This window comes from Pan paniscus, chromosome 1, assembly GCF_029289425.2.
Source record: "Pan paniscus chromosome 1, NHGRI_mPanPan1-v2.0_pri, whole genome shotgun sequence".
Taxonomy (NCBI): Eukaryota; Metazoa; Chordata; class Mammalia; order Primates; family Hominidae; genus Pan; species Pan paniscus.
Genome location: NC_073249.2, coordinates 186,313,970 through 186,457,773, shown reverse-complemented (window position 1 = coordinate 186,457,773; position 143,804 = coordinate 186,313,970). Strand labels below are relative to the sequence as shown.

At 41.9% G+C, this 143,804-nt stretch overlaps 4 protein-coding genes across 13 annotated transcripts; 3 read left to right on the top strand and 1 right to left on the bottom strand.

Moving 5' to 3' along the window:
• Positions 1 to 6,068: 6,068 nt before the first annotated feature.
• SMAP2 (small ArfGAP2) lies at positions 6,069 to 55,840 on the top strand. Of its 4 annotated transcripts, XM_057299268.2 has the most exons (11): positions 6,069 to 6,606; positions 17,378 to 17,485; positions 39,263 to 39,396; positions 41,181 to 41,266; positions 42,285 to 42,363; positions 45,532 to 45,618; positions 46,675 to 46,756; positions 47,788 to 47,897; positions 48,691 to 48,856; positions 49,295 to 49,611; positions 54,492 to 55,840. In XM_057299268.2, the coding sequence occupies exons 4-11, from the start codon at positions 41,184 to 41,186 to the stop codon at positions 54,615 to 54,617; spliced, it is 1,050 nt and encodes a 349-aa protein (XP_057155251.1). In that variant the 5' UTR covers positions 6,069 to 6,606; positions 17,378 to 17,485; positions 39,263 to 39,396; positions 41,181 to 41,183; the 3' UTR covers positions 54,618 to 55,840. The 4 variants fall into 4 exon arrangements, with proteins under 4 accessions (XP_057155251.1, XP_008966636.2, XP_057155250.1 ...); XM_008968388.4 differs by lacking the exon at positions 17,378 to 17,485; XM_057299267.2 differs by lacking the exons at positions 6,069 to 6,606; positions 17,378 to 17,485 and adding an exon at positions 17,578 to 17,596.
• A 16,403-nt stretch (positions 55,841 to 72,243) lies between these two features.
• Positions 72,244 to 105,170, top strand: ZFP69B (ZFP69 zinc finger protein B). 4 transcript variants are annotated; one of them, XM_008968389.4, is made up of 6 exons: positions 72,244 to 82,670; positions 83,151 to 83,583; positions 86,711 to 86,796; positions 89,464 to 89,590; positions 89,860 to 89,958; positions 94,928 to 105,170. In XM_008968389.4, exons 2-6 carry the CDS (start codon positions 83,457 to 83,459, stop codon positions 96,094 to 96,096), a joined length of 1,608 nt encoding a protein of 535 aa, XP_008966637.3. In that variant the 5' UTR covers positions 72,244 to 82,670; positions 83,151 to 83,456; the 3' UTR covers positions 96,097 to 105,170. The 4 variants fall into 4 exon arrangements, with proteins under 4 accessions (XP_008966637.3, XP_008966638.3, XP_024783495.3 ...); XM_008968390.4 differs by having other exon boundaries at positions 72,246 to 82,670; positions 89,863 to 89,958; XM_034962250.3 differs by lacking the exon at positions 72,244 to 82,670 and adding an exon at positions 83,865 to 83,956 and having other exon boundaries at positions 83,460 to 83,583.
• Positions 105,171 to 112,711: 7,541 nt separating this feature from the next.
• Positions 112,712 to 115,004, bottom strand: LOC134731229 (uncharacterized). Its single transcript, XM_063608437.1, has 2 exons — positions 113,922 to 115,004; positions 112,712 to 113,803 (listed from the first exon to the last, which is right to left on the bottom strand). Exons 1-2 carry the CDS (start codon positions 114,011 to 114,013, stop codon positions 112,975 to 112,977), a joined length of 921 nt encoding a protein of 306 aa, XP_063464507.1. The 5' UTR covers positions 114,014 to 115,004; the 3' UTR covers positions 112,712 to 112,974.
• Positions 113,805 to 132,021, top strand: ZFP69 (ZFP69 zinc finger protein). Of its 4 annotated transcripts, none has more exons than XM_008968395.4 (6): positions 113,805 to 113,941; positions 115,076 to 115,548; positions 117,825 to 117,916; positions 125,145 to 125,271; positions 125,586 to 125,681; positions 130,658 to 132,021. In XM_008968395.4, exons 2-6 carry the CDS (start codon positions 115,422 to 115,424, stop codon positions 131,794 to 131,796), a joined length of 1,581 nt encoding a protein of 526 aa, XP_008966643.4. In that variant the 5' UTR covers positions 113,805 to 113,941; positions 115,076 to 115,421; the 3' UTR covers positions 131,797 to 132,021. The 4 variants fall into 4 exon arrangements, with proteins under 4 accessions (XP_008966643.4, XP_008966640.4, XP_008966644.4 ...); XM_008968392.4 differs by having other exon boundaries at positions 125,583 to 125,681; XM_008968396.4 differs by having other exon boundaries at positions 113,809 to 113,941; positions 115,393 to 115,548.
• The last annotated feature ends 11,783 nt before the right edge of the window (positions 132,022 to 143,804 follow it).

Genomic DNA, 143,804 nt, shown 5'->3' with positions numbered 1-143,804 from the left:
CTCTGATTTCCCACTGTTCTTCCCATTGGTTGAACACAACCAAAAGCTGGTGTGCAGAGAAGCCAGGTTGATGCCATCTATCAAAGTTGTCTCTTAGACCTCAGAGCCAGGTGAAGGGCTGAGAGAGGATGTGGAAGCCCATGGAACACAGCCAGCGCAGGAGGCAAGATTTTGAAATCTACGGTATATGAAACTGTCTTTATTCAACATTGCCTCTAGAATAGTAGTTTGGCTGGTACAGAATTCTGGGTTGGCAACTCTTTTTTTTCTCAGAATTTTGGAGGCAAAGTTTCATTGTCTCCTGGCTTCCAGTGCTACTGTTGAGAACTCCATGCTATTCTCATTCCTGATTCTTTTTCATGTGATTTGTTTTTCCTCTCTGGAAACTTCAGATCTTGCCTTTTCCCCCAGTGTTCTGCCATTTCACATTGATATGCTCTGGTGTGGGGCAATTTCCTATCATTACACTACAGAGTTCTTGGAGTAGGCCTTGGTCAGTTACACTTGCTCTGTCCCTCGTAAGCACCAAATCCAGAAAATAGAGCATTCAACACAGGAAAAAGAGGAAGGCTATTCCCAGGATGATAGTGAAGGGGAATTCCAGGGTGATGATTACACAGCAGCAGGCCTCCTCCAGCTTGGAGCGGCAGGGCAGAAGCTTCAGGATGGACAGCGCCAAGAATAATGAAATCTATAGCTTAGCTGATGTGTTAGAACTCACTAAGAGGAAATTCTCTTCTGTCAGAGTATTAGGAGATGAATTAATCATAGGTTCATAGAAAATTAAGCACTCCAAAGTGGAGCAATTATTGACTCCAGGAAAAACAAAAAGTTTAACCAGGAAAAAAATGCAATCAATGAATACAAAGCACAACTGTCAATAATATTAAGTCATAATATTATAAATATTGAGCATTAATTTAACAAAATGTTGTCATTTAACTATACTAGGAAAATGTGGGAAAGGAAGTCTGGGGGAGTATATATAAAGAAATCTAAGTCTTCATCTTCCATAGCAGGAAGTGAATAAGCAAAGCTGGGAAGGTAAATCATGGTGATAGAAACATGTTATTTGGGCAATACATAAATTGTAGAAGAAACAACTATAAGAGTTGAAAATGGTTGTCTCAGAGGAGTAGGGACCAGTGTGGGCAGAGATGGGGCAGAGGATTACTGTTTGTCATTATAAGCCTTGTATAATTACTTGACTTTTAAAACTATGTGCATGTTTTTACTTTGATTTAAAACTTAAAAAAAAAAAAAAACCTAATATATAGGAAGGCAGAGCAAGATGGCCAAAAATAGAAGACCTCACCAATTGTCCTCCCCACAGGAACACCAAATTGAACAACTATCCACACAAAAAATCACCTTCATATGAACCAAAAATACAGTGAGTAATCACAGTACCTGGTTTTAACTTCATATTACAGAAAGAGACACTGAAGAGAGTACAAAAGACAGTCTTGAATTGCTGATGCCACTACTCCCCCATTCCCCACCAGCAGCCCTGTGGATCAGAGAGAGAACTGGTGTGCTTGGGGGAAGGAGAGTGCAGTGATTGTGGGACTTTGCATTAGAACTCAGTGCTGCCTTGTCACAGTGGAAAGCAACCCTGGGCAGAACTCAGCCGGTGCCCCCAGAGGCAGCATTTAGACCAGCTGTAGCCAGAGGGGAATCACGAAGCTCACTAAGCTTAGTCTCACCAAGCTCATTTGCATGTGACAAATAACACTGAGCTCATAGTAAAACAGGGAGCATAATTATCCAGCTTTCTAAATGAACAGGTCATTCTATGAGTGTTATCTGGTATAGGTAAAGTGACTGGCCAGTGAATCAGAAACTGATTAACATATGGCTTAAGAGATTTTGATCTCTTAGCTATAAGATACACTAATGAGAGTTTCCTGTGGCAATAGTCCAAAAATGTTCACCATACCTCTTTCTTGGTAGTAATCTGGGCATTTTATTACTGTGGCTTCTCTAGTATAGTGGTTTTTATTTTGTCCTTATTTATGTGAGATGGGGTTTCAAAATACTCTGATTTAAAGAAAAAAAAAGAAGGCAAGCACGGTGGCTCACACCTGTAATCCCAGCACTTTGAGAGGCTGAGTGGGGAGGATTGTTTGAGGCCAGGAGTTTGAGACAGCCTGGGCAACATAGCCAGATCCTATTTCTACAAACAGAAAATAATTTATTAAAGAAAAATTAGATGGGCCAGGCACAGTGATTCATGCCTGTAATCCCAGCACTTTGGGAGGCCAAGGCAGGAGGATCGCTTGATTCCAGGAGCTCAGGACCAACCTGGGCAACATGGTGAAACCCTGTCTCTACAAAAAATACACAAAATTAGCTGGACATGGTGATGTACGCCTGTAGTCCCAGCTACTCAGGAGGCTGAGGTGGGAGGACTGCTTGAGCCTGGGAAGTCGAGGTTGCAGTGAGCTATGTTCGAGCCTCTGCACTCCAGCCTGGGTGACAAAGTGAGACCCTGTCTCCAAAAAAAAAAAAAAAAAATGGCTCAAGGCTGTGGATATCCTCCACAGGGACATCAAGGTGCTGAAAAGCTCAATAAGAATAATAATCGGTCAAACAGCTGTCAAAGAAGTATAATGTCTTTTTAGCCTCAGAGTCTCTGATCAAGCAGATCCCATGAATCCTTGGCCCAGGCCTAAATAAGGTGGGTAAGTTCCCTCCCCTGCTGACACACAACAAAAACATGGTGGCCAAAGTGGATGAGGTGAAGTCCACAACCCAGTTTCAGATGAAGAAGGTGCTATGTCTGGCTGTGGCTGTTGGCCATGTGAAGATGACAGACGATGAGCTTGTACATAACATTCACCTGGCTGTCAACTTCCTAGTGTCATTACTCAAGAAAAATTGCCAAGACATTCAAGCTTTATATACTGAGAGCAACGTGGGCAAGCCCAGGTGCCTGTATTAAGCCACATTCTAGGCTCATGCCTGTAACCTCAGCACTTTGGGAGGCCAAGGTGTGAGGATCATTTTAGGCTATGAATTCAAGACCATCCTGAGCAACAAAGCAAGACTCCATCTCTATTTCAAATAATTTTTAAAAGGCACATTCTAATAAATTCTACTGCCACCAAAGCAAAACAAAACAAAATAAAAACAATAAAGAGAAATTATCTGGAAGCTGAGTATGAAATGTGATATCAGGATTCTTCAATTCATTCCAATTTTCTGAAATCCATTAGATACAGTGCAACCAAACTATGCTCAGTAGCCACTGGGACAGATAGAAAATTCTATAACTGGCCAGGCGCGGTGGCTCATGCCAGTAATCCTAGTACTTTGGGAGGCTGAGGTGGGCGGGTCACGAGGTCAGGAGATTGAGACCATCCTGGCTAACAGGGTGAAACCCTGTCTCTATTAAAATACAAAAAATTAGCCAGGAGTGGTGGCACGTGCCTGTAGTCCTAGCTACTTGGGAGGCTGAGGCAGGAGAATTGCTTGAACCTGGGAGGCGGAGGTTGCAGTGAGCCGAGATCGCACCACTGCACTCCAGCCTGGCGACAGAGCGAGACTCGGTCTCAAAAAAAAAAAAATCTATAACTAATGTGGAAACAGTTTTATGATAAGATAACGTGTGCATGATGGAACAGAGTGAACATTTTTGCAAGACTAGTCAAAGCAAAATTCAAGACTTCAAAAAAAAAAATGTGCACTTGGGAGGAGCAGTTTGCTTTGTTTATATCCTCAGACCCTGGGCTATGCACTCACTTTACTTTGCTATTAGTAATGATAATAAAAAGAGCTAATACTTGATGTATCTGCTAGGATAGGCTAGCTTATACAGTGGTAAACAAACAAAACTCAGTGGCAACACAATGCTTATTTCTTGCTTATGCTAAGTTATCCTCTATGGGCTGGCAGAGAGCTCTTGTTTATCAGCTACACAGAAATCCAGGCTAATAGAGCAACCAACATCTTCAGCATCAATAGTTGCCATGCCAGAGGGAAAGAGAAGCAGAAGAGGCTCAAAGCAACAAATAAATGCTTCAGAGACAAAGTAATCCATCCTTTCTGCTCAAACTCATTGGTCTTTCCCAATCACTTGAAGGCCAGGAAATAAAATCCTACCATGTGCTCAGAAGGCAAAACGCCAGAAATATTTAGTGAAGAGCGCTAATTGTCTATCATTCACTATCTACCAAGAACTGTTCTAATTATATTACAGGTATTATCTCAGCTAAGCCTCATAATAATCTTGTGAAATAGGTACTATTAATGTTAACATCATTCCCATTCTATAGATGAAATAACTGAGGCACCAAGAGGCTAAGTAACCTGCTCAAAGTCACACAGATAATAGGTGGTAAAAGCTGAAGATTTAAACTTAAGCATTCTTGCCCCAGAGTCTGTGTGCTTAACCACAAAGCCATGAGATCTCTCACTAGGTGGAACAATTTGAGAAACACTGCCATAGGCAATGGAGAGCCACTAAAGGATTTTTTAAGCAGGAAGTGTGAGTCCATCAGAATTGGCATTTAAAAGCTCCCTCTAGAGAGCACGGTGAAGGATTAATTTAACCAGATTTAGACTAAGGCAGGAAGGCTATTTGCAGAGTGAGGAGATGAAGATGGGGAGGGCTTGAACTAAGGTACAATCACCATTCACCGCAATTAACTGGGTTTTGTTGTTGTTGTTGTTGTTTGAGACAGCGTAACGGGGTACATTGGGGGTTGGAGGGGTGGTTCTTACTGTGTTGCCCAGGCTGGATTCCAACTCCTGGGCTCAAGTGATGCTCTGGCTCCGGCATCCTGAGTAGCTAGGACTACAGGTATGTGCCACCACACCCAGTAACTAGTTAATCTTGACTGTCTATTTCAACCGAAAAATGGTTATGGTAATACCTACTTGGATGGGTTTTCTGAGGAAAAACACCCCAATGAACTTGTGTGTTTTTAAAAGTCAAGTCCCCTAGGCATGGCTAGAAGGGAAGAGGCTTAGCCAGAAAATTTAATTGTTGTGATTAATAAAGTAATAGAAATGTTTAGTTTTCCTCTGATGAGATGAAAGCTTTGAGGGGATCCTGGTCTTGGGAGAAAGTAAAGAAATGGAGGAGAGGGTTTCACCAGAGTTTAGATAACTCTTAGCATCTGCTTACTATCTTCCCTGATTAATTATTTCCATGGCAGCCAGAGTGACCTTTTAAAACCACAAATCGGATCATGCTGTTTCCCTCTCCCCTAGTACAGTGCCTGATACTTAGAAATTTCTCAGTAACATCGTGCTCAGTGAATGAATGAATGAATGAGTGAATGAAAACACAAGCCAGATGGCAGGTGGATCCCTAAGGAAAAGGACAGCCTATGAGAAATTATCTGTAGCAACGGTGGCTTTGGATGATGATGTTTAATAATCATTTTTAAGGAGTTGCCTGTTGTGTGCTATGCTTTAATCACTGTCCCCCACCCTTCCCAAATAACGTTCAGTAAAAGTCTGCCACAAAAAACTCGCTGTTTTGTGAGAATTTAAGAAATGGAAGAAGAAACAAACTGTCTGGGCACCAGGCCAAACAATATCCAAAAAGGCAGGAGTCACAGAGGAGAGCTAATGAGTATTAGTGGGAGCAGGTATTCCAAGTGAGAGGTGACCAGAGTCCTCTGAAAATTTGGGGAGGGGGTGACGTTCCTATATCCTGGGTTAGGGGCTTGGACTCTTCTATTTGGCTGTTGGAAAAAACAAGCTGGAGGACTTTGGGGTATAAACAACCCTCAGGTTACATAAGGATGATCATAGGGTCGTTGTGAGGATTATGTTGGGATAATTCATGCAAAGCGCTTAACACAGTGCCTAGTAACAAGAGCTCAGTAAATGTTAGTTGTTGTCTTCCTTCACTTTCTTCCATTCCCTCCACTCCCTTTCTACCAGGCTCCATTCATTCTCTTCCAAGGACACGCAGGGGGCGTGCCCACCCCTTCCCTCCGCCCCCACCCAAGGCCCGCCCCCCGCTTCTCCACGGATTGGTTCCCGAGAGGCGGAGCTGAAGGAAGAGCCCAGTGCGGCGCGGTGGGGGCGGGGCGCATGCGCGAGCTGGGCAGGGTGGAGGTGGGGAGGAAGAGCTGCCGGAAGTAGGCGGTGGAGGTGGTAGCGGAGCTGACGGCAGCTGCCAGGGAAACCGAGGCGCGGGACGCAAGGCCAGCAGACAGGCCGGCCAGAGGGTCATTTCTGCGTCCGGCACCCAGGAGGCTCGTGGTCCGCCTTTGCCTGGGCTGAGGGTCTCTGGCCCCGCAGCCTCTCTTGGACGCGGGCCTGTCCCTAAGCCCGCCAAGGGGCGCCGCGCCGAGGGGCTGCGGAGTCGGGGACGGACGCCCCCGACCCGGGAAGGGGCGTCCGGCGGGGCCGGAGGAGAGGGCTCTCCCCGCTCAGGAGGTGCCCCTGGGCGGGGGACCGGGAGTCCTCACCCCCGGACTGAGGCAGGGGTCTCTGGGGGCGAGGAGGGCGCGTCGCCCTCTGCCCCCGCCGGCACCCTGGCCATGACAGGCAAGTCGGTGAAGGACGTGGATCGGTACCAGGCTGTCCTGGCCAACCTGCTGCTGGAGGAGGATAACAAGTTTTGTGCAGATTGCCAGTCTAAAGGTAGCGCATCCCACCTGGCGGGCCAGGGGTCCAGCCGCGCCGGGGTGGTGGGGGTGGGCTGCGTGAAGAGGAGGTTTCTGAAGCTTAGGCCGCCCAACTCGGCTTATAAGTGGTAACGCGTGCTGCGCTTGCAGTGAGCCTACTGGGCTTTCTGCAGCTGGGGGATTGGTATGGGTAGAGCTTGCGAGGGCGAGTCTGTGTGTGTCGGGGAGGGTGGAGGTGATGGTGCGGGTGGAAGTTGCCTGGCGTGTTCAGGTGAGAATGTCTGTATTTGAGGGCTCTGAATGAGTTCTGGGCCGGCTGTCCAGAGAGAGCTCCCAGCATGTCACTTGCAAAGCTGGGGATGAACTGCAGTGCGTGCGTGCGTGTGTGTGTGTGTGTGTGTGTGTGTGTGTGTGAGAGAGAGAGAGAGAATGACGAGGAGGAGGAGGAGGGAAGTGAGATGGCGGAAAGGAAAACTGCTTAAATGATTTTTAAAGGTGGTGATTTTTGCTTCCTGCTATTTGGTTAGCAACTCCTGTCATTTTGCAGCCTTGCTAAGATCTGACAAGAGTGCTTAGGTGACTTTATTCTTCCTGGATGTGTGCAGTGGGAAACTGCCTTATGCAGTGACACAGTGCGGATTTCTGGGCAGTGTAGCCCTGGCTTGTAGAGTGCGTTGGAGGCCTATGTATGAGTGGTGGCAGAAACTAGCCGATTATGCCTGTAGTGCAGGATCCGTTTAATCAGTGGAGAGAGAAAGATGAATTCGATGAATTCATTGCTTCCATGGTGATTACACTTCTAAAGGTGAAATATGATCATTGTAAATTGGCAGAACCATTTAGTCTTTGTTTTCTGTGCCCTAGAAGATTCATGATTTGATACAATTAAAAGTCAGTACAATAGGAAATCTTGGTTATTAGTGAAATGTTGGCACTTGACATTTATACAAGCTTCTATGAATCTTTTTTTCCTGTATTTTCTAATTCTTTTGGCATATAATTGGAGGATTGGGAAAATTATTTTCCCTTTGGTTGGGTCGAAATGGATAGTTATATTTTGAGGGCGACTATTAATTTACTTTTGTTCATAATGCAGTGGATTTGCCATGGTTGTTTGCCGTACAGCGTAGTGGGCATATACTATAAAACAAAGATTCAGTTGTATTCGTATTTATCTATTTTGAGAAAGGAAGGACATATTTAATTGATGCTTTCACTTAATTACCTTTTATTTTTGAAGAATAAGGTTATAAAAGGAGAACAGGGGAGGGATACATAGACACCTAGTAATGTATTTTAGTGACCTCTACCAACAGATAAATGGAATGTGCCATTAGGAAAACAAATTCCTAGACTTCTTTCCTGAATTTTTGCATTAGCAATAATTCATTTTAAAAAGTATTTTAGAATCAATTTATGTTGAGTAGGTTAGCTTCTTGATTCTTGTTACATCTTCTGTTAGGTCTATTGGAAGATTTGGTTTATTTTAGGAGTGTGTCTTGGCTTTATTCAAATTCCCTTATGTCCTCATTTGACAGATCTTGAGTCACAGTGAAGCAACCCACTGGAGTGAGCATTGCTGCATTTGGAGAGTCAGATGCCATTTTGGTGACTAGAACCCCCCCCCCCCATTTCTCATATTACCCTTATACTTACTCATATTCCAATAAAATACAGCACATGGAAGAGAGAGGCTGATTCACTACTTCTTCCTCCAAATTTCCATTGCTTTTTATTTATTTTATTTTTTATTTTTGTTTTTTGAGACAGTTTCGCTTTGTCGCCCAGGCTGGAGTGCAATGGTGCAATCTCGGCTCACTGCAACCTCTGCCTCCCGGGTTCAAGTGATTCTCCTGCCTCAGCCTCCCGAGTACCTGGGATTACAGGCGCCCGCCACCATGCCCAGCTGATTTTTGTATTTTTAGTAGAGACAGGGTTTCACCATGTTGGCCAGGCTGGTCTTGAACTCCTGACCTCAGGTGATCCACCCGCCTCAGCCTTCCAAAGTGCTGGGATTACAGGTGTGAGCCACCATGCCCAGCCCGAAATTTCCATTGCTTTTTATTAATAAGCTTACTGGGGATCAGGTTATGAAATATCAGTTAATTCTTAATGAGAACTAGTAACTGCTGGCTTGTAAACTTTATTAACTACTGTTGATGGTAGAATCCTGGATCCTCAATTTCTTTTCAGAAGTTCGTTTTACATTTTACCAGGTGGCTTCAGGGACTTGGTCATTGTATTAAAAATGAGATGACAACGGGTCAGTCATCTTTAGATTATGACAAATAGGCATTTGTTGAGGCCTCTGTTTATCCAATTTATGAATTACCTATCCCATTCCACCCCTCCAAGCCCTCTCACTCTTTTTCCCCTGCTGTTTTCTAATTTTGGTTGTCATAATGATCATTTGGACAACTATCAGATTGTTGAAGGAAAAGACGTTTGGATCAATAAATTGTTACCTGTTAGCGCTGATAAAAAATACATTTCATTGGAGGAGGAATTTAAAAAGTGTTGGCTAAAATGAGAATTGGGTTTCAGTTTATTTACCTGTATTCCTGTGTCCTTTCCTAAAAAAATGGAAGTTAACTGTACAGGATATGGTGAGTGATTGCTCATCTATTAATATCCAGTTAGATGATGTGGCATAGACTATCGACCTATGAGCAGGTATTTTTGCAATGTTCCAAAATATAACTCTTTGGCAATGACTTTTATTTTTAAATTCTTATACTTATTTAGGAACATTTATTAGTTGACTTTCAAGGTATGTGATTTAAACTTCAGAATAGAGGCTGGGTGTGGTGGCTCAAACCTGTAATCCCAGCACTTTGAGAGGCCAAGGAGGGAGGATCACTTGAGTCCAGGAGTTCAAGACCAGCCTGGGCAACATAGTGTGACCTTGTCTCTACAAATAGGTAAAAAATTAGCTGGGTGTGGTGTTGTGCATCTGTGGTCCCAGCTACTCAGGAGGCTGGGGCAGGAGGATCACCTGGGCACCTGAGCCCAGGAGGTCGAAGCTGCAGTGGGCCATGATTGAGTGCCACTGCGCTGCAGCCTGGGTCAGAGAGCAAGACCCTGTCTCAAAAACAAAACACAACAAATAAACATCAGAATAGAGAACAAGCTTGTGTTCTTTTTACTTCGTACAAGTTTTGTTGATCCTGGGGTTTTTAACTGTCCTGGGCACGAGTCTTACCAGTTTCTGGGACCACTAAACCATTCCAGTAATTTCAATGTGGGAAAGGAAACTGCTTTGGGGCTGCCTATTTAAGAAATGCTATGATTCGCTCTAGGCTCAAGATGTGATTTCTTCATTACCCAAAGCCCTGGGGTTAATGTGACTTTTAGGGTGAACTTTTGGACTAACTTAGGTAGTGATAGAACAGAGGACAAAACTACTGAAAATTCCAGATATGTCAATGGTAACTCTGGCTGATTGAGGCTGGGTTCCATTTTTGGGTATGGGTCATACTTCCTTTGTACTTGGGGTCATACTGGTCCAAGTTTTAACTTCTAGCTCAGCAGTTCCAGATTTTATCAGTGTGTCAGGAATAACTGCTAAGCCACCCCGTCAGAGACTGTGTTTTAAACTGGACACTATCTTATTTACCATGAAAGGATCTACAGTTGTCCTTTGGTATCCAGGGGGGATTGGTTCCAGGAACCTTCTGGGGTACTAAAATCCACAGATGCTCAAGTCCCTGATATAAATGTTGTAGTGCTTGCATATAACTTATACACATCCTCCCTTATACTTTAAATCATCTCTAGATTACTTATAATATCTAATACAATGTTAATGCTATGCCAGTAGTTGTTACTCTGTATAATTTAGGGAATAATGAGAAGGAAAAAAGTCTGCACATGTTCTGTACAGATGCAACCATTCATTTTTTACTGAATATTTTCTTTCCTTTTTATTTTTTTTAGAGACGGGGTCTTGCTCTGCCACCCAGGCTGGAGTGCAGTGGTGCGATTATAGCTCACTGTAGCCTCAGACTCCTGGGCTCAAGCTGTCCTCCCACTTAGCCTCCCAAAGTGCTGGGACTACAGGCGTGTGCCACGGGGCCCAGCCATTTTTTCGAATATTTTCAATCTGCAGTTGGTTGAATCCACAGATGCAGAACCCATTTCTAATGGAGGGCTGACTATACCTTTCTGATGACCTAAATATTTGTGTCCACTATTGGGACACTCCTTTCTTAGTGTCAAGGTTTGTGAGAAATTGAGGGCTGTTTGATGGGCAAAGATTTATTTATTTATTTACTGGCTTATCTACAATTGAGACAGGGTCTCACTATGTTTCTCAGGCTAGTTCTAACTCCTGGGCTGAAGCAGTCCTCCCATCTCAGCCTCCCAGAGTGCTGGGATTACAGGTGTGACACACCATACCCGGCAGAGCAAAGAGTTAAGAGTACAAGACATTTGATCATCTTGAGGAGTATTTACTTCAGACTGAAACACCACATGAAATTCTAGAGTCCAACAGAAAGTGTAATAATTTTTTGCTTTTCCCTTCTTCTGCTACATCCTATCTCTGAAATGTTTCACCCCACCCAACCACTGCCTCTGTTCCAACTCCTATATTTTTAAATCTACATTTAAATGTACTTTTTGAAAAAGGTAGCACTTTCATGTAGTTCAAAATCCAAAAGGTCCAAAGGGGAATATGTACGGTATAAAATCATTCTGCTGTCCCTCATCTCTGAGCCACCATTTTCACTCCGTGGAAGTAACAATTGTTGGCAATTTCTTTTCTTTTCTTTTCTTTTTTTTTTGAGACAGAGTTTCGCTCTTGTCGCCCAGGCTGGCGTGCAATGGCAAGATCTTGGTTCACTGCAACCTCTCCCTGCTGGGTTCAAGTGATTCTCCTGCCTCAGCCTCCCGAGTAGCTGGGCGCCCACCACCACACCCAGCTAATTTTTGTATTTTTAGTAGAGATGGGGTTTCACCATGTTGGTCAGGCTGGCCTCGAACTCCTGGCCTCGGGTGATCCACCAACCTCAGCCTCCCAAAGTGCTTGGATTACAGGTGTGAGCCACCACACCTAGCCCATTGTCGGCAATTTCTTACGTGACTTTTAAGAGATAATGTATGCATAGACAAACAATTACATTTAAATATATTCCTTTGCAGTGCTTTTATGCAAATGGTAGCATATTACCCACAGCCCTTGACATCTGTATTTTTCAATCAACAGAACATGGAGAGCATACACTTTCCAATGCACTTGAGGAGTGCTTTGTTCTTTGAAGGTATTTTCTAAGGCTATGACCAAGTTATCTTGACTAAGTAGAAAGATATTCTTAAATGATTTGGAAGACACTGTTGTCTCTCTCTTTTTTTTTTTTTTTTTTTTTGAGGTGGAGTCTTGCTATGTACAGTGGTGCAATCTTGGCTCACTGCAAACTCCCCCTCCCGGGTTCAAGTTCTCCTGCCTCAGCCTCCTGAGTAGCAGGGATTACAGGCACCTGACTAATTTTTATATTTTTAGCAGAGACAAGGTTTCACCATGTTGTCCAGGCTGGTCTGGAACTCCTGACCTCAAGTGATCTGCCCACCTTGGCCTCCCAAAATGCTGGGATTACAGGCATGAGCCACCATGCCCAGCAGACACTGCTCTCTTTGAAGGCATCTTAGAAAGTGTCCTAGGCCCATAGACACATATAAGCCTACAGTTAAGATGGCAGAGAGGCAGAGTAATGGAAGAGTCTGTAGACTTGGTATTGGAACAGCCAGTTAAATTCCTTTACTTTGCTTATTGCAGCTTGGTGACCTGATTCCACATACCACCTAACTTTCTCAGCTTAATTTTCCTAGTTTGAAAAATGAAAGTGCCTTGTAAACTAATGTGTTACACAAATGTCTGCATTATTTACTTTTACCATTGCTGATCATAAATTTTTTAATCTTGATTTTATTAGTTTTACTTTTGACTTTATTCCCTTTTAAGATAGTCTGGTTACTGGAAGCCACAGTTAGAATGACTCACCCAGTAATTCCCTAGTCTTTAAGCCAAAACCATTTCCTATATATGGAGTTCTGGCATTTTTGCAAATGTGCTTTATGGTACCCTTGAGGATGGTCTCTGGATGTTTCCCGATTTCAAACTTGTATGAAAGATTAGACCAGGGAATTTCTTTGTGTAGAAATTTTCTCATAGTTGTCTTAAATTTTAACTCATGTACATTAATCTTTAGCTTTGCTTTACATTTGTTTTCTGTTGATAGCCAAGTCATTGCTTGTTAAATATTCCTTAGAAATGAACTTTCCTATCAATTTTAAATTATTTTAGCTGTATCTGTGGCACTTTTTTTTTTTTCTCTTTTGAGATGGAGTCTCACTCTGTTGCCCAGGCTGGAGTGCAGTGGTGTGGTCTTGGCTCACTGCAACCTCCGCTTCCTGGGTTCAAGCCATTCTCCTGCCTCAGCTTCCCGAGTGGCTGGGATTAGAGACGCCTGCCACCACACCCGGCTAATATTTTGTATTTTTAGTAGAGAGGGGTTTCATCATGTTGGCCAGGCTGGTCTCGAACTCCTGACCTCAGGTGATCGCCCACCTTAGCCTCCCAAAGTGCTGGGATTATAGGTGTGAGCCGCCACACCCAGCCTGTGGTACCTTTTAAAAAGTAAAAAATTCAATGGCGTGAAACAACAGAAGGAGTTCTGCTTCCATTTCTAGTTGTTAAACGCCTTTCTCTAGCCAAGATCACATGTATTTCTGGTTTTTTATAGCTAGTGCACTATAACTCTGACAGTCATGGTTAGATTGATAGTTTTACTGAAAGTGATTTATCAAAATCCCCATTAGATTGTCTTTTAATGTCAGCATATTAAACCTGTTCCCTGAGAGATACTTTCCTATTTGTTCTCCTTGCCCTTTAAATATCATTTGGTGCCAGTGAGATGAAGAATAGAAAATGTAATATCTTTTAGGGGAACTTCGCAAGCCTGAGATCCCCCACTACATATAGTCATTCAGAAAATGTTTCTTAAGCACTTACTACCTACTTTTTCTCAGACATTGTACCGGGACATATAGATTAAAAGAAAGAGTCTTTGGTCTCAAGGATTTTACAGTCTAATGGGGAAGCAGATGTGTACAAATATAAATGATGCAATACAGAAATTATTGTGGCATGGTATACAGGGAGAAATGAAAGCATTGAAGAAGGCAAAGAAGTCTTCCTCGGGAAGTCATGGCTTCAAAGAGAAAAGTAGGCTGTGTCTTAAAGGATAAGCATGACTTTGCCAAGCGAATTTAGGGAACTTTGTATTCTAGGAAGAGGGAACAGAATGTGCAAAGCCTCGAAGGTGCACTGTTTTGTGTGTGTGTGTCTGCGTGTGGGGATTCTTTAGTATATTTTGACTGCATGTTGAGGAGTGATGAGGAGTAGAGTTTGACAGGTAGTCAGGATCCTGTAAGGTTAAAACCTGAGCTCTGTGGTTGACTTGCTTCGTGGCATTGAGATTTTGAATATGCACTATGCTTTAGACTTCCTGTTGTGTAAGAAGCCCATAGTATTGTAGGTCCACCTGCTATTCAGATGGGGTTATAAATATTGCAGGCATGAAACGCTTCCTGATCGCTGAATAGTAAGAAAGGTCTGAGCATGGTGCCCATTAAATTCTCCATTGAAATGTACCTTTGTGGGTACATTAAATTATTTTAGCATAAGTCTAGTGAAGTGCCAGCAGTAGATACTGTGTTATTTCTGGAGCTCTTGATGTTGATTTTTGAGGCTGAACATGCTCTTAGCCTCAAGCAGGTCATATTTGGAATACCTGATGTGTGCTCCTGGTTGCTCAGTGCTTAGGATGCATAAACAGGTAGCTGCAGTCTCATCTCTCAGTATATATACTTTTCAGCAAATCTTTTTTTTCTAGATAAATCGGAAAACTACCTTTTTTCTGCATTTTTCATCTGATGTCATTATGGTATGTAGGTGGCAGCTTTCTTGGGCACAGTTGTCTATATAACTGTTCATCACATGAGTCATTGTCTGTTTCTGTTCTTCTGCCTGAAAATTCCATCTTGGAAATCGTGTCATGCAATCGGTGACTGCGACATTCTACTTGTTATGTACACTGCCACTGGCTTTGTATGTTATGTTGATGGACTCTACCTGTGCTACAGTGAAGGGATAAAGTGACTTATTAAATTGAGTCAGACTCAGTTCCTCCAAATGGTATTTCCTGTAAAAATGATGCCAAGCAAGATTCTGCATAAAACATGCATATGCTTTACACTGTAAGCATACAGTGCCTATCTTTTGTTATTGTGTCTGCTTAAATCCTTACCACAGTTGTACTCCTGTTTGATCAAGTGGCCAGTTTAACTAGATACTAGCTTTGAAGAAGTTCTGTATTGGCCCCTGGAATGTGACAGTTCATACCACATTGAAAAGGTAAGAACCAAGTCTTTGTAGAGTAGAACACCTTAAAGTTAATCCACTTTTACCAAATTCCTCTATTGTTAAAGCAACAGTCCTATATTGGCTAATTTTAAAAATCATAATGTGCCACACTTTACACATCCCTAGAATGTAAGCTAGGGGGCAGGGGCCTATGCCTGTTTTGTTCACTGTAGTGTTCCCAGCACCTAGAACAGTTCTTGGCACAGACCAGGCTCTCAGTAAATATTTGTTTGAATGCATGAATTGATTTTATCATCTGTAAATGTTTTGTTTCATATTAGAAGAGATCTTTTCTAGGTTATCTGAATAATTGTTTTAATTCTTAGGAAAGCTATTAATTTTCTGAAAAATAAGTTTTAAAATATGTTTGGAAGGCCCTATGTCAGTCAAGGACCAGTCAGAGGAACAGAAGCCACTGTTGGTCTTATAAGCAGAGGGAATTTAAAATAGGGAGTAGGTTACAAGGCTGCTAGAAGAGCCAAGAAGCTGAACAGGGGCTGGTGAGGCACCCATTCGATTAGCAATGCCGGGGAACTACTATGCCCGCAAGGAAAATAGTGCACTGGTGTCACCAAGGGCTGGAAGTCCGAGTGGTCTGGTGTGAGCGGAAGCATGGAAAGAGGAGCAGTCTGGTGGCAGCTGGAAGTAGGCCGAGTGAGAGAGCGTATTACCCTGGCTGCTCCCTGCTCCTGCCTCTTATCCTCATCAGTGCCTCCCATTGATGGAACTTATCCCGAAATCAGTTGGCAAAGGGAGCCTGGGAGATGTAGTTCCCTGTGATCAAGCGGAGCAAGGGAGGGATCCCAGCGCAAACAGGCAAAGACACAAAGGCACTGAATTCTCCAAGATGTAATTTCTTTCCCCTTATAGTATTTGAATTATTTTGGACAAGAGAACAGAAGGGTTTTCCGGCAGATACAACCTTGCGTGCTTCTAAAGGATCTTGACTGTTGCTGAAACAATTATTAGTCCCAGGAAGTAATGTAACAACTCAGTCATAGTTTATATACTTAGGGGGTATGACTAGGCAAATTGGCTCCTGTATTGAATATATATTTGACTGTTGGCTGCTGCCAGGAGCAACTTATCGTTTGGTTACTCAGAAAATAAGTTCCCACCCTGTCAATTCTGGGAAGTCTTAGGTATGGTGTATCCACATTGAGTATATCTACAACTGGACAGCTTGAGTTAGTAACACAGAAGCCATACACAGAAAATGTTGAGGATTGCAGCGTTAAAACATGGTACAGCTCACTCTTTTTTTTTTCTTTCGTTTTTTTTGAGACAGAGTCTTGCTCTGTTGCCCAGGCTGGAGTGCTTTGATGCGATCTCAGCTCACTGCCTCCTCTGGCTCCCGGGTTCAAGTGATTCTCATGCCTCAGCCTTCCAAGTAGCTGGGATTATAGGTGTGTACCTCCATGCCCAGCTAATTATTTGTATTTTTAGTAGAGACAGGGTCTCACCACATTGGCCAGGCTGGTCTCAAACTCCTGGCCTCAAGTGAGCTACCTACCCTCCTTGGCCTCCCAAAGTGCTGGGATTGCAGATGTGAGCCACCAAGCCCGGGCCTCAGCTCAGTGTTTTCTTTACAGTTAAGGTAACTGCAGTGTGGCTGTTTTATCTTGTGCTGCATGTCAGTTTAACTATTCTTATTGATTTGTTTGTTTTACCCCACAACTTCAGATAAGTTTGCACTGGGTGAGGGAGGCAAGATCACTGGGTCTGTTTTCTTCTACCCTGACCTGAAAAAAATATTTTGTCTTGTAAGGAATGTTGCTGCTGCTCCATTTAAGGGCAGAGCTTTCCAAGTTGTGGCTACTTGTTTTCTACTTGATTATAAAAGTGTCTAATGAGTTATATGAGACAAGTTCAGCCCTTTCTAGAAGTGCTTTTTTTGTCAATCAGGTCACCTGCATTTGGGCCCTTGCTATATTAATGGAATTGGTGGAACTAGGCCAGCAGAGTTTTCAGTGCAGTGTGAGTATGTTTGCTTTTAGGCTGTTACTTCCCACAGAGGCCACAGATAAAGGACTCTCGTTGTTTGAGTGAAGTTACCAACTGTAACAATTGCATAGGTTTCCTTGTTTCTTTCTTTTCTCCAAAAAACTCATTTCCTCTTGGCAGGTGTTACTATAATTCACAGGTGTAATGAAAATGTAATTTGGGATTTGAAAAAGCATATCAGACTGCTTCCCAGAGTACCGGTTCTTTTCAGCTGGTCCATTTCAACTTAAGAGGTCCATCTATGCATTTTTGAAGCTTCATATTTAATAAATGCAATATTTCACTGCTGTGTTTGACTATTCCGTTTCCCACACTTTCTCCTTCCCTACCCTACTCTTCTGGATCCTGTGTTTCCCCACAGGCTTTGTGAATGCCGGTCCACTGATGGCTGAACTGCAGGTCTCTCCCCAGTGGAAAGCCCCAGAGATGAGCCAGATCTGCCTCAGCTGTGGCCATCCGTCAGCGTAAGGTTGCTCTGGTGGTCGTCTTCAGTTTGTCCAGCTCTTCCCCTTATCCCCCATCCTCCCTCATGTGTGGCTGAAGCTTGCCCTGGAATCCCACCTTTGTAGCATGTCACTGGGTAGTAATAGAATTTTATTATTGTTGCTTTTTTTCATTTTCAATTAATGTTAAGTGATTCTCTGACAAATTTTGTTGACCATAGCCCTCTTTTCCCCTCAGTTCATAGATTTCCTATAGGAATTCTGGTTTGCTTTTAAATACATATAGAATACAGTTTATTTAAGTTCTGGATTTCATAAGCTTACTTGGAAAATACTTTTTTAAAAAAAACATTTCAGGTCAAAGCTTCCAAAAAGAAATTTCTTAATCTGAAACAATGAGAACTGGGTTCCTCAGGCCTCATGTCATTTCCCCTCACCCACAAACCAGATGTGTAATGCTCTCATTTTATGATGTATTGAAACAGTGAAGCAAGTGCGAGAGGGAGAGAGACCTACTCTCAGCTGTAGCTGATAAGCGTGTCCTAGCATGGTGATTTGAGCAAATAGAGCACCTTTTCTTTTCCTTTTCTTCAAATAGCCATGCTGTCTTTTGCAGCAGTTGCTGGTGATGGAATACCATAAATCCCCAGGCCTCTACCACAGAGCTTACATCTTTAGATGTGGGTTTACATGTTAATCCTACAATGTTATTTCACCTCAGTGGTCTGAAGTGCGCACACAGTACATTTTGTTCTTTAACTTCCTCTTTTCTTGTCTAACTGGAAGTCCCCAAATGTGTGGATTTAGAAATGAGTTCTCTAGTGTTTCTAGTTTTGAGTTAAGGAAGTTTTGTCTTAATATTATTTAGGTGGTTGTTTTTGTTCTGTGCCTTCAAAAATAATTTCTTACAGAATTTTCTGTGTGAACTGGTGACATCATATGCTGTAGTGTAAAGCTTGTAGAGAAGGGGGCATTGGTGTATTTTTGTTGTTGTTGACACTTTATCACTCCTTATAACTGACACAAACCCTGAGAAGAGAAACAGGAAGGAAACTCCCTGTTCTTACCATGATGCTTTTGTTCAAAATAGCTGAAAACAGCAGAGCTGACGGAAACCAATTTGAATGTGACAGCTGATTTGAGAAAGAATGAATTAAGAGATTCAGGCTCTTCTGCTATGTTGAAATCATTTTTACTGAAAGATTAGCTGTTTGGAACAGGGATTGACTTTGTCTCTCTGAAAGTAGGCATGAAGAGTTGGGTTAGAGGAACCGTTACAGATGGAGGAGAAACTTGAGGAAAGGTCTTTCCTGTAGTGTGACTACAGTATTAACATTCCCAGATTATATGAAAGAGAAAGGAAGCTTCATTAAATGAAACATTGGAATCAGGAAGACTCCGGCTTGGCTCCCTGAGCATTCTAACTTGTTCTGAGCCTAGTCTCGACAGAAGTAGCCTGACACAAGTGGCTCAGATCAAGGGTCCATATTACGGGCAGAGTAAAAATAGGTCCCAGTTTCATTAGACTTCTCATACATTTAAGGAAAAAAAGATTTGTTGCCATAGGAACAGACCAGTTGTTTTCTGTCTTGTGGGATTTTAGGAGCTGGGGAGATAGGAGGATCCCTGTGCTTATAATCTAAACATCAGTAAATGCTGGGTTTTTTTAAAACAACAACAACTTTATCTTTTATGATTCTGAAACCTATCCACGATAAAAATCATTGGAAAGTATGAAAAATATAATGATGCTGAAGGTATTTTTCATAATTCTTTTTTTTTTTTTTTTTTTGGAGACAAGGTCTCTCGCTCCGTCGCCCAAGCTGGAGTACAGTGGCACGATCTCAGCTCACTGCAGCCTCTATCAGGCTTAAGCAGTTCTTCTGTCTCAGCCTTCATAGTAGCTGGGACTACAGGTGCACACCACCACGTCCAGCTAATTTTTGTATTTTTAGTACAGACAGGGTTTTGCCATGTTGCCCAGGCTAGTCTCGAACTCCTGAGCTCACATCATCTGCCTGCCTCGGCCTGCCGGAGTGCCAGGATTACAGGCATCAACCACCATGCCCAGCCTTATTTTTCATAATTCTTATCACCCATTTACTTGAGCTTATACCATAATGATTTTATATCATTCTTTTTTGCTTAACATTTATTATAAGCTTATTTCATGACATTAAAAACGTGTAAATACCTTTATTGTATCCCAGCATTGGAATATGTCGTTATTATCTCTTGCCCAATTGTTAATATTTGAGTTTTCAATTTTTTAACAATACAAATAAGGAAGTATAAATTTTTGTGTTGTTGTTAGAGTGATGGGTTATTTATGTGTTCAGATTTGAGTAGTCAAGTGGGCCCTCTAATTTAAAAAGTTACCAAGGGGATTCTCTGGGTTGAGCCCACGTAGAGATGGCTTTGCTATGGGCATTATCATTCTGAACTGCTTCATTGCAGTAGATGTCTGCTGAGGCAAGGAATGGGGAATTCGGGAGAACCCTGGTTTCCCCATAAGGGACCTAAGGAACATAAGGGACATAAGGAACAGCTTTATGGGTCATACCACAGCAAGATGGGCCGGCACTTTCACATTGAGAGGTGACAGCGTGCTGGCAGCCCTCACAGCCCTCGCTCGCTCTCGGCGCCTCCTTGGCCTTGGCACCCACTCTGGCCGTACTTGAGGAGCCCTTCAGCCCACTGCTGCACTGTGGGAGCCCCTTCCTGGGCTGGCCGAGGCCGGAGCTGGCTCCCTCAGCTTGCAGGGAGGTGTGGAGGGAGCCAGCTCCGGGAACCGGGGCTGTGCGCCGCACTTGTGGGCCAGCTGGAGTTCCGGGTGGGCGTGGGCTTGGTGGGCCCCGCACTTGGAGCAGCCGGCCAGCCCTGCCGGCCCCGGGCAATGAGGAGCTTAGCACCTGGGCCAGCGGCTGCGGAGGGTGTGCTGGGTCCCCCAGCAGTGCTGGCCCACCGGCGCTGCGCTGGATTTCTCACCGGGCCTTAGCTGCCTTCCCGCGAGGCAGGGCTCGGGACCTGCAGCCCACCACGCCTGAGCCTCCCCCCACCTCTGTGGGCTCCTGTGCAGCCTGAGCCTCCCCGACGAGACCGCCCCCTGCTCCACGGCACCCGGTTCCATCAACCACCCAAGGGCTGAGGTGTGTGGGCGCACAGCGCGGGACTGGCGGGCAGCTCCACCTGCAGCCCCAGTGCGAGATCCACTGGATGAAGCCAGCTGGGCTCCTGAGTCTGGTGGGGCCTTGGAGAACCTTTATGTCTAGGTCAGGGATTGTAAATACACCAGTCGGCACTCTGTATCTAGCTCAAGGTTTGTAAACACACCAATCAGCACCCTGTGTCTAGCTCAGGGTTTGTGAATGCACCAATCCACACTCTAGCTACTCTGGTGGGGCCTTGGAGAAACTTTATGTCTAGCTCAGGGATTGTAAATACACCAATGGGCACTCTGTATCTAGCTCAAGGTTTGTAAACACACCAATCAGCACCGTGTGTCTAGCTCAGGGTTTGTGAATGCACCAATCCACACTCTGTATCTAGCTACTCTGGTGGGGACTTGGAGAACCTTTGTGTGGACACTCTGTATCTAGCTACTCTGGTGGGGATTTGGAGAACCTTTGTGTCCACACTCTGTATCTAGCTAATCTGGTGGGGATGTGGAGAACCTTTGTGTCTAGCTCAGGGATTGTAAACGCACCAATCAGCGCCCTGTCAAAACAGACCGCTCCGCTCTACCAATCAGCAGGATGTGATTGGGTGGGGCCAGATAAGAGAATAAAAGCAGGCTGCCCGAGCCAGCAGTGGCAGCCTGTTTGGGTCCCCTTCCACAGTGTGGAAACTTTGTTCTTTTGCTCTTTGCAATAAATCTTACTGCTACTCACTCTTTGGGTCCACACTGCCTTTATGAGCTGCAACACTCACCGCGAAGGTCTGCAGCTTCACTCCTGAAGCCAGCGAGACCACGAACCCACCGGGAGGAACGAACAATTCCAGACGCGCTGCCTTAAGAGCTTTAACACTCACCGCGAAGGTCCACAGCTTCACTCCTGAGCCAGCGAGACCTCGAACCCCACCAGAAGGAAGAAACTCCGAACACATCCGAACATCAGAAGGAACAAACTCCGGACACGCCGCCTTTAAGAACTGTAACACTCACTGCGAGGGTCCACGGCTTCATTCTTGAAGTCAGTGAAACCAAGAACCCACCAATTCCGGACACAACATTATATACCTGATGTGCGGAAATACCCTTGCGCCATTGACTAGCATCTTATGTTCATACGGTCCTCATTCACTTAAACTTAGTCCTCTAAGAAGGTGGATTAGAGGTCCTACATTAGTAGAAAGGAGGTAACAGCTACTGCATTATTATTTTTTTTTGAAGAAGGGCCCTCAGACTGGAGATGAGGACAGGGACTGTGTTTTCATGTCTATCTGCATACTTAATGCACGGTGTCTGGCACATAGTGTCTATGTCCCTATTATGAGCAGCATTATTCTGTTAATGTGTGTTCAGGTCATATGCTTTGTTTTGTTTTTTGATAGTCTCCCTCATACTGTTAGCCCAGATAGCTGAAGATCTGTGACACCAGGAAGCTGAGCAGGTGAATCTCATGGTTGCTTTGTGGTAATTGCTTCTTTGTGCCATTTCATTTCTGTGCTTCTGCCACCTGTGCTGCTTTGGAAGCTGGAGCTAGACATGAAGCGAATCCTCTGCCCTCTCAGTAGGAGGTTTTGGTGTGACACATCATCTTGGGGAAAAATGTAGCATGAAGTGTGAAACAGGAGGCTGAAATAGCAGTCCTTTAGCCCTTTTGTGGGATGGGAGTAAATATTTAGACGTGGTTCTCAGGTGCTGTCGAATTTAATAACCTTGCAGCAGTTTTAGAAACTCCTTGTGCCCACTGGAACAGGTTCGTTTAAAGAATCTTACTTGGGCTCTTTTGAAATTGTGATGCCCCCACCTCCACCCACTCCCCTCCCCCACCCACCCCCAGACCTGCCCTGGGTTCATCTGCCTAATGTTCCCTTTGCAGGATCTTTGTACTCACATGGCTGGTATCTTTGCCCCACCCCCTTGTGCCATATATTTTGACCTCATTGTGTTCTATTCTGAAACGCCTGGGTTTTGAAACATCGTGGTGAATGTTTTCTTTTTCAAAGGGCAAATCTCCATCTTTTGCTCTCCTCCCTTAAGCCAGGGCTGTTTTGATGACTGATATTCTGCACACCACCGGACTAACCAACCATCTGTACTTTGATCCCAGAATTCATTTTGATTCTGCTGTTTGTTTAGAACTGAAAGCTTTCTAGCTTGTTTGGATGTGGTTGTGATTCAGTGAAACTGGCACTGATTTTCCATCTGTTTGCCATTGGTTGGGACTTCTCCAATGTGTTAGGAAAGCTGCTGTGCTGAGTTGCGAAGAGAAATTCACATGTCCATGGTCTTGCACAAGGGCTCATTTGCTCACTTAGAAGGTTTTATGTAGAGCCTCTGCCTGGGTGAAAGACATGAGCTTCCCTGGAAACAATTGAAAAACATCTTCTGCCTGGCCACTCAGTCTTGAGCTCTAGTAGGTTACACTGTTTTTCCCTTCTGGGCTTCTTTTTGAGGAAGGGGAGTGTGGATGGGAAGAAATCTTCACAATCAGTCTCAGATTCCCAGCAGCAGAGAGTGAATTGTATGTTGTAATAATAAAAAAAAGAACACCTAAAGAACAAGATATCAATTTAGTGACCATTATTGAGCATTTACTATGTATAACACACATTTGGGTGTGTAAAGGTGATTCTAATTTCAGTCCAGCTGATCCTTTCTTCTGTAAACTTGGGCAAATGACTTGACCTCTCTAGGCCTTAGTTTCTCCAACTGTGCTTAGACTAGATCATTCCTAAGGTTTGTTACAATTTTAGAATTTTGTACTCTAAACGTGTATCTGTTTGTTACAGAACAAGAGAGGCTTTTCCACAAAATTGACATATTCTTATGTCTCACTTCAAACTAAATGGCTTAAAAATGGTTCCTCTAGAGCAGGATTTCTCAACCTCAGACTATTGACATTTTGGGTGATTCCTTGTTGTGGGCACTGTCCAGGGCATTTTAGAATGTTTAGGAGCCAGCATTCCTGTCCTCTGCCCACTAGATGCCAGTAGCTCTTCCCTACCCCTCTGCCCGTTGTGACAACCAAAAATGTCTCTAGACATCAGCATTGCCCCTTGAGGGGAAATTGTTTCTGTTGGGAGCCATTGGTCTAGAGGAACAAAGATGGGACTATTTGAATATGGGCTGTTTTTAATATCAGTTTTCATGTTGTTCCACTATTGCTTATTACCTGTTTAATCAGTAAGCATGCATTAAGTGTATACTATACACAGATGAATGCCGACGCTTAATTATGAGGGACTTTAATGACCATGTCAAGTTTTCAAATGTTGAGTCCACCTGGCCAACTTTGAAATGATTGCCCAGCTGTTAGCGCAGCAGTCCCTACATGCCTACACCCACCAGCCTGCTATTAGCCTTGGTCAGGGTAATGATTGAAATGTATGAAAGCATTCACTCGCAAAGGCTATCAGATAGCAACCTAGGAAGGCCCTGGGATTGTGAGTTATGGATCGGGACTGGGTCTTGTGCATCCAGAATCTAGTAATATGATAGTTATCCCTTCAGCTTCCTAGGGGAAAAAAATTCCTCGTCAATGTGGTGGGGTGAGGAATCTATCCTAGGGATGGAGGATGAAGAGCAATCTCATTGGACAATGACCATATCACCCTTTTTAGTAGCTTCTTCTAAACATAGGCCCTTTCCCTCCCGCAGTGAGCAGGCTCACTTTGCAGCTTTAGTTTTTTGTTTTGTTTTGTTTTTGTTTTTAAATATATGAGTAGATACTGGTTGTTGCAAAGAGGAAGTTAACCTGAAGTAACCTAAAAATGTAAAGAACTGAATGTCCCCAGGAGATGAAGACAGTAACTTGAGAACCAAGTTTGCATATATTACCTGAAGTGAGGTCACTAGGAAATTGGTTTAATTATAGTATCAAGTTTTGAAATATCAGGTCCACCTGGCTGACTTTGAAATGATTTGCCCAGCTATTAGCTCAGCAGTCCCTCCCTGCACACCAACTCCACCCAGCCTATTGTTAGCCATTGAAGTGGTGATTGAAATGCATTAGATTGCCCAAGAAATCTAATCTTTGGACTTGCTACATTTGCTATAAAATATCAGTTTAGGTTTAATAACTTTGAATTTGCTCCCAGTACCCCCAGATTTTCTCATCTGTTTTAAATTCACATTCTGCACTTGGTCGGGTGCAGAATGGTGCTTCTCGCTGATTGGGGTAGAGTGTGTTCTGTGAGCATCTTTGCTGGGATGCTCTGGGATTCCAAAGCCATGATTCAGACACTTAAGCCTGTGTCAGTCCCTATCCTTAGGTCCTGGCAGGCTCCGTGTTCCATTCCAGCTGAGCCTTTGCTGGAGTAATTACCCACATGGAGTCTTCAAGCCAAACAATTGTTTGTACTGAGATAGTCTCACTGTTTGGCTCCTAATGAAATAATCTCTTTCCTGCCCTCAATGAAAGCAGCTATTTTTTGTGTCCTCCCTCCCCTATTCAGAGAAGCCATGTCTCATCCACCACTCTTCCAGCTTATTCATAAATGCTTTAAGCAGGGTCTTTGTGTAAAGGAAATTGGCTGGAGCTGAAATATCATAGGCTAACCAGGAGACAAGGAGCATTAAGGACACCCTTTTCCTTGACTTTCTATTTAGGGTATTTAAATTACCTTTGTGTGATTTTCTGTAATAAGTGATCTAAAACTTAAATCCACATAAGCAAAATAGTCATACTAGGTTTTTAAAAAGTATACTAAATTAGGCCGGGCTCAGTGGCTCATGCCTGTAATTGCAGAACGTTGGGAGGCCGAGGCAGGTGCATCACTAGGTCAGGAGATCGAGACCATCCTGACTAACATGGTGAAACCCCGCTGTCTCTACTAAAGACACAAAAAATTAGCCAGGCGTGGTGGCATGCACCTGTAGTCCCAGGTACTCGGGAAGCTGAGGCAGGAGAATAGCTTGAACCCGGGAGGCGGAGGTTGCAGTGAGCCAAGATCACACCACTGCACTCCAGCCTGGGTGACAGAGCGTGAATCCATCTCAAAAAAAAAAAAAAGTATACTAAATTAGTATAATTTTATTGTTGTTGTTACCTAAAGGAGCTCTCAAAAATAAAAGCTGGCCAGGCGTGGTAGCACATGCCTGTAGTCCCAGCTACTCAAGAAGCTGAGGTGGGAGGATTGCTTGAGCATAGGAGATTGAGGCTGCACTGCACTCTAGCTTGGGCAACAAAGCAACAAACCCTATCTTAGAAGAACAAACAAAAAACCCAACAACAGAACAACCACAAATGAGTGAGTGCAGCAGGAGAGGCAGCAGAGCGCTGTGGGAGTTGGAATAGGAAGGAGAAAAGGCTTCATGGGGAAAGTGGGCAGAGCAAGATTTGCACAAAAAGATGTTTTGCAAATAGAGGAAATAGGCCCTGTAAAGCTATTTGTGAGAGACTGTAAGTTGATCAACAAAGTGTAAGTAGTTCTTCTAACTTTTTTTTTTTTTTTTTTTTGTGACAGAGTCTTGCTCTGTCGCCCAGGCTGGAGTACAGTGGCTCGATCTTGGCTCACTGCAACCTCCACCTCCCAGGTTCAAGCGATTCCCCTGCCTCAGCCTCCCGAATAGTTAGTATTACAGGCGTGAGCCACAATGCCTGGCTAATTTTTGTATTTTTAGTAGAGATGGGGTTTCAGCATGTTGGCCAGGCTGGTCTTGAACCCCTGACCTCAGGTGATCCACCGGCCTTAGCATCCCAAAGTGCTGGGATTAAGGCGTGAGGCACCGCGCCCGGCCACTTCTAACCTTTTTAAGGAGTATTTGCGTGAACAGAATCAATGAGTTTCTTCAAATTAACTTCTGACAATAATCTAAATGGTCTCCATTTTCTGATTCACCCTTTTTTCCAATTCCAAGTTGCCATTATCTATGTAATTGGCTCTAAAGAGAGCAAGGAAATCTATCTTCTCCAGGAGTTTCAGTCATAGATTTTTAGCTGGCTCTCTTTATCATTTGCAACTGAGTTCATTCATATGCTTGTTTTCAAGAATTTTTTCCTTTAGTTCCAGAACTCTTTGCTTCCATCCTGTGGTTTCTTGGGAGGACAGTTCTAAGCTTTCTTAAGATAAGTGTTTCAATCACACCATCTACCATTTCCCTCAGAAGTTGTTCTCCTCTTATGCGGTGTGTTTAGGTGTTTGGGGCGCCAATCACTAGGGATTGGAAGGATTTTGATGAATCTTCAAGTAACCATGTCTTGAAGGTTAGCCATCATCAGTTCACTCCATGAAATGAAAACTTACAGGGATCCACTTTTGCTCTTTTTTGAAGAAGTCTATTGTCCTCAAAGGAAGAGGTGGACCTGTTCAGATTTTTAAGTTTTATCTTATTCAGTGTTTGTAGCATCAAGGGACTGGCCTCTAACGGAAGCAACTGGGGGCTTCATTGGCTTATGCAATCAGTCTCATCTCACTGACTTTACAAGGTTCTTCAATACTGGCAGAAAATCTCTTGGCTAGCTCTTTCTCCCTCCTTAAAATATGTTGGCTCTTTAGTATAAAAACAATCATAGCAGCACATACCAGAATCTCCTAGGGAAACCCCCAAAGACTTGGGCCTTGTCTCAGCTCTCAGACATTACCACCAAGAGCACTGCATAGCTTTCCCAGGACCAACTGGAAAGAATTCTTTTTTACGACGATATAATTGACAATGAAAATTGTATATGTTTACAGTATACAATGTGGTGTTTTGATATATGTGTACATTGATTTTTGTGGCAGTCAGGAGGTCCTCTAGTTGGAACAGAGACTCACCACACCCAAGAGTCCCTCTGTCTGTATCCCATCCCCAAATCAGAAAAAGGCCTGTGCGTCTCTGTGGGTAGTATTCACTCTCTCAGATTCCTCTGTGAATCAGGAACATGACAAGTGGCATCTATATACACAGTTTTAAGAGGAAGTGATGTCACTCTTGGTGTATAGAAGTGAGAAGAGGAGTAATGAGAATTAAAGACCCAGATCACAGGAGAATTTAAGCCATACTTAGAAGTTTGGAGTTCAGTTGATGGTGGGGGGTCCAGTGACATAGCTTTGAATGGGGTGATGACATTATCAGGACATATGTTGGCAGAATGTCCTTTTCAAAGCCAACAAAGTCCAAACTAGGATCTCATTCTTTCCCTCCTGAAGTCACCTGGGGAATTGAATTGATAATAATGATACAGGATGACTGATTGATAGTTCTTTATTCCCAGAAACATCACCTAAGTATACACTAGTTACCTTCCACTCCTGGGAGAGACAACAAGGAAGAGTCACAGTAAGTCCCTACCTGTTAATAATAAACCAATGGCCAGGCCTAGTGGCTCATGCCTGTAATCCCAGTACTTTGGGAGGCCAAGGTGGGAAGATCACTTGAGCCCAAGAGTTCAAAACCAGCCTGGGCAACATAGCAAGACCTCACCTGTACAAAATAATAATAATAATAATAATAATAAAACAGGGCAGTAAGATTAATGTGGAGCCAAATTTACTAAAAGTTAATTGCCTTCAACCTTTCCAGAGTAGTTTAATGAATTTTTGAGATACAGTTACTATCTTTTAGAAGAAATATGTTTGAGATAATCTGGTTAAGGTATATTGACTTGTCTAAAGTCACACAGGAAATTAGTGCTGTAATTTAGATAATTCGTATCTTTAGCTGTGTAGATAAGAAGGGCCAGTTAAATAACATGAGAAAGATGAAGAATGCCTCCTTCCTTTCTCCTAGTAGACCTCAGTCTGCTTTCCTATTGATTTCTTTGTGTTACAGGCTTTAATGTTTTTTGAGAAAAGCCATTTTAAGTTAACTGCTGAATTAGTTTTAGACATAGATTGACTAATCATTTCATTAGTGAGTACTTAGCAGTGTTCTACCTCCCTTAACCTCCTTTTTCCGGTTACCTGGTAGGAAGATAATGTTGCTTTGCTTCATCTCCATTGATAATCACAGCAGTCTGTCTAATTGCTATGTCTGTTCTATCATTGAGCTCCTGGATTAAATTGGTTCAGCGGGCTTGTATTTTGGTTGAGTATGTAAGTGGCTGCTTTCTTCTGCTAGAATCTCCAAACCTCCGTCTTTATCTTTCATACTTTGATATATTATATAAGCAGCACCAGGATATCAAAATGGTAGGAAGACAGATTAATGGGACTCCGTATAAGGAAGGCCTCTCTAATAGTGGGTGCCGTCTAATAGACAAACCAACTACCTTTTGAAATGGTACATAACTGACTCAGCATTGGACAAGCCAGGTGATCACCCCTAGAAGGAGGGTGCATTCAGTGGGAGGCTGGACCTAAGAGGATTTCTAAAGTCTTTTCCACCTCTGATTTTCTAATTTTAAATTTCTTGGTGTAGGATTTACCTTTATTCTCTAACCAGTCTCAGACATGTTTTAATTTTCTTTGTCTCAGACATTTTTAAGCTTAACTTATGCTCTTTTTTCAACAGTACAAATGTGGACAGTGTTTCTTTTTGACAAACGGAAACAACATTCTTGCAAGATGGCCCAGATGGAAAGGGACTTGTCTTGCAAGTGTTCTGAAAGCAGAGGTTGATTGCATAAGCCTTTATTTTGGTCTCATGGTTCCTTAAAATGTTTGTACTTACAGAAGTTCAAAGTTACTGTTTATCGTTATTTTGGAATAAGGAACTTGATGAACTCTCTTTTGTGTAAATGAAAACATAGAGGTAAACATACCTCTCAGCAGCCCCACATAATTTTTCCAAGATCCCACTGGTGTTTCTGTGTATTCTTCCTTTTCAGTGAATCAGAGAATGGAGGGATATAATGAGTGGAACTGAGGTAACTGGCACTAGATTTGTTCTTAAAACAAATACTGCTGCTTTTTTTACTTTGACTTCCAAATTTTGGGTCAGAGTTAATGACAAGCTATGTCACGTAGAATTAATCTCTTATAAAATCTGAGTTTGTTGATTTAGGTTTTTCCTTATGTGTATGTTGCATTTAACCAGTTTTCAGTGCTGTAGGCTCCATGAACCAAATTTGATTCCGTGTTTTAGGTTCCTCAAGACCTAACATCTTCATAGATTGTTTGTTTCATTTTACGTTTTCAGAACCATTGAACGGTAAGCAGGAAGGGACCTAAAAATTACTGCAAATCATCTACTGTAGTAGTAGGACTGTAGTAGTAGAAAGAACTGTAGGGCTCATTGTTCACCCAATTCACCACATGGGGATCATTTCTCTACCATCCCTGAGAACTGATTACCAAACCTCTGTTTGAACACTGCACTAACTGAGATTTTACAATTTCTGGATATGCTGCATTGGTTTTTACACAACCTTAATTGTTAGAAAATTTTTCCCTAGAGTGTGCTAAAATCAACTTCTACTCCTTGGTGCCAGTTCTGCTTTTGAAGCCTTTCCAAAGTAACCTAATCCGTTTTCTGTGTTACAGCTATCCTTTAAGGCATTTGAAAACTTCTCCCTTCATTTTGCAAAACAGGAAAAATATATACATTTATGTTGCTTATTGACGAATTCATTTAACACACATTTATTGTGTACCATCTTCTGTTTGCTAGCATTGTGTCAAATGTTTGCGATAAATGATGAAGAAACATGGTCATTGCCTTCCAGAGCTCATAGTCTATTTAGGACAAGAGAGACCTGTAAGCAACTCGAACAAGATATTAAGTATTAGAAGAACAAAGCATACCCTGGGCTATTAGCAATAGAGAAAGTTAGGGTTTATTCCATTGGAGGGCGTCACAGATGAACTGGATTTTTAAGTTTGTCAAGCAGGGAATGAGGGAGAAAGCCATTCCAGGTAGAAAGAATGGTGTAGTCAAAGAGATTTGAGTGTGCTGCATATTTCACAATTATGACTTCCTCAGCATGTGTAAAGTACAAGGCTCTCAACAGACTTTATATATTATGTTAAGGAGTTTCAACTTACCCTGCAGCCAGTAAGGAGCCCTGGATGCTTACGTTGTTTTGTTTTTACGATATCTGTACTGGTTTTTCCCATTGCAAAATTAATAGAAAGCTCATTGCAAACAATTCAGAGAGGATATATAGAGAAGAAAATAGATGTTTCATTATCCCATTATCCCGATATAGTAATAATTTACATATAGTCTTCTAGATTTTTTTTCTGTGCATACTCGTACATTTATTTATTTATTTATTTTTTGACAAGGTCTCACTCTGTTCCCTAGGATGGAGTGCCATGGTGCAATCATAGCTCATTGCAGCCTTGAATCCTTGGGCTCAAGCAGTACTCCCACCTCAGCCTCCCAAGTAGCTAGGACTACAGAGGCATACCACCACACCCAGCTCATTTATTCATATTATAAACAAAAATGGAATTGTTTCATGTGTACTCTTTTAATACTGGATTTTTAAAATTACTATATCATGGAGATACTTTTATATGAAATAGAGGCTCCAAAATTTTTCCCCGTTAAATGGTGATACCATAATTCCTTAATGTAACCTATTGATGTTTCTAATTTTCATAAAGATGTAATAATGAACATTCTTAACGTATTTCTTTGTGTACTTGACCTGTTTTTTCCCTGATGAATTCTTACAAGTGGGGTCAAAGGATTTACTTAGTTCTTTTGTTTTTTTGAGATAGGGTGTCAATATGTTGCCCAGGCTGGCTTCAAACTCCTGGGCTCAAGTGATCCTCCAACCTCAGCCTCCTGAATAGCTGGGACTACAGACATGTGCCACCGCACCTAGCATACTTAGTTTTAATTAATCTTTAAGCAAATGTTGCTTCCCTGCTATGTTCAAGGAACTATGCTATGCCGTGAGTATATGATAGTGAATGTTACAGTTCTGGTGTCAGCTCTTGTGGCACACATAGTTAAGCAGGAAAGACATCTTAAACAATCAAATAATTAGATAGTAACAAAATGTGGTATGATTTAGAAAAAGTAAAGGGTGGCCAGGCACAGTGGTTCACTCCTGTAATCTCAGTGCTTTGGGAGGCCGAAGTAGGAAAATCACTTGAGGCCAGGAGTTCAAGACCAGCCTGAGCAACATAGTGAGACCCTGTCTCTTTTTTATTTCATTGATTTATTTTTATTTTTATTTTTTTCAGACAGAGCCTTGCTCTGTTGCCCAGGCTGGAGTGCAGTGGTGGGATCTCGGCCCACTGCAACCTCTGCCTCCTGGCCTCATGTGATTCTCCTGCCTTAGCCTCCCAAGGAGCTGGGACTACAGGCACGTGCCACTACGTGTGGCTATTTTTTTTTTGTATTTTTAGTAGAGATGGGGTTTCACCATGTTGGCCAGGCTTGTCTCAAACTCCTGACCTCAGGTCATCTGCCCACCTCTGCCTCCCAAAGTGTTGGGATTACAGGCGTGAACCACCGTGCCTGGCCCATTTCTTTTTTTTTTTCTTTTCTTTCTTTCTTTTTTTTTTTTCCTGACTCTTAACACCACTCAATGACCCATCTTTACAAAAATAAAAAATTCAGCTGAGCGTGGTGGTTCATGCATCTAGTCCCAGCTACTTGGGAGACTGAGGTGGGAGGATTGCCTGAGCCTGACAGCCCAAGGCTGCTGTGAGCTATGATCGCACTACTGCATTCCAGCCTGGGTGAGAGAGTAAGACCCTGTCTCAAAAAAAAAAAAAAAAAAAAGAAAAGAAAAGAAAGAGTGAAAAAAAGAGTAAAGGGTAAATGAAAGTTCATAACCTTTAAAAAAAAGTCCTTATCTTTTAGAGATATATGCTGAAGTATATACAGATGAAATGGTATGATATTTAGGATTTGCTTCAGAATAATCCAAGGTTGGAGTTGAGGGGCAGTGGGTGGGAGTATAGCTGAAACAAAATTGGCTAGGAGTTGATAATTGCTGAAGCTCATGGTTAATTATGCTCTGCTTTCGTTTGTTTGAAATTTTCTGTAAGGTAAAAACCAAAAGAAAGGGTAGAAGAGACGTTACAGTCGGGTTTAGACTGGGGAGCCAAGGAAAGACTCCTTTGAGGAAGAAACGTTTCAGCTGAGACCCTTGTGATGTATAGGAGGAGTTGGCCAGGCTGCAAGTGGCATTTGGCAGTTAGGGAAAGAGTTTTTTTAGGCAGCAGGAGCAGCATGTACAAAGGCCAGCAAGCCCTGAGGAAGGAACATGTTGGTCCCTTGAGGAAATGAAAGAAGGCTGCTATCATAGGAATTGAGAGGCTGCGGAAGGAGGCATGGGCTAGACCTTTAAGACCTTGGAAACTATGTTAAGGATTTTGTTATTTAATCCAATAGTAATAGAAGAATTTTAAGCAGCACAATGTGGCTTTGCTTCTTTAAGAGCTCAAGTTGGCTGTTTGGTGGAGAATGGTTTTGGTTTGGGCTCAAGGGAGAAGAGAATGTAAAAGTGGAGAGAGAGCTATTAGGAGGTTATTGCAGTGGTCCAAAAGAGTCTGATGGCTTTAGATTACAGAAATAGTGATACAGATGGAGAGAAGAGATAATGATTTGACAGATATTTTTGTCTTGGTGATGTGGGGGCTGAAGGAGAGAGGTTTCATGATGCATAATTTTCTGACTGACGCAATGGAATGGATGGAGGTGTAGTTGACTAAGATGAAGAAAAAAGGAAGAGATTTTGTAGCAAGAGATTGAGAGCTTAGTTTGGAATATGCTATTCAGAAAATGTGCACCAATTTACATATTTACCTTTGTGTATGAGACTACATGGAAGGTTTATATTTAGAGGTGTGATCTGTACAGATTTGTGTTTTAGAAAGATTATTCTGGTGGGATTCTGGAGACTAATTGCTTGTTAGTCTGTGAGCTTTTTGAATTGAGGAATCTCATCCTTATTTTCTCTGCCTTTGTATCCCCAGTACTTAGCAGGCAAATTGCTTGGCACATAGGTGCACAATAAATAATGTTAAGAGAACCAATGCTGGTTGGGCGCGGTGGCTCACACCTGTAATCCCAGCACTCTGGGAGGCCGAGAAGGGCGGATCACTAGGTCAGGAGATCGAGACCATCCTGGCTACCACGGTGAAACCCCGTCTCTACTAAAAATACAAAAACAAAATTAGCCGGGCGTGATCGCGGGCGCCTGTAGTCTCAGCTACTCGGGAGGCTGAGGCAGGAGAATGGCGTGAACCCGGGAGGCGGAACTTGCAGTGAGCCGAGATCGCGCCACTGCACTCCAGCCTGGGTGACAGAGCGAGACTCCGTCTCAAAACAAACAAACACACACAAAAAAGAACGAATGCTTATAGGTGAGACATGAGGTCTAGGTAGAAATGGATAGATTCTGGAAAAGTTTCCAAGATAGATTCCACAGGATTTGGATGGAAGATGGGAAAGTTCTCTCCCTTCGCGTAGCCTGCCCGTTGAACTTTTTGAGAGGTCCGTTATGCCAGCAGGTCTAAATATAGGTAGCCATCAATTTATCAATGTTTTTTCCTCCTCAATATTTATTTGTTTGGAACTCCATAGTTTAGAACTCAGTGATGTAATTATTATAATATTAGTAGTAGCTTGAAGTCCTCCATCACGCTAGTTCCCCTTTTCTGTCTGCTGAGTTGTCAATCCCAGAGCCCCTCTAATCCTGGCAGCTTTGGTGGTGGGGGAAGTTTCAGCAGCAAGAGGAATTTGCAGCAGTAGTTACTCGGTATGTAGAAGCTGTCCAGATGTTGAATATAAGTTGGATATTACATATATGCTTTTCATTTTACAAATGGAGACATAAGCCCTAGAGAAACTTGTCAAAATACATGCAACAGGTCCATGTAAACCCAGATTTTTCCGATACTGAACTGGTACTTAGGACAGTTGATTTCTTGACTGATCAACCAAATCCATCTCCATCTACTTTTTTCATTTTCCCTGATCCCTTATTGCAGAGTGATTCTGTGTTAGTTTTAGTATTGCTTGATGCTGCCCGTGCCTGCTCTTAGGCTCCTGTTGAATATGTGCACTTATGTGTGACCTTGTTCTTGTGTTGTGCCGATCAGTACCAGTTTACATCACTTGTCTATCCTCTTTGCTTTCAAAATTGTTTGGCATATTGCCTCTCAGCATCTCTTTTCATTTTAAATTTCAAAATGGTATCTTTTATATTTTTTTCCTTGATTGCCATGACCAATGTGTATTAAACAATTGGTTTATCTCTTTTTATTGATACATAATAGATGTACATGTTTTCAGGGTACAAGTGATTTTTGATACATTCACATAATGTGTAATAATCAAATCATGATAATGCTATATCCATCACCTTAGACATTTATCTTTCCTTTATGCTGGGAATATTTGAATTATTCTCTTCTACCTATTTTGAGATATATGGTAGATTATTATTTACTATAGTCACTGTACTGATTTATTGAACACTAGATCTTATTTCTTCTAACTGTATTTTTGTATTTTTGTTTTTTTTTGAGACAGGGTCTCGCTGTCATCTAGGCTGGAGTGCAGTGGTGTGATCTCGGCTCATTGCAACCTCTGACTCCTGGATTCAAGCAATTCTCCTGCCTCAGCCTCCCCAGTAGCTGGGATTACAGGCGCGTGCCACCATGCCTGGCTAATTTTTTGTATTTTTAGTAGAGATGGGGTTTCACCGTGTTGGCCAGGCTGACTAACTGTATTTTTGTACCCATTAATCAACCTCATTTCTTCCTCCATCCGCCTACCCTTCCTGGCTTCTAGAACACCGATTTACTCTCTCTTCATGAGATCCACTATTTTTTAACTCACTAACATTTGCAGCAACATGGATGGAATTGGAGGTCATTATGTTAAGTGAAACAATTGGTTTCACTTGCATTTTTGCAAGTTTACCAGATTAAAGTAGGCTGGCCTTATAGCAGCAATACCAGGTACTGTGGAATCCAAGTACCCACCACTTAGGTTGACAGCCTTGGGCCTTCTTTCTTTGCCTGTGTAATGGGGGCATATGCAAGCACAAGGGCAGGGTGGGGGTGTGTAGCAGAGAAAGGGAACAGGTGAGGGTTTAAAAAGTGCATTTTCAAGAAATATTTTAAGAGAAATAAAGGAAGCTGCTTAAATTTTCATGTTTTCTAGAAGACTTTGAAATTGGGTCTAGGGTAAATTTCTTCTCTCTGTATTCAGTTCACTTTGGTTCTGATATTTTAGGACCAGAACTCATATTCCTTTTTAAAAAGAAGCACTCTGGCTGAGCGTGGTGGCTCACGCCTGTAATCCCAGGCCTTTGAGAGGCCAAGGCGGGTAGATCACCAGAGGTCTGGAGTTTGAGATCAGCCTGGCCAACATGGCGAAACCCCGTCTCTACTAAAATACAAAAATTAGTGGGGCGTGGTAGCACGCACCTATAGTCCCAGCTACTTGGGAAGCTGAGGCAGGAGAGTTGCTTGCACCTAGGAGGCGGAGGTTGCAGTGAGCCAAAATCACGCCGCTGCACTCCAGCCTGGGCGACAGAGCGAGACTCTGTCTCAAAAAAATAAAATAAAAAGAAGCACTCCGTGGTGTTGCATAGAGTGTTGGTATATATTACATATATGAATGAGTTAACTGGCCCTTATCAGGAAGATGGATGGGAAGTGGGTTCTGGAAACCTCATTCTATACCACATCCTTATATATAGTCCTCAGTTATTATTGTCCCTCTGTGTTCTAGGCACTGTGAGGTGAATGCTATTGTACACGTTTTATAGATGAGGAAACTAAGGCTCAGGAAATTTAAGTATCTCTCAGAAGGTCACACAGGTAATCACTGAAGGAGCTGCGCTCAAACCTAAGTCCTACAACTGGCAGAGCGTGGTTGCTCCCACCTGTAATCCCAGTGCAGTGCTTTGGGAGGCTGAGGCGAGAGGATTCCTTGAAGCCAGGAGTTCACAACCAGCCTAAGCAACATAGGGAGACCTTGTCTTTAAAAAAATTAAAAAATTAGCTGGGCATGGTGGTGCATGCCTGTAGTCCCAGCTACATGGGAGGCTGAGGTGGGAGAATCACTTGAGGCCAGGAGTTTGAGGTTACAGTGAACCATGATCTTGCCTCTGCATTCCAGCCTGGGCAACAGAGTGAGAGACCCTGTCTGTAAAAAATAAAATGAAATAAAAGTAACTACACCATTTCCCCATGTTTTCAGCCATATAAGTAACATATTTGTCTCTTTTATTTTTCTTTTCTCTAATTTCAGAATATTTTATGGAACATGTAGTTATTCACTAATAAATCTAGTGGCTCAAAGCTAAAAGAGACTGAGTATCTGGGATATAACTATCACTATATTCACTGGGAAAAGGTTTCACAAGGGATGTCAGGTAGGGATTTGGCGGGGAGAAGAGGCTGTTCTTTGGCTTTTCATGAAAATACAGTTGCCTGTATTTCTGTACTGAGGCCTTGTCAGTGGCTTCAGAGTCATCCCAAGGCTCCAAGTCTTAGCCTTGCATTCCTCAGAAGCAAAAAGACTTTAAGTACGCTGGAGTGGGAGCTGCGACAGTGGCTTAGATGATTGGGAATTGCCTTTTCCCATCTTAAGGCCAGGAAGCAAACAGTGTAACATTTCACAGCTGACTTTTAATTTTTAATGAATGTGTTTGGCTTCTGACTTTGTTAGCAAACAAATACATCTTAACTTGTCTTATGAGTTCTAGACTCTGGAATCTAGAGCAAAGGAAAAATGCTTTAAGAAACATGAAATATTAACTTGGTGCCATTTTAAATCTTATATAACTTAGATCTTATTGGAGTTCCTTTATGAAAACTGTAACCTAAAATGGATATACAGCATGTTAAGAAACCCCATTTACATCAGTTTAGGGTTTTCATTTTGTGTTTGACGTGACACTCTCCCACCTGAAACAAGTGTGCGAATCGTTTTTGTGTTTATTAGATACATGGCGGACCAACTATGTAAATCCATCTAGGAATGTGAAGGGACTAAATATCTTTTTAGAAGGTAAATCAGAGCTTGTGACAGCAATAAGGTATTGGGATAAAATTTCAGGCGGAGAGCACCACCTGGTGGTAATAAGGAGAATGTGAGCCTTCTGTTGCAGTATTTGCCATAGTAAATAAGTGATATATTTGTAAAAAAATTACATTCTTATTTGTAATAATCATGAATTCAAATTTCTAAAACTAATTTTCTGCCACACAATTCTAGCATTCCTTCATTAAAACTGCTGTCAAAACCTTCAGGCTGGCCAGGCACAGTGGCTCACACCTGTAATCCCAGCACTTCGGGAGGCCAAAGTGGGAGAATTGTTTGAGGACAGGAGTTCAAGACCAGCCTGGGCAACATAGTGAGACCTAGTCTCTACAGTAAATAAAAATATTAGCCAGGCAGGGTGGCACACGCCTATAGTCCCAGCTACTCCAGAGGCTGAGGCAGGAGGATCGCTTGAGCCCAGGAAGACGAGGCTGCAGTGAGCTATGATCGTGCCACAGCACTCCCTGTCTGGGTGACAGCGAGACTGCCTCTAAAAATAAAAATTAAAAAATTAAAAACCTGCTAGCTAACCAAATAATTGTCTGTGTCCTAAAGAACTGAAGTCTTGTGCTCGTTGTCGTTCCAAGCGTAGGCCCTGTTTATCTCTGTAGAAAATCAGTGTCTTTTCACCTCTTTATTGCATCCTCTAATTTTTATATCACACTTATTTTATGTGGTAAATTTCTGCCAAGTGGGATAATGGAGAAGGAAGTATTTCTGATTTTTAGTAAGTTTTTGGCAGGTTTCATATAAGTCATTTTTTTTTCCTGGGTAAAAATTATGAAGAGGAGTATGATAATTTTTCAGAGTGATTATTAGGATGAGTAATGCTGGCAGGGGATGGGAGATTCTGTAACAGTTTTGAATTAAAATTCATATTTGAGATTTCTTTTTTGTTGCTATAAGCATCTTTATTATTTGGCAATCTTGAAACAAGATACTTCAGTAGTTGAGTAAAGTAGGAACATCAGCCTAAGGGGAAAGGATCCTATTAAGTTAATGCGAATGCATATTTTATAGGCCTGGGGTTGGGGGGAAGATAAACACAGTTTCAGTTACAGGTTGAGCCATGGACAAGCATGCCATATCTATCTTTTTTCCTGGTAGGAAAACCGAATACAGGCCACCACTAAAAAGTGGTGAATACAGGCCCATCACCACTAAAACGTCTCTTGGGAGAGGACTGTTTATGTAAGGTGCTCGGCCAAATAGAATATGACATGGCTTTGCACTCCTGGGATTTTTCTTAATATAAGTAACAGTCTTATAACATCTGCGTTTCCACACTCACATTAGCAGACACTGTAAAAAAAATTGTACCATGCACAAATGCCCACGTATTATATAATTCTTTTTATATTAAATGCCCAGAATTGGCAATCCATAGAGATAAAAAGTAGATTCATAGTTGCCAGGGGCTGGGAGGAAGAGCTGGGAGAAAATGGGTAGTGCCTGCTAATGGGTTTGTGATTTCTTTTGGACTAATGAAAATGTTCTGGAATTAGATAGTAGTAATCATTGCACAACTATGTGAATATACTAAAAACCACTGTATTGTACACTTAAATTTAAACTAAAGAAAAGCTGACACATGGAGGAATGAGCAGAGTCAATAAACAGGTGGTTATGGTAAAAATTCTTTCACTTATGTTCTAGCAGAAATGTCTGATAATCTAATATTGAAGTTTAGGCCTTGAATGTTGTAATTTGTACTTTATTGCCCTGTTCCTGACTTTCACAGGGCCGCGATGGGCCTCTTGGAACATTGGTGTGTTCATCTGCATTCGATGTGCTGGAATCCACAGGAATCTGGGGGTGCACATATCCAGGGTAAAGTCAGTTAACCTCGACCAGTGGACTCAAGAACAGATTCAGGTACTTAGCCCAAGAGTGAGTCAGCTGCTTCCATATATCTATGTAAAAGGAATTCCAGATGAATTTCAGTCAAACCTGGCACAAAGGTGAAGATAAAGGAAAATTTAGTTGTTAAACACTTAACATCAAATTCTTGTACCCTAACAGAAATTTTTATTCTTTCTATTTAAGATACAAGTTATTCTACCTCTATTTTACCTCCTTAAAAACAGAAATAGTCTATGGTCTAGGATTCCATGGGTCCACCAAAGTATTAAGAGGGATCTTTGGGTGATTTTCTAAGACTCTTAGCATTTGCAGGTCTAAAATTTATAGTTTCAAATATTCACTTTTGGTCGGGCACGGTGGCTCATGCCTGTAATCCCAGCACTTCGTAAGACTGAGGTGGGTGGATCGCTTGAGTCTAGGAGTTCAAGACCAGCCTGGGCAACAGAGTGAGACACCTGTCTCTACAAAATAAAGAATTAAAAAATTAGCTGGGCCTGGTGGTACGTACCTGTAATCCCAGCAGTTTGGGAAGCTGAGGTGGGAGGATTGCTTGAGCCCAGAAGTTGAAGCTGCAGTTAGTCATGATCATGCCATTGCACTCTAGCCGGAGCAATAGAGTGAGACCCTGTCTCAAAAAAAAAAATAAATAAAAATTCACTTTTTAAAAAAACCTCCAAATCACAGACTTATGGAAAAATTTTATTGCTAAAATGCATACATGAATCTTTTTTTTTAGACAGAGAAAATATTTTAATGGTACATAATATTAAAATGTATCCATTTTTGTAAACTCATCATTTCTGATATTTTTAGACACATACAAACGTGGAATTAGATAACATTTAAAATTTCAAAAATTTTAAATAAATGTAAACATAATTAACCTTAAAAGTATATTAAACAAGACAACGTATATATTATATTTATTGTTATCATCTTTAAAAAGCTGTAACAGCTGGAATGCATACATGAATCTTGCATGCTGTTAGCTTGGTGGGCTTGGAGTGAGACTCCTAAGTTAATGAGTCTGGCTGGCCTAAAAGCTGTACCTTGATATAGCTTCATTATTTTTTATTCTCTTCCTACACTGAAACGCTTTAATTTCAATTTTTTTCTTTCTTGGGAGTAAAAGGGAAGCCCCCCGCCCCCCAAATCCAGTTGCTAAAATTGGTAATGGAAATCAGAGGTTACGCTTAACCAGAAAATGACTTTAGAAATTGCTTTAGATTGTATTTATAGATGTATTAAAGGTCTAAAAAGGTGAGTTACATTTTTCAGTTACACTTTACTCTGTTTTATGAAGGAAATTATATGCCGTGGAGATATTCGGGAATTTGGAGATTTAAAAAGCTCTTGGGATTTATCCCTCACAAATGTTAAGGAGTCTACTTAAAAGCCTAATGGGAAACACATTTATTGGAATTGATTAATAGTATAAACTCAGAATGATAACACTGATCATTGCCTGCCAAGTAGACATTTTAATTGGTAGCTGTGTATCTAAGAGTTTCAAATGAGATGTTGATTTATTACTGAATTAAATGTATCTTGGTACACAAATATTTCAGTAAAAGGAACCTATGGAGTAGGGGAAAGACAGCTTGGGGCAAATGATTGGGAAATCCTAGTAAGGTAGAGGGAATCATGAATTGGAAATCAGAATACACAAGTTTAAATGTTGGTTCTGACACTCTCTAGGTTGGTTCTTCAATTGTACAGTAGTGGAATTGGGTGAGAAGTTTTTCAGTTCTTTCTTGATCTGACGTTCCATGTTTCTACATTCTCTTTGGTCACAGTGCATGCAAGAGATGGGAAATGGAAAGGCAAACCGACTTTATGAAGCCTATCTTCCTGAGACCTTTCGGCGACCTCAGATAGACCCGTATCTTTTCTGGAGCAACTTAGAAGGCTGAGTGGTATTTTGATGCTTGGGGAGAGTCAGACAAGACTCCAGTCCTGTAATGTGACTGGGTCATCTCTATGTGGATTAGTCAGTGTCCTTGCTTGTCCTCTGTCCTGCAATCAAGGTGCACAAAAAGCACATGTATTTGTGAATGTTGGAATTGTCATACGGTGTCACTTGAAGAAGACTCACTCTGGAATTAAGACTGCAGTGATTTCACTGTGAATTCTTCCATAAAGTTACATCTCCACTAGTTTATTTTGGATCTCTGAAACTATTGTTTGATTAAAAAGAGCAGTTCATTGTGCTCTGTTAACCCTGGCAGTCAGCAAAATTGCCATTCATTTTTATCATCTTTTTATGTCTTGGGTGAAAGAATTAACTGTTGTTTACCAGTTTGTCAATAACCAATAACTTTCTTCCACCATCTGTTCAACAGAGCATAGCACCTAGGACACAAAACCAAATCCCTTAAAGGCAGTGCTTCTCAAAATGTAGTTTGTAGATCATCTTGTTAAGGTTCTTTTTTTTTTAATGGGTTCAGGTGGAACCTGTTAAATGCAGATTTGGGGCCTTGCAGAAGACCCACTGGTCAGAATTTGGCAGTGGGGCACAAGAGTTTATGTTTTTAAGGGGTACTTACGTGCCTTTGTTTGAGGCCTATTGACCTAAGTGCTTTAAAATAGACATTTGACTGCTTTACCTATATTCTAGAACAGCCACAGACAGCCTCTAATGTCAGTTTGAAGATTAATTCCACTTGCTGCTATCATCACGCTGAAGGGAAAGCATAGGAAGTAATGATTCCCTGCTTTAACTGTGAAGGAGGCATTTTAAGGTTTTGGTCAGAGAAATTGCATATGAAGAGGCAGGAGCCATGTGGGGAAACCAGGCAAGAGGGAAGGAGGAGAACAATGCTCCGTGGAACACAATTGACCTTTTATCTTCTTGCTGTTTGAGAGGCTTGTTGGATTCATCCTTAATAAGCTTTTTGCAGAGCTGTTGAAGGATTTATTCGAGACAAATATGAGAAGAAGAAATACATGGACCGAAGTCTGGACATCAATGCCTTTAGGGTTGGTTATACATCTTTCAAGTTTTGTCCATAATAAGTAATGTGCTTATTAAATCAGGCCAGAGAACACGTTGAAGAACTGCTACCAAAACACTCCAAAACCATCTTTTAAAAAATGCAAAAGTAGACCAGGTGTGGTGGCTCATCCCCTAATCCCATCACTTTGGGAGGCTGAGGTGGGAGGATCACTTGAACCTAGAAGTTTAAGACCAGCCTGGGCAACAAAGAAAGACCCCCATCTCTACAAAAAATTTAAAAATTAGCCAGGCATGGTGGTATACATGCCTGTAATAACCAGCTACTTGGGAGGCTGAGGTGGGAGGATTACGTGAGCCAGGGAGGTTGAGGCTGCAGTGAGCTGTGATTGCACCACTTCATTCCAGTCTAGGCAACGGAGTTTGACCCTGTCTCAATATAAATTTTTAAGCAAAAGTAAAAAGTGCCAGTTACTGAGTCAAGACCATGAGGCAGAAACAAACTTCTGCCTATCAGTGAATTCTTGCCTTAATCTGTAGTTAGAAGGTGTTAGTGATGATTCCCAGTTTTGAATTATTTCTTGGGATGGACATGTTGCATATACTAGATCAAATAAAACAGTATATGTGTATATGTACTACAGATATATCTATCTACATAGATATATACACACATATATACTTTTTTCCTGTAAATGAAATCAACAAAAGTAGGTGTAATTAAATCACCAGAGTTTCCTTCAGTTTGACCAATGTATATTTCCAGCATTACCTGCTGTAACCAGTGTGTTGGACTGATTGCCAATGGGACCCTTGTTTCTGAGAAGGGTTTCAGAGGGAGACTGACTACCAGTTGCCAAGGACACATTCCATGCTAGGCATGTTTAGAATCTGCAATACAGTATATGATAACTAGGACAAATATAACACACAGGGGGACAGACAGCATGGTTTCTGAAAGAGGAAAATATGCCTAACTAATGACAGCTAATGGAGAACCAATAGATATGACTATTTAGACCTTTAAATAACCTTTGACAAGATTCTACAGAAAATTCTCTTAGGAATAATTGGCTATTTATCTAGTCACAGAAGTATTGAGAGTAAGGGATTCTCCACCTCCAGTGCAGGTCCTACGTATCTATCATCTATTCTAGTTATGTAATAATGATATAATAGCCAGTGAAATCACTGTTTGCACTGAGCTCCAAGCCCTTCTGGGTAATTAAAAGTTAAGCTAATTGGAATCCACTTCAGGCTGATCTTATGAAGCTGTGTGAAAGGGGCATTAACTGGTAGGTGAATTTCAACACAGGCAAGTAAGTGTAAGGTAATACATATAGTTAGGTAAAAATGATTCCTTCTCAACTGTGTATGAAGGACTCTTACCTTGCAGTTATCCAGAAAAGGGACTTGTCAGTATCATATCTGTGCCAAGAAAGAACCCAGTGTGCAGCTACAGCTTGCAATGGCATCATCAAAAACAGTTTAGAACCCAAGCATACACATTTCGTTTTATTTGTAGAAAACTGTGGTCTGTCTGCCCAGCTCTGTTCATTGTACCTAAAGATATGAACTCAGATGAGGTCAGAAAAGGGTATCTGAGATAATTCAGATGACGAAGGAGTAGAGTTGCTATTTGTACACAGCTATTGTGGAAACAGCAGCTCTGCTGCTGCTGGTATACTGTACCCATGAAAGCAAGCCCAGTTACCGGATGTTTTTCTTAGGAAGGAAATAACCTCCCATTTACCAAAAAGCTATTTCAGAATTTGTTATTTAATGTACTTAGATTTTTTTCATATTTTGTGAAGATTTTTATGCCAATAATTAGTATTTGCTAAGTGAAGACGTTTAATATCAAATGAAAAGAAACTGGCTTTGTTAAAAACTATTCTTTTTATAATGGACAGATAAAACATTTTTAACTTAAATGAAATGTCTGTGTTAAAGACATACACTTTGTATGAAAAAAACAGCTGCATGTATTGATTATAAAATTATTTTAGAGAAAATGAAAATTAAAGTGAAATATCCATACATACTCTCACTATCTTTGCTAATAATTATCTTCTTGGTGTGTTCCCCTTTTTCTCTAAATAGTTTCTTTTTGGAGGCATAATTATAATACAGTTATGTAGACTTCTCGTGCCTTCATTCCACTTAACATATATTTCTGTGTTGCTTATATAGTGTTTATAATTTTTAATTGTTGCATCATCTTTCAGTGAGTAGCTAAATCACTGAAAGTAATAATTTATTTTACCATTTCCCTTCTGTGGCATAAATGTTATTTAAGTTTTTTTTAGCATAAATAATTCTGGGGTGAACTTGGTGCATTTAACCTTTTTCATATTTTGGACTATTTTCGTAAGATACATTACAAGATATGGTATCATCTAGGTCAAAGGATTTCAACATTTGTCTCTTCCTAGTTTTGCCAATATACTTTCCAGAATTTGTACCATTTTACTCTCTCTTCTCAGCATTGTATAAGAGTACTGGTTTCACTTCATCCCTCCCACCATTATAGAAAGATCTTTCTCCCTGCATAAAGTGCATTTTAAATTGCATTTTTCATCACTGGCAAGACCAAACATGTTTTTCATATGTATGCTATACTCTGTATTCTTAAGGTTACTTTGTGGTTTTGTTTTACATTTAGATGTTTATTTGATTTTAAAACTTAATTTTTGTTCTTCTAATCTGTAAACTTGAAATTAAGGTTTATTTTCTGACTGTTAAAAAAATGGATATTGAGAGGACCTATGATTGAATTTATGATATCACAAAGGACATAAGCTGAGTAAGATGAACTTATTCACTAGTATACCGACATGAGGGGAGACCTCTCAAAGCATGGGCAAATTAAATTTGGGGCACAGATGGGCAGCATACTGGTAAAATGTTTGAGCGTCTGTACATAGCCTCGACTGCAAATGTCAACAGTCATGAGTGGGTTAGGAGGGCGGGCGCCTAAGGTGTTTGGAAGACGCCTCGTACAGCATTGAGGCTAATGTGGAAGAGGTCAACTCTCATGCTCCACACCAAGACACCGCCCCCCAAGCTTGTCAGACACTTACGTCAGAATCAATAGGGATTGGAGGTGTCCTTTTCGGACACTTGGAATTATGATTTATCCAACTATTAGTCACCGTGGGCCCTGTGTTCTTTGTCTTGTTAAATCATTATAGAAAGAAAAAGATGACAAGTGGAAAAGAGGGAGCGAACCAGTTCCAGAAAAAAAATTGGAACCTGTTGTTTTTGAGAAGGTGAAAATGGTAAGTTGGGAAGTATTTGCACTGTATGGACAGCCTCAGGTATGTGTATATTTGTGAAAGGGAAAGTAGGAGGTCTCGTGGTGAGTACCATTGCACCATCACAGCTGGGGCTAAAGGGTTCTGCATCTGGATTGGACTGCCTGCTATCATTTCTGCTCTCTCATTACCAGTTGCTGCCTAAATCTGCTCTGTAAGGGCTTCTCTTTGGGGCCAGGTGAGAACTCAGGAAATGCATCTGTTCCATCTAAGCAAGAGGCACATTCCAAGCCAGAATGCCAAGGCTGAGGGACACCATCTGAGCAGATGCTATTTCCACATTAGTCCTTCTCTTGTTAGACCTTCTGTATCCCATTTTCTGATTTCAGTGAAGAACAGTCCAGAAGTGAGGCCATATTAGTCCATTTTAAATGATCCCTTCTTATGTTCTTGCTTTGTCATGTTGAAACAGACACCCTTCTTTTTCCACAGGACATATTGTGGCTGTAGTAGTAGAATCTCTAACATAAAAACTTGGAATCTTGGGAGAGAGGACTTTACTTACTATTGCTTAAGGAAGAGTCTTTTATCATCGTTCTGAAACACATTGTCTGTGGACACAATCACTAGTGATACTGGCAGAGTGAATTAGGTAATCTTTAAACCAACCTCCCTTTTGGTGTTAAAGTAAAAGGTTTTCTAACCACTGGGAGATTTGTTGGCTCTTGGCTCTTGTACCATCAGATACCTACCTTTATTCTTGGCTTTTCCTGGGACCAAAAACTGCTGCTTCTGTTGGACCCCCTGTTCTGTGGTTGTCTTGGTTTCAGAAAGATCTGTCTCTTTAGGAGGCCAGACAATCACAGGCGATATCTTTGTTTTTCACTTTAGGTTTGGTTTATGCACTTCTGCCTCCTGACTTGATTCTTTCACCTAATACTTCCTGAGTTTTGTTTCTTTGGTAATTCTCTTTGAATAACAGCAGCCCTACCCACAAGAATACCGTGGCTTTACAGTGGAGATGGGAAAAGAGTTCAAAACCACCTGCTTATTTCTTTCTATAACATATTTTCACCTTAGCCACAGAAAAAAGAAGACCCACAGCTACCTCGGAAAAGCTCCCCGAAATCCACAGCGCCTGTCATGGATTTGTTGGGCCTTGGTAAGAGTTGGACTTTTCAGCTTCCATGTTCTTACAAATTTTGATAAATTCTCAGTGACCCTGGAAGATAGGTAGAGATGGGGTTCTCCAGTTTTGTCTTCATTGCTAAGACTGTTATCTCACATTCTTCCTGATCTGTTTTACATCTGAGCAGTTGCTCTAAGGAAGTGTTTACTGTGACACTTTTCAGAGCGACAGTGTGGTGTAGTGGTTAAGAGCATGGCCTTTGGAGCCAGTGTCGCTCTGTGTTACTTACTGTCTGTGTGACCATGGGTAGTTTACTTAACCTCTGAATGTTGCTTTCCTAATCCGTGCAGTGAGAATGAGTCTCTACTTCAAAGGTGTTGTTGGAAGGATTAAATGAGATAATGCCTCTAAAGCTCTTAGCCCCATGCCTGGCACATACTGAGCCCTCCATAAATGTTAGCAGTTTTGCTAAACAGCACCTTTGAGCCTCATGTCAATTCCCTGTACTCCACTCCCTGCCCCCATTCCTTTCATTTTTCAGATGCAACCTGTTTCTGAGATGGCCTGTGGTCATTTTTCTCCAAACCTTTGAAATCCTGAACTAGTGATTCTGCCCTTTCAGAAAGAAAGCCTGTTGTCTGCCTTTCACAGCACTGATGGTTGCACTTTGTTTCCATCCGCTTCTGCTGATTGAGGTTATTGGCTACTTAGGCTTCTAATTTCTGTACCTTTCCTTGCTCTCTGAAAATGAACCCTCCTCCATACCTTGCCCTTCAAATAGCCAGAAGGGAGCCAGCCAGCCCCCAACTGTGGTGCTGAAATACCCTTCAGGCCTGGGCGTCTGCTGCCCTGTGCCTGATGGCTGGGCTACAGGCTTCCCCAGAGCACTCTGGGAATGTGGGGTGAAGCCTCTTTTGAGAAGCCCCGTCCATGCTAGATGGTTCCAGAAGTCTAGATTTCTAGGTCCATGAGCTTATGGGCCACCTTTGCTTTTTGTCTAGAATAGAAGGAAGGCATGGGCTTAATAAGCAGTGCTGCATCTTAACTTCGATCTCTCTTTCTAGATGCTCCTGTGGCCTGCTCCATTGCAAATAGTAAGACCAGCAATACCCTAGAGAAGGATTTAGATCTGTTGGCCTCTGTTCCATCCCCTTCTTCTTCGGGTTCCAGAAAGGTGAGTCTTGTGGGCTCCTCGGGATTAAAGAACATTCTGAAATGGGTGATTTTGATATCTTAATCATGGAACCACATCATGCTTCCTTGGTGGAGTTGGACTTTGGTTTTCTTGATTCTTCATTCTTCCCTTAACATTGTGTCATTTCTGTCACAGTCTAAGATTGCTGTTCATGCCATTTTTTCTCCTGCTCAAAAAGGGTGGGCCATTTGAGTTGCCTCTCTGGAAAGTGTGTGATACTGTGAAGGCTGATACTTGAGGCTAGCTCCTCGGCCTGAGTTACTGCCAGAAAATTGTAGGTAGGAAAGACTTGAAACCTTTAATGGCTACCATTCGTGAAACGCCTGCTATGTCTCAGGCACAGTGTGAGGTGGTTTTTGTATATCATTTTGTATATTTCATTAATAATTTCACTCCTTCACCACAAACCTGCAAAGTGGAAATTTTACAGATGTGGAGACATTAGTTCGTAAAAGTTATGTGACTAGCCTGTGGTTATACTAGTAAATGGCTACACTGAGGTCTAAACTCAGTTCCCTCTGCTGCATCATTTGTGGGTTGTTTCGTTTGTTTGTTCCTACCAAATCACATGTTTTGGTGAAAGGAAAGAATTGTAACAGAGCTTAATTATCAGGTGTGTTCAGATAGTTGAATGTAAAAATGTTAGGAAGCTATTAACTTGAGCCATGAATTCTTATTGCAGATGTTAGGAGCAGCAGAGAGGGAAGGGAGACCCTTAAAGAGACCCCCATGAGAACCATTTCAATTCTCCCCCTGCCCTCTTTGCCCTAAGGTTGTAGGTTCCATGCCAACTGCAGGGAGTGCCGGCTCTGTTCCTGAAAACCTGAACCTGTTTCCGGAGCCAGGGAGCAAATCAGAAGAAATAGGCAAGAAACAGCTCTCTAAAGACTCCATTCTTTCACTGTATGGATCCCAGACGCCTCAAATGCCTACTCAAGGTAGATTTCATGGGTGTCATGGCCATGTGCCAGATAGAGACATGAGGGCTTCCATGCAGGAATTATTTATTGTGACAGAGGACAGTTGCTTTGGGGGCCAGGATGTCATACACCAAACAAATCTGAACATGACCAACGTATCAGCAGATGGAAATTAATGTAACTCAGAGTCATACTTCTGTGGAGTCTGGGGTCACAATTCGGTGAAGTCTAGCTCAAGGTCTGGATCTGGACCCTAAAGGGAAAATGGCTCGGTCAGCAGCCCATTGGTAAGCTATAGCAGGCCTCGTAGGGACTCTAACTACTTTGCTGTGTAAAGAGCATTGTGAGTAGAGTAATCCTGAGAAATTACAGCTGGAAAGGGGTAGCCAGGGAGAGTTCGGGCTGACTTTATGTTTTTCCCTCTTTAACCGACCTGTATGTGTGTTTTCTTGGCAGCAATGTTCATGGCTCCTGCTCAGATGGCATATCCCACAGCCTACCCCAGCTTCCCCGGGGTTACACCTCCTAACAGCATAATGGGGAGCATGATGCCTCCACCAGTCGGCATGGTTGCTCAGCCAGGAGCTTCTGGGATGGTTGCCCCCATGGCCATGCCTGCAGGCTATATGGGTGGCATGCAGGCATCAATGATGGGTGTGCCGAATGGAATGATGACCACCCAGCAGGCTGGCTACATGGCAGGCATGGCAGCTATGCCCCAGACTGTGTATGGGGTCCAGCCAGCTCAGCAGCTGCAGTGGAACCTTACTCAGGTAAGCTACCCCATTTTACTTGCAGCAAGAGTTTTGAGCCTTCCTCAAGTTTTTCTCAGTTTGTACCTCTCCACTATCCTTTGAATCCTTTCCATGTAGATGAGATAATGCAAGAGACATTGTTAGGTTTGCCTTTTTTTTTTTTTTTTTTCCTAGAAGGTCTGTCTAAAGTCAGACTTTCTGAGGAGTTCTGGGCTCCTGTAGAATAAGCCCAACTGCCTAAATCTGAATCTCTCCACACATTCTCAAAAGCAAAAACAAACACACAAAGAAACCCTGTACAAACAATGAATGCAGATATTCTCACAACAATCTCATTTGGTAGACAGAATACTGCAAGGTTCAAATGGCATGGCAATGGGCATATAAACACCAAATCCAGCGGAGCCAGCATCACAGAGGAGACTGTAAAAAGAGAAGATGGAGCAGGGGCCTAGCAATAATACCACAGATAAAGTAACCCCCCAGAAGGAGAAGGACCTACCCTCATCAAAGATGTACTGAGAACAGGTCTGAGATGTGGTAGATTAGAACTCTGTTTACTTGGAGGATCAAAAATAAGAGACTTCAGATATATAGGAATATAGGTAGCAACCTTGGGAAAGCATTGCTTCTCGGGGAGATGGGCATGGCCTAAAAGGAGGAGGTACCCTTTAGGGGACTGGTGGTGAAGGGAAAGAAAGACACGAGAAATGGGAATGAGAATCACAAAATCAAATATACACCTTCTTCCCTCTTCCAAAATAACCACTTCACTAATAAAAGATGGTGCTCTTAATCTAAGAAATTTAGTAAGCCTCCCCAAACCTTCACACCTATTATTGCTGATTGAGAAAAAAAATAAGACCTTACAAAATGAACCAAACATGGCAGCTGACATTTGTACACAGCTACTACAAGAAGAAAATAGAAAATGAAAATCAAAACATTTCACGTAATGAATATTCTCCCTCAAACAACAGTCATGAAGCAGAAGAAAATTGTTACACAATCTACCAACCTGAATTAAATGTCCTTAAACATTTGCAGATAAGACAAAACACCTTAAATCAGAAATTCAAAAACTTAAAGCCAAAATGGATAAAAAACTGCATGCTGTGAAATGAAAGTTTACTAAACTCAGAAAAGAAATGGAAGAAAAAGCCAAAATTTTCATGTAAAGACTCAATTACAAGTTAGCTAAAGAACAGTAGATTGAGCTGAAAATATATTTGGCATTGAGGAAAGGCATGAAACAGCTAAGAGAATGAAAACTAAATATAGAAAGGAGTAAAAAGAATCAGATGGAAATTAATATGGAAGTTAGGCAAAGAAAACTTACATATATTTGGAGATGCCCAAAGAAATAAAGACAAAATAAATAAAATATGGGACAGTATTAATGTGTTTAACACCAGAAAACATTCTAGAAATAAAAGACTTGGATATAATATGGAAAGAGCCCACTGTGTATCTGGGAAAATTGACCCAGAACAGTCAACTTTAAAACATATCCCAGCAAATCTACAGACTTTAAAGAACATTCAAAATGTTTAGGGGTCCAACCTTTTCCATACCTCCTACCCACAAAAATCTGTGACTTAGAACAAACAAAAAATACCCAGGTTGACATCAGACTTCCTAGTAGCAAAATACAAAAAGAACAACAAGGAGAGTAGTATTTTAAAGACATTCAAGTGTATGCAAGACACAACAAGCATTTTACAACCAAGCCAGCCAAGCTATCCTTCAGGTATCAAGGCTGTAAAAAATAAATATGCAAGAACTCAGAGAATATCACACTTACAAGACTTTCCTGGGGAATCTAACAGAAGATAAGCTTCATCCACCTGAGAGATGACTGGGGTCATTTTCATTTTTGGCAAAAGAACTGATGGTGAGAATTGAATGTTTAATTGAGAATCTAAGACTAAAACAAAGGTGGTGACAAGCGTTGCAGAATATACATTATATTCTGACAAACAAATACAACTGAAAATAATGGAAGGAGGAGGGAGAAAAGTTGAATAATAAATATTGTATGGGAAATAAGTAGAAATCGAAGGATGTAATAAGCTGACAAACCAAATCACGGAAGCTTGAATAAGGAAAAAGGAGACCAAGGACATTGCTAAAAAGTATTACTATAAAGGTAATCACTAGAACAAACACGTGAAATGTTCTGAATACCAAGATAATTTTCTTCCTTTCTTTTTTTTTTTGAGACAGAGTCTCACTCTGTCACCCAGGCTGGAGTGCAGTGGCACAATCTTGGCTCACTGCAACCTCCGCCTCCTGGGTTCAAGTGATTCTCCTGCGTCAGCCTCCCGAGTAGCTGGGATTACAGGCACCCACCACCACACCCGGTTAATTTTTTTTGTATTTTTTAGTAGAGACGGGGTTTCACCATGTTGGCCAGGCTAGTCTCAAACTCCTGACCTCAGGTGATCCACCCGCCTTGGCCTCCCAAAGTGCTGGGATTACAGGCATGAGCCACTGCGCCCAGCTGAGAATTTTTAAAAACAGACTACAAAGTGCAGCAAATACAATAAACACAGTAAAAATCTAATATGATGGAATTGAGACCAAACATACCAGTCATATCAGTAGGCAACTCTTCTATCAAAAGAAAATGATGTTCAAATTGGCTCACAAAGCAACACTAGTTTTGCACTAGGTACAAAGAAATACAAAGTGATTTAATATGAAAACCAAGAGACAGGCAAAGGAACCCCAGAGAGGTGGTATGGTGCATGTGTACTGCACATGTGCATGTATAGCTATCTTTATCAGGGTTATACTTATTTATAAGAAGTACTTTTGTGTTTTTGTTTCTCTGTGGTCCAGAATAACTTATGTAGCTCTGGTCTTTGAAGGTTTTGTGGAATTCCCATGTGAAGTTTGTGGGCACTATTGCTTTTTTTGTAGCAAATCTTTGATACTTTTCTCTGTTTCTTCTATGGAAGTCAATTTTGGAAAACTATATTTACCTAGATTTTCCATTTCGCCAAGGTTTTCAAATTTATCAAAAGTTATGCCTAGCAGTCTCGTTAATTTTTTTCAAAGAACCAGGATTTCGATTTATTGGTGCTACATTTTTCTGTTTTCTACCTCAATTTCCATAGGCTTTCTATGGGTTTACTTTGTTATTTTCTAGCTTTCATAGTGGAGATTTTAATTCACTTATTTTCATTGTTTCGTTTTTATTTATATAAGTAATGGAATGCTATAAGTCTGATGGGAATATGTCAGAGGGACGCATGAGCCGACTTCCAGTGGCTCTGACTGGCCAAATGTGAGACAATGTGAACATCAAAAAGAGTAACAACAGTAATGGATTATGACACACTGAGTGGAAAAAACAAAACAAAACCATGAGTCCACGGTGATATTTTTTAAAAACCAGGTGTGGAATGGAGGGAGGAAAAGCCTTCTTTACAGAAGAATGACAGTAATTGTAAAAAGAGCAAAGGATTGACACATTTGCAAAGAAATGCCCTTCAGATTATTTATTAATTATAATGAAAGAAATATAGCCACTACCTCAGCCAAGTGATCAAACATAAAATTACTGACAGAGGAACAAAGTAATGTCATATGCTTCCTGATATTTTGTACTAAGAAAGACATGTGTCACCTCCATAGAATCTTGCCAAAAATATTGAACCTGGATCCAATTATGAGAAAACATGAGATGAATCCAAATTGAGGGGTATGCTACAAAATAACTGTCCTGGGTTCTTAAAAATGTCCGTGTCAGGAAGAAATGGAAGGAAGTGTTAGGGAAACTGTTCTAGATTAAAGGAGACTACAGAGATCTGAAAATGAAATGCCATGTACATTAGAATATGGTGTTAATGTTGAAATTCTTGAGCGTGTTCATTGTTTTGTGGTTCTGTTAAAGTGTTCATTCTTATGAGGTGCCTCCTGACTTAGGAATGAAATGTCGTGATAGCTGCAGCTTTTTTTTTTTTTTTAATCTGCAACTTTTGATACTCATCAAAAAAATGTAAGTTTTTTTATAGGGAGGAGAGAAAATATGGCAAATGTTAACAGTTGGTGAATTTAAGGAAGAAGATACATGGGTTTTATTGTACTATTGTTTCAACTTTTATGTCAGTTTGAAATTTACTTTAAAAGTTGGTACAAGAAAATAATAGTTTCTCCTAAAGAAAAATAACTTATATAGAAAATGTACTAGGCTTAGGAAATTCAAGGCATTTTTCTCCATAAAGTATTTTTCTGTTCACTGCTAGGGGCCAGTCTTTCCATCAGATTCATGAAGGACCCCCGCCCCATCCTGCCCCAGGCCTTATTCCACTGACTGTTTTCTCCCAGCTCCTTCCCTTCTTATACACTGAAGACACATTAGTCTTCCCCCGCCCACCCCCCCCCCCACCGCCTTTGTTCATTCTGAACAGTCCAGTTCCTTTTTTTCCCCCTTCTGCAAACGAGCAAGCCTGCTCAAGCGCTTTCCCTGACACTGACAGTAATAGCTGTGCTGAAGATGAGGCGGGAGCACTGGGGAGGGGGCTTTCCTTTCAGCTTTTAGGATTGGCCAGGCAAGTTAACAATAGGCCCCTTCTATTTAGGAGGAGGGACTGGAAAGGAAAAAGAGAGGAACTCATGCTGATTTTCTGTCGACTAGATCCAGATGCCAGGATGCCTTCTTTCCCTCCCTGAGCTTTAGTCTCCGTCAGCATTGCACTCCCAAAAAGTCATTCACGTACGTGGCCTTGAAATGATCTGACTGCTAAGGTCCAGGGTTTACTGTCCATAACAGAGTTTCCCTTTGTCTCATTCTCCCCATCCTGGCAGAGAAAGGGACTCCCACCCTGCCTTTTGCACTAATTGGCGGAATGCCCACAGCCTGGTCTGAAAGTCTCCTCTCTCCCTTTCAGATGACCCAGCAGATGGCTGGGATGAACTTCTATGGAGCCAATGGCATGATGAACTATGGACAGTCAATGAGTGGCGGAAATGGACAGGCAGCAAATCAGACTCTCAGTCCTCAGATGTGGAAATAAAAACAAAACACCTGTATGGCTGCCATTCTCTTCAGCCCTCGCTCTCCCCTTTCCACAGCCTCCACCCCTGACCCCCATCCTCTTTTCCTACCTCTCTGTTTGGTTTAGAAATTGCTCAATAAGTCATTTGGGGTTTGGCATCCTGCCCAGCCACTTCCCAAACATGAAGACCTCTCTGTTGCTTTATGTTGTACATGCCCCATAGCCATCCCAACGTCCTCCCCAGTCCTCTCCTGGCACCAGCACCTTAGAAGTTGTTGGCAGAAGGCACTTAAACTGTGGGAGAAATGTGCACACCTTTGAGTCCCTTCCCTCAAGGTTAAAGCTCCTGTCAGACTCTCAGAAGGGTCTGTGGGTGTTGTGTATTAGGCAAACAGGGGAAAGCTTAGAGGTCCTTCTATATGTGTTAATAAGCTGTTTCTAAGTGTTTAAATTTGAAAAGCATCATGTTCTCATGATTTATGGGAATGAAGCAAGTACTGAAATCAAATTAAATACTCCCTGGGTCCTGGGTCAGTTTGACCCTAGCCCTGGGGTGAGGCAAGCCCCCTCCTATGAGGATGAGCAAAAATACTACTCTCTTCGCCCTGAGTTGCTTTCTGGATCTGGGGCTTCAGGACTTTCTGCTTCAGTCAGCCTTTATTAGCACCAAAGACTTTATGAAGATCCCACACACAGACACACATCCCTTCCCGCCTCCCACCTGCCTTCAGTAGGATCTGGCTCCGTGGCTGGAGGACCAACCCCTATAGTGGGAATGCAGAGCTTAACGTGTACTGCTTGTGTGTGTGCGTGAGTGTGTGTGTGTGTATGAGTGTGTGTTCCGCCTCCCACCCTCTCCCCATCTGCTCTGGGTATTTTTATTTTTGTTTAGTTTTAGGTTTACAACAGAGAGGAATTAATTTATCAGCAGCCTAAAACTGTTGTTTTTCTTATGGTTTAAAAGACGCCATGTCATTGATAACTCCCTTTCTCCCTTCCCTTCTCCCGGTCTGCTGATCACTCTTTCATGCCTGTGTATCCAGGGTGCTCTGTTTCCCCACCGTTCCCAGGTGTACGAGGCAGAGGACCGGGACAGCTTTCCTCTCAGTCATTGTTCACCCCACTTGAAAATTCAGACAAGAAAACTTTGCTTAAAAGATTTCATGTGTGGGAACCACAGTTCCTGGCTGCCTTTCTCCTGTGTATGTGTAAATTCCTTAATAAATATTGCAGGGAAGGACTGTTTGCTTGGCCATTACTGTGCGTCACTCTTGGAGGAGGGTGCGTTACACTTAGGTTTTCTGTTTTCCAAAGGTAATTGTTTCACTTCCTGTATTTTAGAAAATTCTGTACTTCTCATACCCAAGGGTGAGGCCCAGGCTCCAGCAGTCAGAAAGGGGGCCTCTCTCCACTGGCGTCTAGAGCTGTGAGCTGAGAGAACTCTGGAGATCAGCACCTGCTAGAGTCACAGAACATCAGAGCGGCATGCTTTCCCCCCACAGGTGGAGAAACTGAGACACGGAGAAAGAACATGGTTGGCAAATGTCCACTAGAGAACCCTGGGCAGAGCCAGCAGTAGCCTCCAAGTGACTGGATTTCCAGCCCCTTGTTCTTTCCCTATACCATGGCAATTAAGTAGTGAGTTGAAATTCCTCTCTGCCAAGAGAGCAGTAGCTTTGACTGGTAAAGGTAACTCACCCCTCTCTGAGCTATCAGAACTGGACCTTCCGTATCAGTGTCAGGAATTAGGACACTCAATCCTGGGGGCAGTACGAAATACAAAAGGCAGAAGACCATCTTTAGTGTGTTTCCTTCTCCCTTTGACTCCTTTTCTGCTCTCAACAAATGTGATTATTGGACCCTTCCTCCCTTCTTTCCTTTGAGTACACCCTTTGAGTCCTTAAAGATGTAAGTGGGAGGACAGCACAGTGACTAGGAAAGTTGGCTCTGGGTCAGGCTGCCAGTGTTCCTATCCCTTCCTACGCTGGGACCTGAGCAAATTACTGAACTCCTGTGTCCAGGTAAAATGGGGACAATGGTAATACTTAGGATAGTAAGAAGCAGTTCCTGTGGTATATTTAGCACACTACTGGGCACTTAGTAAGCACTCAGATATTAGCAGGTATTACGTGCCAGATCTGTGTTAGGCAGTAGCTCATTTGACAAACATTTAGTAAGTGTCAGTAATGTGCCAAACACTGTTTTAGGCTCTAGAGACAAAGCAGTGAATAAAAACTCTCCAATCTCATAGGATAGTGTGGTAGGAGAAATGCATAATAAACAAATAGATTTAATTCAGACAGTATAAGACAAGGGGGGAGAGTGGGCACGGGGCCATTTGGATGGAGTGGTCAGGAGAAGGTTACATTTGGACTGAGACCTAAATAAGCAGCCAGTCCGTAGAGATCTGGAAAGAGTTGGAAATAGTTTAGGGGCATCAGTTTGGGAATCATGAGGGTACGGGTGTTATGTAAAGCCATGAGACCGGTTGAAGTCACTTGAGAAAATAGAAGAGAACTGAGTCTTGGAACCCATCAGCATTTAGAGTTTGGAAAGGATAAATAGATGAATCTGAGATAGTTTCTGCTTTTAAGAAGCTCTTGTCTCATGGGGCAGCAAATTTATAATTTCTTTTTTCGTTTTGTTTTTGAGACAGGGTCTCACTCTGTCGCCCAAGCTGGAGTGCAGTGGTGTGATCATGGCTCACTGCAGCCTTGACCTCCTGGGCTTAAGCTATCCTCCAACTTCAGCCTCCCCAAGTAGCTGGGGCCAAAGGCGTGCACCACCACACTGGGCTAATTTTCTTTGGAGAGACAGGGTCTCCCTATGTTGCCCAAGCTGGTCTCAAGCTCCTGGGCTCAAGTGATCCTCCCACATCGTCCCCCCATAGTGCTGGGATTACAGGCATGAGCCACTGTGTCCGGCCTGTAATTTCCTATGCAGGTGGATTATGGGAGCTGAGCTGAGGGGGAACTTAGCCCAGTCAGGAAAACTTCCTGAAGAGAGTGGCACTTGAGCTGAGCCTTAAAGGGAGAAGTAACAGTTAACCAGTGAATTGGTGTGGAGAAGAATATTCCAGACAAATAGTGTTATGTGAATAAAGATACAGAAACCTACAAGAGCATGGAACATTTTGGGAGGCACAAACGTATGTCTAGGGTATGATGTGAGTGTGGTGTGCTGTGGGAGAGGTGGAGCTGGACCGGGTCAGGGGCCTTTCCACACCCTATGAAGGAGTTTAGCCTGAAGTATGAGTGGTGGAGAGACTTGGTAGGTTTGACTTTTAGGTAGCTCACTCTTGCATCACTGTGAACAGCACGTTTGAGGAAGCAAGACCAGAGCTAGGGAACCAGAGATGGGAAGAGCTGACCTAGGGCCGTGGTGGCAGGGGTAGGGGAGAATGGAGGGGCTTAGAATAGCAGTTAATGATTGATCAAGAGGCATGTGAGATGCTAAAAGGTGTTCCACAGAAATGCTAAAATAAGCGTGGAAAAGACTGTTATATCACCTCATATCTAGAATATAATATCTACATAGTAATCTCTTTGAAAAGTCCTGCAGTAGACTTTTTTCGTAGTTTTCTAGCACTTACCAACACTTATTTTACCACGGAGTCAATTTTTCTGGTATATCTAATAGCCATAGAATACTATTTGTGGGAAAAGCAACCAGAAGAATACTTTAGGACAGGAGTGTCCTATCTTTTGGCTTCCCTGGGCCACATTGGAAGAAGAACTGTCTTGGGCCACACATAAAATACTGATAAAATGTGATATCTGATGAGCTAAAAAAAAAAAAAAAAATCATAATTTTTTTGTTGTTTGTTTTGTTTGCCTGTTTTGTAGAGATGGAGTCTCACTCTGTCACCCAGGCTGGCTCTTGGCTCACTGCAACCTCTGCCTCCCGGGTTCAAGCAATTCTGCCTCAGCCTCCCGAGTAGCTGAGACTACAGGTGCATGCCGCCACACCCGGCTAATTTCTTTTGTATTTACTATTAGTAGAGATGGGGTTTCACCGTGTTGCCCAGGCTGATCTTGAACTCCTGAGCTCAGGTAATCCGCCCACCTCAGCCTCCCAAGGTGCTAGGATTACAGGTGTGAGCCACCACGACTGGCCCTCATAATGTTTTACGAATTTGTGTTGGTCCTTATTCAAAGCCATCCTGGGCCGAATGCGGACTGTGGGCCGAGGGCTAGACAAGATGCTTTAGGAGGTAGAGTTGGGAGGTATCAGTATTGGACAAGATGTGGGATGGAGAGGGAGGAAGCAGTCAAATCTCCCATGTTTCTAGATTATGTCAAAGAATTTACAGAAGGAAGAGAAGCTGGCTTTTCTCTCTAGGAGGGAAGAAGTAGATAATTAGGAGTTTGGTTTTAGGCTTGTTGAAATTGGATTGCCTGTGTTATATCCAGGTCTGGTTGACCAGCTGGAAATTGGATTTAAGAGTCTGAAGTTCAAGGCAGAGGTCAGGCTGGAGAAATTAATTTGTGAGTTAGCCCATGGGGTGGTAATTGATACCATAGGAGATGGATAGGAATCACATAGGGTGGGTTTGTAAAATAACAGCAGTGGGCTGGGACAATTTGTGGGGAAATATTTATTTTTAATAGACGCTAAGGAGGAAAGGCCCAAGAAGGAGAGGAGATGGAACGGGGATGAGGAGGAATAGTCAGAAAGTTATGCAAAACAAAACAAAACTCTAGGAAAGTACAATGTCAAGGAACCCTAGGAACTATAATATCTAGAAAAAGGGATGATCACAAACATCAAATCAGTAGGAAAATCTAGTGAGATAAGGATTGGTAAAAGGACTACTGAATTTAGCATTTGGAAACTGTAAACTTCAGTTGGAGTGGTAGCGCCAGAAACCAGATTATAGCGAGTTGAAGGGTGAATTGAAGCAGTTGTAAAGTAGAGAAACAGGCTCTGTAAAATTAAATATACCTGGTAAGACTTAAGGGTTACCCTTAAGAATAGAAATAGAGCCGGGCGCGGTGGCTCACTCCTGTAATCCCAGCACTTTGGGAGGCCGAGGCGGGCAGATCATGAGGTCAGGAGATCGAGAAGATCCTGGCTAACACGGTGAAACACGTCTCTACTAAGAATACAAAAAATTAGCCGGGCACCTGCAGTTCTAGCTACTCGGGAGGCTGAGGCAGGAGAATGGCGTGAACCCAGGAGGCGGAGCTTGCAGTGAGCCGAGATCACACCACTGCACTCCAGCCTGGGAGACAGCGAGACTCCGTCTCAAAAAATAAATAAATAAATAAAAATTAAAAAAAAAAAAAGAATAGAAATAGAGTATGTAAATTCCAAACCAATAAAGAGGAAAAAATTAGAATAAGAAAATGCAAATAAGCAAAAATATCAACCATCCTCCTATCCCCCAAGAAAAAGGCAGGGTTAAGAATTTATTTGTTTAAAAAAAAAAAAGCTCAGAAAAGTGGACCAAACTTAACTGAAAAGTCATATGATTGAAACAAGTCTAAATACAAAAAATACAATGTAGATGGAATAAATACAGTTGGATTACTGACATTGTCAGATTGCCGTGTGTGGTGGTCACGCCTGTAATCCCAGCATTTTGGGAGACCGAGGCGGGTGGATCATGAAGTCAGAGGTTTGAGATCATCCTGGCCAAGATGGTGAAACCCCGTCTCTACTAAAAATACAAAAATTAGCCAGGTGTGGTGGCAGGTACCTGTAGTCCCAGCTACTCGGGAGGCTGAGACAGGAGAATTGCTGGAACCCGGGAGACGGAGGTTGCAGTGAGCCAAGATCACGCCATTGCACTCCAGCCTGGGCAACAAGAGCGAAACACCTTCATAAATAAATAAATAAATGTAAACACATAAAAAAGGTCGGGTCTGTAATCCTAGCACTTTGGGAGGCCGAGGCAGGCAGATCACAAGGTCAAGAGATTGAGAACATCCTGGCTATGTCCAACAGGGTGAAACCCCATCTCTACAAAAATTATGAAAATTAGCTGGGCGCGATGGTGCGCGCCTGTAGTCCCAGCTACTCAGGATGCTGAGGCAGGAGAATCGTTTGAACCTGGGAGGCGGAGGTTGCAGTGAGCCGAGATCACCCCACTGCACTCCAGCCTGGTGAAAAAAAAAAAAAGGCTGGGCACGGTGGCTCAAACCTGTAATCCCAGCACTTTGGGAGGCAGAGGCAGGCAGATCATGAGGTCGAGAGATCCAGACCATGCTGGCCAACATGGTGAAACCCTGTTGGGTTTCCAAGATTGTCATGGCTAGTCTAGGTCCTTTGTATTTCCATACACATTTTGGAATCGGCTTTTCTTTTTACTTTTTTTTTTTTTTTGAGACACAAAATTTTTTTGAGACTCTGTCTCAAAAAAACCCACAAAAATTAGCTGGGCGAGGTGGCGTGCGCCTGTAGTCCCAGTTACTCGGGAGGCTGAGGCAGGAGAATCACTTGAACCTGGGAAGCAGAGGTTGCAGTGAGCCAAGATCTCGCCACTGCACTCCAGCCTGGGTGACAGAGTGAGACTCTGTCTCCAAATAAAATACAATAATAAAATAAAATGAAACAAAATCCATTCCTAGCAGGGTGCAGTGGTTCACATCTGTAATCCCAGCACTTTGGGGGGCTGAGGCAGGCCGATCACTTGAGTCTTAGGAGTTTGAGACCAGCCTGGGCATCGTGGCGAAAACTGTTCTCTACAGAAAATTAGCTGAGTGTGGTAGCGTGTGCCTGTGGTCCCAGCTCCTTGGGAGGCTAAGGTGGGAGGATTGCTTGAGCCCAGAGGTCGAGGCTGCAGTGAGCCAAGATCTCCCCACTGCATTCCGGCCTGAGTGACAGAGTGAGACCCTATCTCAAATAAAATAAAATAAAATAAAATAAAATAGAATAAAATCCATTCCTTCTGGCATCTCAGACTTTTCTTTAAGATCACTTTCCTTCACCTGAAGTATATCCTTTGGAAGTTTCTTTAGTGAAGGTCTCTTTGAGTCATTCCTGAAGTACTAAAAATACAAGAATAGGAAATGTTTAAAATATAAGAATGGAACAAGGAAGATCAGGCAAATGCTAACCAAAAGTAAATGGGGATCCTTTATATCATTTATATTTATATTTTCAAAATAGACTTTCAGACAAAAAGCATTACAGGTTGAGCATCTTAGCCTGAAAATGCAAAATCCGAAATGCTCAAAATATCAGCACTGACACGACACCACAAGTGAAAAATACCACAACTGACCTCATATGGGGTCACAATCAAAACTTTGTTTCATGCACAAAATTATTTAAAACATTGTATAAAATTACCTTCAGTCTATTAGTATAGGGTGTATATGAAATAAATGAATTTTATATTTAGACTTGGGTCCTGTTCCCAAGATATCTCATTATGTTTATATAAATATTCCTAAATGTGAAAAAATCCAAAATCTGAAACACTCTGGTTCCAAGCATTTTGGATAAGGGGTACTCACCCTGTAATAGAAAGAGGACAGAACTATATGTAGTAATAAAAGGTTCATTTCACAAGGAAAATATTACCATTCTAAACCAGTATACATTCTTAAAGCCTCAAAGTACAAATTTATAGAACTTCATGGAAAAAGAATCCATCATCAGTGTGTGAAAATTCTCCACCAATTTGTGTGTGTGTGTGTGTGTGTGTGTGTATGTTCGTATGTGTGTGTGGAAATTGAAAAGCTGATTCCTTGCTGGGTGCAGTGGCTCACATCTGTAATCCCAGCACTTTGGGAGGCCAAGGCAGGCAGATCACGAGGTCAGGAGTTCGAGACCAGTCTGGCCAACATACTGAAACCCTGTCTCTACCAAAAATACAAAAAATTAGCCAGGTGTGGTGGTGTGTGCATGTAATCCCAGCTACTCGGGCGCCTGGGGCAGGAGAATCACGTGAACCCGGGAGGCGGAGGTTGCAGTGAGCTGAGATAGTGCCACTGCACTCCAGCCTGGGCAACAGAATGAGACTCTGTCTCAAAAAAAAAAGAAAAAGAAAAAGAAAAAAAGCTGATTACAAAATGTATATGGAAATACAAAGGACCCAGACTAGCCATGACAATCTTGGAAAAAGAAAGAAAAAATTTGGGCCAGGCATGGTGGCTGACACCTGTAATCCCAGCACTTTGGGAGGCTGAGGTGGGTGGTTCACCTGAGGTCAGGAGTTCAAGACCAGCCTGACCAACATGGAGAAACCCCGTCTCTACTAAAAATACAAAATTAGCTGGGCGTGGTGGCACATGCCTATAATCCCAGCTACTCGAGAGGCTGAGGCAGGAGAATGGCTTGAACCTGGGAGATGGAGGTTGTGGTGAGCCAAGATGTTGCCATTGCACTCCAGCCTGGGCAACAAGAGTGAAACTCCGTCTCAAAATAAATAAATAAATTTGAAGGGATTACACTACCAGATTTTAAGATTTCTTATGCAACTACAGTAATTAAGACAGTGTGGAATCAGTGCAGGATAGACATATAAACCACTGGAATAGAATACAGGAGCCGGAAACAGCCCCAGGCACATATTGATTTATGAAGGTGGCAATGCAATGCAGTGGATTAAGGGTAGTCTTTTAAAGAACGGACACTGGGATGTTAGAGAAAAAGTGAAAGTTGACCCCTACCTCATACCATAACAGTAAATGAATTCTAGGCTGGGCACAGTGGCTCACGCCTGTAATCGCAGCACTCTGGGAGTCCAAGGAAGGTGGATCACTTGAAGCCAGGAATTAGAGACCAGCCTGGCCAACATGGTGAAACCATGTCTCTACTAAAAATACAAAAATTAGCCAGGCGTGGTAGCACATGCCTGTTATCCCGGCTACTCAGGAAGCTGAGGCAAGAGGATCATTTGTACCCAGGAAGCAGAGGTTGCAGTGAGCTGAGATCATGCCACTGCACTCCAGCCTGGGCAAGACAGCGAGACTCCATCTCAATAAATCAATAAAATACATAAATAAATAAATTCTACATAGATTGAAGATCTAGTGTGAAACTTAAAAAAATTAAGCTCCTAAAAGATAATAGTAGAGAATATCTTCATGTCCGTGTGGAGAAGCCTTAGGAGTTAAAAAGCACTAATCATAAAGGAAAGATTGATAAAGTTGATTAGATTAAAATTAAGAACTATTTATGATTCCATTAAGAGAGCAGAAAGGCTTGCCACAGAGTAAGATAAGATATTTGAAATGCATATGATAAAGGCATTGTATCCAGAATATATGAGGAATGCCAGCAAAATAAGAAAAAGACATATTAGAAAAATATGCAACGGAGACCAGAATAAGCACTTCAAGAAGACTAACTATGAAGACTAACTTTGAAGAATGACTAACATTGAAGAAATGCTGAATCTCATTAGTAGTTGGGGAAATTAAAACAAAACAAAACAAAACAAAACAGGAGACATCATGAAATACCTACCAGAATGGCTAAAATAAAAGATCATTCTAAGTGTTGACAAGAATGTGGAGCAACAGAAACTAGTAGGAGTGTAAATTGACATGACAACTTGGAGAATGGTTTAATAGTATCATTTGCTAGATAGACAAACCTATGACCCAACAATTCTACTCATAGGTATATACCAAATGGAAATATATGTACTTGAGCATTAAAAGATATGCACAAGAATGTTCTGGAAGCATTCATAATAGCTCCAAACTGGAAACAATCCAAATGCCCATCAGCAGGAAAATGCATAGATTATAGTATATTCCTACAATAGAATACTATACAGCAATGGGAATGATCAAACTACAGTTTGCCGGGCGTGGTGGCTAAACATAGGACGTTAAATCCAAAATCTGTGGTAGGTGCATTCATATCAGTAAATACCACCAGACCTTAAATGACATCTTTCCCTTCTTGATTGAACACTCAATATTTTCCTAAGAATTTCTCATGTTTTTTCCGATGACTGTGTAAGTCTCCTCCTCTGTGTGCTTCCTCTTTGCTTCCTAGTGTGATATGTTATACCCAAAATAAACTGAGACATTCTTAACGAAAATATTTAACCTCAACCTAATCAAGTTTCTAGATGTAACTTCCAGCTTCTAGGAAGATTAAAAAACATTTTTTTTTTTTTGAGACAGAGTCTTGCTCTGTGGCCCAGGCTGGAAGTGCAGTGCGGCAATCTCAGTTCTTGCAACCTCTGCCTCCTGGGTTCAAGCAATTCTCCTGCCTCAGCCTCCTGAGTAGCTGGTACTGCAGGCTTGCGCCACCACGCCTGGCTAATTTTTGTATTTTTAGTAGAGACCAGGTTTCACCATGTTGGCCAGGCTGGTCTCAAACTCCTGACCTCAAGCAATCCACCCACCTCAGCCTTCCAAAGTGCTGGGATTACAGGCATGAGCCACCGCACCCAGCCTGCACCCTTAAATTTTATATCACCTAAAATCTGTCCATTTTCAATTTTGCCATTTATCCCAAGAAAGTCTTTTGATGCTTTTCTTTTTAAACCAAGATACAGTCCAGCTTTATGCATTGCATTTGGTTATTATGTCTATTTGGTTTCCTTTAGTTTGGAACAGTGCCTCTCACTTTTTTTTTTTTTCTCATGAGAATGACTTTTTGAAGGGCTCAAGCCAATTAGTTGGTAGAAAGTTCTATGTTTTTAATCTTCCTAGAAGCTGGAAGTTAGGTCTAGAAACTTGATTAGGTTGAAGTTAAATATTTTTCTCAAGAATGTATCAGTTTATTTTGGGTACATCATATCACACTAGGAAGCAAATAGGAAGCACACAGAGGAGGAGACTTATGCAGTCATCAGAAAAAACATGAGGAATTCTTATGAAAATACTGAGTGTTCAATCGAGAAGAGAAAGGTGTCATTTAAGGTCTGGCTGTATTTATTAATACGAATGCACCTACGACAGATTTTGGATTTCATGTCCTATGTTTAGCAGCTGGGCATGTTTTTCATAGGGAAAGCTGAACATAATGGCCTATCTATTCTAAAAGCTGAGATGACAGAAATGCCTTTGTATAATGTGGAGAAAGGAATTTAAGAAGAATTCTGGAACAAATTACCAAATATGTTATCCCTTTTCCCAACCCATCCCTGCCTGGCAGGATCCTGAAGACATTCCCTTTACCAAAGTCTTGAAGCATACTTTATTCACAAGAGTACTGGGAGCATTACAACATGACTTAGTAGTTCATAAAATGTTGGTGAAGTGTATTTCCTTCTCTTTTTTTTTTTTGAGACAGAGTCTCACTCTGTCTCAGTCTGTCACCCAGACTGAAGTGCAGTAACTCACTGCACCCTCAAACTCCTGAGGCTTAAGGGATCCTCCTGCCTCAGTCTCCCAAGTAGCTGGGACTACAGGTGTGGGACTACATGCCCATGCCCATGTATTTCCTATTTTCAGTGTAATTGTAATGATTCCAGCAGTAGCCTTTAACGATGACCCCCCCATGCAATTTATGGTATTCAAAATGGATACCAAGATCTTTGGAGGTGGTTAATTGGAGATAGGGTCCTAGATAAATGGCAGATCACTGAAGCCCTGCTTGATCTGTATAGCCAAACATTTCTCCAGGTTTGGAGGCAGATATCAAAACAGAAATGCAGCTCTGGATTCTCTTGCTAGACTTAAGGTAGTTTACAGATTCAGAGCCTATTCAATAATGGAGAGGCCATGTATCCTGAGCAAGGAGCTTGTAAAAGTGCTGCCAGTACAGAATGTGTATCATTACCATTTTATGGATAAATGTGTATTACCATTTTGTCTGGATAACTGTACACTAGGGAAACTACACAAACACTTGGGCAACAAGTGGATACTAGCTGTTAGCTATTACTAATTCCCAGATACCCACAATGTCATTGTCCACTTCTCAGAGTTCATATGGGGACCAGGTAATGATGGAGTTTTGTTTTGTTTTGTCTGTCTGTTTGTTTGTTTTGAGACGGAGTCTCGCACCATCGCCCAAGCTAGAGTGCAGTGGTGCATTCTTGGCTCACTGCAGTCTCTGCCTCCCAGGTTCAAGTGATTCTCCTGCCTCAACCTCCCCAGTAGCTAGGATTATAAGTGTGCGCCACCACACCTGGCTAATTTTTGTAGTTTTAGTAGAGACCAGGTTTTGCCATGTTGGTCAGGTTGGTCTCGAACCCCTGACCTTAGGTGACCCACCTGCCTTGGCCTCCCAAAGTGCTGGGATTACAGGTATTAGCCTCTGCACCTGGCCATGATGGAGTTTTTACCTAAGTCAGCCGCACCATTGGTCCAGTGGAAACTTAAACCTCTCCTAACATAGTTCCCCAAGTTCCTGAGCATCAGTTGGAAAAGATGTTCTTAGCACGTGATAGAATCCCCACATTGGCTTGCTCACCTGTGAAGTAAAGCCTGTTAAGAAAGGAACGGATTCAGTGAGTCTTCTACAGTTGATAGAAAGAAAAAAAAAAAAAAAAGAAAGCAATGGAGATGAGGAAGCTCCTGGAGCTCTTCCACATCAAAACAATAAATGGATCTGGTACTGCATCTCTAGGGGAATTGCAGGGATTCAAAGACTTCACAGATAGTGGTGATTGCTATCCCATGGCCTTTTAACTTGTCAGTCTAGCTGGTGCAGAAGATGGGTGGGTTTGGGAGAATAACAGTAAATTATCCTTAACTTCATGAAGAGAAGATACCCATTGCCATTGCTGTTACAGAAGTCATTTCCTATTGAATCAAATCAGGATAGTGTGGGACACCTGATATACAGCTATTAACATGACAGTTTGGGTGGGGGACAGTCTATCCTGATAAAAATATCAGAAGCAGTTTGCTTCCACTTGGTAGAAAAGCAGTGTGATTTCCATCCCATCTGGGGAATATGTCAGCTCTTGGATCTATGCCATAATTTAGTCTATGGAGGCTTTGGTTGTCTCACTGTGGTATATGGTATTTTCCATAGATGGCCACATCAATATATGTCCCATCCTTCATACTCATAATGTGACATTGGCATTCTTCCACTGAAACGTGGGGTCTATTTTCTCTCCCCTTGAGCATGAGTGGACCTTTGTAACTGCCTTGGTCAATAGAATGCAGCAACTATGACACTGCATGACTTCTGAGGCTAGGCTATAAAAGGGCAGTATGGCTTCTTCCTGCCTCTCTGGCCCAGGACTCTTGCCTTTTTTTTTTTTTTTTTTCTGAGACAGAGTTCCGCTCTTGTCACCCAAGCTGAAGTGCAATGGCATAATCTCAGCTCACTGCAACCTCTGCTTCCCGGGTTCAAGCCATTCTCCTGCCTCAGCCTCCTAAGTAGCTGGAATTACAGGCGCCTGCCACCACACCCATTTTTTTTTTTTTTTTTAGCAGAGATGAGGTTTCACCAGGCTGGTCTCGAACTCCTGAACTCAGGTGATCCACTCACCTCGGCCTCCCAAAGTGCTGGAATTATAGCGTGAGCCATCGCGCCCAGCCTGACTCTTGCCTTTGAACCCAGCCACCAGATTCTAAGAGAGCCCAGACCACATGGAGAGGTCACGTGTGGGTGTTCTGGCCAACAGCTCTAGTAAGGCCAAGATGGTAATGAGTAAGCTTTCAGATTATTCCAGCTCTTTGCCTTCGAGTCTTCCAGCTAGGCTTCCAACATCATGGAGCAAAGACAAGCTGTCTGCACTGTACCCTGTCTAATTCCTGACTCATGGAAACTGGGAGAGATAATAAATGATTATTATTTTAAGCAGGAAGTAATGGGCAAACTATAACATATCATAATCTATAAGGAGTCCTGTCACATCAATGACTGATTTTAGGCATGTTAAGATAACTCCTTTAAAGTGAGGGACAAGTAGCTGAACTTTTTATCCCTTTCTATTAAAAAAGAAGTACAGTACGTGGTGAGTCTTTTTTGTGTGTGAAGTACATGTGTCATATTCGAGTGTGTTGACTCAAACAATTTTTTGGACAACTTGCCTACTTCAAGTGGAGCACAGAATGATGGAAGTCTCTTCTTGTTTAGGCAACAGGCAGCTCTGCCCCAGCCCTTATGATTCAGTAGGTCAGTTGCAGATCTGGACGCTGTAGAGACTCTTACAAGCCCCAAAGAAAGAATCACAAAGGAGGCAACTATGGTTTTTGAAATTATGCCTTTTTTGGCGAGTAACTAGTTTTCCATCTGGCCCTGGGGAGATTGAACTGCAGATCATGACACTCTTGGTGCCCTGGGACCAGAGCTGCCCATATGAATTGGGTGGTGATCTGTGCGTTCCTGGGGAAACCCCAGTGTCAGTGTGCTTAGGTCTTTTCTCTTAGGCCACCTGGAGTCACTGGAGACGTTTCTTCAAATTTGCTGCCCAGAGAGTGTAGATCTGGGTGGGAGTTCTGAAAAGGAGGTTGGGAGTCTTAAGTGTGTAAATTTTCATTTATCCTCACCCCATCCCATCCACCATTTTCAGCATAGTAACCTGTCCTCAGCTGTGCCTGGTGTCCTGCTGTTCAGAGATTCCTCTGTGTTATCCTCTCCTGAAACTACTGGTTCAGTCTTCTGCAGAGGTAAAAGAACAACAGTCACCCACAGAGTAGTGGAGGGACGCTGGGAATATAACTGCTTCTTCAGCAGATTTGCCACCGGCATTCAATTTTTATTTTATTTTATTTTGTTTATTCATTTATTTGGAGACAGAGTGTCCCTCTGTCGCCCAGGCTGGAGTGCAGTGGCGCGATCTCGGCTCACTGCAGCCTCCGCCTCCCGGGTTCAAGCGATTCTCCTGCCTCAGCCTCCCGAGTAGCTGGGACTGCAAGCACCCGCCACCACGCCCGGCTAATTTTTTGTGTATTTTTAGTAGAGATGGGGTTTTACCATGTTAGCCAGGATGGTCTCGATCTCCTGACCTCGTGATCCACCCGCCTCGGCCTCCCAAAGTGCTGGGATTACAGGCATGAGCCACTCCGCCCAGCCGTTTTTTGTGTTTTTAGTAGAGATGGGGTTTTGCCATGTTGCCCAGGCTGGTCTCAAACTTCTGAGCTCAGGCAATCTGCCCGCCTCAGCCTCCCAAAGTGCTAGGATTACAGGCATGAGCCACCGCGCCTGGCCTGTATTCTATTTTTAGCGTTGCTTTCACTCCGCCTTTTTAGAGGGTACTCCAGGCAACCTATTTCTCTGCTTTTCAGGATTCTGCAAGGGAAATTGGGTTCCTCTTGGCCTTCCCCTCTGCCCACTTAGGATTCAGCCTTTTCAGGACTCATAAGTCCATCACCATTCATCTATTTGTTTTCCAGTTTCCAAAAGTTTTTGTTATTTTTCTTCTCTTCCACTCAGTGTGTCCCTGTGGGTTCATGCCTCTGGCTTTAAATCCCTTTTTCTACAGTAATGATTTTTTATGAGGGAGCTAAATGCATATGTTCCAACTACTCCCTTTAAATAGAATTTAAGACAGAGACTGGGGAGGAATAAAGGCCAGGGGAGGAGGCCCTTCTTTTGACAAGGAATTCAGTTTTCCAGGGAAGGGAATTGTAGACTGTAAGTCTCTCAAAGAAAAGGGCACCTGTGGGATGAGGGTGGGGACTGTCATCCTTGTGAAGCCATACATCGTTGGGTACTTTCTCTTTAGGAAAGTCCAAGTTAACTACAGCTTTAATTCTGAATTTCCCTGATTCTCTCCTAAAATTAGCATAAAAACTGCAGTCTGGTTTATTAATTTTGTGGGAGCTTAAGGCAAGAAAGATGAGTGTGGCTTTGATCTGTCCCCTTGTCTCCCAGGAGAGAGAAGGGGTATTAGCTTTGAGTACCCATTCTGAGTGAAACCAGTAGCTGAAAAGTGACCCAAGATCCTGGAGGATTGTTCCAGAGAGGAGGACAAGAGAAGAGCGATCACTTTCTGTTTACCCTCATGTGTTAGTGAAGGTTGATCTTTGAAGAGAAAGGATTCCAGCAAAATTCTAGATAAAGTAGGGGTGGCAAGATGATCTATAAACTGAATGAACTCACTGGAAGCAGAAACTCAGAACCAGAGGTGACTGTGGCTCTGAAAGATGATTTCAATTATTGTGTATTTATGTCTTTAACTGTGTAATCGAAGTGTATTCTACATATAGGAAAGTATACAAATTATAAATGTATACCTTGATGAATTGTCTGTTTATTCATTTTTAATGTGTACTGAGAGAAATGTAACTGGCACATTAAAGATGAAATTTCAAGGATGTCATTCCTTGGGATGAGGGTAGTATAGGCTGGTAAGACATGATAACTCACCTTACAAGAACTCCATAACTTACAGGCTTATTGTTCATGCATTCAGTGAGTGCCTGGTTTATGTTATCTCAGAAGCAGACCCTAAGACAAGGATTGCAGTGCAAATAGTTTATTTAGGAAACACAGGAAATACCAATAGGGAGAGGGGGAAATGAGATAGGAAAAGGAAGATAACCAATAAAGGATACACTTTGAAGTTAGCTACCATCGCAGGAGACTGGAGCTTAATCTCAGTGAAACTGGGAATCTGCAAAATACAATATTCAGAATTATGCCACCTAGTGGTGAGCAGACCAGGCATTCTCATACCAACTACCAAATGTCATTGGTTGAGGGCTGTTGGTGGGACTATGGTGGCATGGTCAGTAATAATTCTCAGATATTTGGGGCAGCCCAGCTCCTGGCAGAGAGATGCAGATACTGGCCTCCGGCATTTGCTGGAGGCACTGGAAGGTCTCAAGGATATGCACAGGGCAGAAACAGCATTGGCTACTCTAACTAAACCTTCCATGATACATGCTCAGAAGTATGGACAGTATAGATGATGCCGAGTGCTAGTGTGAATCCCTCCTGCATTGTTTTCAGCATTCTTCTGCTGGAAGTTGACAATCATTAGTTATGGAAAATATGTAGGAGGATATATAATTGCAAATTGGAACTGGACCTCACTGTCAGTATTGATAATGTTAATTTCCTTTTGATTCTATCATGAATCAGTGATGAAAATGGTATTTCTAAAGGATAAGGCTGGAGACTGTAATGGAAATGTGAACAGTGGTGGTGATTTGAATAAAGTTTACTGATTATGCATAGGAAGAACCTGGGCATGAAGGTTTAAGACAAATACCTAACAAAGCTGTTAAAATTGCCAATCGTGTAAGAGTGGGTCACTGAATTCTTTGTTTCTCAGTTCTATGAAGAGATGGGCAATGATTTCAAGCAGCTTCTCGTTTTGTTCAGAAGCTCATTGGTTTTCCCTCAGAAGAATCCCTATTTATCTCTTCAAGATGCTAAAACATCTTCATCTTTCCGGATTACATACTCTTTGTAACAGCACATGCCTAACTGGCACTGGCTATATCACGTGAACAATCTCAATTCAGTCCTGCAAGGCAAGGTTTAAACCAGTTTTCCACTTGAGAGATCACGTGCCTTAAATTACCGTGTTGTGTAACTGGAGTTTTGGGGCATGCCTCTTTAGAATGGTGAGTCAGGTTCCTTTTGCTTGAATGATATGATTATTAACTCATCTGAACTGAAATGATATGGTTATTAACTCCCTGAAACTGTATTTTTGAAGATGATGAAGAGACACTTAAATGACTTGATAAAATGTCTTCATTGGGCTGGGCGTGGTGGCTCACGCCTGTAATTCCAACACTTTGGGAGGCCGAGGTGGGTGGATCATGAAGTCAACAGATCGAGACCATCCTGGCCAACATGGTGAAACCCTGTCTCTACTAAAAATACAAAAATTAGCTGGGTGTGGTGGCGCACGCCTGTAGTCCCAGCTACTCAGGAGGCTGAGGCAGGAGACTCACTTGAACCTGGGAGGCGGAGGTTGCAGTGAGCCAAGATTGAGCCACTGCACTCCAGCCTGGCGACAGGGCAAGACTCCATCTCAAAAAAAAAAGTCTTCATTGGGGTGTTCAGAATCCAATGGCAGAGACGAGTAGATAAGGAGCTCTTTCCTCACTACCTTTGGAGACATGACCAAATAACTTGACACATTTTGAAGAACAGATTCTAGATATTGTATTAGATGTCCTATTGAAATACAGTTTATTAAACAAAAATTTCTCATAATTTTGATTAGTTTATAATTCCATCAGATAATACAGTTAAGTTTGTTGCCTCTACACACACTATGCATACTTATAAATTAGGTTTCCAGTGGTGAAAAATAGAAACATAGAAGCTCATCTTTTTTTTTTTTTTTTTTTTTGAGACAGGGTCTAGCCCAGGCTAGAGTGCAGTGGCGCAGTCTTGACTCACTGCAGCCTAGGCCTCCTGGGCTCAGGTGATCCTCCCACCTCAGCCTTCTGAGTAGCTGGGGCTACAGGCATGCGCCACCATTCCTGGATAATTTTGTTTATTTTTAAAATTTAATTGAATTTAAATTTTTTGAGACGAAGTTTTGCTCTTGTTGCTCAGGCTGGAGTGCAATGGCGCAATCTCGGCTCACCGCAACCTCTGCCTCCCTGGTTCAAGCAATTCTCCTGCCTCAGCCTCCTGAGTAGCTGCGATTACAGGCATACGCCACCACACCTGGCTAATTTTGTATTTTTAGTAGAGATGGGGTTTCTCCATATTGATCAGGCTGGTCTTGAACTCCCGACCTCAGGTGATCTGCCCGCCTTGGCCTCCCAAAGTGCTGGGATTACAGGTGTGAGTCACCTCACCCAGCCTTGTTTATTATTATTACTTTTTTAAGATGGAGTCTCCCAATGTTGCCCAGGCTGGTCTCAAACTCTTGGGCTCAAGTGATCCTCTCACCTCAGCTTAAGCCCATCTTTTTTTTTTTTTTTTAATAAGGCCTATCTTTTTTTTTTAAATAACTGATAATAAACCAACTATCTCTCCCCCTTTTAAACTGATAAAGATTTTGTTTTGTTTTGAGATGGAGTCTCGCTCTGTCGTACAAGCTGGAGTGTGGAGTGTGATCTTGGCTCACGGCAACTTCTGCCTCCCAGCTCAGCCTCCGGAGTAGCTACGATTACAGGCATGCGCCAACATGCCTGGCTAATTTTTTTGTATTTTTAGTAGAGACGGGGTTTCACCATGTTGGTCAGGCTGGTCTTGAACTCCTGACTTCAAGTGATCCGCCCTCCTCGCCTCCCAAAGTGCTGGGATTACAGGCATGAGCCGCCACACCCGGCCTTAAACTGATAACGTTTTATTCTTCCCAATGAGAAACTTATTTTCAGATACATGCTTTTGTAAATTGATTGGATATATTAATACTTCTTTTCATTATTTTATTTACAAGTTGAACTTATTGGATTTATTTTTTTATGTCATGTAATGGTTTCCTATGTCCAGTAGACAAATTGTTCTCTTTTGAATACATTTACTAAAATTAAAAAGGGAATCCAGAGCTTCATTATGATGCAGGCAACATCATTTGGCATAAATCCCTTGTTAAAGTCAGTGTTATGAGAAAATAATCTGATTTCAGATAATGTTTTTTTTTTAAATTTGTGCATGTTAACAATCTAGTTTGTATTTGCCTCTGTATTCAGATAATCCACACTACACACACACAAATAACAAACAGACATATTTGTGGGGTAATTATTAGGCTGAATCACATGAAGTTGTCCCTTTTGTTTTTTTTTTTTGAGACAATCTCCCTCTGTCGCCCAGGCTAGAGTGCAGTGGCACGATCCGGGCTCACTGCAACCTCTGCCTCCTGGGTTCGAACGATTCTCCTGCCTCAGCCTCCCGCGTAACTGGGATTACAGGCACCTGCCACCACGCCCGGCTAACTTTTGTATTTTCAGTAGATGGGGTTTCACCATGTTGGCAAGGCTGGTCTCAAACTCCTGACCTCAAGAGATATGCCAACCTTGGCCTCCCAAAGTGCTGGGATTACAGGCCTGAGCCACCTCGCCCCACCCCTTTTGTATGTTAAAATTGATCGAATATTAGGAAGTCCATATGATTTAATCTAACAAATTTTTTGACAATTTGATTTTCTCACTTGGAAAAGATCTTATGGAAATCCTGCCAAGTGATGGCATAGTTCTAATGGATTCTTTCGAAAGGCCTTTTTAAGTCCTTGGTGTGGCTGTATCATTTATTCAGCAAATCCCTTACGGGTGGACATTTAATTTCCTATTTTCTGCTAGAAGAAGCAGTTCTGTAATAATCACCTTCGTACAACTGTCCTTTGAAACAATGCTTTTGTTTCCAAGGGACGCATTTTTAGGAGTGGGATTGCTTTGTCAAAAGTACTGTATTCAGATAATTTTTTATCTGAATAAAAGTACTGTATTGAGATTTTTTTTTAGCTGGGTGTGGTAGCACACACCTGTGGTCCTAGCTACTTGGGAAGCTGAGGTGGGAGGATCGCTTGAGCCCGGAAGGTGGAGGTTGCAGTGAGCTTAGTTTGCACCACTGCACTCCAGCCTGGGTGACAGTGAGGCCCTGTCTTAAAAAAAAAAAAGGTACATATTTTTTGGCTGGGCACACCTATAATCCCAGCACTTTGGGAGGCTGAGGAGGGAGGATCACTTGAGCCCAGGAATTTGATACCAGCCTGGCCAACACAGTGAGACTCTGTCTCCACAGAAAATAAAAAAATTAGCCAGGCTTGGTGGCATGTGCCTATAGTCCTAGTTACTCGGGAGGCTGAGCTGGGAGGATTGCTACAGCCTGGGAGTTTGAGACTCAAGAGAGCCGTGATTGCACCACTGCACTCCAGCCTGGGTGACAGAGCAAGATTCTGTCTCAAAACAAACAAAAAAAAAGTTACAGGGTGATTTGACATTACAATTAAAAAAGATCATGTACATTAAATGGCACAGAAGCAGAGCAGCATGAGATGTGATAAAATTTACACCCAAAATATCCCAAATAGCTCTTTTGTTAAGTGTAAAACTCTTAAATTGTAAGAAAACATTGTGCATTAATTAAATGGTAGCATTTTTTAAATTTACTATTTATTTATTTATTTATTTATTTATTTATTTTGAGATGGAATCTCACTCTGTTGCCCAGGCTGGAGTGCAGTGGCGCAATCTCGGCTCACTGCAACCTCTGCTGCCCAGGTTCAAGCAATTCTACTGCCTTAGCCTCCCAAGTAGCTGGGATTACAAGCACCTGCCACTGCACCCGCTAATTTTTGTAGTTTTAGTGGAGATGGGGTTTCACCATATTGGCCAGGCTGGTCTTGAACTCCTGGCCTCATGATCCACCTGCCTCAGCCTCCCAAAGTGCTGGGATTACAGGCGTGATCTACTGCACCCGGCCTAATTTTTTTTTTTTTTTTTTTTGAGACAAGGTCTCACTCTGTCACCCAGACATGAGCCACTCACTGTGCCCAGCCTAGCGTTTTTCTTTTTTAGTAGTACATAAAATAATGATGTTTCTCAAATTAAATGATGTTTTAAAGTCAATTAAATACTGATTTTGTCTGTCATCTGCATTACGGATTTTTTTTTTAGGTGTGTCATCTGTATACTGACTTTAAGACATCTTTTGCCTATAAAGATTTTTAATTTTTAAATAGTCAAGTACATTGACTAGGTCTGTAGATTTGGTTAAAAGCATCTCTCCCACTAGATTTTCAGGATTTTGATCTATTTTTATATTTTATATTTTAGAGTTTAACCTAGCTGGAATTATTTCTGAATATGGTTTAAGATGAGGACCCATGTCAAAACTTTATTTTCTTCTAGACTGATAAATACTAGAATTCCGTAGGCTTCGCTTATTAAGCAATTCATCCATTTCCTACTGAATTGAGCCTCCATCTTTGTCATTTAATAAATTCTCACATGTACTAGAATCAGTTTTGGATTCTCTAGTCTGTTTCATTGGTTTCTTTGTCATTCTTCATGCCAGAATCATAATCATATGGCTATGGCGACTGCAATGGTTTGAATGTGTCCCCCAGAAAGCAGGCGTTGGAAACTTCATCCCCAGGGCAACCGTGTTGGGAAGTAGGTCCTAATGGGAGGTGTGTATGTCATGAAGGCTTTGCCCTCATGCATGGATTAATGCCTTATAAAAGAGCTTGAGGTCTTGAGTTGAGTCTCCTGCTCTCTCCAGCTCTCTTGCACGTCTGCCATCTGTCATGGATGACACAGCAAGAAGGCCCTTGCCTGATATGGGCCCCGGGATCTCAGACTTCCTAGACTCCAGAACTGTAAGAAATAAATCTCTGTTTGTTATAAATTACCAAGTCTCAGATATTCTATTATAGCAGTACAAAATGGACAGAGAAAGTGACTTTTTAGTGTGTTGTGCTATCTGGTAAGCCAAGTCCCCCATCACCGTTCTTTTCTTGACTTTTCTTGTCTCGTATTGGACCTTTATTCTTGCATAAATTTTAAGATTTTAAAATCTAGTTCCAAAATCAAAACAAAACCCTGTTGGGACTCTAATCAGAATTATAATCATTTTATATTATCTGACATTGTTATGATAGCAAATCTCCTCTATGAATGATATACATTTTCATTTACACAAATCTTGTTTTATGCCTTTTAATGATTTTTATTTGTATTTTCTTCACCTTTATTTTCTTATTATTAAATTTGTTCTAAATATTTTATAGGTAGAATTACTCCTTCTGAGGATGGAATATATCCCACTTCCATTCTATTCTAGGTGCTCATTTCTTTTTTTTTTTTTTTTTTTTTTTTTTGAGACAGAGTCTCACACTGTTGCCTGGGCTGGAGTGCAGTGGTGCAATCTCGGCTTGCAGCAACCACTGCCTCCTGGGTTCAAGCAATTCTCCTGCCTCATTCTCCTGAGTAGCTAGGATTACAGGTGTCCATCACCACGCCCGGCTAATTTTCTGTATTTTTAGTAGAGATGGGGTTTCATTATATTGGCCAGGCTGGTCTCGAACTCCTGACCTCATGATCCACACAACTCAGCCTCCCAGAGTGTTGGGATTACAGGCGTGAGACACCATGCCCAGCCCTACTAATTTCTACATGCTCATTTCTAAAGCAAGGAAAATATTTATTTTGTGTGTATTTCTTATGAGGCAACTATCTCACATCAATTCTCCTATTAATTCTAGCAGTTTTTGTTAGAGACTTTTTCTAGATATCGTATCATGTCATCAGCAAAAAGATACAGCTCTACCTCTTCTTTTCCAATATTTGTGCTAGTTTTCTTATTTTATTTGACAAATACTCTAAGACAATGTTACAAACTAATATGATGGCAAGTTTCTGATTTTATTTGAAATTGTTTTATTGTTACACTATTTAGGGTACCATTTACATTTTTTATTTTTGTAAATAGTCTTTCTTAGAAGTAATGTCTTAGTCTGTTTGGACTGCTATTACAGAAGACCATAGACTGAGTGGCTTATAAACAACAGAAATTTATTTCTCACAGTTCTGAAGTCTGGGAAGTCTAAGATCAAGGTTTGAGCAGATGGTTCCCAGAGGCCATCTTCTGGGTGTGTCCTTATATGGTAGAAGGAAGGGACAGGGAGCTCTCTGGAGCCTCTTTTATAAGGTGTCAGATACAAAAGAAGTTCCTCTTCAAAGGTTTGGCTTGTTCAACGTCCCATTCTTTGTTGCCTACTTCCAAGGCCAAACCAACTTCCTTATCCTTTGTGCCTCCCTATGTTAGTTTCAGTAAACAACTTTCTTGCCAGTCCTTGTCTACAGAGACCACATCTGCTACCCAGTCTGTAAATTACCCCTCCCGTTGCAATGGCTCTTCCCGCCAAAACTGCCCTTCTCACCAGTGTAACCACATTCCGAATTAGCCAGTTGGGTTCAGCTTAGATTGTGCGGTCCAACTCCAGCCAATGGAGGCAGGACACAGTGACAGGGACAAGCTGCATTAGGAATAAAAACCCCTTCCCTCCTTTGTTCAGTGTGCTCTCATGGTGGCCAAACCTGCGAACAGCACCCTTCTACAGAAGTAAATTTTGCCTTGCTAAGAAATCTTTTGTTTAAGTGCTCATTTTCTTTGCAACTTCGAGCTTTACTTCCAACATAAGGATAGCAATCCCACTCATGAAGGATCCACCCTCATGACCTAATCACCTCCCAAAGACCTCACCTCCAAATACCATCACATTGGGAGTTAGGATTTAACATATGAATTTTACGGGGATGAAACATTCAGTGTATACCAAGTAATCTCCTTCTATTCCTATTTTACTTAGAGTTTTTAGTACATGAATTAGAACAATAGTTGGCTAACAGTAAATGCTCTTTACTTGTTAAGCAGATAATGATGTACCAGAAATGACTGCTAAAGTTTATTAAAGTCTTTTTCACTGACTATTGACATGATCATATAGTTTTTCCTCTTGAATTTGATGTTATAGGTTATGTTAATGTGCTTCCTGGTATTGGAACACCCTTATATTCCTGGGAAAAACTTGGTTGGTCATATATATTTTTAAAAATTCATCACTAGTTCTATTTGTCAATATTTTATTTAGAATATTTGTACTTACAGTCATAAACTAATCTATAGTTTTCTTTTTTGTACTTGAAAAATCATGGTTTAGCATTAAAGTTCTACTTCTGTTATTGAATAAATTCAGGAGCATTCATCTTTTTCCTTAGTCTGAAACATTTCCCCTTCGTTGGGAACTGCTAACTGTTCATGGGGTGGGTGCCCAGAAGCCAAGTCTTTCTACCATGACACTCCGTGGCCCCTGGTCAAAGCCAAATGATCAAATGATCCTGCCAAAATTTGGAATTTTGAACTGAGTAACACAACTGAAAGTTGCCAGAGCTGAATCATGTTAAGGGTGGTGGTTTAGAGGGCATCTCTCTGGGCATTTGCTTTGTGGTGCTCAGAAATCCGCTGGTTCGTAACCTTTCACAGACTAGGCTAACCAGTTCTTCCTCGAATTCCTGAAGACTCCAGAATCCTTCCAACAACAACAATAATAATAATCATTTTAACTTAGAAAGCAATTCTGGTGAGCTAGTTACTTGCAAATAATAGGGCCTTAATCACAAACCTATGTATAGAATAGTTTCTTATCCCAAAACTATGGCTAGAATCACCTTTATGTGAACACGTTAACAGTTGTGCTGTTACTTTAAAACAAAAGTTTACTTTGACTAGGATATGGGGTAATTAAAAAAATTAAAAAGTGAAAAAGAAAACCAAACTTTACTTTCTTGAAATTATATGATGTGTAATATGTACAGCAGGAACCCAACTTGATTTGTTCTTGCTATGGGCTGAGTGTTTGTATTCTGCCACAAACGAGTATGTCGAAGCCCTAACCCCTAAAGTGACTGTATTTGGAGATGAGGCCTTTATAGAAGTAATAAGTTTAAATGAGGTCACAGGGGTGGGGCCCTGATCTGTTAGGATTCGTGTTCTTAAAAGAAGAGACATCAGAGAGCTCACTCTCCTCAAGCACACAAGAAGAGGTCTTGTGAGCATACAAGGAGATGGTGGTTGCCTACAAGCCAAGAGAAAAGGCCTCAGAAGGAAACCTACCTAGCTCACACCTTGATCTTGGACTTCCCAGCCTCCAGAACTATAAGAAAATTAATTTCTGTTGGTTAAGCCACCCAGTCTGTGGTATTTTGTTGTCAGCCAGCGAAGACTCATACTGTTCCCCAAATGGCTAACTAGTTGTCCTAATGATATTTGTTGAATAATCCATCATTACCCAGCTGCTTTGAAATGCCAGCTTTACAATATACTAAATTTAAATAAGTGTCAAGTCTGTTTCTGAGTTTCCAATTTCATCTCACTGATTTCCGAGTATATTTTGGCACTAGTTTTATTTTGATTATTTTGCCTCCATAATACACGGTAATATCTGGTAGGGCAAGTCTGCCTTCATTATTGTTGGAAAACATTATTGGCCATTCTGGAACACTTGCCATACTAGCTAAACTTTAGAATCATTTAGTTTAGTAAAAAGAAAAGTTGATCTTCTTTTCTTTTTTTGAGATGGAGTCTTGCTCTGTCACCCAGGCTGGAATGCAGTGGCATGATCTTGGCTCCCTACAACCTCCACCTCTCGGGTTCAAGCGATTCTTTTGCCTCAGCCTCCTGAGTAGCTGGGATTACAGACACACACCACCACACCCAACTAATTTTTGTATTTTTAGTAGAGATGAGGTTTCGCCATGTTGACCACGCTGGTCTCGAACTCCTGAGCTCAGGTGATCCACCCACCTTGGCCTCCTAAAGTGCTGGGATTACAGGCGTGAGCCACCATGTCCGGCTGAAAAAGTTGAAATTTTGATTGGGATGCATCACAGTTTATGTGAACTGGAGGAAAAGTGACATACTTAGAATGTTCTATTTCAACTCGTGAATGTGTTGTATCACTATTCTCACCATTTAAACAAAAAATTTGGAGTTTTATTTATAATTTCCTGCATAATTCTTGTTGTTTATTCTTAGCTGTATTTTTCTGATATTTTATTATGAAAACATACACATATACAGAAAAATTGAAAGAATTTTACATTACGGCATCCCTATACCACTACTTAGATTCTACAATTAACATTTTATTGTATTTCATGCTGTATTTTTGTTGAGTAGCAGATAGGAACATAGACTGCCTGTGTTCACCACTTGTAAGCCACATGATCTTGGCAAGTTATTCAACTTCTCTAAATCTCAGTTTTCTTATCTGTAAAGTGGGAATAATAATAGTACTTACTTCAAGTGGTTTCTATGATGACAAAATAAGTTAAAATATGAAATACACTTAGGACAGAGCCTCATATTCTGTAACTATTATATGCTAGTGTATTCATCAGCTTGGGCTGCTGTAACAAAATACCATTGACTGGGTGGCTTAAACCACGGATATCTGGCCGGGCGCGGTGGCTCATGCCTGTAATCCCAGCACTTTGGGAGGCCGAGGCGGGCAGATACCGAGGTCAGGAGTTTGAGACCAGCCTGGCCAGCATAGTGGAACCCCGTCTGTACTAAAAATACAAAAAATTAGCTGGGCGTCGTGGCGGGCGCCTGTAATCCTAGCCACTTGGGAGGCTGAGGCAGGAGAATCGCTTTAAGCCAGGAGGCGAAGGTTGCAGTGAACCGAGGTCATGCCACTGCAGTCCAGCCCGGCGGACAGTGCGAGACTCCATCTCAAAAAAACAAACAAACAAAAAACCGGAAATTTATTTTCTCAGTGTGGAGACTAGAAGCCCCACGTAAGGTCGAGTTGGGTTCGTTTCTGACTAGGACTATATTCTAACCTTAATTACTTCCATAAAGGCCTTATCTCTAAATACTCTCCAAATACAATGGAGGTTAGGGCTTCAAGATAAATTTTGGGGAATCCAAACATTCGGTTCATAACAGCTAGCAAGTACTATAATTGTATTCTATTTCCTAATCTGTTGTTTTTGTAAACTGTTGATGTAGAAATGTATTTGGAGTGATGTACTCAAATTTTGTTGGAGGGAGAAAACTCAGCAATAAAACAGCATTACAGTATAATCGCTTTTGTGGAAAATATATAACAATGCATGAAAAACGTTGTGTGTGTGCAGGAAAGGTTGTACACCAACTGTTAGCAAGGTTACTGCTGCTTGCTGAAATTACAGGCAATAATTTTTTTTGTTTTTGTGTATTTTCTGGCATTTCAGAAATACAAGGTAAGCAATAAACATGAGAACTTTTATTGAATACTAGAACAGAAAACTGTTGTGGTATTCTTTTAACAATATACCGGAATCCATTCAACTGTCTGCTGAGAATAAATAACTGGCATGTACATAATATTTAGGGAAAGTGCTATGGATTATTTTACACCAGTGTCGTTTCACCAAAAAACGTGATGCCGATGGCTCCCTTTTGTCACGGGTTTCAAAGGCTCACCCTAACGTTCACGTGCATTTTCCCAGCGGAGGAAAGATGGTTGTTCTTCATCAGAGTCTGGGGCCCAAGAACGCAGGCTCCATCTCCTCCCGCAGGAGCCAGGCTGATGATGCTCGCAGGGGATCGGATACTGGGAGCCCCTGAATGCAGCCAACCCGGCGCGCACCGGTGGGGGCGTCTGCGCTGGCGGAGCGGCTCCCCGGGAGGATGCTGGGAACCATGCTCTAGGCAGCCGCTGCGCAGGCGCACTGGGCCCCGACTGCTCGCCGCAGCGCTAAGTGGGAGCTTGGCCGCGCAGTGCCGGGACCCGGCTGCAGCGGTGGGAAGGCGGGGGCGTGCCGGCCCAGCGGGGAGAGGGTGAGCGGGTGGCTGTCCCGGGCTTGGGGAGCTGGGCGAGCCGGGAAGCGCGAGTTCCGCCCGCGGCCACCCTGTCGCGCGCGGTGCTCTCCGCAGCCCCGGAGTCGTGTTCAGACAAAGGCTGGGAGGCTAGGGCCGGGCGGGTCCCGCTCTGTGGGGAGGACTTAGCCTCTCATTTGGGGAGGAGGAGGCGGGGTCTAGCGGTTTCGCGGTTTGCTACAGCCGACTAGTGAAAGAGCTGGGATTCCAAATCCCCGGCTACTTTACACATAATTACTGCCCCAAACAAAGAATTGGGTTGTATTCGTCTCTTTGTGCTTCCTGACACGTGCGCGGTGCTTTGAATTTTGTAGGCTGTGTCTGCCCACCGCCTCCGTGTATCTTTTGGAAACATTTTACAGTGATCCATATATGTTCTAGCGTTCTGCCCTATGACTGAGCCTCCTTGGTCCTTTGCTGATTCTAATGTCTTCTGCCCAGCATCTGCAGGGGCTGCTGAGAGTAAATACTTGGCGCCTCCAGCTGCTGGCCAAGGAGACAGATGGAGCTCAAGTTGGGAGATGCGCCCTGAGAGCCGATGATAGACACAAGTCCAGATCTCGGATTTTGATACTGTATGTTCCCTGGGTTCCTGAGAGAGGACATTGAGGAGTAGGAGTCGGCGATTAAGGAGATCGGTACAATTGGGAAGCCTCCTGTCAGAGCTTCCAGCAATTTCCTCATCAGAGGTGGACAAGCCCTATGGGCTAAGACAGAGGGTCCTCAGAAAGGAGTGCGGACGCCGTCATGCTGCAGCAGCTCCTGATCACCCTGCCCACCGAGGCCAGCACCTGGGTGAAGTTGCGTCATCCAAAGGCGGCCACGGAGCGGGTGGCCCTGTGGGAGGATGTGACTAAGATGTTTAAAGCAGAAGGTGAGAATAAACTGATGGGTGGGAGGGAGGAAAAGCAGTCCCCTCTAGTGTGAGAAGGAATGAGTCACTTGAGTGGAAGCATCTCTTAGGGAGACGAGTGGGTGGAGGGTTTCTGGAGTTGTTGATTGTGGCTCCTAGTCTGGGGTTTTCCTAAGTAGTAGTGGTCTTTTCAGCCTAGGACCAGTATTTCAGTGTCATGGTTATGTATATTATTTATTTTCATCTTTCCCATGGCCATGTGGGGCAGGATGGACCTAACCTGATTTTTCTTATTCTAACAGTGGGGAAATGTAAATCAAATGGGAGGCCTGCCCAGGGTCACACAGGAACTTGGTGGCTAGGTCAGAAGGAGAAGCAGCAGGGGAAGTACCAGGTGAGCCTGGAGTAACTTGTGCTAGAAAGCAAGGAAGAGCTTAAAGACTAATGGATATGTGTCAAAAGAGGCCAGGTTTAAGGGTCTCTCACTCCACAGATTTGGGAAAGCTTAAGTATCCAAACTGATGGTAACACCTTGAATAAGTAAAATTCCACATGATCACCTTGACACTTAAAATAAAGAAAGACGGGGGGTGGGGGGGAAATTCATTTGCAAACATTGGAGGTAATTAATACACTGATTCCTTACTTTGAAAAATAGGTTATTATGGGAATGAATGTGCATTTACCTTGCCTTTTAGATCCTCTTCAGTTGGTGAGGGAAAGCTTTTTACAGAAAATGCCTGCCAATAATGAAGGTAGAAAGAGGCCAGGTGTGGTGGCTCATGCCTGTAATCCCAGCAATTTGGGAAGTCAAGGTGGGCGGATTGCTTGAGACCAGGAGTTTGAGGCCAGCAGTTTGAGACCAGCCTGGCCAACATGATGAAACCCCATCTCTGCTAAAAATACAAAAATTAGCTGGGCGTGGTGGCACATGCCTGTAATCCCAGCTACTCGGGAGGTTGAGGCACGAGAATCGCTTGAACTAGGAAAGGGGAGGTTTCAGTGAGCTGAGATGGCGCCACTGCACTCCAGGCTGGGTGACAGAGCAAGACCTTGTCTCAAAAATAAATAAATAAATAAATAAATAAATGTAGAAAGAATGATAGAATCTTTTACCGTAAATAAAATAATTGAAAGGTTAATGGGGAACAGATACTCACATGATATCAAAGTATTATCCCCTCAAATTACTTACTAAATGGCAAGGAATGAACATAATTTTCCAATAGTAAGGTGTGGTGGTCACAGTTTTAATCAAATGTCTCAGTAATGGGATAGCCGGGCATTTTATACTTTGCAGATACTGTAATATAAAGCACCTGGTACCACCTACAAGGTATTCCTACCAACAACGTTGAACGTGATCCTAAATTAAGTTTAAAGACTGAACTGCTGGTTTACAGAAAATACAGGGGATGGAGAAATAAGATAAACCTCACATTGAGGATACAGTCAGACTGTTCTTGTAGCTTAAAAAGACAACATCATGAAGAAAGGGGAAGTACTTATTCTAGAGTAAAAGAGACTAGAGGTAACAACCACTTTGAATGTGTGAGCCTTGATTAACTCCTGGTTTGGAAAAAATCCAGAATAAAAGTTGAGGAAACAGTTGAGGAAATCTGAATATGGACTGAATATTTAGATGATACTATGGAATTATTGTTAATTTTCATAGATTTAATAAATAGTACTGTGGTTGTACAAGAGAAGATCCTCATTTGAAATATTTAGGGATAAAGTATTATGATGCAGACGACTTTGAAGTGCTTCAGAAAAAATGTAGATAGGTAAAGCAAATATGGTAAATATTAACAATTGTTGAATCTAGATGTGGATGTATGGATGTTCAATATTCATGATAAAAAGTTGGAATAAAATACAAAGACAGTTATTCATGTGCCTTAATTCCTAGTGTTTTTTTTTTTTTTCTCCTGTCACCCAAGCCGGAGTCCAATGGCTCGATCTTGGCTTATTGCAACCTCCGCCTCCCGGGTTCAAGCGATTCTCCTGCCTCAGCCTCCCAAATAGCTGGGATTACAGGCGCCTGCCACCACGCCCAGCTAATTTTTGTATTTTTAATAGAGACGGTGTTTTACTATCTTGGCCAGGCTGGTCTCGAACTCCTGACCTCGTGATCCACCCACCAGCCTCCCAAAGTGCTGGGATTACAGGCTTGAGCTACCGGGCCCGGCCTGTAGTGCATATTTTTAATACCTCAATTCAGCCAGTGTTACTTAAATTCTAGAAAGCTGGCAGTGTGTTATGTGTAGCACTTTAGCAGATGGAGAAAAATGAGCAAGGTACAGTTTCTATCCATACCCTCATTAATACTCAACTGAGAGAGATAATTAATTATACAAATAAAGTAAAAAGCAACCTGAGATAGATACTAGAATAGATGTAAAAACCAAGCTTTTGGGAAGCATAGGAGAGAATAAACTTTCTTCTCATTAAGGGTGTCTGGGAAAACTTTACTTGAACTGGGCCTGAAGGGTATCGCAGTTTTTCACCAAATAGGATTTGGGTGGGGTACTATCCAGATGTATTCAAAGAATGGTACCAGGATTGTGTGGGTAGGTGTGTCCAGTGGATGAAGGATAATGTTTAGAGGAGATAATACTTGGAGAAGCCATGGACTGGTTGTGGAGGATCTTGAAATCTATGTTGATTAGTTGGGCGTGGTGTCACACGCCTGTGATCCCAGCTACTCGGGAGGCTGAGGCACGAGAATCTCTTGAACCTGGGAGGTGGAAGTTGCAGTGAACCAAGATTATGCCACTGCCCTCCAACCTGGGTGACAGAGCAAGACTCTGTCTCAAAATCATAATAATAATTTAAAAATAACAAAAAAGAAATCTATATTGAAGTGTTTGCATTTTTCTTTCATGTCAGTGGGGAAACCTTTGAGGATTTTTGAACAAAAGATTGGCCTGAGAGATTACTGAGACCATTGGGAAATATTAATGGTGAAAGCAGCTTGCAGCAGGTCCTCCTTATTAAGGAGGCTTTGAGCTGCTCTTGAGTCCCTCTAAATGTCCCTGTTTGTGAACGTTTTTGGAGAGAAGCCACAATGAGTGGGTCTGTAGGCAGTTTCTCTGTTTGGGTGATTTGGGGAGATGCAAACCTCATGGCTCTTTTCCTTCCTCAGCTCTGCTGTCTCAGGATGCTGATGAGACCCAGGGAGAAAGTTTAGAGAGTAGAGTGACCCTTGGATCCCTGACAGCAGAATCCCAGGTGGGTTGGAGTTTCTGGTCACTTTCTTGACATTGTTTCTCAGATTTTAAGAGCGCAGGAGTTTGATTTTCTTTGACTCAACTTCCTGGATTGGCTTTTCTTTTTTTTTCTTTTTTTCTTTATTTTTTGAGACGGAGTCTCACTCTGTCGCCCAGGCCGGAGTGCAGTAGCACAATCTCGGCTCACTGCAAGCTCCGTCTCCTGGGTTCACGCCATTCTCCTGCCTCAGCCTCCCGAGTAGCTGGGACTACAGGTGCCCGCCACCACGCCTGGCTAATTTTTTGTATTTTTAGTAGAGACGGGGTTTCACCGTGTTAGGCAGATGGTCTCGATCTCCTGACCTCATGATCCGCCCACCTCGGCCTCCCAAAGTGCTGGGATTACAGGCGTGAGCCACCATGCCCAGCCGATTGGCTTTTCTTAGCCTGTTCTTCCTCAGAAAACCAGGCCACATCAGTTGATTTCACAGGTAATCTCCCCACCAGTAGTAACCCTCCACAGGAAACCTCTTGTTTTTGCAAACCTCTAGCTATTTATCCAACAAATATATTGTGCTGAGGCCGCATGTGTGTGTGAGAGAGAAAAGGAGATAGAGAGGAGAAGTAGTAATGTAATGTAGTCCTAGCCCATGAAATTCACATATCATCTGGGAGAAAGACAAATATGAGTCATTTTAAGCAACATTTAAAAGTCAACAGAATCAGTTTCTGATATTCTTGGAGATGTATACACTTCATTGATGACCTTTAAGTGAGGATTTTTGGTCAAGTCCTAGAGCAGAACTGTAACTGAAAAGAGAAATGAGTAGAGAAGATACTGGCAGGTCATGAAGAACATGAGCTAAATAGGCTAAGCAGAAAAGAAAGGAAAACTTCTAATGGCAGTTTAACAGTGTGCCGTGTGTCCTAAATGAAGTAGTCAGAAAACTGATAGCATTGGCAAAGCTCTGCACTACCAAACCCCAGAGGCATAGGGAAACTCAAGAAAATTAGAGAGTAGTCAGAGAAACATAAGAGGGTATTATTAGAGAACAGAAGAGTTTTAAGGTAGAGTGATCTTGGCTCCCAAAATCACGTGGTTTAATCATGTGTTTAAATCATAGGGTTTAATCCTATGTCTTCAACTTTTCTCAAATTCAGCTTTCTCATAGGTTAAATGTGGATGCTAACATCAGCCTAATAGGCCTGAAATGCATTTCAGAATTATTTACAATACAAAAGCATTAAAATATTCTCTATACTTAGGGGATTTATTGTTATTTCAGCCTTCCAGCTTCTGAATTCTCTTAGCTTTTGGGAGGTTTTTGTTTGTTTGTTTGTTTTTTGTTTGTTTGTTTGTTTTTAATTATACTTGAAGTTCTGGGATACATGTGCAGAATGTGCGGGTTTGTTACATAGGTATACATGTGCCATGGTGGTTTGCTGCTCCCATCAACCCGTCATCTACATTGGGTGTTTCTCCTAATGCTATCCCTCCCCTAACCCCCATCCCCTGACAGGCCCTGGTGTGTGATGTTCCCCTCCCTTTGTCCATGTGATCTCACTGTACAACTCCCACTTATGAGTGAGAACATCTGGTGTTTTGTTTTCTGTTCATGTGTTAGTTTGCTGAGAATGATGGTTTCCAGCTTCATCCATGTCCCTGCAAAGGACATGAACTCATCCCTTTTTATGGCTGCATAGTATTCCATGGTGTATATATGCCACATTTTCTTTATCCAGTCTATCATTGATGGGCATTTGGGTTGGTTCCAAGTCTTTGCTATTGTGAACAGTGCTGCAGTAAACATACGTGTGCCTGTGTCTTTATAATAGAATGATTTATAATCCTTTGGGTATATACCCAGTAGTGGGATTGCTGGTTCAAATGGTATTGATGGTTCTAGATCCATGAGGAATTGCCACACTCTCTTCCACAATGGTTGAACTAATTTACACTCCCACCAACAGTGTAACAGCATTCCTGTTTCTCCACAGCCTCCCCAGCATCTGTTGTTCCCTGACTTTTTAATGATCACCATTCTAACTGGCATGAGATCGTATCTCATCGTGGTTTTGATTTGCATTTCTCTAATGGAGTATTTTTTAAAAATAATTGTCAAACGGTTATTTTTTGTAGATCATACATAATAGACACTTATACTTCTTACCCCAGAATGTCTATCTCTGTCCAGACGTCTCCATTACTAGGCAGAATTCATGCTCCCTCCAAAAATGTGCTGTTCTCTCATACTTTTATTATTAACAGAAAAACCTAGGTAAAGGTTATTTTACCCATGCTAAAGTATTCTCATTTTAACCAATTCTTTCAGCCCAACAAAAGTCCCTGTCTTCTCTTGTGGCCTTAGCCCCTTCTGAACTCCCCACTTTCCCAAATACTCCTGAACTTTATTGTCTTTAATCAAAATTACTGTACACTGTACTGTGACCTTCTTTAATATTTCATGAACATTTTCACTTCAGCCAGATTGTAAGTTGCAGAGGTAACTTACACGTTTTATGCATTGTTTTATAACCTCCATTTCATGTAATCTATAATCATTAGAATAAATTAAATGATTAGCAAGACAGTATCCAGGAAAACTTGACTAGAATCTCTTAGCATCTAGACAAAAGTCAGAACAACTTCCCGAAGTCTGGCTGAAAAGGAACGTATTTGATGTTCTAGGAACTGTTAACCTTCAAGGACGTATCTGTGGACTTCACTCAGGAGGAGTGGGGGCAGCTGGCCCCTGCTCACCGGAATCTGTACCGGGAGGTGATGCTGGAGAACTATGGGAACCTGGTCTCAGTGGGTAAGGATGGGCTCCTCTTGAAAATAGAACGTACCTATTGGATGAAAACCTTTGTTTCTAAATTAAGTGCTTTGTTTGGGCTTTGGGTTCTGTATTAGAGGTTTTGTGTTTCCTTCTGAACACCCAGTCAGGATTGCTATGCTCTTTTCTGCTCTGTTCTTTCTACTCTACTCTGCTTTCTTTAGAAGGCCCGAATACCAAAGAACCATATTTAAATTCTTGGGATGGCTCTGTGACCTCAGCATATACAGTCTTTTCTTCCCCATAAGCAGGATGTCAGCTTTCCAAACCTGGCGTGATTTCCCAGTTGGAGAAAGGAGAAGAACCATGGCTGATGGAGAGAGATATTTCAGGAGTTCCAAGTTCAGGTAAGTGCAAGGCAGGTGGGGCCTTTGTGATGTTAGCCAGAGAATTCCCCTCAAGGCCTTCTCCAAGTTGTGGGGAAGACTGAGGCCATGTGGATGGTACATTCAAGAAAGTTGATTCTGTTATCTCTGTCACCCTTTTCCCACACTTCCATCTTCTCATTAGTCTCTCTGGAGTCAGAGGAAAAGAGATGCCTTTCTCATCAGAGTTAACCTTCTTCATCATTTCTTTTGATCTGAGCTTCATGATTTTTACCTCTTTCTCCAGTATTCTAAACCTTGCTCTGATCATAGTTTCTTTCCCATGTACATTTAGATTTACACAGGTCTCTCCTCATTAAACACAGTCCACTTCACTGGACTGTCATGTCATTTTACCATCGGTTTCACTGTCTCTCAATGATTTCATTTTCAATATTTTTCTAATCCTTATTTTGTGATCACAGTTTCAGTTGCAACTCTCTCATTTTAACTTGTGTAATTTAACTTTTCATGCCAGAAAATTTATGGCTCTTTGAGAAATCAAACACAGAATTCGTTCTTAGCAGATCCAGTGGCTTTTAACAGTCTTCTTTAACATTTAAGTACAGTAATAATGACAGGTATTTACCTGGGTTCTCTGTGAACGATAGCTGGGTTCTCTGTAAGTCCCACATTAGCTCTGTCTTACACATGAGGAAAAGGAGGCTGATTAAGAAATGTATACAGGGCAGTTAGCTACTACTTGGTGGACTCAATATCTTAATTCTAGTCATTCTGACACCACAGTTTGTGTGTTCTTATGGCACTATTTTACACGACTGCATTAGATTATACATGTAGACCTCGCCACCTTAATATCCTTTCCTCTATCAACTAGTTTAATAATTTTTGTCTCCTCTATTTCTCTCATTGCTTTTTCAGTGTTTCTTATCAGTGTCTTTTTTAATGCAGATACATGATTTCTGCCTAGGTCAGGATAGGCTAAACTACTGTAATAAATCGACTCCAAAATTTCACAACAGATTTTGAGCTATAAGTTATCTCAAACAGAATATGAACTTATGCCTTGATCATATACTGATCTGGAGAAATTGTTTTTTGTTTTTTTTCTTTTTTGAGACAGAGTCTTGCTGTGTCACCCAGGCTGGAGTGCCGTGGTGCAGTCTCGGCTTACTGCAACCTCCACCTCCTGGGTTCAAGCAATTCTCCTACCTCAGCCTCCCAAGTAGCTGGGGTTACAGGTGTGAGCCACTGTGCCCAGCTAATCATTTTTGTATTTTTAGTAGAGACGAGGTTTTGCTATGTTGGCCAGGCTGGTCTCGAACTCTTGGCCTCAAGTGATCTGCCTACCTTGGCCTCCTAAAGAGCTAGGATTACAGGCATGAGCCACTGCACTGGGCCCTGGAGAAATTGTTTAGGTCACTGGACAGTTCCTCTTCATCTGGTGATTCAGGATTCTTCTGCCTTGTGGCTCCTCTGTCCACTAGGGTTTCCTCATCATCTGCATTTAGACAGCATAGAATAAGTGAGGAGTTAGAACAGAATAAGCAAAGGAGTTCCTTTGGGAGGTTTTTATGGGCCAGTCTAAGGTGGTTCACATCACTTTCACTTTCATTCTCTTAACAGGAGAGACCTTTGTGACTTCACTCAATCTAATTCAAGGGAGATTGGGAAATATCATCTATTAGTATGTCCAAAATCGGGGTGAACAGAGTTTAGGGAATAACCAGCAGACTCTGCCACAATTTCTGAGGAACCTCTGTCTTTTTTACACCGCTGCTCTATTTCTGTACAAACTCCCACAGATGTTTTGTGATGGTTTCAAATATTCCTTCCATGCCCATATTCTCCATATTTTCATCTTTGTTTTATACATCCATATGAACCCTATTCTTATGTATCTCTGGCATTTACGACATCTCCACATAGAAGCTCTGTACTTCAAACCCAGTACATCCAAAAACAGAAGCCATCTCATCTAAACAAGTTTCTCATCCTAACCTCCCCTGTTCTTTCAGTCTCTAGAAATCATGGTATCAGCAAGAACATTAAGCATGTTTTCTACTCTGTTTTTCCCTGGTTCCCCACAGCTTCTTCCTTAATATTACCTGTTAGATCCATTTCTACTGTTCATCTGTGTTGAGGCAACACTAAGGCACATTTCCATCATTTTATGCCTGAGTTACTCAACTTTCTAGTTGCATTTGCTGATGTCTTATTTTCTTTTTCTGAATCTTCTTGAATGTTACTGCCAGATTTGACCACTTGAAATACGACATTTTTCTTGTTTTTACCTTAAAAAGAAAAACTAAACATCTTCCTAGTCCCTGTTATCAGTAATCTAAACATCTCTGCTTGCTTTTTAAGCTGACTCCAAAATTTATTAAGCTATTTCTGAGCACTTTTTATAAGTGAGGTTAGAAATACTAAGGAATAAGATTTTTTTGTGAATAGGAAGTATTGGTGCTTTAGGTTGGCAGAGCCCAAAATGGATGGATAGGAATAGTAAGGGTAAATATCACAGAAACCCTTTCATCCAAAAATGTTATGCCAGGTGTACAATGCATAAAATATATATTCTGTATCCTTAAAGATTTTACAGAGTAATTAACATTTTATCACAAATTGAGAAGCCGTTTTCTACCTCTTATATTGGCAAAAATTATGAAGATTGATCAAATCCAGTGAGTATGCAGGGAAAGGCACCCATATTTGCTGAGTGTACACACATCCACAACCCATCAATTTCCCTAGTAAAGCCAATGAAATACTGACAGGAGTATACAAGCATTTGTGTATAATGATGTACTATGGTGTAATTTTATAACAATGAAAAATTGGAGACAAGTGAAATATTTTTCAGTAGGGACAAGTCAAATTATGTTATGTCCATGCAGTAGAATGCAATGCAGTTGTAGAAAAAATAAGATTGCCTAGCTGGGTGGCTTACACTGTCTTCCCAGCAACTCAGAAGGCTGAGGCAGGAGAATTATTTGAGTCGAGGAGTTGGAGACCAGCCGGAGCAACATAGCATGATCCCATCTCTAAAATATAATAATAATAATTTAAATTTTTGTTAAATAAAGAATGAGGTAAAACTTAATGTACAGATATAAAAAGAGGCCCATAAAGATATAGACTTAAGGCCAAGTGTGGTGGCTCATGCCTATAATCTCAGCACTTTGGGAGGCCGAGGCGGGCAGATCACTTGAGGTCAGGAGTTCAAGACCAGCCTGGCCAACATAGCAAAACCCCATTTCTACTAAAAATACAAAAATTAGCAGCTGGGCGCGGTGGCTCAAGCCTGTAATCCCAGCACTTTGGGAGGCCGAGGTGGGCGGATCATAAGGTAAAGAGATCGAGACCATCCTGGCCAACATGGTGAAACCCCATCTTTACTAAAAATACAAAAAGTAGCTGGGCATGGTGGCGCATGCTTGTAGTCCCAGCTACTTGGGAGGCTGAGGCAGGAGAATCATGTGAACCCAGGAGGTGGAGGTTGCAGTGAGCAGAGATTGTGCCACTGCATGCCAGCTTAGCAACAGAGTGAGACTTTGCCTCAAAAAAAAAAAAAAAAAAAAAGCCAGGTGTGGTGGTGCATTCCTGTAATCCTCGCTACTCAGCAGGCTGAGGCAGGAGAATTGCTTGAATCTGGGAGGCGGAGGTTGCAGTGAGTCAACATTGCCCCACTCCACTCCAGCCTGGGTGACACAGCAAGACCCCATCACACACACACAAAAAAAGATATAGACTTAAAACAGATGTAGATATGTATACCATGATCTTTCTTTTTTTTAACAGATGTATATTTAAGACCATATATGTACAAATGCATACATTCACATATACATTTTGGTGGGAAATGTATGAATGGAGACATTTCAGAATCCTCAGCGACTGGAGGGAATTTTATCCCAGTTAGGGAGATGCTATCCTTTGTTAAAAGTCAGTGCATTCCTACATTATTCAGTGTTTTATTTTAGTGTTTAAAAGTATTTGAGATAATTTTTAAAATACTTTTTTTTTGGAAATAAATAAAATTTTGTCAGAGAAATATGAGCTTGAGATGATATGATGTTAGAATCCTATCTTACACCCAGGCATGGTGGCTTACACCTGTAATCCTACCACTTTGGGAGGCCGAGGCAGGTGGATTGCTTGAGCTCAGAAGTTTGAGACCAGCCTGGGCAACATGGTGAAACCCCGTCTCTACAAAAAATACAAAAATTAGCCAGGAGTGGTGGCAGGTGCCTGAAGTTCTAGCTACTTGGGGGACTGAGTTGGGAGGATTGCTTGAGCCCAGTAGGTTGAGGCTGCAGTGAGCCATGATCATGCCACTGCACTCCAGTCTGGGTGACAGAGTGAGAGACCCTGTCAAAAAAAAATTATATCTTCCTTGATCTTATCTTCTGATATTTGCTCTTATTGTCTTATTAGTTTATTTCCTCTTGCAGTTCACATGGATGAGCTCCTCTTAATTTCTTAAAAGTCATTTTACTTACTTTTTTCTTTGAGGCAGAGGCTTGCTCTGTTGCCTAGGCTGGAGTGCAGTGGCGTGATTACGGGCTGAGATGTGAAGTGATCCTCCCAACTCAGCCTCCTAAGTAGCTGGGACTACAGGCACACACCACCATGCCTGGTTTTTTTGTTTGTTTGTTTGTTTTGGTTTTGTAGAGACAGGGTCTCTTTATGTTGCCCAGGCTGGTCTCGAACTCCTGGGCTCAAGCAATCCTCCTGCCTCAGCCTCCTAAAATGCTGGGATGATAGGCATAAGCCACCGCACCTGGTCCACCTTACATACTTCTGACAGCTTCTTTTCTCTGCTTCTTCACTTGCATTCATATCAGCTCTCTAGACGGCAGAATCACATTTGAGGATGATCCAGAACTCCTGTACCTAGTATATATATTTTGTCCTCCCATTCTCACCGTGGCAATTAATTTTTTAAAGTGCAGGGAATATGGATCTTTTTTTTTTTTATTTCTTTCAGACTTAAAGAGCAAAACAAAAACCAAAGAGTCAGCCTTACAGAATGATATTTCGTGGGAAGAATTACATTGTGGCCTAATGATGGAAAGATTTACAAAAGGAAGCACCATGTATTCCACCTTGGGAAGAATCTCCAAATGTAATAAGCTAGAAAGCCAACAAGAGAACCAAAGAATGGGTGAGAGGCAAATCCCCTTGATGTGCAAGAAAACATTCACTCAGGAGAGAGGCCAAGAGTCTAATAGATTTGAGAAAAGAATTAATGTGAAGTCAGAAGTTATGCCAGGACCAATAGTTCTTCCAAGAAAAAGAGATCGTAAATATGACACACTTGAAAAGAGAAGCAGATACAACATAGATTTAGTTAATCATTCAAGGAGTTATACAAAAATGAAAACCTTTGAATGTAATATTTGTGAAAAAATCTTCAAACAGCTTATTCACCTTACTGAACACATGAGAATTCATACCGGCGAGAAACCTTTCAGATGTAAGGAATGTGGAAAAGCCTTTAGCCAAAGTTCATCTCTTATTCCACATCAGAGAATTCATACTGGTGAGAAACCCTATGAATGTAAGGAGTGTGGGAAAACCTTCAGACATCCTTCATCGCTTACTCAGCATGTTAGAATTCATACCGGGGAGAAGCCCTATGAATGTAGGGTATGTGAGAAAGCCTTCAGCCAGAGCATTGGACTGATCCAGCATTTGAGAACTCATGTTAGAGAGAAACCTTTTACATGCAAAGACTGTGGAAAAGCGTTTTTCCAGATTAGACACCTTAGGCAACATGAGATTATTCATACTGGTGTGAAAGCCTATATTTGTAATGTATGTAGTAAAACCTTCAGCCATAGTACATACCTAACTCAACACCAGAGAACTCATACTGGAGAAAGACCGTATAAATGTAAGGAATGTGGGAAAGCCTTTAGCCAGAGAATACATCTTTCTATCCATCAGAGAGTCCATACTGGAGTAAAACCTTATGAATGCAGTCATTGTGGGAAAGCCTTTAGGCATGATTCATCCTTTGCTAAACATCAGAGAATTCATACTGGAGAAAAACCTTATGACTGTAATGAGTGTGGAAAAGCCTTCAGCTGTAGTTCATCCCTTATTAGACACTGCAAAACACATTTAAGAAATACCTTCAGCAATGTTGTGTGAAATATACTAAACATCAAAGAAGCTATGTTGGAGCAAAAGATTCTAAATCAATGGTTCCCTGATCCCTCAAAAATCCATTTGTTTTTGGATTTCCAAAAACAAACATTAAAAAAAAATGGTTTGGCACAATGTTCCCAACTCTTAATTTTGCCATATTAAAAACACAACACCTATTATCAGCATTGTTTCAGAAAAGAAAGGACATTTTAATATTTTTAAATGTAGGAATAGTTCCCCCCTCCATTTTTTTTTTTTTTTTTTTTTTTTTTTGAGATGGAGTCGCTCTGTCACCTGAGCTGGAGTGCAGTGGCGTGATCTCAGCTCACAGCAACCTCCACCTCCCAGGCTCAAGCAATTCTCCTGCCTTAGCCTCCTGAGTAACTGGGATTACAGGTGCCTGCCACCACACCCGGCGAATTTTTGTATTTTTAGTAGAGACAGGGTTTCACCATGGTGGCCAGGCTGGTCTCGAACCATTCAGGTGATCTGCCCATCTCGGCCTCCCAAAGTGCTGGGATTACAGGTGTGAGCCACCATGCCTGCCCCACCCCCACCCCCACCCCCGACCCAGACCCTTTTTTAAAAAACAGTTTCACTCTTGCCCAGGCTGGAGTGCAGTGATGTCATCATAGTTCACTGCAGCCTCAAACTCCTGGGCTCAAGCAGTCTTCCTGCCTCAGCTTCCCAAGTAGCTAGGCCTACAGATGTGCACCACCATGTCTGGCTAATTTATTATTATTATTATTATTATTGTAGAGACAGTCTCACTATGTTGCTGGACTGGTCTCAAACTCCTGGCTCCAAGCAGTTCTCCCACCTCAGTCTCCCAATATGCTGCGATTACAGACATGAGCCACCGTGTCTGGCCAGGAACAGCCTGTTATATTACGTCAGCTTTATGACAAACTCCCACATTTATCTTTACTTTTCCCAGTTCACTATGTGCCAGTGAAATTTCATGGCGTGTTAGTGATCTGTGGATTAACTTTTGAGAAACACTGTTTTAAGTATCCCTTTAATAAATCGGAATAAAATATAGTACAGCCTTTTACTCTAGCCCTTTATATGGCTAGAAGAGGTAGAAATTAAAATGTTGATTCTCATTTCTAGAAGAAAAAATGTTAAAGGGAGTTTTCTAGCATTGATAGATAACACTGTACATGAGATGCTTATTTATATTTTATGGTTTTCTATAGAACAAGAATTGGCAAACTTTCTGTAAAGGGCCAGATAGTAAATACGTTAGGTGTTGTGGGCCATGTGGTCCCTGTCACAACTATTCAACTTCCCCATTTTAGTACAAAAACAGCCAGAGACAATATATAAACTACAGTATCTGAACCTTGGCACTGCCAATATTTTGGACTGGATAATACTTTGCTATAGGAAGCTGCCTGGTGCATCCTGGGATGTTTAGGGGAATCCTTGGCTTCTACCCACAAGGTGCCAGCATTCAATGCTGATAGCTGCCCCTCGCCCAGTTGTGACAGTCAAAAATGTCTCCAGACATGGCCAGGTGTACCTAGAGGCCAAAATTGTCCCTGGTTGAGACCCACTGATGAATGTGTGCAATAGTGGTTCCCATAAACTGCATTTAGAAAACAGCTGTTAGGTTTCATTTGGCTCAAGGGCTGTCATTTTTCACTCCTCCCCCCATAGAGTATGTAAAATGATTAGAAACGACAACAGACTATCATTTAGTATCAGATTAGTATGTGTATATGCCATAAATTATTTCCTTAGCAATTCCTTTAGTATTTTTGTTGCAATAATTCTTTAAACGCTACATTTGTAATGCTGTCTTGGAGCCTAGGAATTATTTTTGGAGATATTTATGCAGACTTCCCTCTATAATGATCGGTTTTTTATTATGGTTAATCCATAAATATTTTGAGATGTGTCTCTAAAAAACGAGCACTCTTTGAAAACATAACCACAATGCCATTATTATACCTACAAAAATTAACCACAATTCCTTAAAACATAATGATGCCTTTTTGAAGAGAGATATATTGAGACTTCATTCTGGGGAGAAACCTTTCAGATAACTTTATTTAACTTTTCCTTTGCCAAGCATACAACATTAGATTTGAAATATGCTTTGTATCAAGTGGAAGTGTCTCTTAAGATAGCCCCTAGAACAACACATCAAGAGGCCCACCAAAGAGGACCAGAGAAAGGTGACTGAAGGAGCCATACTCAGGCAGGGAAATATGGAGAGAAAGCAGAGGAATTGGCTCCTAATGCTTCACTGTACTTAATGAAATAGATACTCCATCCTTACAGACATAATTGGAAGTAAGTCAAGTTCAACTTCTTACTGTTTTGTATGGAGATGAACAGTTTCAATCACATGAGTATTGTAAGTGTGAATTATCTAAAGTAAAGCTATAAATCCAGAATATATACCAGTATCTCTAGAATTTTTCATATTACTACATTTACTTAAAAAAAAAAAGCTGGCCTCTAACTCTTAAGTCCTGTATGACTGATGGGCAGAAAAAGAGTGGGGTGTACACTGTTTCTTAAAATTGTTCTACCATGTTTCTATGGTCTTAGATTTCCCAAGAATTTGAATTTCTCCAATTGCTTATTTCCCTGAAAGACATGACTATGACTTTTCTCTGTAGTTCCTGCCTCAGTGATCTCATACAGTCTTTGGCTTAAAATACCGTCTCTGTTTAACAACTGCCAGATTCACATCTCCAGCCCAGACCTCTCCCGAACTCCAGCCTTGTTCTAACCTTTGGGCCGTTTCACTAGCTGTTGCAGACGCCCTATACCCTTACCTTCTCATCTTTGCTCAATTGTTGCCTTCTTACTGAAGCCTATCCTGTCCATACTATTTAATACTGCAGCTGTCTACCTTCCAGATCGAGAAATCCCATACCCCTTTCACCTGCTCTATGTTTTTCATATCACCTATCACCCTAGATACTTCACACATTTGTGTTTATTGTTTACTGTTGTTTCCCCCGGCTATAATGTAAGCTCCATGTGGGCAGGGGCCTTTGTTTTTTTCACTGATGTATCACAAGTGCCTAAAACAGTGCCTGGCACGCAGAAGGGACTCAGTAAATATGTATTGAATGGTTTTGATTTGAACTGAATTGAACTATGTATCCATGATGCAAGTAAAGAAATGTAATCCATATACTTTCCTACCTACATTTTATATGTGAGGAAATATTTTTTGTTTCCTTTTTCTTTGCTGTGCAAGTGGACCAATATTTGAGAATCGTATACCTTTGAGAATCATAGCTGATATACTTTAAGATAAAAGGGTATTTCTGTGTTAATTTGGTTTGGTTGTTTTTGTTTGTTTGTTGAGACAAAGTCTCACTATGTTGCTCAGGCTGGAGTGCAGCGTCATGATCATGGCTCACTGTGGCCTCAACTTTCTGGGCTCAAGCGATCCTCCCACCTCAACCCCCTGAGTAGCTGAGACTACAGGCACATACCACCACACCTGGCTAATTTTTGTATTTTTTGTAGGACGGGGTTTTGCCATGTTTCCCAGGCTGGTCTCAAACTCCTCAGCTCAGGCAATCACCTGCCTCAGCCTCCAAAAGTGCTGGAATTACAAGCATGAGCCACTGTGCCCAGCCTAATTTGTTTAAAATGCATTTAAATGTGGCTGATTAACAACATGAGTTTATCTTTATTTCATGAACCTGAGTGCATAAGCAAACTGGAGGGTATAAAAGACAATAGAGGAGAATATAGAAGCAGACATGAGATGTCAAGTTTTTGGTGGTGAGAAAATAGAAGAGTGGTGACTGACTTAGCAGAGCCTGCAGAAAAGTATACTGGCACAAGGATGTTCCTGGGAAGACAGAGGCCTTGGAGACAGTGGGCATTATGGAAGAAAGAGGGCTGAAAATGGGGATTCATTGAAATTCTAATGTCAGGTCCTTAGACCCCCTCACCTACCCATACAGCTGGCTGTTACGCACACATTCCTCCCTCATGCCTTTCTTCATCCCATTACCCTTTCCTCATCCCAAAGGAGACTAGAGGTTTATTCTCTGGTGAAGGACCGGTCTCCCAATGTGCTGGGATTACAGACATGAGCCACCATGTCCGGCCAGGAGCAGCCCTGTATATTATATCAGCTTTATGACAAACTCCCAAATTTGTCCTTACTTTTCTCACTTCACTATGTGCCAGTAAAAATTTCATGTCATGTTAGTGATTTGTGGATTGACTTTGGTGTCCTTGATTCCAGAGTTGTTCTAGAATCAGGGACACCAGACAGTAGAGACTGGGGTAAAAATACGACTGAAATGGGGACTAATGTAAGGCTGCATATTGAACTGTGGGGCCCTCAGCAGTCTTTTCTAGTGAAAACCAGGTTTTCATCCCTTCAACCATCTTCCGTCCAACCCCAGCAGGAGATTGGAGGAATCCTCTGGGGAAACTAGTTGGCAGGCTGGGCGTGGTGGCTCATGCCTGTAATCCTAGCACTTTGGGAGGCCAAAGCTGGTATATCTCCTGAGCTCAGAAGTTCAAGACCAGCGTGAGCAACATGGTAAAATCCCATCTCTGCCAAAAATACGAAAATTTAGCCAGGCATGGTGGCATGCACCTGTGGTCCCAGCTACTCAGGAGGCCGAGGGGGGAGGATCGCTTGAGCCTGGAAGGCAGAGGTTGCAGTGAACCAAGATTGCTCTAGTGCACTCCAACCTAGGTGACAGAGTGAGACTCCATCTCAAAAAAAAAAACAAAGAGAAAGAAGAAAGAGAAAGAAAAAAAGAAAGAAAGAAGGAAAGAGGAAAAGAGAAAGAGAGAAAGAAAGGAAAGAAAGAAGAAAAAGAAACTGGATGGCTCCAAAGAAAAGGTACTGACATTTGTGGATACTTCAGTGAAACATAGAGGTCAATTTACTGTGTTAGTCCACTTTCACACTGCTATAAAGAAATACCAAAGACTGGGTAATTTATAAAGGAAAGAGGTTTAATTGACTCACAGTCCCACATGGCTGGAGAGGTCTCAGGAAACTTACAATCACAGCAGAAGGAGAAGGAGAAGCAAATCCTTCACGAAGTGGTAGGAGAGAGAAAAGTGAAGGAGGAACTTCCAAACACATGAAACCATCAGATCTCGTGAGAACTTACTATCACAAGAACACCATGGGGGAAATTACCCCCGTGATCCAATCACCTTTCTCCCTTGACACATGGGGATTACAAATTGAGATGAGATTTGGGTAGGGACACAGAGCCAAACCATATCAATGGCCTAAACAGCCTGAACGTAAAGACCAAGCTTCCAGTCTCCATAAAGAGAAGAGAAAATGAATGGTAGGAAATTCATACATATACACAAGACAGTTTTTCAGAATCAAAGGACACAACTATTCAGATTAAAAGGGTCATCTGTCTGCCCAGCACACTCATTACCAGCAGCTAACATTTATCATTAATTTACAATGTGCCAGACACTGTTCTAAGTGCTTTATACATTTCAACTAGTTTAATTCTCAAAATCTTCGGAAGTGAATGCTAATATTATTCCCATTTCACAGATGAGGAGATAGAGACATATAGAAGTTAAGCAGGTAAGGACACCCAGGTAGTAAATGGCAGATCTGGGATTTGAATCCAGGCAATCTGCTTTTCAAAAGAACCCACATCAAGGAACATAATGATGAAGAATTAAATACACAGAGCAAAAGAAAACACCCTAAAGCCTCCTGGGGCAAGATGATAGGTCATTTGCCTTTACGGGAAGCAGAAAAAACTTTAGACTTCTCACAGCAATAATTGAGCAATGTCTTCAAAATGTTGAGAAAATGGGCAGGGCACAGCAACTCACGCCTGTAATCCCAACACTGGGAGGCCGAGGCAGGAAGATCACTTGAGGCCAGGAGTTTGAGACCAGCCTGGGAAAACACATTGAGACCCTGTCTCTACAAAAAATAGGAAAATTGGCTGGGTGTGGTTGCATGTGCCTGTCCTCCTAGCTGCTCTGGAAGCTGAGGCAGGAGGATGGCTTGATCCCAGGCACTTGAGACTGCAGTGAACCATGGTGACACCACTGCACTCTAGCCTGGGCAACAGAGTGAAACCCTGTGTCTAAAAAAAAAAAAAAAAAAAAAAAAAAAAAAAAGATTTCTTGAGAAAAATGACTTTCAGCCTAGGGTTCTATGCCCAGCCAACTACCAATCAAATGTGAGGGCAAAATAAAAACATTTGATATGCCAGGTGTCAAAATGTGCCTTCTCTGCACCCTTTCTTAGCAAGCTGGGGGAGGATGTGCTCTATCAAGACAAGGGAGTAAACAAGAAAAAGAGGCAGTCGAAGGATCTAGAGAGCAAGTGCTTCCAACCAGGAGGGCAGAAAATAGACTCCATTTTTAGACTCATGAAGTGAGATAATTAATACCTGGTATCTGGGATTCATGTAAAAACACTCCTAAGATAGACACTTATTTTAATTTCCTTCCAGTTTTATTTGTGTGTCATTCCATTTTTACATTTAAAAATATTTTACTTATCACTTCATACAGAATTTTTTTTTTCGTTTTCAAATTCTAGAGTATCTTTGTGTTTTATTTTCTTAGAATATTTTTCTGACTTTTCTGGATGTTAGCATAACTGATAAGGTTATTTCCTATATTTTGAGTTAGTGTTTTTACATCCAATGCAATTAAAGAGCTAAACATTTCTTTTCTTTCCTTATTTTGAGAGGGAGTTTCGCTCTTGTCACCTAGGCTGGAGTGCAACGGCGTGATCTCGGCTCACCACAACGTCTGCCTCTCGGGCTTAAGCAATTCTCATGCCTCAGCCTCCCAAGTAGCTGGGATTACAGGCACCCACTACTACACCTGGATAATTTTTGTATTTTTAGTAGGGACGGGGTTTCACCATGTTGGCCAGGCTGGTCTCGAACTCCTGACCTCTGGTGATCTGCCCACCTCAGCCTCCCAAAGTGCTGGGATTACAGGCGTGAGCCACCTCACCCAGCCTAAACATTTCTGCTTTTCAAATTTTAATCAATTATCCAAAGACCCTACATTTTATGTCATCCCTTCTTAATTGATTGTGTATGTCAACACACTCTATATACATCTACATATATGACCTTATTCAGAACTACATCATCCCTACAAAGTGGGATGAAATTGTTTTTCACTCAATATTAAATTGTTCCCAGATCTTAAGCATTCATAGCAGAGTGATAAAGAGCTTGAGCTCAAGAATCATTAAAAACTACATTCAAATCCCAGCTTGATCACACCCTACCTTTGTGATCTTAGTCAAATTACTTAATTTTTCTTAGTCTTATTTTTCCATTTGTAAAGAGGCATTTGTAATAGGCACTACACAACAGGTTTATTATACCAGCCATATTCAACGACTCAAAAATAAAAGCTAATATTGTATTTTGTGTTTTTTACTTGTTATAGAAAAGTAAATGCTCGTTTATGAAAGCACAGAGATAGGTAAAGAAAACAAACATGACAAAACCTAGATGTTAGCAATGTTAAAACTTTGAGGCAAAAAGACAAATACTGTATGATTCTACTTATATGAGGTATCTAGGGTAGTCACACTAGTAGAGACAGAAAGTAAAATGGTGGCTGAGGGAAAAGGAAAAAAAAGAATTGTTTAACGGGTATAGAGCTTCATATTTGCAAGATGAAATTCTAGAGCTGTTTCACAATAATGTGAATACACTGAACACTACTAAGCTGTACACTTAAAAGTGATTAAGATGGGCCAGGCACAGTGGCTCACGCCTGTAATCCCAACACTTTGGGAGGCCTAGGGGAGTGCATCAACTGAGGTCAGGAGTTCGAGACCAGCCTGGCCAACATGGCGAAACCCTGTCTCTACTAAAAGTACAAAAAAAATTAGCCAGGCCTGGTGGTGGGTGCCTGTAATCCCAGCTACTCAGGAGGCTGAGGCAGGAGAATTGCTTGAATCTGGGAGGCAGAAGTTTCAGTGAACCGAGATCGCACCACTGCACTCCAGCCTGGGCAACAAGAGCAAGACTCCATCTCAAAAAGAAAAAAAAAATGATTACGATGGTAAATTTTATGGTATGTGGTTTTCATCACAATAAAAAATTTGGAGTATTTCTTTCCAGCAGACACATATTAGTACCCAGTTATGAAAATTTCTTCAAACTCACGTGTGCTAATGCCTGTAGGGAAAAGAAAGAGAGATCAGACTGTTACTGTGTCTATGTAGAAAGGAAAGACATAAGAGACTCCATTTTGAAAAAGACCTGTACTTTGCACAATTGCTTTGCTGAGATGTTAATTTGTAGCTTTGCCCCAGCCACTTTGACCCAACCTGGAGCTCACAAAAACATGTGTTGTATGAAATCAAGGTTTAAGGGATCCAGGGCTGTGCAGGACGTGCCTTGTTAACAAGATGTTTACAAGCAGTATACTTGGTAAAAGTCATTGCCATTCTCTAGTCTCAATAAACCAGGGGCACAATGCACTGCGGAAAGCCGCAGGGACCTCTGCCCTTGAAAGCGGGGTATTGTCCAAGGTTTCTCCCCATGTGATAGTCTGAACTATGGCCTCGTGGGATGAGAAAGACCTGACTGTCCCCCAGCCCAACACCCGTAAAGAGTCTGTGCTGAGGTGGATTAGTGAAAGAGGAAAGCCTCTTGCAGATGAGATAGAGGAAGGCCACTGTCTCCTACCTGCCCCTGGGAACTGAATGTCTCGGTATAAAACCCGATTGTACATTTGTTCAATTCTGAGATGAGAGAAAAACCGTCCTGTGGTGGGAGGCAAGACATGTTTGCAGCAATGCTGCCTTGTTATTCTTTACTCCACTGAGATGTTTGGGTGGAGAGAAACATAAATCTGGCTTACGTACATGTCCAGTCATAGTACCTTCCCTTGAACTTAATTATGACATAGATTCTATTGCTCACATGTTTGTTGCTGACCTTCTCCTTATTATCACCCTGCCCTCCTACTACATTCCTTTTTGCTGAAATAATGAAGATAATAATCAATAAAAACTGAGGGAACTCAGAGACCAGTGCCGGTGCAGGTCCTTGGTATGCTGAGCGCCGGTCCCCTGGGCCCACTGTTGTTTCTCTATACTTTGTCTCTGTGTCTTATTTCTTTTCTCATTCTCTCATCCCACCCGACTAGAAATACCCACAGGTGTGGAGGGGCAGGCCACCCCTTCAATGCCGTATCATCTCTTCACCGACCTTTCCCGATCACGTGCTCCTTTCCCTACCCAGCTTTTAGTCATGATTTTGCAAACACCCTCAACTCCAAGTATGTATGTTGCTAAGACTCAAATTTATATTTCCAGCCCCAAATTCTGTCTGCCCTTGAGACTCCTAGTGCATACTTCATTCTTGGATATGTATTAGGCATCTCAAATTTAATAGGTCCATTTCTGAACCTGCTCTATGCCCTATATTTCCTGCCTCAGTAAATGGGAACACTCAGTTGCCCAAGCTGAAATTCCCAGAATCATCCTCGACTCCTCTTTCTTTAACACTCTTCATTCAACCCATCAGAAAATTCTGTGAGTTGAATCTTCAAAATATATCTTTTCTCATCATCTCCACTGCTACCACTTAGTCCAATTCACCATTCTCTCGCTTGGCTTCCTGAACACTTGCGTCCCCCACAGTTTATTACCCTCCAGATAGCAGCCAAATGACTGTATTAAAACATAAATCAGATTATGCTGTTTCTCAGTTCTAAAGTCTTCAAAGGCTTCCCATTTCTCTCAGAATAGATCCAAGTTCATACCGTGGTTTGCCTCAAGCCATCCTGGATTCCTTGCCAGTCCATGCATATGCCCACACATGCTTTCACCTCGGGGACTTTTTCTTCTGCTAAGATGCTTGCTTTCTCCAGGTATCAATAGGGTCCACTTCCTGACTTCTTTTAGGTCTCTGTTCAAATTGCATCTTATCAGAGGGATGTTCCTTGATTACCCTCTATAAAATAGCTCCCCACTTCTTATAGATATTCACTTTTGGATGGATTATATTTTATTATGCTTTTCCCCCTGTTTGCTAATCTGAAGTTGCATGCTCTGCTTCTGTTCTTTTAGTTCTGAAAGATACAACATACATTTTTTAAAAACTTTATTAAATTACCATATTAATACAGAAAATTACATATATATATAGAGAGAGAACTATCTTGATGAATCTTCAAAATTAAACATACCTGTGTAACCACCTCGTGGATTAAGAACAGAAATTATAGCATTCCAGAAGCCACCGGAGCCCCCCAACTTCCAGTCACTACCCTAAAAAGGGTTACTTCTAACACCATAGATTAATTTCACCTGCTTTTGTACTTTTAAATAATGGAATCACACTGTGTGTATTCTTCTATGTCAGGCTTCTTCTGCTCAAAACTATGTTTGTGAGCTTCATCAATATTGTGTGTAGTTGTTTATTTTCATTGCTGTGTATACTTGATTATGTGAATATACCGATATTTATTTACCCATTCTACTGTTGACAGGCTGCTATGAACATTCTAGTATATGTCCTTTAGGGAACATATTTATGCATTTCTGTTGAGTATATACCCAGGGGCAGGATTGCTGGGTCATATTATTCAGCTTCAGTAGATACTGCCAAATACTTTTCCAAAATAGTTGTATGTACCAATGTATAGTCTCCCTAGCAGTATCTGAAAAATCTAGTCCTTAATTTTAATCTATGTTAATGTATCATTTCTTCTTTATGTTTAGTACTTTCTATAGCATGTAATAAATCTGTGCCTATATTAAGGTTGTAAAAACATTCTCTGATTTTCTTCTAAAAAGTTTTATTATTTTATATTTAGATCTGCAATCCATTTGGAATATTTTTGTATATGTTGTAAACCAGGAGTTAATATGAATATCCAATTGACCCAGCACCAATTTATTAAAAACACCTTCCTTTCCCCACCCCTGTCATATGCAAGGTGGTGGTCTATGTGTATGTCTGCATCTGGACTCTATTCCCTTCATTGCTCAGTTGATCTATTCTTACACCAATAGCTACCTCATTGTCTTAGTTACTATAATTTTATATTTGGTCTTCATATTCAGTAATATGCCCTTCCAGCTAAAAATACGTATAAAAATTCCAGCCAAAAAATGGCTGGGCCTAGTGGCTCACACCTGTAATCCCAGCACTTTGGGAGCCCAAGGCAGGCAGATCACTTGAGACCAGGAGTCTGAGACCAGCCTGGCCAACATGACAAAACCCTTCTCTACTAAAAACACAAAAATTAGCTGGGCATGGTGTCACTCACCTGTAATTTCAGCTACTCAGGAGGCTGAGGCATGAGAATCGCTTGAACACAGGAGGCGGAGGTTGCAGTGAGCTGAGATGGCACCACTGCACTCCATCCTGGGCAACAGAGAGAGACTCTGTCTCAAAAAAAAAATACACACACACACACACACACACACACACACACACACACACACATATACTCAATATACTATATCTATTTTTTAAACCTCATGGATTATTGAGATTTTTAGTCTATTATTTATGTTCATTTAGATTCAGTCATGTTTTTTACTTTGTTCTTTTTTCCTCTTTGCGTTTAAAACATTTTTGTTTTTCAATTACTTTTTCTTTGGTAGAGGTAGGGTTTCATTTTGTAGCTCAGGTTGGTCTCCAACTCCTGGCTTCAAGTGATCCTCCTGCCTCAGCCTCCCAAAGTGCTAGGATTACAGGCATGAGCCACCATGCCCAGCCCTCCCCTCTTTGCATCTTTGCATCTGGTATCATTTTCTTTCTTTCTTTCTTTTTCTTTTTCTTTTTTTTTTTTTTTTTTTTTTTTTGAGGCAGAGTCTCACTCTGTTATCCAAGCTGGAGTGCGGTGGTGTGATCTTAACTCACTGCAACCTTTGCCTCATGGGTTCAAGCAATTCTCATGCCTCAGCCTCTGGAATAGCTGGGATTACAGGCATGCACCACCAGACCTGGCTAATTTTTGTACTTCTAGCAGAGAAAGTGTTTCACCATGTTGGCCAGGCTGGTCTTGAACTCCTGGCCTCAAGTAAGCCTCCTGCCTTGACCTCCCAGTGTTGGGATTACAGGCATGAGCCACTGTGCCCGGCCTGGAATCATTTTCTTTTTGCCTAAAGTTAAAATTTGAGAATTTCCTTTAATGTAGTCTGCTGGTGGTAAATAACTCTCTGTTTTTGTTTGTCTGAAAATGTCTTCATTTCATCTTTATTCTTTTTTTTTTTGAGACAGCGTCCCACTCTGTTGCTTAGGCTAGAGTGCAATGGCAAAATCATGCTCACTGCAACCTCAACTTTCCAAGCTCAAGTGATCCTCTCACCTCAGCCTTCCAAGCAGCTGGGACTACAGGCATGTGCCACCATGTCCAGCTAATTTTTTAATTTTTTGTAGAGATGGGAGTCTCACTATGTTGCCAGGGCTAGTCTCGAACTCCTGGGCTCAAGCGATCCACCCTCCTTGGCCTCCAAAATGTTGAGATTACAGGTGTGAGCCAATGTGCCAAGCCATCTTTATTCTTGAAGGATTTTTTTTTTTAACGGTGCATTGAATTCTGGGTTGTTCGTTATTTCCTCACAACACTTTGAAGATTTCATCCCACTATCTTCTGGATTTCATTAATACTGATGATATTAATACCACTTAATACTGCCACAATGTCACCTGAGTTAGTTATTAATTGTGGATTAATTCCACAATTGTATTGTTGGAATTAATGCACATTGTATTCGTTATGGATTGCTGCATAACAAACCCAAAACTTAGTGGCTTAATAAAACAAACATTTTTAAATCTCACTAAAACAATTTGTAGTTTTACTATAATGTGTGGATTTCTTTTACTAGAACGTTTTCAGGGATCAAAAATTCAAAAGCTACTTAGATGACGAGTTCTGGGCGAAGGATGTAGTCAAGATGAATTGCAGTCGAGAGGCTGGCCGAGGTTGAAATCATCTGAACGCTGCCCGAGGGAACAGGATATGCTTCCAAGATGGCTCACTCACATGGCTGGTAAATTAATCCTGGTTACTCAGATGGTTTTCTTGAGAGCAAGCAATCAAAGAGTGTGCAGGGCAGAAATGGCAATGCCTTTCATGGCTTAGCTTTGGAAGTCATACACCATCACTTCCACCACATTCCATTCTTTTTTTTTTTTTTTTTTTTTTTTTGAGATGGAGTCTTGCTCTGTGGCCTAGGCTGGAGTGCAGTGGTGTGATCTCGGCTCACTGCAAGCTCCGCCTCCCGGGTTCACACCATTCTGCTGCCTCAGCCTCTGGAGTAGCTGGGATTACAGGCGCCCGCCACCACTCCTGGCTAATTTTTTGTATTTTTAGTACAGACGAGGTTTCACCGTGTTAGCCAGGATGGTCTCGATCTCCTGACCTCGTGATCTGCCCGCCTCGGCTCTCAAAGTTCTGGGATTAAAGGTGTGAGCCACCGTGCCCGGCCTACATTCCATTCTTTAGAAGTGAGTTGGTCTCACATTCGAGAGAGTCTCCAATATTTAGAAACCATCACAGCCACACTTACCATTTTCTCTTTGCCTTTAGTGTTTTTGAGACGGAGCAGGGACTCCTTCTTAGGGGCCTGGGAGACCCCCAAGCATGGAAATAAAGGAAAATATTGAATTTCTTCAAAGCAAATTCCAGGCACCTAGCTACCTCTGAAAAGCAAATAAATAACTTAACCAAGAAGGTAATAGTAGCCTAAAACAATAGCCAAGGAAGTTGGAGTCCAGAGATGTTTGGTTTCCCTATAGAAACCAAAGATGACATCTTTTTGAGACGGAATTGCGCTCTGTGGCTCCGGCTGGAGTGCAGTGGCGCGATCTCAGTTCACTGCAAGCTCCACCTCCTGGGTTCACGCCATTCTCCTGCCTCAGCCTCCCGAGTAGCTGGGACTACCGGCGCCCGCCACCACGCCCGGCTAATTTTTTGTATTTTTAGTAGAGACGGAGTTTCACCATGTTAGCCAGGATGGTCTCAATCTCCTGACCTTGTGATCTGCCCGCCTCGGCCTCCCAAAGTGCTGGGATTACAGGCACCGCTCCTGGCCAAGATGACATCTGAGTGGTCTTTCAGAAACCCGGACCCCACCACTGAGGATTCCTAACTGAACAGATCTGCTGGCAAGTAGACCTCACATAAGGAGAATTGAAGATTAAACTCCGATCACAATGTTTTGCTCTAAATTTATTCCGGAGGGGCCTGGAGGGAGTTACAGCCCCAAACCAGTTAACATTTTCTTCTGCTGATCCCAAATTTTAAGACAAAGCCTCTCTTCCTTAACCAACTACAAATCAGAAAATCCTCAAATCCACCTATTACCTGTAAGCCATCCCCACCCCACACGCCATCCCCCTTCAAGATATCCCACCCTTTTAGGCCAAAACTAATGTAATCTCCAGGTATTGATTTACAGTTTTGCCTGTAGCTTCTGGTTTCCTGAAATTTACCCCTGCCTTTAAAAACCCTCACCTGCCAGCCATGGAGGAGGTCAGAATTTGATCATTAGCTGCTTGGTCCTCCTTGCTTGGTGCTCTGCAAATAAATGCCTTCTTTTCTACCACTGCAACCTCAGTGTGGATATCCGTTTTTACTGCACCAGGCAAGTGGACCCCAGTTTGGTTCTATAACAATTGGTAGTTTTACTATAATGCGTGGATTTCTTCTACTAGGTGTAGATTTCTTTGACTAGATAAATAAAAGGGTTTCTTTTATTTATCCCACTAGAGAGTTATATGGCATCTTATATCTGTGACCTGGTTCCTTTCATAGGTACTAAAAATATTCAGCCCTTATTTCTTCAAATACTGTCTCTGCCCTAGCTTTATCTCTTGTTAAACTTAGTTCGATCCTCTTACTGTATTCTCTATCTCTCTTACTCTGTCTTCTGTAGGGTACATTTTTTGTTTCTTAATGCTTTATTCTAGATAATTTCTTGTGACCCACCTTCCTTTCAATTTATTCTACATTCAGCAGTGTCTAATCTGCCATTAACTGAGTTCTTAATTTAGTTACTGTATTTCTCAATCATAGAAGAGAAGTCTATTTACTTCTTTTTTTAAATCTGCTCTATTACTTTGTATAGTTTTTAGGTACCTGCCAAAATTGTCCAAGTTATCTTTTTTATTTCTTCAGGCAAAGAAAATATGATTTTATTTTACTTTTTTTCCAAAAACTCTAATAGGTAAGCAAGAAAATATACATATGTTTTAAGCCAGGGTCTTGCTCTGTCACCCAGGCTGAAGGGCAGTGGTATGATCGTGACTTACTGCAGCATCAACCTACTGGGCTCAAGCGATCCTCCCATCTCAGCCTCTTGAAGAGCTGGGACTTCAGGGCTGTGCCACCATACCTGGCTAATTTTTGATATTTTGTAGAGACAGGGTTTTGCCATGTTGCCCAGGCTGGTCTTGAACTCCCGAGCTCAAGCAATCCACCTGCCTTGGCCTCCCAAAGTGCTGGGATTATAGACATAAACCACTGTGTCCAGCCCAAGAAAATATTATTTTGCGGTTTGCATCAAATAATTCCAAAAGCAGTTGTTTCTGCAGGTCTATTTCCAATGTTTGTGTTTCTGCTGGTTCTCACTAAGAATCTAGTTTCTTTGTGTACCTGGTTATCTTTAATTCTGTATTTGACATTGTCTATGAAAACTTATGTGTAGGAAAAATGTGGGCCCTACAATTATAAGGCTTTCCTCCAAAAAGGATTCATATTTGCTTTTGCCAAGCATCTGGTGACACCATAGTCAGAGACAGTCTTAAACCAAGATAATGTCTGAGACAGGCAATTTGATGCAGTCTGTAAATTTCTTTTAAGCTGTTCCATTTTCAATTCATCCTCACCCTGAGGCTGTTGCCCTTTGGGGTCCCAGTTATTGTAAGGAGGGTCTTCTTCTTCTTCTTCTTCTTTTTTTGAGATGGAGTTTTGCTCTTGTTGCTCAGGCTGGTGCGATCTCGGCTCACTGAAACCTCCCCCTCCTGGGTTCAAGCAATTCTCCTGCCTCAGTCTCCCAAGTAACTTGGATTACAGGCATGTGCCACCATGCCCGGCTAATTTTTGTATTTTTGGTAGATTTGGGATTACACGCCTGTAATCCCAGCACTTTGGGAGGCCGAGGTGGGTGGATCACTTGAGGCTGGGAGTTTGAGACCAGCCTAGCCAACATGGTGAAACCCCGTCTCTACTAAAAATACAAAAATTAGCCAGGCTTAGTGGCAGGCGCCTATAATCCCAGCTACTCAGGAGGCTGAGGCAGGGAGAACTGCTTGAACCCGGGAGGTGGAGGTTGCAGTGAGCGGAGATCGCGCCACTACACTCCAGCCCGGGCAACAGAGTGAGACTGTCTCAAGAATAATTATATATATATACATATGCCGGGTGCGGTGGCTCACGCCTGTAATCCCAGCACTTTAGGAGGCTGAGGCGGATGAATCACTTGAGGTCTGCAGTTCGAGACCAGCCTGACCAACATGGAGAAACCCCATCTCTACTAAAAATACAAAATTACAGGCATGGTGATGCGTGCCTGTAATCCCAGCTACTCCGGAGGCTGAGGCAGGAGAATCGCTTGAACCCGGGAGGCAGAGGTTGCAGTGAGCCGACATCGCGCCACTGCACTCCAGCTTGGGCAACAAGAGCAAAACTCCGTCTCAAAAAAAAATTTATTTATATATTATATATATATGTATACACACACACACACACACACACACACACGTATTCCAGAATTTTATTTTTAAATTTTATTGTTGTTTTCTACAGTGGGTTGATACAAATATCCTAGCCCATCATCTCCCCACCCTGCTTTCCTTTTCTTCATGGTCCTCACCATCGCCTGGGGTATTATCTATTTATTTTTCTATTTGTTATTGTCAATTAATTTCAATGTAATTAAGTTCCAAGAAAGCAGGAACTGCGTTTTGTTAACTGCTGTATACGCAGGGCCAATAAGAATGTGGGGGTAGATCTTACACACTCAGAATAGATAACTGAATGAATGAATGAATGAATGAGTGAATGAATGAATGACAGGGAAGGCGCTTCACCGGAAAGGCTGAAGGAGGTCTCCCAAGGACCGCTGTGAGGAAACGTGGGGCGGCGTAGCTGGGTGGCCGCTACCCACGGTTCCGGACGGCCCTCGGGGGCGCGCTCGGGCGGCTTCCAGCTTCCGGGTTCGAGGGCGCGCGCTGCTTCCCGGGAGAGGGCGGGCTCCGCGGCAGCCCCCTGTGGGCGGAGCCGGCGGCCGGGGCTCACAACCCGCCGGAAGACGCGCGGGTTGTGGCTGCTGCAGCGGGACCGCGTGGGGTGGGCCCCGGGACCGCCAGGGCTGCAGCGAGAGCGGCCGGCGGTGCAAGCGGCCGGGAGGGCGCGGCCGGAGGCAGAGGCCAGGCGAGACACCCGGCTGCGGCCTAAGAGGCCAGGCTGGGTGGGCTTGGCTGCAGCCGCCGGCCCCGTGTTAAAGCGGCAGCCAGGGAGGTGTATCCTCGCTGGGGTCTGCAAGACGCCGGCTCGGGGCATCCCTCCCATTCCGGCCCTCAAAGCCTCGCTCCTGGGGGCGCTGCTGGGAAAGCCCACCCGCCTGGGCGGGCCCTTGATGGGAATGTGGAGCAGACCCTCGTCCACTCCGGAGGCCGAGGGTCCTCCGGGCTTCCGAAGGAAGCCGACCTCAACGCTGGACGCTTCTTGGAGAATGATTGCGTTGAGTGGAGATGTGGTCTGTCTATAAAAGGCCGGGAGGGAACAATATCTGTTACCACTCAGTCCGTCTCTAAAGAGACACTCTTTACAGCTGAAAACCTCAAGAGTGAGCACTCCCACGCCCCCGTCTCTGGTCCTACCTGGGTCCAAGGCCGATGTGGTGAGTAGGAGTCTGTGTGCAGTCTTTGAGTCCGAGGGTGGCATGTCTGGGAGCACTGTGAGGGTGGGGCATCTTCGATATGAAGCTTCTCAGCCATTAACTGTTTCCCGAGTAAGATTCGAAAATTCGTGCACTTTGGTAACAAGACTTTTTATGTATTCAGGGGTGGGATATTTTTCACAAGCTCCAATTCCTAGAACACACGCAGCTCCTGTCTCTGCATATAGTCACACACACACACACACACACACACGCGCGCGCGCGCGCGCCTATAAGTCACATACCCATCCTTCTCCAACAAACTTCAAAAAGTTGGGCCAGCTCCCTTCCCACGTAGCTCCGACTGTTCTTGGAGTGCCGTATACTTTGGACCTGGTCACGGTCAAAGCACCTGCTCAGATTCTAGGGTTTGGTTGAGATGATGGGTTTGAGTTGTTTCCAAATTTGCCTATTACTATTCTGCAGTAGTCCTCATTATACTAAATTTACACCATTTGAAGACATACCCTCTTCCCCAATTTTAACATTTCTGAAACCAAGATGCATCTTCCCAGTGTGGTTCCAAGGAACTTGCCAGCTGCTGGGCATCTGCGTGGGTGGTGACGTGGCTGTCACTGCTTGCTCATGCCAAAATGCAGCTATGTCATTATTCTGTCAGTTGAGATATTTTGAACTTTAAATTCAGATTTGTTTCTAAAAATAACTTTAAAAATTAATACTATGATTCAGCAATATGATAACAGGTTTATAACAATGTTCATTAAGGGTTTACTGTATGCCTAGCATTGTCTCAACCAACATTACAACTCTATAGAATACAATTATTATCTCCATTTTATAGATTAAGAAACTGAAGCTGAGAGTTGAAGTGTCATAGAGCTTTTAAGTGCAAGTGTCAGGTTTCTAAGCCAGGCTGTCTGATTTCAAAGCCTGCCCTCTTAAACCCCGTCTGTGTCCAGGCAGAAGATGCATGCAGCTTACAAGGAGGGAAGATGAGGCATGGTCTGTGCATGTTTGTACATCTTTGCATGTTTGTGTATGTATGTATAGAACTGGAGATAGAGCCATGTCCAGGAACATGTATTATATTTATTCCTGCATGGATAACATATTTTTCTTTTGGGTATTTTGCAGTTTTAAATATATTTCTGCAGATTCTGGAGTTCTGGAGACAAGTGCTTCTGGATCCCTCTTCCCTTCCCTTTTGCTCCTCTAAAGAGTATGGAGACATGAACTCAAACCTAACTAACTGGCTGCCTCCCAAAGAAAGTGCTTGATTTAAAGGGGAGTTTGTTTTCCAGAATTGTTAAAGTCACATCAGTCTCTAGGAACCCCCAGGTCCTGGTGCTGCAGGGACACACCAGAGTCCTGAGGGCAGGTGATTGGAATCTGAGCAACACCCCACAACTGTGAAGCGTCTCATCAAGAGCTTCTGGCAATTTCCTCAACAGAAGTGGACAAGTCCAGTAAGGCAGGCATCATGCCACAGCAGCTCCTGATCACCCTGCCTACCGAGGCCAGCACCTGGGTGAAGCTGCAACATCCAAAGAAGGCCGTGGAGGGGGCGCCCCTGTGGGAGGATGTGACTAAAATGTTTGAAGGAGAAGGTGAGAATGGGCTGATGGAGGGGGAAGAAGGGGATCTCATTTGTGTGTGAAAAGATAGGTACACACTTCATTGAAGTGGAGAGAAGGAGGGAGAGAAGGTCTTTGGGGGTTCATTCTTGTGGTTTTTGGGAAGGGGACAGCTGTGAGGGAAAATCTTGGGGTCCAGCATGGACTCCTTGTGACACGTGCTTGCAGCTGCTCTCATCTCCCATCTTCAAATACTACATGTGGCAGGAAGACAGAATACAAGGTGTTCCCCACCAGTGGTGCCTGAGTGTGGGAATGTGATTCACAGACGGGTCTAAGATTTCTGCCCTCCTTAAGTCCTCTAAGGGTTTTCCTGCACAGGTTCCAGTCATTTTAGCCCCAACCCAGTATTTATCACAAGTATCAGTTTTTTCTTTTCATCTGCTGAGAGGCAGGAATGACATGCCAGATTACTGTCATGTTAGCTTGAACTGTGGGAGAGATGCCCAACAATCACACCTTATTTAGTGGTCTGGTTAGGAATAAATAGAAGGATGGAGGAAGTCATGTGTCTCATGTGGTGTTTTAATTCATACCTTTAATGCTTTACACTCAGCCAGTATTTATTGTTCTAGTTGTGTCAGGCAGGGACTTTGGCTAAACATCTTAAAAGATGGAAAAATGAATAATTATCTCTAATTCTGATTACTAATGGATTGAGATAGGCATACACCTCAATCAAAATAATAGAAAGCAGCCTAAGAAAAGTTATTTTGGAACACAAGCGACAGGAAACTTTGTTCTGGTTGTAATTTTTTTTTTTTTTGGTGACGGAGTCTCGCTGTGTCACCCAGGCTGGAGTGCAGTGGCGTGATCTCAGCTCACTGCAACTCCTGCCTCCCAGGTTCAAGCGATTCTCCTGCCTCAGCCTCCTGAGCAGCTGGGACTACAGGTGTCTGCCACCACGCCTGGATAATTTTTGCATTGCTTTTTTCATATTTGATAGCAGGTTTTTTTTTATTGGTTACAAAACCTAAGCCCATATACAGAATTAGGAACACAGTTAGATGCCTCTTTTGAAAGAACATTTTAGTCTTTTTAAACTGAGTTTAAAAAAAAACCGTGCAATTTTCAAACACTGTTTTGAAAACTTAAAAGTGCAGCAATATACTTAGTTTCCTTTATCTACGAAATGGTGCAATTCCACTTCAAAACTGGTAAGGTCACAACAAATTGAATCAAGGAAATGCATACAAATGTCTGCACTACTTGATGCTAATGTTTATTTGAATGTTAGTTTGTACTTTCAAACATGAGAGGAAATAGGAATCATCACAGTAGAGGCCCAATTTTAATCATAATGTGTGCAAATTTAAAATTAAAAGGTAGTCAGTTAAGGAAAGTCCAGAAGAAACTAAACTGGAAGGAGTACAATTCACAATATCAAGAAGATTTGGACTTCAAGGGTTTCATCGAAGTTTGTGACCTTAATTAGCTTTTACATTGTTACAGTTTTTATATTTTTAGTAGATATGGGGTTTCACCATATTGGCCAGGCTGGTCTCGAACTCCTGACCTCGTGATCCACCTGCCTCGGCCTCCCAAAGTTCTGAGATTACAGGCATGAGCCACTGCGCCCGGCCTGGTTGTATGTATTTAAGAAATTTTCACAGAGCAGGTAGCATTGATTTGGGCCTTGAAGAATGTCTTAGGTTTTTTGTGTAGATTTGGGGAAAGGATACAAAAGTGGGTGCCTTGAAGAAAATGGGGCATCTTTAGTCTGACTGAGAATCTTTAGTCTGAATGACTAATAATGTGGTGGGTGGGTGGGTGTGTCCCATGTATAAAGGATGGTAGTTTAGCAGTACCCGTTGTTGAGAAAATATGCTTTGGGCAGATTGTAGAGTGCCTTGAAGTCCATGGTGAAGTGTTTGGATTTTTCCTTCTTGTCATTGGGGAACCTTTGAGGATTTTTGAACAAAGGAGTGGCCTGTTAGAGCTGTGCTTTTGGACCAGTATTGACCATTGGTAGAGTTTTTTGGACGGGGGAGTGGGATTTAAAGGATTCTGCATTTAAATATTTTGTTCTCTCATACATAGTTTTTGATCACTGGGAAACATTAATGCCCAAAGCGACTTGCAGCAGGTCCTCCTCATTAAGGAGGCTTCAGGCTGCTCTTGAGTCACTCTCAATGTCCCTCTTTGTGAACCTTTTTGGCGGAGGAGCCACATTGAGTGGGTCTGCAGGCAATTTCTTTATTTGGGAGATTTGGGGAGATGCAAAGCTCATGGCTCTTTTCCTTCCCCAGCTCTGCTGTCTCAGGATGCTGAGGACGTAAAGACCCAGAGAGAAAGTTTAGAGGATGAAGTGACCCCTGGACTCCCGACAGCAGAATCCCAGGTGAGTAGGGATTCATCTCATTTTCTTGACATTGCTTCTCCTGTTTTTAGGGTATATAACCTGTCTTTTTTGCAGAGGTGGGAGTGGTGGTGAGGTAGGGTATTAAGACTAACAAATTCAACCTAAGGAGCTTAGTGCAAGTTGTCCTTTTACAGAAAATTGGGCTCCAGTGGTGGCAATTTCCCTACTCATAGGGGTCTCCCTCCATGTCACTCTTGTTTCTCACCAACATCTGAATCTAGTATGATGCTACTTTCTATAAAGAAAGTGAAATGAGAGATACAATTCTAGCCCCTAAAAACCAACCGATACCACATGAGAGCTAAGAGAAATCTCAATAAAATACTCAAAATCAAAATGTCTAAGAAGGTTCTTTCTTAGTGATGTACATGTATTACTGTGAACTTTGAGAGGTGACCCTTAGTGTAATATTGAAAACAGAGGTCAAACCAGAACCAAAGGAGAAGTGAGTAGAAAAGAAATAGGCCACACAGTGCACACATCAGACGGGCTGGCCAGAAAAGCTAGAGTAGCCACTGAGAGCAGCTACAACAGCATGTCACAAATGGGATAGTCGGTACTGCCTATTGGAAACAGAGATGAAATGGAAGGAAAATTGTAGAATAAATGTGAAAGAAAGACTTAAAGAGGAGATCTTATTGGAGGACAGAAGGGTTTTAAGTGAAATGAACTGGAGTGCTGAAATTAGATGGTATAACATTTGTCTAGTTGCTCAGTGATCTGGGGCAATTACTTTAGCTTTTGTTTTTTTTTTGAGACAGTTTCAAGTTTAAAGTAAAAAGATGAAAAAAGCTATACCGTACAAACAATAATTAAAAGAACATTGGAGGCATATATTATATCACGCAAAGTGGACTTCTGGAAAAGGAGTATTCCTAGGCAAAAAGGGACATTTCATAATAATAAGAGGGTCAACAATTCTAAGTGTTTATACATGTGATGACAGAACTTCAAAATAAAGCAAAATTGACAGAACTAAAGAGAGATATAGACAAAATCACAGTAATTAGAAACTTTAACACTTCTTTCTCAGTAATTGTAACCAGTAGACAAAAACTCATCAAGGATACAGAAGATTTGAACAACACTATCAACCAATTTAACCTAATTAACACTTATGGAACACTACGTCTAACAACTACAGAACATATATTCTTTTTAAAAATAGAGATCTCATTTTTAAATGAGATCTGCGGGTGGGGTGGAATCAACTGGTGGATCAACTGGGGGTGGAGTGGAATACCGTTTAAAAAGGGGCATGAAGGAACGTTCTGAGATGGTGGAAATGTTCTCTATCTTGATTACATTATGTTACATATGTCAAAATCAAACCATACACCTTTTTTAATTTTTTTTTTTTTTTTTTTTAAGAGACTGAGTCTCACTTTGTAGCTCAGGCTGCAGTGCAGTGGTACAATCATAACTCATTGCAACCTCAAACTCCTGGGCTCAAGCAGTTCTCCTGCCTAAGCCTCCCAAGTAGCTAGGACTACAGGAACATGCCACCATACTTTGCCAATTAAAAAAATGACAGAAAAAATAGGGTCTTACTGTGTTGTCCAACTGGTCTCAAACTCTTCAGCTCAAACAATCCTTCTGCCTCGGCCTCCCAAAGTGCTGGGATTACAGACGAGCCACTGCACCCAGCCCAAACTGTACACTTTCTTAGTGTATTTTCCTGTATGTAAATTGTACTTCAGTTTAAAAAAATTTAATCCTTTAAACCCATCAGTTTATGATAAATATAGGAAGTGAAAAATTCCAGATAAGTAGAATGTAGCGATAACTCTTTAGACTATTATCGTTACTTCTTCCATATTACTATAAATAAAGCTGCAATATATTCCAATCCTAGATGGCAGATATTAGCATTTGACCTTCTTATTTGAGGACACTGAGATTGTAAAAAGCTTAAGTGGCCGGGCATGGTGGCTCATGCCTGTGGTCCCAGCACTTTGGGAGCCAGAGACAGAAAGATCACCTGAGGTCTGGAGTTCAAGACCAGCCTGTCCAACATCGAGAAACCCCGTCTCTACTAAAAATACAATATTAGCCGGACGTGGTGGTGTGTGCCTGTAATCCCAGCTACTCTGGCGGCTGAGGCAGGAGAATCACTTGAACCCGGGAGGCGGAGGTTGCATGAGCCGAGATTGCGCCATTGCACTCTAGCCTGGGCAACAAGAGCAAAACTCCGTCTCAAAAAATAAAAATAAAATAAAATAAATAAAACAATCAGTATGGTTGGGTCTAAGTGTATACTTTTGTTTGCTATTTGTCCTATCTAGCCTTTGTTTATTTGTTTCTCTTTTCCTGCCTTCTTTTTGTTTGGTTTTGTTTTTTTAAAGACAGAGTCTCGCTTTGTCACCCAGGCTGGACTGCAGTGGTGCGATCTCGGCTCACTACAACCTCCACCTCCTGGGTTCAAGCGATTCTCCAGCCTCAGCCTCCCAAGTAGCTGAGATTACAGGTGCCTGCCACCACACCTGGCTAATTTTGTATTTTTAGTAGAGATGGGGTTTCACCATGTTGGCTAGGCTGGTCTCAAGCTCTTAACCTCAAGTTACCTGCCCACCTCAGCCTCCGAAAGTGCTGGGATTACAGGTGTGAGCCACCGTGCCCAGCCTTTTTCTGCCTTCTTTTGCATTGAATCATTTTTCCAGTATTCCATTTTATGTCCTCTAATGACTTTTAAGCTACAGTTCTTTGATTTTTTTTTTTTAATTGAGACAGAGTCTTGCTCTGTTGCCCAGGCTGGAGTGCAGTGGTGCAATCTTGGCTCACTGCAACCTCTACGTCCTGGGTTCAAGCAATTCTGCCTTAGCCTCCTGAGTAGCTGGGACTACAGGCGCGTGCCACCACACCTGGCTAATTTTTTTTTGTATTTTTAGCAGAGACGAGGTTTTACTGTGTTAGCCAGGATGGTCTTGATCTCCTGACCTCGTGATCCGCCCGCCTCTCCCTCCCAAAGGGCTGAGATTACAGGCATGGGCCACTGCGCCTGGCCTGCTTTTTTTTTTTTTTTTTTTTTTGATACAGAGTTTCACTCTTGTTGCCCAGGCTGGAGTGCAGTGGCATGATCTCGGCTCACTGCAACCTCTGCCTTCCAGGTTCAAGCGATTCTCCTGCCTCAGCCTCTCGAGTAGCTGGGATTACAGGCTCCCACCACCACGCCTGGCTAATTTTTGTATTTTTAGTAGAGACTGGGTTTTGCCATGGTGGCCGGGCTGGTCTCGAACTCCTGACCTCAGGTGATCCACCCACCTTGGCCTCCCAAAGTGCTGGGATTACAGGCGTGAACCACTGAGTCTGGCCAGTTCTTTGATTTATTTTTAGTGGTTGCCCTAACAACCACTAAAAACAATCATATTATATGTGAGGCCATATAATATTAATTCAAAGTAACTGTGGAATGTTACAAATGTATTTAACATTACACATGTTACAAAAGTAACATTCCACAGTTACTTTGAATTAATGTTTTATGGCTTCACATATCATATGAAAGACTTACATTATATTTTCATATACTCCTTCCCACTCTTAGTGTTTTGTCAATATACATTTTGTTTTACATGTAAAAACACCACAGTATATTGTTCTTAATTTTGCTTTTAATAGTAAACTGTCTTATAACAAATTATGAAAATGGAAAAAAAACACGTCTTTCGTATTTGCCCTCATATTTATCCATTTAGGCACTCTTCCTTTTCCCCTTTCATTCCAGGTTTCTATCTTGCATCATTTCCCTTCAGCTTAAAGAACTTTGTTTAGCATTTCTTATAATGTGGGTGTTCTGGTGACAAATTCTCACTTTTATTGATCTAAACATTTCTTTATATTATCTTCCTATTTGAGGATCTTATTGGATAAAGAATTCTAGGTTGACTGCTTTTTCTTTAAGTAGTTTAAAAATGTTCCATTATCTTTTAGATTGTATTATCTGTGATGAGAAGGCAGGTGTTATTCTTTCTATGTGATGTATCTGTTTTATATCAACTTTTATCTGATGTGCATAGGTGTGATTTGTTGTTGTTGTTGTTGTTTGAGACGGAGTCTTGCTCTGTCACCCAGGCAGGAGTGCAGTGGCATGATCTTGGCCCACTGCAACCTCCACCTCCTGGGTTCAAGCAATCCTCTCACATCAGCCTCTCAAGTAGCTAGGATAACAGATGTAAACTACCACACCCGCCTTATTTTACTTTATTTTTTATTTTGTGTATTTTTAGTAGAGATGGGGTTTCACCATGTTGGCCAGGCTAGTCTCAAACTCCTGACCTCAAGTGATCTGCCACCATAGCCTCCCAAAGTGCTGGGATTACAGGCATGAGCCACTGTGCCTTGCTGTGATTTTTCTTTTGAGTTTATCCTTTTTGGGGTTTGCTGAGCTTCTTGGATCTGTGGGTTGATTTTTTTTCCTATTAGTTTGGAAAATCTTCAGCCATTATTTTTCAAATATTTTTTCTACCTATTCCCTCTTCTGAGATTGCTCTTTCTCCCTCCCTGCTTCCCTTCCTCCCTTCCTCCCTCCTTTCCTCCCTCCCTTCCTTCCTTCCTTCCCTTCCTCCCTCCCTCCATCCCTCCCTCCCTCCTTTTTCCTCCCTCCCTCCCTCCCTCCCACCACTACCTCTCAGGCTTAAGTGATCCTCCTGCCTCAGCCTCCTGAGCAGCTGGGGCTACAAGTGTGCGCCACCATGCCTGGCTAATTTTTGTATTTTTTTTGTAGAGACAGGGTCTTCCTATGTTGCCTAGGCTGGTCTCAAACTCTTGAGCTCAAGCAGTCCTCCTGCCTTGGCCTTCCAAAGTGCTGGGATTACAGGCAGGAGCCATCCCACCTAGCCCTGAGATTCTAATTACATGTATAATAGACCACTTGATATTATCCCACAGATTTTTTTCTCTTGGTACTCTAGTTTGAATAATATTTATTGACCCATCTTAAGTTTCACTGATCTTATCTCATCATGGTCTAATCTACTTTAAGACCATCCAATGAATTTTTAGATATTGTCTTTTTCACTTGTAGAATTTTCATTTACAGTTGATTTTTTTTTTTTTTTTAAGATGGAGTCTTGCTCTGTCACCAGGCTGGAGTGCAGTGGCGAGATCTCGGCTCACTGCAACCTCCGCCTCCCGGGTTCAAGTGATTCTTCTGCCTCAGCCTTCCGAGTAGCTGGGACTACAGGCATGCACCACCATGCCCAGCTAATTTTTGTATTTTTAGTAGAGACAGGGTTTCACCATGTTGGCCAGGATGGTCTTGATATCTTGACCTCATGATCCGCCCGCATCAGCCTCCCAAAGTGCTGGGATTACAGGCATGAGCCACTGCGCCCGGCCTACAGTTGATTCTTGAGCAGCGCAGGTTTGAACTGTGCAGGTCCACTTCTATATAGACTTTTTTCAATAAATATATTGAAACATTTTTTGGAGATTTGTGACAATTTGAAAAAACTTGCAGATGGACCATGTAGCCTAGGAGTATCAAAAAAATTAAGAAAAAGTTAGGTATGTTATGAATACATAAAATATATGTAGGTACTAGTCTATTTTATCATTTACTACCATGAGATACACGTATCTATTATAAAAAGTTAAAAATTTTCAAAGCTTATGTGCACAGACTATTCATGGTGCCATTCTCAGTTGAGAGAAATGTAAACAAATGTAAAGATGCAGTATTAAATCACTACTGCATAAAATAAACTATAGTACACATAGTGTATTAGATGATAATTTTATAGCTATCTCCTGTGGCTATTGTAGTGAGCTCAGGTGTTTCAAGTATTTACTTAAAATTCAGTGTGATGCTAAGCATCTCTGCATTAGCACTTCATCTCTCCGGTAAATTGCATATCACAGTAAAAAGTGATCTCTCAGGCCGGGCGCGGTGGCTCACGCCTGTAATCCCAGCACTTCAGGAGGCTGAGGTGGGCGAATCGCCTGAGGCCAGGAGTTCGAGACCAGTCTGACCAACATGGTGAAACCCGGTCTCTACTAAAAATACAAAAATTAGCTGGGCGTGGTGGCGTGCACCTGTAATACCAGCTACCTGGGAGGCTGAGGCAGGAGAATCACTTGAACCCGGGAGGTGGCAGTGAGCTGAGCTCGCACCACTGCACTCCAGCCTGGACAACAGGGTGAGACTCTGTCTCAAAAAAAAAAAAAAAAAGTGATCTCTAAGCCAAGCACGGTGTCTCATGCCTGTAATGCGAACACTTTGAGGGGCCAAGGCAGGAGTGCATGTGTATATACATACATACATGTGTGTGTTTTGTATGTATACACACACACACACACACACACACACATAGTTTATTCATGTGTTTTGTTCTATTTCCAAACCCTTTCGTCTCTCTGGTGGTTAAGGTGAGGGGCTCCTCCTAGAGCTGTGGCTGAGCTCTGGCTATCATGCAGCTTTAATTTGATTGAGTATACTTCTAATTAGCCCATGCCACAATTGCTGAGGGCTTTTCTTTTTATCTTTTTAGCATTTGAGCTTAGGAAGGGATTAGACTACAGTTCCAGACAGTTTTGTTCATTTTTGCATTAAACTCCAGCAGGGCCTCAGAATTCAAGCTCAGTAAGAATGCACAGGTCTTTGTGACAATAAGTGCGTGAGGTGGTGGGGGAACCCCTATCCCTATCCCACCCTGTTCCTCATCTCCACCTCTCTTGATTTCATTTCTTTCCACTCTCTCATCAACCGGCCTACCTCCAGCCATGCTGTTCACTTTCCTGTTCCTCAAGCCAAGGACACTGTCACCTTAGGTCCTTTGCACCTGCCCAGGATGCTCTTCTCTCAGATTTCCATGTGGTTCTTCCCTTTACTGAATTTATGTCTCCGGTCAAACATCACCCTTTTAGAGAGTCTTCCCCAACCACTTTACATAAAAGATCATCCTACCCTCACTGTGGTTCTCCCAATGTCTCTTATCCTGCTTAATTTTTTTCTAAGGTATGTATCACCATCTGTCTTTCTATATATTACATTATTTATAGTAATCTCCAGATTAGAGATCCAGACAGACTACAGTTCCAGACAGTTTTGTTGATCAGATTTGGAGATCAGAGGATCTCCAAACAGATCCAGAGAAGGCTCCTGATAAAAGTAAGTTTAGAATCTCTCAGAATTTAGAATACTGTCAGAACTCCTTGGAACTTAACAGAAGTGGTCTCCGGCTAAAAAGGAATGTATTTGATGTTCTAGGAATTGTTGACTTTCAAGGACATATCTATTGACTTCACCCAGGAAGAGTGGGGGCAGCTGGCTCCTGCTCACCAGAATCTATACCGAGAGGTGATGCTGGAGAACTACAGCAACTTGGTGTCAGTGGGTAAGACTTGGCTATCCATGCATCCAGAAACCCACCCATTACAGGAGAGTCATTATTTTAAATTATTGATGTGTAGATTCCTTGAGGCTTGATTTGGGTTCTGTATTAAAGATGTCTTATTCCCTTTGAAAACCAAGTGAGGGCATATCCGATTTGACTTTCTTGGGGAACAACTTTACTACACATAGTTAGGATAGAAAGACCCACCCCTTTCCACTTGTGGAGACCCTGAATACCAGAAGACTCAAAATTCTGAGGATGGTTCTTAGACATCAGCATAAACATTCACACTGTTTTTTTTACTACATAAGCAGGATATCAACTTTCCAAACCTAGTGTGATATCCCAGTTAGAGAAAGGAGAAGAGCCATGGATGGCAGAGAAAGAAGGCCCAGGAGATCCCAGTTCAGGTGAGACCAAGTGTGTTAGTCTGTTTTTGTGTTGCTATAAAGGAATACCTGAAACTCCATAATTTATAAAGAAAAGAAGTTTAATTGGCTAATGATTCTGCAGGCTGTACAGGAAGCATGGCACTGGCATCTGCTCCTGGTGAGGGCCTCAGGAAACTTACAATCATGGTGAAAGGCATATCACATGGTGGGAGCTGGAGCATGAGAGTGAAGGAGGAGGTGCCAGGCTCTTTTTCTTTTTCTTTTTTTTTTTTTGAGACAGAGTCTCGCACTGTCGCCAGGCTGGAGTGCAGTGGCGCAATCTTGGCTCACTGCAACCTCCGCCTCTGGAGTTTAAGCGATTCTCCTGCCTCAGCCTCCCGAGTAGCTGGGACTACAGTTATGCGCCACCACGCTCAGCTAATTTTTGTATTTTTAGTAGAGACAGGGTTTCACCATGTTGGCCAGGATGGTCTTGATCTCGACCTTGTGATCTGCCCACCTCGGCCTTCCAAGGTGCTGGGATTTCAGGTGTGAGCCACTGCGCCAGGCTGGTGCCAGGCTTTTTAAACAACCAGATCTCACGTGAACTCAGAGTGAGAACTCATTACCATGGGGAGGACACTCATTCATGAGTGATCCACCCCCATAACCCAACACTTCCCACCAGGCCCCACCTGCAACACTGGGGATCACATTTCAACATGAGATTTGGAGGGGATAAATATTCAAACCAAATCACCAAGGCAGATGGAATTTTAATATGTAGGTCAGAGTGCTCAAAGCCTCGGCTGTGGGGAGGGCTCAGACCACTGGACAGAGCCTCCACTAAATTAATATCACCCATCCCTTCCTTACCCCTTTCCTTCACTGAGCCCTTGCAAAAGTCCCCTGGAGTTGGAGGAAAGAGCAGTCTTGTCCTCATTAAGGTTGAGCTGGATTTTCCCTTTCTCCAGTATCCTAAGGGCTGCCAATCTAAAGCTTTCTCTAAGCAGTCAAATGTATGTGGTATTTTCACAGAAAACCAATCTCTTTCCAAGACACTCATTGCATTCTACAAATCTTTAATTTTCCTGCACTCCATTTTTACTTCTTGCCAATGTTCATTTTACAATTCCAGCTTCGATTCTCATTCTCTTTTTAACTTATGTATCTTTTTTGTAACAGCTACTTATGAAAACTCCTGTAAGAGAAATTACCAAAGGATTCCTTCTCACCAAATGTCGGGGTCCCTAACAATCTCCTCAAACTTTGCTTTTTATTCTGAAATATTTTAGACACTCAGAAAGGCATAGAAAACATTATAACACATTTCTGTGTAGCTTCCACCTAGACTAAGAAATGAAACAGAGTTGAAGCTCCACTGTCCCCCTTACACCTTTTGAAATAAGCATTCTGCGTTGAAATATTATTCCCATGTCTTCGTGCTTTTATTACATGTATAATGTAGTAAAAGCAGTCTATATATCAGTGTATACATACTAAACAATATATAGCATTGTTTTGCATGTTCTCTTTCTTTAAATAAATGGTATGTATACTTCTTCCTTTTGCTTTTCTCATTCAACACTGGTGATATTCCTCAGTATGTTATTCTAGTTCATTCATTTCCATTGAGTTAATAAACCACAATGTTCTTATTCATTTTCCTGTTGATAGACATTTACATTGTTTCCAAATTTGGGAGTTACAAAGATGCTACAGCAAACCTTTGTGTACATAACTTCTTGTATACATAATGCAAGTGTTTCTCTAAGATAGCTGGTAGAAGCAAAATTGTTGGGTTGTAGAATATATGCACTTTCATTTTGCTAGGTATTACCAATTTGCTCTTCAAAGCAGTTACACCAGGTTATTCTCCCATTAACAGGGTTTGAGAGTTTCCATAACTCAGCATCTTTGTCAACATTTGTTATTGTCAAACTTTAAGATTTTTGTAAATTCACTGGGTTATGGTATCTTGTTTCTTTCATTTTCCTGATTACCAGTGAAAGGAAGTATATTTCTCATGTTCATTGACCATCCATCCATCTCTTCTTCTGTCCTTACTCTAATGCTAGGCTCTTCTGTTAATTACCTGTTTATATCCCTTGCCAATGTTTCTATAATCTTTTTTTCTTATTGATTGGTAGAAAAAAATGTGTGTGTGTATATGTGTGTGTGTGTGTATATATATATATTCATTCTAGTATAATTATACATATATTCATTCTAGATAATAATCCTTGATAGCTTTATGTTTTGCAAATGTTTACTCTAGGTCAGTGGCCCATCTTTGACTTTTCAAAATTAGTGTCTTTTGTTAGACGTGAGTTTCTAAATTTAATGTTACTGAATTTATCAGGTTTTTCTTTATTGTTTGTGCTTTTTAAGAAACCCTTTTATGCCTTATTATTCTTTTTTGTAAACTTTTTAAATTGTTTTTAGAGACTGGGTCTTGCTATGTTGCCCAAGCCGGCCTCGAATTCCTGGGCTCAAGTGATTCTTCTGCCTCAGCTACCTCACCTACTAAAGAGGCTGAGGCAGGACTACAGGTGCATGCTGCTGTGCCCTGCTATCCTCCATTTTATCATATATGTGGATCATACATATATGTTTTTACATAATCCTGTATTTTCAAAGTTTTGCTTTTCACATTTAGGTTTAATTCATCTGGAATTTATTTTATATAAATAAATTTGTATGTATGAGGTGGAAATCTGATTAACTTTTTCCACATGGATAATCAGTCCAGGAATAGTTAATGCTGCTCTGTCACCTGTCAAGTTTCTTTATATGTTTGGGTCTGTTTCCGTTTTGTATATTCTTTTTCTATCGTGTTTCTCTCTTTATGTTGTTTTATTCTTTTGTTTTTCTGTCCTTACTCTAATGCCAGGCTGTCTTAAAAACTGTATTTCATAATGAGACTTAATATGTGGTAGAGGTAGTTCACCCACCTTGTTCTTTAAAATTGTTCTGGTTATTCTTGGATCCTTGTTGTTCTATTTGAATTATATAATCAGAGCATCAAATCACACCCACAAATACTCTGCTGGCATTTTGATTGGAATAGAATTGAATTTCTAGATCAATTTTGGGGGAGTTAACATTGTTATGCTATTGAATCCTTCCAGGAATATGATATAGCACTCCATTTATTGATATTTCCTAATTTTTTTCAGTAACATTTCAGGATTTTCTCCTGTACATATTGTACATTTTTTGTTAGATTGATTCTGAAAATCTTGTATTTTGTTGCTACTGTAGATGGTATTTTTTTTCCTTTTCTTTTCCCTGAGCCTCAGTCGTGAACAGGTATATTTTTAAAGAAAGATTATGTTGCTGGCCAGGTGTGGTGGCTCATGCCTATAATCCCAGCATTTTGGGATGCTGAGGCAGGCAGATCACCTGAGGTCAGGAGTTCGAGACCAGCCTGACCAACATGGTGAAACTCCATCTCTACTAAAAATACAAAATTAGCCAGGTGTGGCGGTGCATGCCTGTAATCCCAGCTACTCAGGAGGCTGAGGCAGGAGAATCGCTTGAACCCGGGAGGCGGAGGTTGCAGTGAGCCAAGATCACGCCGTTGCACTCCAGCCTGGGCAACAAGAGTGAAACTCTGTCTCAAAAAAAAAAAAAAAAAAAAAAAAAAAAAATTATGTTGCTGGTAAGTAATAACAAAATTGATTTTGAATATTGACCTTTTATGCAGCCACCTTGTTTTACTCTGTTATTAATTCCAATCACTGTTTGTATATTTTCCTGGGTTTTCTCTTCCTCAACTTACAATAATGAAAATAATAATAAAAGCTACCATGAATGTTCTTTCCCAGCCTCTGGATGAAATCTCAAAGAGTTCCATTGATGATCCCGTTCCTTTAAATAACAAGAACAGTCTTGACTTTAGTAAAATGCCTATTTAGTTCAGTGCAATAATAAAAACTCCTAACTTCATTCAAAACTAAACCCTCTCTTCTTCCCCACTAGCTTGACACTCCCTCATGCTCGGATACTGAATTAGGGAGGGATGCATAAATGGCTTCTTTGCTTTTCCCCCATCATTTCTTCTTTTCCTCCTCCGCTATTCAAGACCAGAATCAGGGACCTGCAGAGCATAGATATTATTAGACATTATTATTGCCTGTTGTCATTTAGAATTTGACATTTTGAATTGCTAATGATCCATCTGTGTTGGCTAAAAAAATCTTATAAGAAATTAAACCTTTCAGGAATACATAAAGACCTGTCAGTTGAAATATTAGTAATGGTGCAACAAATTTATCAAGTAAAAATCTTAAAGGTTAAAGGGTATTTTCCTAGAACCTAGCAGCAGTAACAGCATAGCAATCTGGGTTTCTTACAAGTCTCCTTTGTATAAGTAATACTTCCATGAACATATTAATAACTATAGAAAGAGAAATATATATATACACACACACAAGTTTCAATAAAAGACAGCATAATGTTCTTGTGTGTATTCTTAGTTCAAACTGTATTTTCTGAACTAATGTCTCCTGCTGCTGCCAGAGTGGGGAGGGAAATATCTTCCTTTTATCTTTCTGAGATTGTTTTCCAAAAGTAGTTGTCAATTAAAAATACTTATATTCTTAAGTCATAGCTCTGAAATTTTATTACTTAGTATTATTAGAGCAGGACTAAAAGATTCAAATATTTATATGATATTTATAAATATTTGATATATTTATAAATATTTGATATATAAAATATACATTATATATAAATATATATTTATTTATATTTATATATTTATATATTTATAAATATTTGATATATAAAATATACATTATATATATAAAATATATATATCAAATATATATATAATGACACGTTTAACCTGTTCACTGTTTCTTAATTTCCTTTCCCATTACCTCTCCAAGCAGCATAATCATATTTAAATATAGTCAAAATCTCATGCACTTATCCATATTGTTGTCTAAATCTCTGTTCCATAACCACTACAGTAATTGGTTTTTAAAGCTTTTTTTCATTTCTTTCAGACTTGAAGAGTAAAATAGAAACCATTGAGTCAACTGCAAAGAGTGCCATTTCACAGGAGCGCTTATATCATGGCATTATGATGGAAAGTTTCATGAGGGATGATATAATTTATTCCACGTTGAGAAAAGTCTCCACATATGATGATGTCTTAGAAAGGCACCAGGAAACTTGTATGAGAGATGTGAGACAAGCCATCTTGACCCATAAGAAGAGAGTCCAAGAAACTAACAAATTTGGGGAAAATATCATTGTGCGTTCAAATGTTATTATTGAACAGAGGCACCATAAATATGATACACCTACAAAGCGGAACACATACAAATTAGATTTGATTAATCATCCAACAAGTTACATAAGAACAAAAACCTATGAATGTAATATATGTGAAAAAATCTTCAAACAACCTATTCACCTTACTGAACATATGAGAATTCATACTGGTGAGAAACCTTTCAGATGTAAGGAATGTGGAAGGGCCTTTAGTCAAAGTGCATCCCTCAGTACACACCAGAGAATCCATACTGGTGAGAAACCCTTTGAATGTGAGGAATGTGGGAAAGCCTTCAGACATCGCTCATCACTTAATCAGCATCATAGAACTCACACTGGGGAGAAACCCTATGTATGTAATAAATGTCAGAAAGCTTTCAGCCAGAACATTAGCTTGGTTCAACATTTGAGGACTCATTCTGGAGAGAAACCTTTTACTTGCAATGAATGTGGGAAAACCTTTAGACAGATTAGACACCTTAGTGAACATATAAGAATTCATACCGGGGAGAAGCCCTATGCATGCACTGCATGTTGTAAAACCTTTAGTCATAGAGCGTATCTAACACATCACCAGAGAATCCATACTGGGGAGAGACCCTACAAATGTAAAGAATGTGGAAAAGCCTTTAGGCAGAGGATACACCTTAGCAACCATAAAACTGTTCATACAGGAGTGAAAGCATATGAATGCAACCGCTGTGGAAAAGCCTATAGGCATGATTCATCCTTTAAAAAACATCAGAGACATCACACTGGAGAAAAACCTTACGAATGTAACGAATGTGGAAAAGCCTTCAGCTATAACTCTTCACTTAGTCGACATCATGAAATACACAGGAGGAACGCCTTCCGAGATAAGGTGTAAAAACAGATATTTGACTTGAGAACAAAAGCCAAGTGTAAATTGGTGATTTAGAGTGCTTTAAAATTTCAGGACTCAAATATGAGGAATATGTAATGATGCCAACTTTTAATTTTTCCCATTGTAAATAAACATTACATTGACAGGTATTGACTACTAACACCTCTAAAAAGTACTTAAGATTAAAATCTGGTCCTTAAAATTAAATGAATTCAGCATTATGAAAAATTCATAACAGTTTTTTTCTGATTTCATGGTGGATTAATAAATTATTCTTCATGGGTATTCATGATTTGCAGACCAGCATTTGGGAACTATAGCTTAAAATATCACCAACCCTATTTTTTTAAATTAAAATTTTATTTTTTTGGCCAGGCATAGTGGCTTGTGCCTGTAATTGGGAGGTCAAGGAAGGAGGATCACTTGCCAGAAGTCAAGACCAGCCTGGACAACATAGCAAGACCCATCTCTGCAAAAAAGTTTTTAAAAAATTAGCCAGGCATGGTAGCATGCGCCTGTAGTCCTAGCTGTGCAGAAGGCTGAAGCAGAAGGATCACCCGAGCCCAGGAGTTCAAGGTTGCAATGAGCTGTGATCACCACTGCATTTCAGGTGGGCAACAGAGTGAGACCCTGTCTCTACAAAAAAGAATAAAATAATGTATTTTTTAATGGGGAAAGCTTTCACATGGTATAAAGTCCAGAAAGTGGAAACAGTTATATGCAGTGAAAAGCCGCCTTCCTGTATTTCCCACCATAGATTTCTGCATAGAGGCAACCATTTTTAATAATTTTTTTGTGCATCCATTCAGCTTTTTTAAATTTATATCCAAGAGAATACAAATATACGGTTTTCCTTTGTCTTTTTGTTGTTTGTGTTTGAGACGGAGTCTCACTCTATTGTCCAGGCTGGAGTGTGGTGGCGGGATCTCAGCTCACTGCAGCCTCCGCCTCCAGAGTTCAAGTAATTCTCCTTCCTCAGCTTCCCGAGTAGCTGGGATTATAGGCACCCACCACCATGCCTAGCTACTTTTTGTATTTTTAGTAGAGACGGGGTGTCACCATGCTGGCCAGACTGGTCTTGAACTCCTGACCTCAGGCAATCCGCCCACCTCGGCCTCCCAAAGTGCTAGGATTACAGGCGTTGAGTTAACCACGCCTGGCCTCCTTTGTCTTTTTAAGCAGAAATGGCCACCTCCTATACAAACACATCTGCATGTTCTTTTTGAGACAGAGTCTCACTCTGTCACCCAGGCTGGAGTGCAGTGGCGCAATCTCGGATCACTGCAACCTCCACCTTCCAGGTTCAAGCGATTCTCCTACCTGAGCCTCCTGAGTAGCTGGGATTACAGGTGCGTACCATCACACCCAGCTGATATTTGTATTTTTAGTAGAGATGGGGTTTCACCATGTTGGCCAAGCTGGTCTCAAACTCCTGACCTCAGGTGATCCACCCACCTCGGCCTCCCAAAGTGCTGGGATTACAGGCGTGAGCCACTGCGCGCAGCCTGCATGTTACTTTTATTACATGATAATAGAGGCCGGTTGCCTTGGCTCATGCCTGTAATCCCAGCACTTTGGGAGTCCAAGACAGAAGGACTGCTTGAGCCCAGGAGTTTGAGACCAGCCTGCGCAATATAGTGATACTCTGTCTCTAGAAAAAAAATTAAAGATTAGCTAGGTGTGATGGTGGCACTCACCTGTGGTCCCAGCTACTTGGGAGGCTGAGGTGGAGGTTTGCTTGAGCCTGGGAGATTGAGGCTGCAGTGAACCATGATCATACCACTGCACTCCAGCCTGAGCAACACAGTGAGACCCTGTCTCAAAAACAAAAACCAAATAATATATCATAGATGTCATTCCTCTTCACTATATAAAGTGCCTACTTATTCTTTCCTATAGCTGCATAGTATTCCATGGTATAAATGTACTGTAACACTTCACTATGGATGGATTTTGTTTCAGTCTTTTGTTTATACAGTGTTCAGTGAACAGTCTTACACATTTGTGTTTCACACACATGTAAGTATGTAGGGTAAATTCCTAGAACTGGAATTTCTATGTTAGAGAGTATGTGTGGGGGGTTTTTTGTTTGTTTTTTGGTTTTGTTTTGTTTTTTTTTGAAACATAGTCTCCCAGGCTGGAGTGCAATGGCACAATCTCGGCTCACTGCAACCTCTGCCTCTTGGGCTCAAGTGGTTCTCCTGCCTCAGCCTCCTGAGTAGCTGAGATTACAGGCATGTGCCACCATGCCCAGCTAATTTTTGTATTTTAGTAGAGACAAGGTTTCGTCATGTTGGCCAGGCTGGTCTTGAACTCCTGGCCTCCAACAATCCACCTGCCCCAGCCTCCCAAAGTACTGGGATTACAGGTGTGAGCACCTGCACCCGGCCGAGAGTATATGTGTTTTTATTATGGATATTGGCAAATGGACCTTCATAGAGGTTTGGACGTATTTATTTTCCCACCGGCAAGATATGTAACTGTAGGAGCCATATCTGATGCTGAAGCATCTCCTACACCTGGATCAACAGACCTGTCTGCCATCTGAGGGGCATCAGCTTGTTTCAATAACATGGCCTAGAAGGACCAGCTGAGCTGCACCCCCTAGAAACAGTGACCACTTGCCAAACCTGGAGCCAGAGAGGAATCTGCATCTTCTTGATTGGTAGCCAAGTTCACCAAAGTCTCAGCTCGAGGAGACACTTTTCCACCAACTGCTTCAGTCTCTGACTTATGAGGCTGGAACTATTTGATGGATGAGAGTCTTTTTAAGGAAACGGATTCTTTTAGATTATAAAAGATAAAAGGATCGGTCTCTTTAAAAGGACTCATTGCAGTGAATATAATCTTGGCTGCAATCCTCCTGATTGGAATGGAAGAGGACTGATGATTGAGGCAAGGTATTTAGGATGGCAGGGTCTACCATGACTGATAGTCTGAACATACATAGCATTTTACAGGATGCTTGTGTTAGTGAGTTATAGTTAACACATGGAAGGAGACAGCAGGAGACACAACTTTCTAATAAAAATGAGCATTAATTAAAATTGCTTATGATGTGGTGAAAGCTAAATAGCAAAGCCAGCACCACAGTGATTTTGTTTTTTTGTTTGTTTGTTTTTGAGACGGAGTCTCTCTCTGTCGCCCAGGCTGGAGTGCAGTGGCGCGGTCTCGGCTCACTGCAAGCTCCGCCTCCTGGGTTCACGCCATTCTCCTGCCTCAGCCTCCCGAGTAGCTGGGACCACAGGTGCCCGCCACCACGCCCAGCTAGTTCTTTGTATTTTTAGTAGAGACGGGGTTTCACCGTGTTAGCCAAGATGGTCTTGATCTCCTGACCTGGTGATCCGCCCGCCTCGGCCTCCCGAAGTGCTGGGATTACAGGTGTGAGCCGCCGCGCCTGGCCAGTGATTTTGAACATTTTATTTTTCAATCTGATAACATTCTATGAAAGTTTTAGTGATTCTGTGTTAATGGATTTCCCGTCAGGTCCCTCCCCACAGCCACTACTCCAGTTACAATCCAAAGCCTGGCACTTAAGATCATCATTAGGTGTAGTCCTACCTTATAGCTTCAACTTCCATTTACTTTTCTCCTTCCCATATGCGCTCTGACCAAAGTCAGTATGTTAGGATTCTTTAGGTTGCAAATAACTAGAAATCAACTGGGGCTACTTGAAGCCTCAAAGGAGGATGATGTTATTAGAAGGATATTGGGGTATCTCATGGAATTCAGGGGCTGTGATACATGCTAACAGTGGACTGGGACCAGGTCTTGAAGGACTTTGGGAAACCCAAATCGTTTTTTCCTCTCCATTTTTCACCTCTGTTTCTATCTTCATTCTGGCCCTGCCTTTTTAAACACCTGACTTCAAGTCATGGTTACTGTCAGTTCCATATTTTACATATATTCAGTTTCCATCACCCAGACAAAAGCTGTCTTCTCTTTCTCATTTCCAGTGCAAAATTCTTAGGGTAAGGATTCTTATTGGCCCAGCTAGGTCAGGTGCCAACCCTTAAATCAATTGTAGGCAGAGATGTCAGCTTTTATGGGAACCATATGGATGGAGTAGTGGCTGGAAGGGCAGGAGAGCAGTTCCCAGAGGAAGGGTTTAGTGTTTATAGAGTTCCAAATCTTAACCATTCTTCAATGCCAGCTCATGGGATCAGGATTTTAGCACTGAGAAAGGTTTAGGAACTCACCTAATCTAAACCCATAAATGGAGAATAACCATCTTCAATTACTCATATCCTATAACTGAGACACATTTTTTAGCACATTTATTCCAAATTTTTCATCCTAGCTTTCCATACACCTGCTTTTAATTGGCCGAATATAGCCACACTTTGCCATTTTTAAGACGTTTACTTCTTAGGTTTACTACTGCTCCAGGGAGCCTTATGTTATACTTCAGAGCCTACCCACTGACTTGGCTTGTTATCGGTGCCTGTTTGTTTATTCTGTTTACCTCATAGGCACTAATCCCTCCCTTTGCTGATCACAGAAATGTCCTTCTCTAGGGGTGTCAGTAGGCATAGTCTCTTGTCTAGCTAGACATTTTGTCTGATTTTTTTTAAGTGTCGCTCTGTCCCCTAAACTGGAGTGCAAGTGGCGTGATCTCGGCTCACTGCAACCTCTGCCTCCTAGGTTCTAGTAATTCTCATGCCTCAGCCTCCCGAGTAGCTGGGATTACAGGCATGCACCACCATGTCTGGCTAATTTTTTTGTATTTTATAGTAGAGATGGGGTTTCACCATGGTGACCAGGCCAGTTTCAAACTCCTGACCTCAAGTGATCTGCCCACCTCGGCCTCCCAAAGTGCTGGGATTACAGCTGTGAGCCACTGCGCCTGGCCTGTCTGATTTATTGACATCCCAACACTTCTTTTTTAAATGCTAATTTTATTTGTATTTTTTATTTTAAAGACTGGGCCTTGCTCTGTTACCTAGACTGGAGTGCAGTGGCCCAATCATAGCTCACTGCAGCCTTGAACTGGGTTCAAACGATCCTCCCACCTCAGCCTCCCAAGTAGTTAAGACTATAGCCTCACAGAACTGGGTTCAAACGATCCTCCCACCTCAGCCTCCCAAGTAGTTAAGACTATAGCCTCACATCACCATGCCCAGCTAATTTTTAAAATTTTCTGTAGATATAGGGGCTCACTTTGTTGCCCAGGCTAGTGTCAAACTCCTGGCCTCAAGTGATCCTCCCACCTCAGCTTCCCAAAGTGCTGGGATTACAGGCATGAGCCATCACGCCCAGCCCCAACACTTCTTACTCTGTATCTCTATCTTAGAAATCTCTCCTGAGCTCCAGATCATTGTATTCAATGTCCAGCTGGGTATCTCCACTTGGATATCCCAGTCACCTCAAAGTCAATATGTCCAAAACTCAACTCATCATCTTTTCCATAAAATCTGTATTCCGTAACCCAGGAATACAGCTTAAACTCTACCCAATTCTCCAGCTTAAACTTCTTCCTCTCATCCATTACCTCCCCCAATCAGTCACCAAGTCCTGTATATTCTCCTCAGTCTATCTTTTTCTCTCCATTCCCATTACCAATGTGTTAATCAGGTTCTTAGCACTTTCTAACTGCTTAAAAGATACCAAACTGGTGTTTCTATTTGTAGTTTGGATTAATCTCTCTAGCCTCCCCACTGCTTCTAGAGTAATCATTCTAAAACATATGTCTAATCAAACCACATCATTGCTTAAAATCCCTCAATGATTTCTCATAACTTTAAGATAAAGGTAAGCCTGAGCAATATAGTGAGAACTTCTCTCTACAAAAATTAAAAAATTAGGCCAGGTGTGGTGGCTCATGCCTATAATCCCAGCACTGTGGGAGGCTGAGGCAGGTGGATCACCTGAGGTCAGGAGTTTGAGACCAGCCTGACCAACATGGTGAAACCCCATCTCTACTAAAAATATAAAAAGTAGCTAGGCGTACTGGCGCATGCCTGTAATCCCAGCTACTCAGGAGGCTGAGGCAGGAGAATCGCTTTAACTGAGAGGTGGAGGTTGCAGTGAGCTGAGATCGTGCCACTGCACTCCAGCCTAGGGGACAGAGCAAGATTTCGTCTCAAAAAAAAAAAAATTTTTTTTTTTCAATTAGCTGGGCATGGTGGTGCATGCCTCTAGTCCCAGCTACTAGGGAGGCTGAGGTGGGAGGACTGCTTGAGCCCAGGAGGCAGAGGCTGCAGTGAGCCAAGATTGCACCACTGTACTGCAGCCTGGGTGACACAGCAAGACCCTGTCTAAGAAAAAAAAAAAGGTAAATTTCTTAGTACAGACCACTTGGTATAGAGCATCTCCTATTTGTCTAGAAGTGGCTCCCAAATTTCCACCCAAGCATATTTTGCTTCAGCTATAAAGATCTTATGGTTCCCTAAATATTCCATGCTATTTCATGGTTTCTGATCCTCAATGGTGTAATTTCCTCTTCTGTCCAACTTCTCTTTTTTTTCTTTTTTCTTTTTTTTTCTTTTTTTTTGAGACGGAGTCTCACTCTGTCACCCAGGCTGGAGTGCAGTAGCACCATCTTGGCTCACTGCAACCTCTGCCTCCTGGGTTCAAGCGATTCTACTGTCTCAACCTCCCGAGTAGCTGGGATTACAGGTGCTGCCACCGTGCCTGACTAATTTTCTTATTTTTAGTAGAGACTGGGTTTCGCCATGTTGGCCAGGCTGGTCTCAAACTCGACCTCAGGTGATCCTCCTTCCTTGGCCTCCCAAAGTGCTGGGATTACAGGTGTGAGCCACCGTGCCCAGCCCAACTTCTTTATTTAGTTAGCTCCTACTCATCCTCCCAGATTTAGTTTGCATCATACAAGGAAATGACATGTGATACACCTCACAAAATTTATACCTTTCTTGGATGAGCCCTTGAATTCTTGGCTGGATTGACTAAATAAAGAGATAAGCCTTATCCTATAGGATTTGAGACCAGAAAGTGACAACGTGGGGTTTAAATTTTATAAAATTACTGTGAAATCAGTTTGGGAGAACCACGTCTCAACATGAGGCAATAGCCCAGTGTAATAACTTACCACTTCAATTTGCTTTACATTGTTACTTGCTCCACGTCCCTCTTTTCTTTTCTTATCCTTGCTACCACGTGCTTAACACCTTCCAAATTAAAAAAAAAAAAAAAAAAAAGACTCTAATCCTTGCCTCAGGCTCTGTTTTCTAGAAGACTCTGGCTAAGACAGGCATAGAGTTTAACCCCAGTTTACCAATCAGGAACAATTTCTGAACTTATGTTTCAGCTATTAGGGAAACAGACTTCCTTTTTTCCCACAATGGACACAAATCTGAAAGGCTTTCATGGTCCTGGAAGCTACTAGCAGTGGAAGAGGAGGGAGGCTGCCGGATATGGAGCAAACACAGGAGAAACAGATCCAAGAAATGGAAAGAGAAAACCCCTTGACTCAAGGGTTCATAATGTACCATATCCGAAGCTGCCTTCTTTTAGCAGAAGCATGCCCCAGTCGTTCATCCTTAGCTCATTCTCACCCCCCACAACTTCCTAGCCTAGGGCTACCTCCTCCTGCTTTCTCCGACTAAAAATGCCCCTTTCAATTGCCAGAAATTGGAGTTTGACTCAAGAGAGAGGCTGATTCTCATATAAGGAATAGAAGATTCTCAAATACTGAATATTGTCAATGGAGTTCTCTTGAGCATGTAAAGAGTATGCCGATTATTGCCCCTATACCTGTGAGGAACACAATTTGAGCAAGATAAATTCTCTTCCTTTAAGGCTCTGATACTCCAGAGCAGCACTGTACAACAGAAATATAATGTAAGCCACAACACAAATGCAAACATATGTAATTTTAAATTTTCTAGCAGCTACATTAATACAACAAAAAACAGCAAGTAAAATTAATTTTTTTTTAAAGACAGAGTCACTCTGTTGCCCAGGCTGGAGTGCAGTAGTGCAGTCTTGGTTCACTGCAACCTCTGCCTCCTGGGTTCAAGTGATTCTCATGCCTCAGCCTCCTGAGTAGCTGAGACTACAGGCACATGCCACTATGCCTGGCTAATTTCTGTATTTTTAGTAGAGATGGGGTTTTGCCATGTTGGCCAGGCTGGTCTTGAAATCCTGACCTCAGGTGATTCACCCACCTTGGCCTCCCATAGTGCTGGAATTACAGGCATGAGCCACCACACCCAGCTTAATTTTAAGATGTTTTATTTAACTCAGTTTTATTAGTCTGTTCTCATGCTGCTAATAAAGACATACCCAAGACTGGGTAATTTATAAAGGAAAGAGGTTTAATGGACTCACCATTGCACATGGCTGGAGAGGCCTCACAATCATGGCAGGAGGCGAAGGAAGAGCAGGCATGTCTTACATGGCAGCAGGCAAGAAGCTTGTGTAGGGGAACTCCCCTTTATAAAACCATCAGATATTGTGAGACTTATTCACTATCACGAGAACAGCACAGGAAAAACTCGCCCCCATGATTCAATTGCCTACCACTGGGTCCCTCCCATGACACATGGGGATTATTAAAATTCAAGGTGAGATTTGGGTGGAAAACATAGAGCCAAACCATATCACCAATATATCCAAAACATTATCATCTCAACATTTAATCAATGTAAACATTATTAGTGAGTTATTTAACCTTTTTTTTTGTACTCAGCTTCAAAGTGCTTGTAAATTTTATAATTATAGCACATTTCATTTTGGACTAGCCACATTTCAAGTGTTCAAGAGCCACATATGACTAGTGGCTACTGTATTGGACAGTGCAGCTCTGGGAGTAATCACATAAAGACTTACTCCAATATATGGTAGACTGTAGTCAGTACAATGTTAGGGGTACAGTCCTGTGCTCCAAAACACCAAGGAGGGAAGAATGGACACAGAGGAAAATGGGCCATTTGTGTCTAACAGTATTTTGATGGTTACAGACCTGGAGATGGAAGAACCAAATCAGTGACTTTTGCATACAGGTGGGCCTTAAGGACTCAGACTTCCTAGGATAGCCTTTTGGGGAAAAGGGCATTCTTTTCTCAGTTTTGAGACCCACAGTCTTTAGGCTGAAAGTTTTGGGGAATATATGGTACTATGTTTTTGATATTTATTTTCCCCACAAATTCCATGACTGTTTCTAAATCTCTTCTGCTTCACTCTACCCAGTGTCATTGCCCCTCAAACCCCATTTGAGGAGTGGTCCATGTGTGAAGGGGCTGGGGAGGGGTTTTCCTGGCATTCAGTTTACATCTCAAGTAAGAAAGGTTATGTTGGGGAAGAGGCAGAAAGTTTTTGTAGCCTCAATCCAGAAATGCCTTCTCATATCTCAATGGATTAAAAAGCATTTCCTCAATGATATGGTTTGGTTGTCTCCCAACCCAAATCTCATCTTGAAGTGTAGCTCCCATAATTCCCACATATCATGGAGGAGGTACCTGGTAGGAGGTAATTGAATCGTGGGGGCAGGTCTTTCCCATGCTGTTCTCGTGATAGTGAATAAGTCTCACAAGATCTGATGGTTTTGTTTTGTTTCGTTTTTGTTTTTGAGATGGAATTTCACTCTTGTTGCCCAGGCTGGAGTGCAGTGGCGCGATCTCAGCTCACCACAACCTCCGCCTCCCAGGTTCAAGTGATTCTCCTGCCTCAGCCTCCCGAATAGCTGGGATTACAGGTGTCTGCCACCATGCTTGGCTAATTTTTTGTATTTTTAGTAGAGATAGGGTTTCACCATGTTGGCCAGGCTGGTCTTGAACTCCTGACCTTAGGTGATCTACCAGCCATGGCCTCCCAAAGTGCTGGGATTACGGGCATAAGGCACCACACCCAGCTGACCTGATGGTTTTATAAAGGTGTGTTCCCCTGCACATGTTCTCTCTTGCCTGCCACCATGTAAGAGGTGACTTTGCTCCTCCTTCACCTTCCTCCATGATTGTGAGGCCTCCCCCGCCATGTGGAGCCATGAGTCAATTAAATCTCTTTCCTTTATAAATTACCCAATCTCAGGTATGTCTTTATTAGCAGCATGAGAACAGACTATTTAATACACTCAAATTCCATTTTTTTTTTTTTTTTGAGACAAGAGTCTCAGTCAGCCACCCAGGCTGGAGTGCAGTGGCATGATCTCGGCTCACTGCAACCACCATCTCCTGGTTTCAAGCGATTCTCCCATCTCAGCCTCCCGAGTAGCTAGGATTACAGGCACCTGCCATCATGCCCGGCTAATTTTTGTATTTTAGTAGAGACAGGGTTTCACCATGTTGGCCAGGCTGGTCTTGAACTCCTGACTTCAGGTGATCCGCCCACCTCGGCCTCCCAAAGTGCTAGGATTACAGGCGAGAGCCACCATACCTGGCCTCAACTTACATATTTCTAAGAAAAAGAACATTTTCCTACATAACCACAAAATCATTATGACACTCAGGAGACCTATAATTGATTGATAATATTATCTAAAACACAAGTCACTTCAAAATTTTCCCAACTGACGCACCAGAGTAGCTGGGACTACAGGCATGTATCACCACCCCCAGCTAATTTTTGTATTTTTTGTAGAGACGTGTTTTCACCATGTTACCCCAGCTGGTTTCTGAACTGAGCTCAAGGGATCCACCTACTTCGGCCTCCCAGAGTTCTAGGATTACAGGTGTGTGAGCCACTGCACTCAGCCTGTAGTTGTCTTAATTTAATGTTTCTCTTTCTTTCTTTTCTTTTCTTTCTTTCTCTTTCTTTCTTTTTCTTTCCTTTTTTCTCTTTCTTTTTTTCCTTTTTTTTTGAGACAGAGTCTCACTCTATCACCCAGGCTGGAGTGCAGTGGCCTGATGTCGGCTCACTGCAAACTCCGCCTCCCAGGTTCAAGTGGTTCTCCTGCCTCAGCCTCCCAAGTAGCTGAGATTACAGGCACCTGCCACCACACTTGGCTAATTTTTTGTATTTTTACTAGAAACAGGGTTTCACTATGTTGGCCAGGCTGGTCTCAACTCCTGACCTCAAGTGATCCGCCTACCTGGGCCTCCCAAAGTGTTGGTATTACAGGCGTGAGCCACCATGCCTGGCCAATTTAATGTTTTTCTATTTTTGTTTTAAAATATTTACCTATTCTTAAGTCCAAAGATATTTTCCTATATTATATTCTGAAGGCTTTATAGTTTAGGATTTCACATTTAGGTCTTAATCCAGCTGGAATTGATTTTTGTGATGAAATGAGAGATAGAGGTCCTGTTTTCTGTTTTGTTTTTTTGTTTGTTTGTTTGTTTGTTTGAGACGGAGTCTCCCTCTGTTGCCCAGGCTGAAGTGCAGTGGTGTGATCTCCGCTCACTGCAACCTCCGCCTCCCGGTTCAAGCGATTCTCCTGCTTCAGCCTCCTGAGTAGCTGGGACTACAGGTGTGTGCCACCACACCCAGCTAATTTTTGTACTTTTTAGTAGAGACAGGGTTTCACCATGTTGGCCAGGATGGCCTCGATCTCTTAACCTCGTGATCCGCCCACCTCAGCCTCCCAAAGTGCTGGGATTACAGGTGTGAGCCACCGTGCCCGGCCTTCATATTGTCATAGAACCTTCACTGAATAGACCATCTTTTCTCCATGGCTGTATGATGCCACCTTTGTCATAAATCCAGTTTTCAAGTATGCGTGATAAACCGTAAAGAAAAGCAAAGAGTCAAGTATCTGCTTTTGGTAAAATAAATAAATAAATAAATATAAATAAGAAAAGCGAAGTGTTATAAAAGTCGGGCTAGTGGTTTTCTCAGGAAGTGTATCTGTGAAGAACCTGACACTATTCTTTTTTTGCTCTAATGACTTGGCTGTTCATAATAATTATACTTATCTTTGCTTTATATTTCAGAATAAAATTGTGTTATATTTATCAATAAAAGGTTAGTTAAAAGTAAGCAAACAGAAAAAAAAAAAAAGAAATATTGATGAGGGGAGCGCCAGCATCTCTCAAAAGTGAGTTCGTGGTTTTGCTCTCAATGGAAAAGCCGGCGGGAGGTGCTAAGGTGGGGATGCTGAATCCACGGATGGCCAA

Coding starts and splice junctions, on each gene's coding strand:
- SMAP2 (XM_008968388.4), top strand. CDS start 6,504: ATGACAGGCAAGTCGGTGAAGGACGTGGATCGGTACCAGGCTGTCCTG. Junction 42,364..45,531: donor TGGACATCAATGCCTTTAGG/GTTGGTTATACA, acceptor AAATCATTATAG/AAAGAAAAAGATGACAAGTG. Junction 48,857..49,294: donor GCCTCAAATGCCTACTCAAG/GTAGATTTCATG, acceptor TTTTCTTGGCAG/CAATGTTCATGGCTCCTGCT.
- ZFP69 (XM_008968392.4), top strand. CDS start 115,422: ATGCCACAGCAGCTCCTGATCACCCTGCCTACCGAGGCCAGCACCTGG. Junction 117,917..125,144: donor TCCCGACAGCAGAATCCCAG/GTGAGTAGGGAT, acceptor TTGATGTTCTAG/GAATTGTTGACTTTCAAGGA. Junction 125,682..130,657: donor CCCAGGAGATCCCAGTTCAG/GTGAGACCAAGT, acceptor CATTTCTTTCAG/ACTTGAAGAGTAAAATAGAA.
- LOC134731229 (XM_063608437.1), bottom strand. CDS start 114,013: ATGCCCCACCCTCACAGTGCTCCCAGACATGCCACCCTCGGACTCAAA. Junction 113,804..113,921: donor CACATCGGCCTTGGACCCAG/GTAGGACCAGAG, acceptor GGCCTTTTATAG/ACAGACCACATCTCCACTCA.
- ZFP69B (XM_008968389.4), top strand. CDS start 83,457: ATGCTGCAGCAGCTCCTGATCACCCTGCCCACCGAGGCCAGCACCTGG. Junction 89,591..89,859: donor TGGGAACCTGGTCTCAGTGG/GTAAGGATGGGC, acceptor CTTCCCCATAAG/CAGGATGTCAGCTTTCCAAA. Junction 89,959..94,927: donor TTCAGGAGTTCCAAGTTCAG/GTAAGTGCAAGG, acceptor TATTTCTTTCAG/ACTTAAAGAGCAAAACAAAA.